Here is a 118,988-nt window from a genome sequence, read left to right on the forward strand (position 1 = left end):
CCAGAACAAAGGCGGCCCAGTAATGGAAGTATATCTATAACTTCAGTTACACCTGTCTGGCTGAGGCTTTGATGGTACCAAGACCTGAAGAGGCGCCTCAGTGCAGGTCCCCATAGTGACAGTAAGATCATTCACTAAGTGTGTCTGCACAATAAAAAGAGCTGTAAAATCACTGTGAACGTATAGTGACACATACAGCATGCACCCAGGTAGAAGCATCCCCACAACCGTGGGAGGGGGGGTGACTCTGAGGCTAAGAACAGGCACCCTTGCAGAGGACCTTGTTCTGTTCCCAGCACCCATACCGAGTGGCTTATGACTGCCTATGACTCCATCCCCAGAACATCTAATGCTCTCTTCCATCCTCTAAAGACACTGGGCTATGTGTGCCAACCCAAACCATACACAGACACATTCACATACACATAATAAACAATACAAATAAAAATATTTTTTAAAAAAAAATCACAACAGTATCTCAATGTAGCCAAACCACCTCACACTGTCCAGGAATGGCCCAAGACCTCTGACCTCTGACCTCTGACCTCTGCCCGGACCCATGCACCCAGCTCAAAGCTGCACTCTGCTCTCTTGTGTTCTCTCTCATTCGGTGAAGCCAAGCCAACAAAGCCAGGGCACCTTCAGGGAGACCCAGCTGTCCAAGGACCCTGAGCTCACTTTAGTGCTGCACTCTTGCCATCTTGAAGTCCTCGATACCTCTTGATCCAGGGTCTCTCTCATCACATCATTGGCCATGGGATAGCCTTATCACTTACTGTACCTGCTGCTGCTAACACACTTCAGGGACTCTGCCACTGCAGCTGCTGTGATTTACAAAACAGACAGAGCTATGTCAAGATGGTTAGAATGGATTGTCAAGCAGGGCCAGCAGGCGCTATCACTCACTGGAGTCATGAGAGGGAGGCTGCCGTCAGCAGCAGGATAGGAAGTGAGCTCTGGAAGACGCTAACAGGCAATCACAGGGGGTCCTACTAGCACAGCAGAACTGGACCAAAGCCAGAAATCTCTGCCTCGGCCTGCTATGTGACAACCTGGAGCAGGGTTCAGACTCGGGGAGCACATATAGAGCCAGGGTTAGACAAAGGATCCATCTCAGCAGGTGAACTCCAGCAAACAAGGAAGGAAAAGTTATAGATCTATGTGTCCCCAGGGCTCCGGGTGGGCTGCTGAGCCAGGGCCCAGCACTCCAGACATAACTATCACAGCCCGTGTGTCAGTGGCAGGGAAAACACGGGTACCTAATGCCTGCACGGATGGCAAAGGGCTTTACTGGAGCTTAGATAGGGTCAGCAGCTCATGGCCCTGGTATCTGACTTTCTTTGCTGCTGTATAGCTTTTGTCAAAATCCCAGAATTTAAAATGTGTCTCATCTTCAGTGTTTGTGCTAAAATCAGAACACACATCCCCAATATACCTCACTCTCCTCCCTCTGCTTCCCTCCTACACTTCCCTCCCCCATCTCTCTTCCTCTCCCCATCCTGCTCCTTGGGAACAGTGTCAGACTAGGACAGAGATGTATGTATGTGCTGTGTGCGTTTATGTTTGTGTACGTGTCTAAACACAAACTCTTCCCGATGCACCTGTGTGCCCCGGCTCCACTGTCAGCGGATTTTCAACTGTGGAGTCTTCCCCTCACCTCTTTGCCTGTTCTCACCCACTCTCTCCCAAGCCTCCCTCAGTCCTGTGAGCACTGTCCTTGGTCACACTGCCTTCTGCCCCAGCTAGCTCCGTCAGCCTGGTCTCTCTGATGCATTGTTTGCATTCGCACCTCTCAGTGGACAGCGTTTCAGGGATTATCAAAGCCCCACAGGAATGAGACCTTCCTCAGTCCACACTCACTACAGTCACAGTTCAAGGCCTTCAGACTCTGTGACAGAGGCACCTTACCCAGCAGCCATCTCACCGTCCACCCACTGGCATGTCATACCAACATCAGGATGCCTCTGCCAAAGCCAGGAGTTTGGCCATCGCTGAGGACCGTGTGTATACAGAACAGGTGTCCTTGATCAGTGCTGCCAATGTTTGCCAAGACCGAATCCCACAGGGCCACACCAGGCTCTCCCAGACCATTACTGCTCCTCCTATTACATGTTAAAATCATTCACAGGGCTAGACAGATGGGCCAGAGGCTAAAAGAATGTGCTGCTCTTATAAAGTACCCAAGTTCACCTCCCAGAATCAGAGCTAAGTAGTTGACAACTGCCTGTAAATCTAGCTCCAGGAAATTCAGTTCCTCTGATCTCCATGGAAACTGCATTGAAGCGCATATAATCAACACAGATATACATATATACATAATTTAAAAATACATTTGCATATACATACATACATACATACATACACACATACATACACACACACATGCATACAATCACTCTCCCCTTTCTGTGATCTTTCTGAACTTGTGAAAGCAGATGCAGGCTCAGCATACAGAATGACACCAGCGAGTTTGTGTCACAAAAATGCTCCAAAAAAGAAAAAAGCTCCATTTCATTCACTGATACCAAAGACCATGCATCCATCCAGATGGACGTAGCCAAAGTGGACAAGGCCACAGACAGGTTTAATGGCCAGCTTGAAACTTAAGCGATCTGCAGGGTCATTAATAATATGGGTGAGTTCTGTTCTCTGACTGACAAAGAGCCAACGGCATCATCTCAAAGAATTTCTGACCAGCAGAAGTTGTGGAATATTTGTCATAAATAAACAAATAAACAAAAACATTCTCAACTCTCAAGTCACCCCCTGTGATCCCCATCCCTTACAATCCTCCTGGAACATCAGTTCCTCGGTTTCTGTAATGGTATCACAACTTACCAGGTATGTGACTCTGGTCCAACTTCTTTACTACATTCATAGAGTTGTAAGTTTCCTCAGCCTGAACAGCATTATTACAGTACTAAACTTTCCCATGTGGTTGTTGAGGAATCTAAGTAAGATTTTGTTATTACGTATGCACAGTAGGGTGAAAGATCTTCAGTCTCTTGGTTTACCTGTGGTTTACCATGTGCTTTTTTTCTCTGACTGTCCTGTCTCCTTGTTTGAACTGTGTCCCCTGGTTTTCCATTTCTGGGGATCAGGAATAGTCATTTGTCTTTGCTCTACAGTGGCAGAGAGCTCTGCTCACCAAGTGGGTATGTAATAAATATTGTCTTAGCTGCATTTCTGTGATACACAGTGATAGGTGTCTCGGGATGAGGACTGGAGAGCCAGCTCTCTCCATACCACCATCTGTTCTAGCTTCTGGATGCCAGGCAGAGCTAACCACTGGGAGCACACAGATGCAGCCACACACCTAACACTCTTTCTATTAAAGGAGCAGGAGGGAAATAGAGTTCTCCACAGGATCAGAATCTATAGAATAAATGTTATTACAAAGGAGATGTATTAGATTGTCTTACACACACAATCTGGGTAGTCCAACAATGGCTGCCTGTGTGCTGGGGAAGCAAAGAATGAGGTAGCTGTTTTGTCCCCATGTCCCCAAGACTGGATGTCTCAGCAGTCCAATCATTATACTTAAAGACTGGTGTGTTCTTTAAGAGCCAATGGTCTTCAGTTTACACTGGAAAGACAAGGAAACTAAGTTCAGAGGGCAGTAAAGGACAGTAGCAAGAGTGGATGTGCTCCCATGTTGAGATGGAAAGTGGGCAAACAGAAGTAGTAGCTTTACCTCAAAGCTCCTTATACCTAGGCTACTGCCTAGAAGGTTTTGCCCAGCACTCTGGGAGAAGATCTTCTTCCCGCCCTTGCCAGGTTAATCCTTTCTGAAAATACTCATCCACAGCTGTGTGCCTCTTAATTGATCTCAGATACAATCAGATTGACAAACAAGTTTGACCATCACAGGTCAAATCTGAGCTCCTGCCCCCGTGGAAAGCAGAACAGAGTCAGGCACTTCCTAGAGGTAGACTATGGTCAGTTTATCCCAGAGGTGCAACTTGACCCAGTCTGCCCTGTTCAGACTTTGTAGTTGCCCAGGAAGGATCTCCATCAAGTACTGTGGGCCACTAGGCGGGTGTCTGGTAGCAACGGAGTTGCCTAAGAGGAAAGTGAGATCCAGGAAGGCAGAGTTACGGAGGCAGATGCAATGGTGGGTGTTTGTGCTGGCCCTTACTGTTTTCTGATTAGTTGACATCTACCAATTTTCCCTGTTTTTTTTTTTTTTTTTTTAGTTTAGATTTTAGTTGTAGTAGCTCAACCTAGCTCAAGCTCATAGCAATCCCCCTCCTCCAGCCTACCAAGCCTATACCACTGGGCATATACACCACTCTAGCTCTTTACTTGACATAGCTAGGTCATATGGTATCTCTACCTTTAGCTTTTTTAGAATCGACCAAAATGATTTCCATATTGACTGTACCAGTATGCAGCACAACCCACCATGAATGGGGGTTTCCGTCTCCCCACGTCCGTGCTGGCATTTGCTTTTTTTTTTTTTTTTTTTTTCTCCTTAACTTAGATATTTAGAATGGGGTAAGATGAAATTTCAAAATACTTTTAATCACCATTTCCCTAGTAGCTAAGGATGCTGAAGACTTCTGGAGGTATTTCTTAGCTGGATTTTGTTTGTTTGTTTGGGTTTTTGTTCATTTGTTTGTTTGTTTGTTGAGACAGGGTTTCTCTGTGTAGCCCTGGCTGTCCTGGATCTCACTCTGTAGACCAGGCTGGCCTCAGACTCAGAAATCTGCCTGCTTCTGCCTCCCAAGTGCTGGGATTAAAGGAGTGTGCCACCACTGCCCGTTTTTCTTAACTGTTTTCATATCTTCTTTTGCGAACTCTGTTTAGAGTTCTTTAGACCATTCTTTAACTTAGGCTTTTGTTTTCTTGGCTTTTGTTTTGTTTTGAATTCGTTGTATATTCTGGCTATTGATCCTCTATCAGATGTATAGATGGCAAAGATTCTGCCACACTCTCTGGGCTTCCTCTTCATTTGTTTCCTTTGTTGCATAATAACATTTAGCTTTAGTTTGTTTTGCTTGTTTGTTTTTGAGATTCTTGTATCAAAGTTAGCTTTAACTCCTCAGTTAATGGAGTCCTACTTCAAAACCTTCTGTCCTGTAGCTAGATTTTGTAGAGTATTGCTGCCTGTGTTTTCTTCTGGCAATTTCAGTGTTTCAAGTTTCGCTTTGTGGTCTTTAGTCCATTTGAAGGTAACTTTTGTGCAGCATAATAGAAAACGTGTCTAATTTCATTCTTCTGCACGTAGATCTTGTCTAATTTCATTCTTCTGCACATAGAATCCCGGCTTTCCCAGCACCACTTGTCAAAGATTCTTTTCTCCAGTGTGTATTTTTTACATCCTCGCCAAATATTGGATGCGCGTAGTTACACACCCTCACATCTGGGTCTTCTATTTTGTTCCATTGGTTTGCATTTCTGTACCAGTACCATGCTGTTTTTATTATGATAGCTTTATAACACAGCTTGAAATCTGGTATGGTAATCCCTCTATTATTGTTTTTTTCCTAAATACTGTGGGGATACAGTCCTGGCTGGCATCTCTTATTCAAACTTCAGCAATAACCCACATCCAGTCTACTCTAGAGAGGAGGAACGTGTTTGCTTCTCCTTAGTGCGCCTCAGTGGACCTAAAAGGACAGTCTGAACACCTGACTTGGTACCCAGGTCTCTTCTTCATTCTTTGAGCATGGTTATTCACTGGGGCCTCTGCCCAGCCAAGTTCTCAGTCATCACTCTCATTAGAGCCAGGGGCACCTGACTGATACAATGTGTGTGTGTGTGTGTATGTGTGTGTCTGTGTGTGGTGTTTTAATGGGGAGATGGGGAGGCAGGGCAGGAGTACTTTTGAGACAGAGCCTCTTGTAACCCAGGCTGACTTTGAAATCCTGACCCTCCTGCTTACCAATTACAAGTGTTAAGATTACATGTCTACACCACTAAGGTGATACTGGGGATAGAACCTGGCATCTTTAATAAGCTAGACAGGCACTGTACTACTGAGACACCTCCCTACCCATTTTCTTTATTAGTGTATATTTGGTATATTTAAAAAAATGGGTTCAATAGTGACATTTGTGTTCAATATCATGTTCATTGATCATACTTATTCCCATTACCTTCTCCTATCCCCCTCCCCTTCCTCTTTATTCCCTTCCTTTTCCTAAATAGTCTACCTTCAACTTCAACTGTGTGTGTCTGTGTGTGTCTGTGTGTGTGCATATATATCATTCAGGATCTACAGGAGAAAAATTATTTGCCTTTCTGAATCTAGCTTATTTGACTTAACATGATCTCCAGTTGTATCCATTTTCCAGCAAATAATATTTTGTTTCCCTTGTTGACTCTACTGTGTGTGTATGTATGTATATATGTACACACACACACACACACACACACACACACACATATATATATATATACACACACTACATTTCTTTGTCTGTTCACTTGCTGATGGGCCCCTAGCTTGGCTGTTGTGAACAGAGCCAAAATAAACATGAATTTGCAAGAATCCCTGTGCTTTGCTGACTTAAGAGTCTTTTGAGTATATTCCCAGGAGCGGTGTAGCTGGATCAAATGGTCATTCTAATTTTAGTTTTCTGAGGAAACTCCATTCTGGTTTTCTTACCAGCTGCAGTCATTTACACCCCCCACTGCAGTGCAGAATGGCTCCTTCTCCCCAGAATCTCTGACACGCTGCTGTCCTCTAGTCTGTATGAGTGTCTGCAAAGCATGTGTGTGTGTGTGTGTGTGTGTGTGTATGTGTGTATGTGTATGTGTATGTGTGTGTGTGTGTGTGTGTGTGTGTGTGTGTGTGTGTGTACTCCAGCAGGCACAAGCACAAGGGCTAACTCAAGGGCTAGCTCAAGTGTGCGCATGCGCATGCATCTCCTTTTAAAGGGAATGCTCTGATTCTTTAAAGGAAGAAGAAAATAGCTTTAGGGGGAAAGATAATGCTGAGTTGTCAGAGTGCTTACCTAGTACACAGGAAGCTCTGGGTTTGATCCCCAACATAAACTGGGTAAGGTGGCACACACCTATAATCTCAGCGCCCAGGAAGTAGGACTAGGATTCCAAGATCATCCTTGGGTACATAGTGACTTCAAGGCCAGCCTAGTCTACATAAAATCCATCATCTGAAAAAAATTGTTTTTAAACACTTTAGGAAAGAGGGATTTTTTTGTTTTGTTTTGTTTTTCCAATTGGGGGTAGGTCTGGGAGATGGAGGGAAGGAAAACAGGAAGGAGGGAGGAGCAATCTGGGACCACTGGCTCCTCTCTCCTTTCAGTCTCTAAACCCACATGCTGGCAGCTTGGCTGACTTTGAAAGTACCTGACAGTTTGCAGCTAGCCCTAGTGAGAAAACCCAGTCTCTGCTCCTCCAGAGAACTCCATTAGCAATATATTTAACTAGTGGCTTCCCCTGAGAGGACAGACAGCAGCCCACAAGAGACCTCCCAACTCCTTAGAGCGCTCTCTGAAGCAGCTGGGTCCTGCTTCTCAGCCTTGACAACGCTTCCTACTCCTTCCGCCTACAGGAGTGTTCTAGAGAAAGACATTAGTGCAGACACTGCCTCCCTCCCAGGCTCCACCCAAGCAACAGAATGCAGCTAGATGCCTTTGTTAACACTCTCTGCAGGTTGAGAATGTCCTGGGAACAGAAGGGGAGCAGAGATCCTGCACTCTGGATAAAATAGCATAGCTCTCCAAAGCTGAGAACACAGATTCCTAAGAACACTGAGAAATTTAGTATGACTGCACTCAGAAATACAAATTTACACAACACAAACATAAATACCAAATAATCACTGGCAAAATTTTAGAGCAGCAGTGTGAGATGATTTTTATCTGTGTAGAAGTATGTTTGAAAGACTCAGAATTCATTTTCCCATGAAACAATGTTATAAATACATATGAAGAAGCTATTGGTGCATTTCTAACATTGAGCCTGGAATCCACCTCAGAGAATGTGTCCCCAGAGATTAGTGCAGTGGGGAGTAAGAAACCAAAGATAGCGAATGGTTTGCTGTCGTTAAATTCAAGAACTAAATACTGACCACACCACAAAGTAAAATATTTCAAAATTATTTGGGAAAAAAAAGTCGTTATGAAGATATCAAAAGTGGTTGTGACTGGAGAGATGGCTCAATGGTTACAAACACTGGCTGCCCTTCCAAAGAATCCTGCTTTAAGACCCAGCACCTTCAAGTCAGTTTGCACCTATCTGCAACTCCAGTTTTAGGAGATATGTTACCTTCTCCCAGCTCCTGAGTGCAGCAGGCACACACATTGTACACATACATGTAGTCAAGAATAAAAATAAATCTAAAGCTGGAGAGATGGCTTAGCTGTTAAAAGCATTTGTTATGAACATAGTGGCGCACGTATCCTTATTAGCTGCTGGGGAATCCTCTGGGTATATGCCCAGGAGTGGTATAGCAGGGTCCTCCAGAAGTGACGTGCCCAGTTTTCTGAGGAACCTCCAGACTGATTTCCAGAGTGGTTGTACCAATTTGCAACCCACCAGCAGTGGAGGAGTGTTCCTCTTTCTCCACATCATCGCCAACACCTGCTGTCTCCTGAGTTTTTAATCTTAGCCATTCTGACTGGTGTAAGGTGAAATCTCAGGGTTGTTTTGATTTGCATTTCCCTAATGACTAATGAAGTTGAGCATTTTTTAAGATGCTTCTCAGCCATCCAAAGTTCTTCAGGTGAAAATTCTTTGTTTAGCTCTGTACCCCATTTTTAATAGGGTTATTTGGCTTTCTGGGGTATAACTTCTTGAGTTCTTTGTATATATTGGATATAAGCCCTCTATCTGATGTAGGGTTGGTGAAGATCTTTTCCCAATTTGTTGGCTGCAGATTTTTCCTTTTGACAATGAATTCATGAAATTCTTAGACAAATGGATGGAGCTGGAGAACATCATACTAAGTGAGGTAATCCAGTCTCAAAAGATTAATCATGGTATGCACTCACTAATAAGTGGATATTAGCTTAGAAAATTGGAATACCCAAAACATAATCCACACATCAAATGAGGTACAAGAAGAACGGAGGTGTGGCCTGGTTCTGGAAAGACTCAGTGTAGCAGTATAGGGTAAAACCAGAACAGGGAAGTGGGAAGGGGTGGATGGGAGAACAGGGGGAAGGAAGAGAGCTTATGGGACTTTCGGGAATGGGAAGCCAGAAAAGGGGAAATCATTTGAAATGTAAATAAAAAATATGTTGAATAAAAAATATTAAAAAAAAAAAAAAAGCATTTGTTGCTCTTGCACAGACCCAGGTTCCATTCCCAGCGGTCACTCAATGGTGATTTACAACCATCCAGAACTCTACTTCCAGGTGCCCCAATGCCTTTTCTGACTTCCTAAGGCACCAGCTATACATGTAGTGCACCTAGTACATGTAGGCATAGGTCATAAAACTAGAAAGAAAAGGGGCTGAAGAAGTGAGGTAGAGGTCGTGGAGCACATGTACCATGAAAACAGAGAAGAGGTTAGTGTGCAGACTCAGAGGTACAGAGATGGGGAATTAGATATGGAAGAAAGCAGTGGTAGGAGGCTCAACAAAAGCAAATTATGCCATAATGAAACCTAGAATTCTGTATGCTATTGTTAAAAAATGAATTAAAAATAAAATGAACCATTATCTCAAAAAAATCACAGACAAATGCATAAAGGCATTTTCTCAATTCTCTTTAAATGTATTTTTAAAAATTGTTTGTGTGTGTACTTATAGAAGCCACAGCACATGGTGGAGGTCAGAGGACAACCTGCAGGAGGAAGCAGACAAAGAAGCTAGAGAACATTATACTAAGTGAGGTAACCCAGACTCAAAAGGTGAATCATGGTATGCACTCACTAATAAGTGTATATTAACCTAGAAAACTGAAATACCCAAAACATAATCCACACATCAAATGAGGTACAAGAAGAAAGGAGGAGTGGCCCCTGGTTCTGGAAAGACTCAATGAAGCAGTATTCAGCAAAACCAGAACGGGGAAGTGGGAAGGGGTGGGTGGGAGGACAGGGGAAGAGAAGGGGGCTTACGGGACTTTCGAGGAGTGGGGGGGCTAGAAAAGGGGAAATCATTTGAAATGTAAATAAATTATATCGAATAAAAAAAAAGTTAAGGAAAAAAAAAAAAGAAAAAAGCTAGCCTAGCTTTAGCGGGGCAGCCAGCAGGTGTGCACAGGATTAAAGGTGGATATTCCCACCTCAAAGGTCTGGATTATAGTGCCAGGCAGTAGTGGTGCTCACACTTAATCTCAGCACATGGAAAGCAATACCAGACAAATATCTGAGTTTGCAATCAGCCTGGTCTACAGAGTAAGTTCGAGGATGGGCAGGGCTACACAGAGAAACCCTGGTCAAAAAAATCCAAAAAGAAAAAGAGGGAGAGGGAGAAGGAGAGGGAGAATGTAGATCTGGATTATAATTGGGACTCCCCACTTCAAATGATTAAGCAAAAATCTTTCACAGTTGTGCCCAGCCATTTGGGTTTTAGTTCAGATATAGTCAAGTCGATCACCAAGTACAGCCATCACAACCCTCCTCTTAACAGATCTTTTGCTATAAGGAGTGGCAAAGGGTAAATTACAATTCCCTTTCAAGATCTTAACTGGCCTTATTTTTTCCACCTCTAGAAGTGGACAACACAATGTTCCAAATCATAGTGTAAGGATTGTAAGGAGGCAGACAAAGACTGGAGAAATAAGGACTACAGAACACAGTGTCTCGGTCATTTCAAAGTTGCTACTCTTGTAAATCGGGGACAGAAACAGAACAGTATTGGGATGGTTGCTCTGCTGGTCATTTCTTTTTGGATAAGGATTAGAAAAAATGAGGTTTCATCACCATAACAACTGAAACCAGTCCATGGGTAATTTGACTGCTCTTTCTCATTTCTCCTGACTTCTGGGAAGGTTAGATAAACAGCTTAGTTTGCTGATGTAGAAATTTAGCATGAGTGACACCATTTTTCATTTCTATCTCATCTGTTGAGACACAAACGATGGACTCCTATAATGTTTATTTAATGGAATCAATGGGAACTGTACATCAACCATTCATTCCCATTTCATTTCATCAGTGGAAGCAATATCCATGGCCATTATCCAGAGATGATCACTGGCCTCTGTGCAGGTACATGCATGGGGTGAGCTTCCTGATGAGGAGGATTGTGAGAGTAGTGTGTCTCAAGGCGTCAGCCAAGCTCCATTCTCTGCAAACCCTTCCTCTTTTGTCACTCTCTGCTTTCGTGTCTTCTCACTCCCTTGAACATCGCTCCCTCTCTAGCACTGAAGCAGACACAGGTGTAGGCGTAAGGACACAGACGTACACATGTGTCTCTGCACCATCCACTTGTGGCCTCTGCGGCCTCTGAAGAAAATTCTTCCTCTCATATGAAACAAAAATCTTAGAATTTGGAAAATACTTTGGGATATCACTACTGTTACACACACACACTTACAAACGCATAAACACGAATGCATACACCCCTTACAAGAATGTTCCAGATGTATTCCTAAGTGTCAACACAGACTCCAATGGGCTTTGAGAAAGTCTTATCCCTACTGTCAGTGGACAGAAAGGAGGGTGACTAGGTGAAGCTCTCTCTCTCTTGCAATAGTTCCTATGAGCTACAACTCAAATCTTCTAATCTACATTTCCTATTCCTCCCTTCTGCTTCATTCTGCTGACTCCATGTTAGTTCTAGAAAGGAACAGGGGCAAACTGCAAAGTCTCCTCCTCCTGTTAAAATAAACCTCAGACTTAGCAATGAAGATTGTTATGGTTTGCACATGAGCCTGTCCTAGTTTTTATTGTCAACTTGACACAACCTAGAGTCACCTGGGAAGAGGGAACATCAACTGAAAATTTTCCTAGATCAGACTTTCCAGTAGTATGTCTATGGGGGCATTACCTTGGTTGCTAAGGTTTTTTGAGACAGGGTTTCTCTGTGTAGCCCTGGCTGTCCTGGAGCTCACTCTGTAGAGCAGGCTGACCTCAAGTCACAGAGCGCCACCTGCCTCTGCCTCCCAAGTGCTGGGATTAAACATGTGTGCCACCATCACCCAGCTTGATTGCTAACTGGTGTAGAAGCTGTGGTCAGCACTGTTCACTTGGCAGGAGTCATAAGACAGCTAGCTTGGCCTGAGCCTAAGAGCAAACCAGAGTGTGAACCAGCACACAGTATTATTTCAAGGTTCCTACCCTGACTTCCCTCCATAATGAATTGTGACCTGGAAGTGTAAGCCAAATAAATCCTTTCATCACCAAGATGCTTTAAGTCATAATATTTCATCCCAGCAACAGAAAATCAAAGTAGAACAGAGTGTCTCCCCACAAGGCTAAGATGAATGGCTAGTCCCCTGTCGGGAGCACCGTTTGAGAGAGGCTTGGATCGTGAGGATGCTAGTTTTATTGATAAGTTTAGAACTAATGAGCTATTAGGAGGTAGGGACTAGTTGGAGAAACTGGGCCACTGGAGATAGATCCATAAAAGTTTGTATCTTAACCCTAATCATCTATACCCCATCCCCATTAGACACACACACACACATACAAACACATCTCTGCTCATCATGAGGTTGTTTTCCACTCATATTTTTGCCTTGTCAGAGGCCTGAGAAAGCAGTAGAGTGAGGTAAATAGAAACTGAGACATCTGAAAACATGATCCAAATCAACCTTTCTTCCATTAAGTTATTTTCCTCAAGTATTTTTTCACAGTGATAAACTAGAAAAAAAATATTCTGCTATACTCATAGATCTGTGCCTCGTCCAGTAGTGATCAAAGAGGCTTCTTCCAGCAGCACATGAGACTGGGTGCAGAAACCCAGTCAGACATTCTGCAGAGAGAGAATCTAAACTGGAGGTCTCCATCTGGTCCCTCCCCTCAGAGCTTGGGGAACCCTGCAGAAGAGGAGGAAAGATGGCAGGAATCAAGGGGGGATGGAGGACACTAGGAGAACATGGCCCACTGAGTCAACTGAGTGGGCTCATGTGGGCTCTGAGTGGAGAGCAAGCACAGAGTCTGCAGGGGTCTGGCCCAAGTCCTCTGTGTGTGTTGTGGCTGTTAGCCTGGTGATTCTGTGGGACTCCTGACAAAGCCAGCCTGGGTCTCTCTGACACTGTTGCCTGCTCCTGGGACTCACTTCTCCTGTTGGGTGCCTTGTCCAGCTTCGATGTCGGGGTTTCTGCCTTGTCTTATTGCACTTTGTTTTGCCATATTAGGTTGTCATCTCTTGGAGGTCTGCTCTTTTCTGAGGGGAGACAGGGGAGCCTTTATTCAGTCAGTTTCTTTATAAGTGAAACCCTGGGAATTCAAAGTCAGCATCTTTCCTGTGAGCTTCGTTCACACAGCAGAAAATGCTTCGACCCTATGCTCCACAATGTTCTGCTGTGCTTTGTCTAAGTGAGCCTCTACGAGCCAGCCACCAGCCAGTTTCACAGACCCTCTCACCCACAATTTCACTTGTAAAGACCAAGTCCTCGAGGGTGGCTTCCTGCTCTGCTGTCAGTGTGCAGCGTCTTGGCACTTTGACTTGTTTTTCTTACAGTTTTTCCAAGTTGGCTTGGACAGAATCCTCCTCTGCACACTGAAGACGACATGCTTCTCACCAAACTTTTTCTCCAATTCACAAACTTTCTGGAAAGATTTCAGCTGAGGAACTGGTACAAAAATTATGATAGCTTTTTGACCACCAACTTCAATTTCTTTGGCCACAGTGATGCTGAGTTCCCACAGCTGTGCCTTGAGATTTGAGTTCATCTCCAGCTCCAGCGGCAAGCAGTGCCTGACTGATGCCAGCTTCGAACTTGTCCATCAGAAGATGGACATCATTGGGCTTCACAGTCTTGGTGCGTGAGCTGAATATGGGCTTGTCCTTACAGAATGCCAGTTTAGAAAGAAGGGAATCTATTCAAAAAAAAGAAAGAAAACTGCTTTGATGTTGAAAAATTCACACTGATCAACAGTAAAGCAGCTAGACAGTTTCATTACAACATCACACCTTCTGGGCACTTTGTGCACTAATCGCCGTGGAACCAGCAGCTCTAGTCTCGTCTCAGTAACTCAAGTAAAGTATACAGTACTCAGCCAAATTACATCCTCTAGCCCGTGGAGAGGTCTTCTTGTCCATTGTTTGCCTGAATCTATTTCTTCACAATTTCTCTGACTAGAACGATAGATTTCCAGGTATCGGACTAAAGCTATAAGTTTGTTCCATGATTTTTGACTCTGTGGCTCTGTCTCTCTTCACAGTGAAGAGCAGAGTCCCGAGTAACGAAGCTGGAAATTGATTTATGTGCTTGAGCACACAAGAGAGCAATGCTCTCATTGCTTCTTTTGGTGATACTGCATCCTCAGATGATCTAGACAGTCACCTCTGTTACTGTGAAAGATGGATTAAAGGAGAACACACTCCCTCTGCAGAACCTCGGAGCTCATATATCCACTCAATGAAAGGATGCTAGCCAAGCAATTCAGATGCATCCAGAGACAGGTAACTCAAGACTGTTAAGTATTATTTTCTGTGTCTCTGCTGAGTCTTTGTCAAATGGAGTTACTCACATAATTCTTTTCCTTTGGAGCTCCTGGTGAGATCTCACAACCTGAGGGGCAACCAGAAGGATGCCTACCCATAAGTCTGCTCTCCTCCAGTAGTGGATATTTCTCAAAAAAGCTAGGTCATGAGCAATTGAGAGAGAGCCACCTTTGTTTCACTACTGTTTGAATGTCAGTGTTTTGTACTGGTCTTATGCTCAGGATGCACATTAAATTAAGATCTATTTTTTTTGTTCGCAGCAGCCTACACTTTTACTTATTAGAAGGTAATGGCTCTGAGTTAGCTAAAATAGTAGGTTATATACAGTTATCACTAATTATAACTAATAATTATATAATAAATAAGACCTTGTTTACAAAAAGTTACAGGCTAGTAAGGTGAGGGAACTAAGTAACTAATTTTGACCGGATGCTACAAGGGCCATAATAAAGCTCAGCTCATTTCTTTGACTTTCTTAGGGCAATGTGCCAAGGACATCTCTCAAAGGTATTGAAGCCTTAGACATCAAGTGGGGCGGGGGCGGTGAGAAGGACGCCACCAAGACGAGCTTCTGTTTGAGGTTAGCCCAGTCATTAGCCAGATGATGACTCCAGGGTCCTTAACCAACACCAATCATCATTCTTCTGCCACTGAGGTGGCACAGCTAACGAGAGGTCTGCTGGACTGGCTTAATTAGTCTAATTAGCACATTTATCAGTTTAATATGAATCAATACTTCTAAAGCCTCTAAAAAGACTTTAATCCCAAAGATAAATTAAGGCCTTTCCACACTTCCTTCATACTGTTAGCTACTCTTACTCCTTGGTTTAAGTAACTAATACTACCCTCAAAATATTTCCAATCACAGTGACTCTCAAATTCACCAGAATAAATGTAATTATGCTTCATTGTTAGTTGCTTTCTGAAAACCTCAAGGAAAGATTAGGAGCCTTTTCCCAGCCAGGATGAGGTTCTGGAGACGGTGACAGGAAGGAGCTGCATTTTCAGAAAAACCCACAGTGGTGCTTTCCAGCCACATCCTGCCTGGTGCAAGAGAAAAGGGCAGGGGCAAGCCCCCCCCACACACCCCCACACCCTCATCCCACCCCCGCCCTCACCTGTTGCCTGTGTGCCTCCGTCTATCAGGGCGAACACAGAATCAATACCTTGTTGCCGAGCAGGGTGTTTGAGGTTATCACTCCAGATCCTTCATTTGATGGATGCATATTGATCAAATTGACTGAGAGTTGAAAAGGTGCTTTCTGTCACAGTCTGATGAGTTACCATTTTCCATCAGATAAAGAAGTTTCCACAAAGCAAGAAAAATTACTTTTCTGGGGTCTGCCTGTACTCTATAGAAACAGACCCATAGCTGAGAGGCTTAAAGTGTAAACAGCAAGACAATGCAGACTTTACAGAGAATTCTTCCATTCTATGAGTGTTTTCAAAACCCCAATTTCTTTTTGTAGGAAAGAATATTTAAAAGCATTCTTTGGAAACTTCAAAGCAAAGTAAAATCTATTAAATACCTATGATGTGGTCTTTTAATAGCATTAAATGAGAAATAACAGTTTTCAAAAGATACAGCTACCAAAATTCCGATCTATTTCATGATCAATGTCCATTTATCCAAAATGGTCCTGAATTCTGGGAGTTTTCTTAAAATTTAGATTACAGCAGGGATACCAAAAGATACAGGCTCCAGCTATACTCTCTACATTTTCATATTTATAACTACATTCTCCAATAACAAGAAGCATATATAATAAATTGCTAGCCCCAACTACTGTAATCATAAGTTTACTAACTAGGTTTCAATATCGGTCAAGGCTACAATTCCCCCTTACATACGACACAATGCAGAGATCTAACATGTACTGTCCACTGAGGTCTGATGAATACACCTCTCATAGAATCATCACCTCAGGCCAAATTTATAGAGGACTTCTCCAGTCTCAGAAATTACCTTCCTACTGCCCCCCTCCCCCTGACTCACTGTCCTGGATGGCTGTTTGTCAGGTTGATACTAGCTAGAGCTATCTGGAAAGAGGAAATATCTTCACTGGGTTGCCTGTAGACAAGTCTGTAGTGCATTTTCTTCATTATCAACTGATGTGGGAGGTGTCACACCTGGTAAGGTGGTCCTAGGTGTTTAATAAATCAGGGTGAGAAAGCCAGGAGTAGTAAGCAGGGTTCTTCATGGTCTCTGTTTCATTTCCTGCATCGAATTCCTGCCCTGACTTTCCTGTATGATAGACTAAATCCCCCCCCACACACACACACACACACCGGTTGTTTTTGTTCATGGTGTTAGAAACCTAACAACTACAACAGTCACTGCTCTGAGTGCCATGGAATAAATACTTCAGCCTATATTTGAACGTAATATGAATGAAATCGCAACACTACACATCTGTCTGGGTTATCTGGCTCAACAGATGTGGCATTTGTGTGGCCGTGTCTACAAGTTATTCATTCTTATTACTGAATAATATCCCATGGTATGAATATTCCACAATTTGCTTACCCATGTTCTTGTTGATATACACTGATTTTATTTTGTTTTGTGTGTGTGTGTGTGTGTGTGTTTTCAATGGTCTAAGACCATTTAATGTGAGATCTACTATTACTACAAAATTTAAATAAGTGTGTGTGTTTGAACTGTCACCTTTTGTGCGTGTTATGAGTACACATGCATGTGAAGGTGCATGTACACTTACGGACACATTCACGTGGAAGCCAGGGTTAATATCGAGTGTCTTCAGTTGCTTCCACATTACTTTAGTTGTTATGGTTTCTTTTTACTTGAGACAGGGTCTCACTGTGTAGTCCAGGCTAGTTCAGAACTTTCCATATAGTTCAGACTGGCCTGGACTTAGAGGTCTTCCTGCCTCTGCTTCCTCTGTACTGGGATTAAAGGTGTGCACTACCACAGCCAGCTCAGTATGCCTATGGGCTCTGGTGTGAGACTTGTGGTTTTGTGGGGCATTATTGCTAAACAAAACAAAACAGGTAGGAAGAACCATGTGTACATTTGGGCCTTTTAGCTGTGGGGACCCCTCAGTGTTGATGGTTAATGTTTAGCAGTGAGGAGGTTGCTGAAAGTTGGGACTGTGACGATTTAAAATAAGACAACAATAAATCAACAATGAAGTTTTCTGCATTGCTTGCTCGCCCTTTAATGACAGATTTCTCCATACCATGTGACATAGTTTGACAGCATTTTACCGTCAGGAGAACCTGTCAAAATAAAGGGTCATCAGGTGGAGGGAAACATGTGCACAGTCCCACACTCAGAAGGCTGAAGCAGAAAGGTCATCTGAGCCAGAGTTTGGAGCTATGCTGTGCTACACATGTTGTTCATTCTAAGTATCTTCAGTGCGACAATAACTGTGAACCTCACTTCAGCCTGAGCAACATGGTTAGGAGACAGTCTGTCGAAATACAAGTCAGAATGCTGAGCCTGCTTCATCAACTAAGTATGTGCAATGTTACAAATCCTGTCTCTGTGTGTCTCTGCCTCTCTCTCTCTCTCTCTCTCTCTCTCTCTCTCTCTCTCTCTCTCTCTCTCTCTCTCTCTCCCCAGCGTTCAGGGTTCTTTACCACTAGGTTTCACCCCAGGAAATCACTCTTTGTGTCCTTCACTTTTAAGAGGCAGTTCTTCACCCATTAGGGTTTCATCAGAAACCACATCTCCAGGCTCACTTCTGAGCAGTTCTCAAGCTGCTTCCCCACCCCCACCCCACTCCCACCCCCCATCCCCCCCACCCCCCCCAACCCCCACCCCATCCCCCTTATCCCCCACTCCTCCCCCATCCCCCCCACCCCCACCCCCCCAATTACTTCCTCCACTGGAGACATGTGCCCTCAAAGTGCCCCATCATTTCTTCCAAGCTCCCGTGAACACTGTTGTTTGATCTCTTCCTATGACTCGTGTTTTAATGGCTCTAGGATGTCAAATGTCTTCCAGGTTTTCAGTTTATTAATTCACATGCTTGAGAGAAATCACTCTGTGGCAACATCAGAATTACAAAATTAATTTATTAAATATCAAAGCTTTAAGGTTTGGTTAAATTATTCCTTAGTCTATGATCTACACAATGGATATTGTATTGTTGATACAATGCAGCTAATCACATACCTGTCTCCTAGGAAGACAATACAAATCTGATGCAGGACTCTCCCTGAACCCAGGACACACAATCCTTAGATGAAGCTGTTATTAAATAAGCATCACAAAAATGTCAGGAACCCATTCCTGAGATAACTAGGCAGACCCCTTGATCACAGCATTAATCCATTTGTGAGTGCAGGGTTACATAGCCAATCACTCTCCCTTTGAATCAGTGCCTTACTCTGATGCCCAGGCTAACCTCAAACTCAGGACATTTTTCTAGCTCAGTCTCCCAAGAACCGGGATTTCAATTTTCCATGGCTATCTCTACCCCTTAATACTACTGTTACAATGACAACTAAATGTCAACATAGAATTTAAGAGAAACACTCAAATTGCAACAGATAGATAGGAAGGGGTACTAGTGATATTCTTTCTATAGGTTACTCAAAAATAACACATGAAAAGTAATTTTAAAGTAAGTTGAGAGGTTTTAAAGTTTTTCAAGATTTTATTTTACTTATATGTATAGTGTGCATACCACATGTGTGCAAGTACCTGCAAAGTCCCCTGGAGCTGGACTTACGTGTAATGGCAAGCTGCTTGACATGTCTGCTTGGAACCAACCTCCAGTCCTGGAGATTGGGGGAAAAAACTTATGTTGATGTGAAATTATTGACATCATAGAACTTACTAAAGCTCAAAAAGTATGCTGTTGGAAGTAAGGATGAAGGAAGACACAGATGGAGGAAGGGCTGTTGTATCTGGAGATCTCTAGACAGCAGTGTGTAGTTAAATTTCATTCTCTTCAGAAGGTGCTGTTCATCCAGAAATACTCCTCAGAAACACAGGTTGGTAATCTACAGGGGAGGAGACACCTGAGCACTTCTGTTTTCAAGGGTCATGGTGGGGAGGTGGCAGGGAGGCCTGCCAGCTACTCCTGCATCGGCACTCATGAAGCAGTTCTGCACTGTATTTCTGCCCCTGGCTGACTGTAGGCCTTTCTTGCTGAGACATGAAGCAGTCTATGTGTGTTAGTCTCCTCAAATATTGGCATTTTGTGACACTCATGTGTGTGTTAGTCTCCTCAAATATTGGCATTTTGTGACACTCATGAATGTGTGTGCATGAGTAACATGCACATTTTTAATCTGATTTTGGGATAACAATTCAAATTCGAGCTGGTAGATTTCTATTCTGCTCGAGTTATGTTATCAGGTCATTTTACTGTATTTTTTTTACAGGAGTGCACTGCATTCTGGCCTCAAGCCAGGTTAAATACCAAGACAGGAAAGCTAACTAACTAGGTTGATGTTTAAATCCTTAGTACAGACTTTTGGAGAATAGTGCCTTTCAGGAGACCTGGAAATTTTAATCTGGTGAGCCCTCTGTGTCAGCTTTAATATAGGAATGTGGACCAATAAATATTTGATGAATAAACATAAAAAGGAATGAATATGAGATTGGCATTTCTCATTACAGAGGACATTTCCCCTTTTCAGGATCTCAGCCAGAGCAATTGTCGAAGGAATGTGCCTCACCAGCATGTCCTGTGCCTGATGACACCATTGCTATGTGAGTCTTCTGGAAGGGAAGATGGAAGGGGCAATAGAAATGAGTCTGTGAGATCAGAACAGTATGTAACAGCACAAGCAAATGAAATGGGCATCCTCATCCTACTCCATGCAGAAGCAATGCTTGATCCCTCTAATGCTGCCTCAGAAACACGTATGTAAGTTCCTTCCCCTCTCCCTAATTTTAGGGCTGTCTTGTCTCCACTTCTTTGCCCTGCTCTTCCCTAACAGGTTCATACATGTTTGCTGGTCAAATTACTAAATACTTGATACAATTTATTCTTGTTCCCACCAAAATCTCATGCCTTCAATCATAGATCCTTAGTAAAAAATGAGGGTGACATTCAAAACCTTGTTCTCACATGATAAAACCCAGTAATTATTCTTCCTCGAGTCAGATAGTCCTGCTAATCCGACATGAACCATGCAAAATTAGCCCTTTCCTTCCCCCTCAATTCAGATGGAGTTGAATGACTCAGCCCTACCCTGCACCGGCCCACTGTCACAACTCCCTCCCTCATCTTGTAACCACTCCACTCCAGCAACTTTCCATCTGCCCTGACAAACCGTCTTCTATGCTTTGGTGCCCTCCTCGCCAGCTTAAACCAGCTTAGTGTTCACTCTTTTACTGCATGATGACGGCAGCAGAAGATACTCAACTATGGCACATAATGGGAAAGAATTGTACTTAATCTGTATTTCAGTTAAAGAGAGACAGATCATATTTATCATACTTGGGTGGCTAGCCTTCCCCTACAATAATTCATATGGTAAAATGTATGTGACACCACAGTTATACAGAATTTTGATAAATTTTTCATGACTCAAAAGATACTACAAGAATAATGCAGCACTCATAAGTCATCCCTATTCCTAGTTTCGGATAAATTGTGGTTTTTGAATAAACTCCTTGAATGGCAGAACAGATTTGCCTGTGTGCACTGGATAACACAGCAAGTCTTGCAAATGACTGCATAGAGAACACTATGTGGTTTCCTGGTACAGTCCTGTACAATCTTTTTTCTTTTCTTTTGTTTTGGTTTGTTTGTTTATTTGTTTGTTTTGGATTTTTTTTTTTTTTTTTTTTTTTTTTTTGAGACAGGGTTTCTCTGTGTAGTCCTGGCTGTCCTGGAACTCACTCTGTAGACCAGGCTGGCATCGAACTCGGAAATCCACCTGCCTCTACCTCCCAGAGTGCTAGGATTACAGGCGTGCGCCACCACCACCCGGCTTATCCTGTACAATCTTACTCATCAGATACTTACCAGGCACACACAGGCATGTTCCTACTGCGTGCCTGGCAAGATTGCTAAGTCTCTGGTTCTGACACTAGCTATTGCATACCACACTCCGTGCCTCTCTGTCTAATGTTTAAGTACAGGCTTGCTCTGATTCTCCCAGTGTTACTTTTAATTAAATGAAGAAGTTTCACAGGGTCTTTCTCTTGGGCTCATCTGACCTGTTAGGAATAATACAGTATTAAATGTGATTTGGCTTTCAACTCATTTGCAGCTTTTAATTTTCTAATTACAACAGAATTTAATCCAGACTTCTATGCAAAACTGAAATGAACTAAGTAATAGAAGTATATCTTCCTTCCTTCCTTCCTTCCTTCCCTCTACTGTGTATTTGCCAACTTGGGGAAAGGACAGTGAATTCATTGATTCATGATTGATTCCAACCGTTACTTGTGATTTTTTTGTTGTTGTTTTTTAGTAAGTGCATGTTTTGTCTGTGTACACCTGTCTGTATGCACATGAATGCTTAGTGCCCAGTGGCCAGAATGGCGAATTGGATCATCTGGAATTGGAGTTACAGATGGTTGTGAGCTGCCATGTGGGTGCTGGGAACTGAACCCAGGTCCTCTGGAAAAGCAGCCAGTACTCTTAACCACCAAGATTTTTTGCAGCCCTTTAATTGGAACTTTAATTCATTCACTGTGTAGTGGAGAGAAATGACTCAGCAGGAGACGCTGGGCCTGCCTCTGCCATTGTGGACCGCAGGCGAGAGGCTGGGCCTGCCTCTGCCATTGTGGACCGCAGGCGAGAGGCTGGGCCTGACTCTGCCATTGTGGACTGCTGCACGTGCTTCAGCTTTCTCCGTGGTTTTAAACGGATGCTAGTGCTCACCCGGAAACATGGGAGAAGTCTGGGGAGGACTAGAAAAAGGCTTCAGACAGACTACTGCCTAAAGAGAAATGCCTCCCGGACCCCCACCAAGACACAGCTTCCTGTGTAGCCGTGGTTGTCCTGGAACTCTCAATGTAGACTAGGCTGACCTCGAACTTAGAGATCAGCCAGCGTCTGCCTCCTGAGTGCTGGGTCTAAATGTGAGCACCACCATACTCATCTTAAAGAGTAGTTTTTACCATAAGAGGTTAGACAATGTTTTGTTACTGCTGGAGATTTAACCAGGACCTTGCATGTATTAGACATACATTTTTAACTAACATATTTATCTACCAAGACAGCCATATTTCACTTTCCCTTTAAATATGGACACAGTAAATAAAACAGCATCGTATATTAAGACTAGTGGGCACTGAGGTCACACCTTATAAAATAAAACCTCACTTCCCTGAGTTGCTCCGTAGGTGAAGGTACGGAGTAGTCCAAGTAAGTTCAAAATAAACTTTCTCAGTCACATCAAGCTTAGTAGGCTGCTGTGTGGATCTCCATTATGAGTCCACTCATTTGTTTTATAGAATATGTGCACTCAAGGCTAAGATCCATTATTAGCAAAATATAGTTCGCCTGTTTTATGAGTCTCCACACTGCATGGTAGTCCTCTTCCTCTTATCCAAGATTTCACTTTCCCACAAGAAACTACCGTTCAAATATATTAAGTCAAAATTTCCAGAAATAAACAAATCCTAAGTTTTAAACTAGATACCACTCCGAGTAACAGGATGAACTCTCATGTTGTTCAACCTCGTCCTGGTGGGGACATGACAGACCCTTGTCCAGGGTATCTGCATTTTACATGGTGCTACACAACCTTAGTCATTCGGTAGCTGTCTGGGCTACCAATCAATTCCTGTGACATTGCACAAAAAAAGTAAGAGTAGCCGCACGAGCAATTCAGGTGTGTCAAATAAAAGCTGCACAGATTGTTTTCAAGTAAAAGAGAAAAATCAAAATCACCAACGTAAGAAAAAAAATTATATGCTGAGGTCTAAGATAAGAACAAAGCTGTCTCTAAAGCTGTCAAGAAAGCAATAGATATTTATACTAGTTTTGCTGTTGTGCTTCAAACAGCAGAAGTGAGAATCACAATAAATAATTAAGATGGAAAAACATTAAAAGTGGGAATGTGTAGTAAAGAACACATGCACACAAAACAGTGCGTGTGTCCATGGGTCACAGAACACATCCTCCCAGGACAAAGGGTGACTACCACTGTCACACTTAAAAGCAAGGGCTGAACGAAGAGCTGTCTTTGAAAATTACATTTGAGGACTTCAAAGTACAACTGGAATCAGAGGATCTGCAGGCCTTTACTGAGCACCAAGCACTATATCAGACAATCTACACACAATAGGTGGATCAGGTTCCAAAGCTGCACTTCAGCCTGGTCACATCCCATCTTTCCAAACTCACCTCTCCTTCCCCTGTCTCTTAGTGTATGGCACCACCCCCTCCTCCACCAACAGTCAAGCTCTGAAAGATGATAGGTGCGCAAATGCATCCCTCCTGCCCCGCTGCCCTCATCCCTGCTCTTCTGACTAGAATATTCTTCCTTTCTTCCAAAAGTGTGTTTGATAGATACATCATTGCATATGAAGTCATCATACCAGATTTGAGGATACCATTTCACTTTATCTTTATTGGTTAAAATATATTAAATATACATTAAATATAGCATATTTAAAATGTACAAAATGCTGTATGTAGTAAACAGCCATAGCCCTCCCACCCAGAAACTAAAGCAGCTACTCACAATTTACTTCTGTGCTCTTCTCTGGCCCCTTGTAATCCCCACCCCACAAGGGTGGCTATCTATCTATCTATCTATCTATCTATCACTAAACTTAATTTTGGGATTTCTGTGACCTTTTGGCCTTTTAAGTTTTTATCACACATATAACTACCATATACATTCTTTGATCTCATTCACTCTGAGTTCAATAAAACAGTATCAAGTAGACTCAAGAGACTTGCTTTGCCCTCTATTTTCTGTGATTCACCTTTATCGCCAAGTGTGGCTGTAGTCCACTCAAGTTTACTGCATCATGGTATCTTATAAAACCATTGTCCCATGAACAGAACTTCAGTTATTCCTGTCACTAGCCTGATTAGACTGTCATGGCTGAACATGCTTCGAGTTCCGGCCTTGTTCACATCTGTGAAGTATAACTGTCCTATCAGCACATGATATGTAACATGCATGTCACTACCTACAGATCTGGAACTGTGGGCCTCACCTTGCAAATGTTAGAGATGTGAACCCAGATCTCACACTTCTCATCACCACAGAACATGTTTACCAGCCTAAGAAAGCCTTTCTTTTTTCTATACTTTTCAAAATAGAAAATTTGTATACATTCTAGTCACTAATGCCTTATTAGTTACTTAAAGTTTTCTAGCCTAAATCATCCATTTGTTTGGCAAAAGTCTTTAGTTTTGGGTAGCGCTGATTAAAGCCATTTCTGTACTACACCTGACACTACTTGTGCAGGAAAGCTTGGTGCACTAAATCTCTCTCCATCTTTGGAAGCATCTGGCCACTTTTGATCCTTTGCTGCTCCAGTGAATTATCTACTTATCTTCATCATGATGTCAGTTGGTATTGTTGCTGGAAATCTTGACTTTACAGCTCAGTTTGGAAAGATCTAGCATCTTTATAACCTTTAATGTTTCTATTTACTGTTCATCGTCTGTTCCTTTCCTGCTGCGCCATCTCTGTTCTTCAGGTCCTAAACCAGAGTCAACCAGGACCTTCCCTGAATACTTCCACCACCAGCTAAACAAATTCTTGCGCTAACTATTCCAAAGAAGGACAGTATGGGGTGGGCCTGCAACCTGCTGATTTGGTGGCACCAATTAGTCTTTCTACTAGAGAGCAGAGGAGACACACAGAAGCAAGGTTTGGGTTCTTCACTGTGAAATGCCTTGTGTACCCCTTCAGGAGCTGGGGTGGCAACCTTAGGAAGGAGCAAGGATTAAGGATGGAGGATCCTGGAGTACTACAGATGAGGTCAACCTCTGAAACAACAGGCTGGGAAAGCAACTAATGGAAGAACTGAAGCAGGTAAAAGAAAAAAACAAGAAAAACATGGGTGAGAGATGACCATAGGGGCTAACAAACAATTACCACAAGGGAGGGAATACGGGTAAAACACTGTCCACAGCAAAGAGAAAATAACCCCGAGGAAGGTCTCTAGTTCTAAGAATTAAGAAGTCACCAGTGATAAGAGATGAGAAACATACCTCCCAACTTTACTCAATTAACTGAGAGTCAAGAAAAATAACCGGTACATGACAGAAGCATAGTGTGTGTGAGGAGAGTATTCATCAGAGAATCAACTCTGATTATCAACAGAAAGTTATTCCCATGCGTTCTCACTACAAATGGAGGAGACCTGCTGGTGAAGTAGCCCACAGGAGAGGGGCTACCGATACTACTATCCCCAGCTCCTAGTGCAGCCAGTGGTAGCACAGCAAGCAGAGAAATGGAGACGCTCCTCTGGTATTGGTTCTCGTCTCCCATGTGGGTCTCAGAGGGAGAAGCAGGCCAGGTTTGGCAGCCCGTGCATTACTCACAAGCCAGCCTGCTGGTCCTGATGTTGTTTTTGAGGAGGCTATGAAACTCAGGATGGCCTATTACTCATGCAAATCTTCCTGCCTCGACTTCCCCAATCCTGTGATTACAGACATAGGGTAGCACTTCTGGCTACATACAATTCTAAACTGTGAGGGGGGACTATGCAGCCCTAATGAATATGCAAGCCCCAAGTGTGAATGAATTCATGTCAGAATCTCAGACACCAACAGCGAGGGAACGTGCTAGGTGCATTCGATCGCATACACCAGAGCTCCCCACCCCCAACCCCAGTTAGAATGTTAGTCTTTGAGCCCAGATTCTCTGAAATACCTAAAATAAATGAAGAAGGATGCTTTCAGGTTTTCTTCTTTATTTCTTAGCGAGTATCCTATATACCTAAACACGCAAGAAGAAGGAAGATTCAAGAAGAGAGGAGAAGGAGGAGGAGGACTAGGAGGAAGAAGATGAAAAAGATGTCATGGGATTAGGTCAATGACGTATTTGGGGAGTCAGCTGGAAGAATGGCAAGGGAATAAGAAGACTTAGGAACTCCCCAAATGGAATGCCGTAAACTATGTGATGGTTAGTCTTTCTCACAGATCAATGTCCCAATGCCTAAAGAACATACCTGCCAGGGAAATATGACCTGAAACTAAAAGACCCCAGCTAGTGAGTCCCATTTATAACCTAGGTCAAGATGCCTTAAAGAAAAGTAGATAATTCTTTTCACTCTAAGGGCCAATGATACAAAAAGTGTGTGCTTCTATGAAAATAAACTTGGAAAGATTACACACATGCAGGATTCTCATTACCCAACTATCATTTTCTTCTTTTTGCCTCCAAATATACCGGGAAGTGTGCTTGTTGTAAGTAGCTTGGTACAACATATAAGGCAAGGACGGAGTCTGCCTCACATGAGCTGAGTCCTGATGGTGTATGACACAGAAGAGGAGGTGGCTTCTCTTCCTCTGTCGGTGTAAACTCTAAGTTGGAGTTCTAATCCCAGGAGGTCAGTCACACTCCATACATACTTCCCTACTCTCCCTGCTCCCTTAACCTACCTCTCAATCTTCCTGTGAGTACCGCAGAGCTAAGACTAAGAGCTCCACAGAACCCCCACTTATTAAATATCTGTGCATATCAGAACCGTCTCCATGCACACATAGTCCTGTTTAAACCTCACCCCAATGAGACAGACTAACACGACTGTTCTCGTTTTTTTTCAGATGAACAGTGTGGGGAAGTCTCAGCTTGGCTTCTGCCATACAGGAGCTACACAGAAAAGTTACAGTTTGAGTCCGGGCCTTCAGAGCCTGTGCTGTGAACAATTTCTCCAGAAATATCAAAGAACAAGGCAATGTAGTATATCTAAAATATAAGTATTTGGAGTCAAGTGTAGACAAAGAGTTGAGTGGCTTCAAGCCATCCATGGGTCCAGCTCTGCCCAGGAGGACATCAGGGCTCAGCTAACAACCTGTTCAATTCTGAGAACAGCTAGATGCTAAATGCCTTTGGTAGTCACTTTCTTTCTTCCATTTCCTGCCTTAGAGCAAGGGACTATGAAACTACAACAGACAAAGAAAGCTTGGAGAACGTGACTGCCTACTGCCACACCAGGGCAAATAGCTGTCTGTCCAGCTCTCACGGTGATACTTTGCTCCAGGGTTACATTTCTCTATTTATTCTCCTATTCAACTTATTTTCAGAATCTTTTAATATATGAGGCAGCCAATAAGAACAAACAAAACAAAACAAAACCAACCAAAAAACAGACAAGACAAACCCAGGAACAAGTGCCTTCCTGGGTCAAAGGCAACAATGGGGGAAAGCTGGGTGTCCTGCTGTGAGATGCAGATGTCTTCTGCTTGTCCCATTCCTGAGGGCCCAGTGACACCATAAGCCTTGGTACCTGGATGCTTCTCATTTACAGTCCCTGAAAAAGTGCTTATTCTCCAGGACCCTAGAAGACCTAGGCTCTACACTACATGCTACCAACAGCCTTCGCACAGCAGGGTGGGGCCTTCTCACAGCAGGGTGGGGCAGGCAGACACAAAGGCTCTTTTGTCGCTATTTCTAAGGCACACTGGATTATACCCCCTTGGGGTCAGCAAACATAAAAGTTTAAAAGAAAAACAGAAAGGAGTAAAGGAGTGTGAGAGAGAAGTCAGTCTGTATCATATCCCAGAATGGGGCCAAGCCATTTCTCCACCTCAGCCACTGGCATGTTCTTCCTCAAAGCATAATCCTCAATCTGCAAAAGATAGAAAGAAGTATCTTGTTAAACCAAAGTGCTAAGATTTTCTGATCTGAGTTTCTATAGTTTTTTTGCCAATAAACACTGAGTACCTGAAATATCTTGTCTTAATAGCAATCTACTGAGCTAAACAGCGATAGATCATTTTCTGTCTGCTTACTTGCCTGTTCTCAAGGCAAAAAAACGTGGTGAATATTTGCAGCTTAGAAGCTGGTTTTGTGGTGTGTACACATGGATTGTGGATAGAGAGGGAAGATTGAATCATGGGAAGAATCAGGGCAATGGGTTGAAATTAAATTAAGACATAGACTGGACTGAGTTTATTCATGAAATCAAATTAAGGCACAAGAGGGGATGAACTTACACACACCACACCCTACCACTTTATTTTCTTTTAAAATGGGTCCTACGGGTCCATCTAAAGACAGTTATGGAGAGAAGCCACATACTTACCTGATCTTTGGAAATTTTCCCCACAGCAAAATATTTGGACTTTACATTGGAGAAGTATAGGCCTGATACTGCTGAAGCAGGGGCCATTGCCAAGGATTCTGTCAACCTGATGCCTGAGGAGAACCATAGGAAACCATCATTGCCTGCACAGGGGACTAACAGACTCTGAATAAGCATCAAGTAAACTTCCTACAAAGACACAATAAGAAGCTCAGATCACAAGGTCGAGCAAAGTCTTGCCAGGTAAAATCCAAATCCAGGGCATGCATATCACACCCAGCGGCAGCAAGCCTGGGGAAGACTTCCGTCCTTTCCCAGCTGTCTGTGATATCAGGGTTAGTGGCCCCGGTTTGTCCCTAAGCCTGAGCCTTCTCAGGCAGGACTGCTAACCCTGGAGTGATAGAATCACCCACAGCTCCCCACTGACTGTGAAGTCTGTGACTGCAGGGATGAGGAATACGCCCACAAGAACACTGAGGGGGAGGTGTCCTCATGGCTGTTAAACTGCACCAGTCACTCTATGGACACAAACACAATCACAAAGGCGGAGTACATTCTAAAGATCTCCAGTTAGCTCGGCGGGAATGCGGCCCACACCCAGACGCTGCAACCCCCAGAGTGGTTCCTGCAGACCCACACCCAGTGCCACTCACACTGCCTTCCTCTGATAGGGATTCGACTTCACCAGCTTGGACAGCTAACTTTGATTAATTCCACTGAGTCCGTGATTCAGCCTGAGTCCTCTCAACTACACTAGCTATGCAGCGAAGGTGGGACAACACACGGCTTCAGAACAGTGACTGACTCTACCCTGAACCACAGACGAAGAGGCTGTTGTCCCAAGAGCACACAGGTCAACTTTAAGTCTCCAACTCTGAGACTCAACCCACGGAGAATGTACAGGGGAATGATGGCTGCAGGAGCATGAATGTTAGTCACAAGTGCAGGACGTTGAGACGGAGTGTGCGAGGCTGGCGGCTTGCTAGTCCAGAGCCCAGAAAGAGCCGTCAGCAAGCAGTGCAGGCCTGGGCAGGCAGAGCACACCGCTGACAGGACCGAGGTTAGCGTATACCAAGAACAGAAAGCTAGACAGGAAAGGCGGGGCAAGAAAGGAGAACACAAAACTCCCCATCTAGCACCAGGCAGGAGTAACTAGATTCAACTGCTAAGTCTGAAATATTTAAGTAAAAGTACGATGTTGCAATTTAGAAGTAAAAGGCCAGAACAGATCCACGTGAGAAAGAATGGATGAGAGATGACTTCATTCCAAGCTCTTCCACTTTATAAAAACTTGAACTGCCTATGTCTTTGGTAAGTGTATGTGCTCAATGAGGAAGGCCAGGAGCTCCCTCACACACCTGTGGCCTGCTCGATGTTGGCCAGTCTCCACATGGTGAGCTTCTCAGTATGGTCAGGCTGGCTGGGGTAACCAGGCGCTGGCCGGATGCCCTCATACCGGAGTCTGCGCAAGTCTGTGACACCCAGCTGCTCGCTCCCACAGTAAGCCCACAGTTCTCGGCGAACTCTCTCATGGAGCTCCTCAGCAAAGGCCTGTGAGCACGGGAGAGAGAGGGGCACAACCGATCAGAACAACCCGTGGCCTCCAGCCCAGCCTCACAGTGGCACAGAACCGCTTTCCACACTGAGCCATGGTTAGGAAGAACTCTGCACTTTCATTAGGAGCTCAGTCTGAGTTCTGAGCTATCGTATTTAGTAATCTGAGAATTCTAGGCTATTTTTCTGAAGTCAATGGGACCACACCTTCACCAGAAGAGTACTAGGACCGCAGAGCTATATTCTCCATGGCCCGCTGAGAAGAAAGGAGACAGGAACTCCCACAGCCTGGGCTCCCCCACTCCACATGCAGCAAGGTAATACTACAAAAGTTGCCAACACTAGAGAGAAGGACTCTGAAGAAGAAATCTGACTTTAATTCTGGGGGTTATCAATAAATGATGCGCTCAATGAGCGAGGACAGCATCACATAATTAAAGGAAGACTAATTCAGAGATAAGGTGAAGACGCTAGGGGCAACAACTAACTGAGGTAGCAATGAAGGTTTCTCTTTGCTCAAAAGATGACACATGAGTGGCATTTGGGAGATATCGGCTTTTAAAATACAATTCACATTAAAGCCAGCAGCATCTAGCTCAAGTAAGAGGCAGAGACTCTAATGGCTGCTAGGTTTTCTGACATTGTTATGGGAGCTCCCACATATATTCTGCCAATGCCTTACCTCTGCCAGCCTGTCCCCCAGTGCCTTCACCATGATGCTGCTGTAGTCATCGCCATCATCCTCATAGGCCTTACTCAGCTCTTCAACCCCAAAGCAGGCAACGGCAAAGAGACCCAAGTAGTCACGGACCCCGGAATGCAGAGGAGCGATGAAGTCTGAGAGGCAGTGGTAGGGGTCTGTGCTGGAAGAGTCCTTCTCAGCCTTAAAATTCAAGCAATAGGCAGAGAAGCCATTAGCATGGCCGTGGTGGCACCAGCTACGGTAAGGAACTATCAATGTAAGTCTCATCACATAGGATGTGTGTGCCCGCTTCATTCAGCTCTGCCCCAGCACTCCTGGCACACAGTGCGTATGGGATAAATACGTGCTCAATAAACAAGACGCTATGGTTTGAGTATATATACAGTAAACCCTGATTATTTAACACAGCCATGCAGGGCACAGAGATCTGCAGTGTATGAGGTGGAGCCTTCGTGATGTGATTAACCTCTCTCTCTAGAACGGGCCGCTCTTGCTAGAGCTCAGCCTTCTTCCCTCTTCTGACTTCTGCTATGCCACACAGCAGCACTGGTTCTCAATAGCTAAGGCTGCCTGTTCTTAGACTTCTTAACTTACAGAACAATGAACCGAAATAAACAGTTTTCTTTATAAAGCTCCCGTCTTAATTCAACTATATTCTACTGTATTCCACTCTACAACAGAAAACAGACTAAGACACAAATGAAATGAGATTTTTAAAAATATCTGACATCATGCAGCGCATGTAGTCAGGAAACTTGCTCATGTGCACATTGACCAAACCCTTCTGAACACCGCAGGCGCTGTTTTCCCTTCAGCGCAGTCTGAAGTGAGCCTGATAGAGGTACAGCCTGCAGTGTGCAGCAACAGCTGAGGTTTACCGATCTGCAGCGGTCAAGAGCCTACAGCTGGGTGCTGTCCTGTCTTCTACTATGTTGTTCTCGGCTGGTAACTGATCCTTCCCTGCTATGAGCTAACAAATAAGGTCTTACACATATTACAGTCAATTAAAAGTTAATAGTTGGTAACTAGTATTTCCTAAATACTTACTAAACATTGTTTTCTTTATAGGGACCTAATTTAGCCCTCAGCAATCCCATGAAACATGATCCACAGGCTCCATTCCACATGCAGAGAATCTGAGACAAAGTCTGACCCCAGAGGCTCAGCCAGTGGCAGGATCCAGGAACTGACACCAGGTTCCCATCAGTTCCTAGAGACAAATGCTCCTAGATATATGCTACTGCTCTAGACTGATCAATTAATCATATAGTCCACCCAGAATCTTCTATGCCATTTGACAGACATGAGATCAAATGCAGCCTGACCCCAGGCAGAGAATAAACAAATGATCAAAACACACAGAAGTGTCCCAGAGCCCAGGGACAGAGGTGAATGGAGAGTCCATTTTCCAGCAGTACTCTATTGTTCTGTGACTTAGAAAATAAAATAAAAAAGCCAGAGAGGGACACAGAGCTACCGTGCAGCACAAGACAGACAGGTCACTGGTCCCACTGTGCCTTAGAAGAGATGGCAATCAGAGCTCTCTGAACAAAAGGCTCCCACCCAGTGGGAGAGCTCAGCTATCATTTTTTAGTGCCTAGCCAAGCAGGTAGTATGTGCCACGGTCCAGTTCCCTCTCTGGGGACTACTAAAAGGGCGGGATGAGACTCCATTGTGCAACGCCCTTAGACAGCACTTCCAGACTTCCCCCAACACAACAGGATTCAGTTCACTCCGAAAGTGAAAACACAGCAGAGAGAAGCCCAGGGCTGGAGGATGAAGGAAGGGCCCAGCGGAGGGTTCTGGCCTCCACGACCAGGAAAGGAAAGCTCCTGATTCCCTGGCCAGGGCCAGAGCTCAGCAGTGGAACTGCCTGCGCTATGCTGTGCTGTCTGCACCCGCGCACAGAGTAAAGCTTTCATTGTTCTCATAGAACTCCTTATGGGATTAAGGCTCAAATTTAAGAATTCCCCTGATGTTACTACTAAAACCCTAAAATGATATTCAGTATCATTATGAACTGCATTATGATAAAAGGCAAAATTACCAATTTTAAATTACTAAAAATGTTAGCAAAACTAAAAAAAGTAACTTACTGTAAATTATTAAATTCCAGCTCCACTGCTTGCCTGAGGCAATCACGTCTACAACAGCTAAAGTCTGTATGTGGCAAGGTAAGGTAAAAACAAAAAAACAAAGCTGTGCACTGCAGAGACAGGTTACAAAGAGAAGCAGAGCCAGGGTGCACTAAGTGTGCTTGCTTCTGCATACAAAGCTCACTGGATGCCAGCTCCCTCTGCCCATGCTCCTTCCTCTGAGAAACAGACACATCCGCTGCCTGACACCAGCACTACCCGCCAGACCCACTATAGCTGTCTCACTCCCTCTTTAGCGGATACCTGAGCCACATATCAGTTTTCAATCGCATACGCAGATGAAAAGCAATTGTTGGTAACGCACCTGGCCCTTAGTTTCAGAGCTAAGGAGACTGAAGGACTGAGAACGCGAGTATATGACAGCTGGGCTAACAGTACTATTCTTTGTCTATCTGCAGACACTACAGTGAACCCTACACCTATGTCCGTGTCTTCTCTCCATCCTCACAAACTATGGACGGCTGTTTGGATGAAATGATACAGATAAATAAAAGGCTCACATTTCTTATTTAATTCCCACTGACAGTTAGTGTAGTTTGCAAATCTGAAAGTCAGAGCAGTGCCCCGGCTGTCCACACACATTGCATACCTGCTGCCCCGGCTGTCCACACACACTGCATACCTGCTGCCCCGGCTGTCCACACACACTGCATACCTGCTGCTCCGGCTGTCCACACACACTGCATACCTGCTGCCCCGGCTGTCCACACACACTGCATACCTGCTGCCCAGGCTGTCCACACACACTGCATACCTGCTGCCCAGGCTGTCCACACACACTGCATACCTGCTGCCCAGGCTGTCCACACACACTGCATACCTGCTGCCCCGGCTGTCCACACACACTGCATACCTGCTGCCCCGGCTGTCCACACACACTGCATACCTGCAGCCCCCGCTGTCCACACACACTGCATACCTGCTGCCCCCGCTGTCCACACACACTGCATACCTGCTGCCCCGGCTGTCCACACACACTGCATACCTGCAGCCCCGGCTGTCCACACACACTGCATACCTGCTGCCCCGGCTGTCCACACACACTGCATACCTGCTGCCCCGGCTGTCCACACACACTGCATACCTGCTGCCCCCGCTGTCCACACACACTGCATACCTGCTGCCCCGGCTGTCCACACACACTGCATACCTGCTGCCCCCGCTGTCCACACACACTGCATACCTGCTGCCCCGGCTGTCCACACACACTGCATACCAGCTGCCCCGGCTGTCCACACACACTGCATACCTGCAGCCCCCGCTGTCCACACACACTGCATACCTGCTGCCCCCGCTGTCCACACACACTGCATACCTGCTGCCCCGGCTGTCCACACACACTGCATACCTGCAGCCCCGGCTGTCCACACACACTGCATACCTGCTGCCCCGGCTGTCCACACACACTGCATACCTGCTGCCCCGGCTGTCCACACACACTGCATACCTGCTGCCCCCGCTGTCCACACACACTGCATACCTGCTGCCCCGGCTGTCCACACACACTGCATACCTGCTGCCCCCGCTGTCCACACACACTGCATACCTGCTGCCCCGGCTGTCCACACACACTGCATACCAGCTGCCCCGGCTGTCCACACACACTGCATACCTGCTGCCCCGGCTGTCCACACACACTGCATACCTGCTGCCCCGGCTGTCCACACACACTGCATACCTGCTGCCCCGGCTGTCCACACACACTGCATACCTGCTGCCCCGGCTGTCCACACACACTGCATACCTGCTTCCCCGGCTGTCCACACACACTGCATACCTGCTGCCCCGGCTGTCCACACACACTGCATACCTGCTGCCCCGGCTGTCCACACACACTGCATACCTGCTGCCCCGGCTGTCCACACACACTGCATACCTGCTTCCCCGGCTGTCCACACACACTGCATACCTGCTGCCCCGGCTGTCCACACACACTGCATACCTGCTGCCCCGGCTGTCCACACACACTGCATACCTGCTTCCCCGGCTGTCCACACACACTGCATACCTGCTGCCCCGGCTGTCCACACACACTGCATACCTGCTGCCCCGGCTGTCCACACACACTGCATACCTGCTGCCGCAGTCCGTAAAAGGTGGCTATGGGCTCAGCGGCCTGGGGCACCGCCCCTTCTGCATACAAGTGGATGTCATCCTGGACACTCTGTGCTGGCCAGAATCCAACCACGCCCCTGGCCCGGAGCTTCTTTTGACTAATTAGTATGTTCAGCATATTCTGAGCATCATCGTATACCTTTCTGGCTTCTTCACCTATTAAAAATATATAATAAGAATTTATTTAAAGATGCCAATAGTAATCTGCAAATAACGATTCTTTTCAAAACACTGCCACTTCTCCTTCCCCACAAAGGCTGTTGGGTTTGCCATGGGCACAGCCTGAAGCATAGAACCGAGTAGATAGTAGGTCCATGAAATGAACCCCCACAGTGCGCCTCGTCTAGCTCAATGTGTTTATATTTTCCCAGTTAGTAGAATCCAGAAGCTAAATCGATGGCGCCTCTTGTCAAAAGGTAGGCAAGAACTGATGCTCCACGTACAACCCATTAACTTCCCAGCGATATTTGGGGACGAGACAGGGTGAACAGTGACGAGTGGCCTAAATCCTCTTACATGACCTGCCATGGTCGGCACCCTCCTACCTGGTGTTCTACCGGCTCTGGGACACCTTCCTTCAGTTCCCATTAGCTCTCAGTGGGCACCACTGTGCTGTCCTACCTGTGTGAAGTACAGTCCTACGGTCCCTTCCCAGCACAAGGACAGCACAATTAAGAAGCCCCTCGCGCAGTCCTCTGACTGCCCATAAGTACTCAGGCCTCAGCACCCTAACACGCCCAGGACCCTCTAGAAGCTGACAAGTGTCTGCTTTCCCGGGCTCTCTCCGTCAAATCTCATGGCCTCTTCACGCTGTGATTCCATGTTTCTAGGTGGGGGTGAGCTACCCAAGACAACTGAGGGGAATAATTTACTGATTTATTCACTTCTTTATCACAACAAGTCTCCTTGTGTCATGGGGACAATCTGCAACGCCTGACATGGGAACTCGTGTCCAAAGCTGCTCACTTTCCTTTTCTGAAATATCCTTTTTTTTTCTTTTATTTATTTTTTTTATTCGATATATTTTTTATTTACATTTCAAATGATTTCCCCTTTTCTAGCCCCCCACTCCCCGAAAGTCCCGCAAGCCCCCTTTTCTCCCCCTGTCCTCCCACCCACCCTTTCCCACTTCCCCGTTCTGGTTTTGCTGAATACTGTTTCACTGAGTCTTTCCAGAACAAGGGGCCACTCCTCCTTTCTTCTTGTACCTCATTTGATGTGTGGATTATGTTTTGGGTATTCCAGTTTTCTAGGTTAGTATCCACTTATTAGTGAGTGCATACCATGATTCACCTTTTGAGTCAGGGTTACCTCACTTAGTATGATGTTCTCTACCTCCATCCATTTGCCTAAGAATTTCATGAATTCATTGTTTCTAATGGCTGAATAGTACTCCATTGTGTATATATACTACATTTTTTGCATCCACTCTTCTGTTGAGGGATACCTGGGTTCTTTCCAGCATCTGGCAATTATAAATAGGGCTGCTATGAACATAGTAGAGCATGTATCCTTATTACATGGTGGGGAATCCTCTGGGTATATGCCCAAGAATGGTATAGCAGGATCTTCTGGAAGTGAGGTGCCCAGTTTTCGGAGAAACCGCCAGACTGATTTCCAGAGTGGTTGTACCAATTTGCAACCCCACCAGCAGTGGAGGAGTGTACCTCTTTCTCCACACCCTCTCCAACACCTGCTGTCTCCTCAATTTTTAATCTTAGCCATTCTGACTGGTGTAAGGTGAAATCTCAGGGTTGTTTTGATTTGCATTTCCCTAATGACTAATGAAGTTGAGCATTTTCTAAGATGCTTCTCCGCCATCCGAAGTTCTTCAGATGAGAATTCTTTGTTTAACTCTGTACCCCATTTTTTAATAGGGTTGTTTGCCAACAAAGAAAGAGAACTTCAGACCAATTTCCCTTATGAACATCGATGCAAAAATACTCAATAAAATTCTTGCCAACCGAATCCAAGAACACATCAAAACGATCATCCACCATGATCAAGTAGGCTTTATCCCGGGAACGCAGGGTTGGTTCAATATACGGAAATCCATCAATGCAATCCACTACATAAACAAACTCAAAGAAAAAAACCACATGGTCATTTCATTGGATGTTGAAAAAGCATTTGACAAAATTCAGCATCCTTTCATGCTTAAAGTCTTGGAAAGAACAGGAATTCAAGGCCCATACCTAAACATAGTAAAAGCAATATACAGCAAACCGGTAGCCAGCATCAAACTAAATGGAGAGAAACTTGAAGCAATCCCACTAAAATCAGGGACTAGACAGGGCTGCCCCCTTTCTCCTTATCTTTTCAATATTGTACTTGAGGTACTAGCTCGGGCAATTAGACAACATAAGGAGGTCAAAGGGATATAAATTGGAAAGGAAGAAGTCAAACTATCATTATTTGCAGATGGCATGATAGTCTACCTAAGTGACCCAAAAAACTCCACTAGAGACCTCCTACAGCTGATAAACAACTTCAGCAAAGTGGCAGGTTATAAAATCAACTCAAGCAAATCAGTGGCCTTCCTATACTCAAAGGATAAGCAGGCTGAGAAAGAAATTAGGGAAATGACCCCCTTCACAATAGCCACAAACAGTATAAAGTATCTTGGGGTGACTCTTACCAAACATGTGAAAGACCTGTATGACAAGAGCTTCAAGACTCTGAAGAAGAAAATGGAAGAAGACCTCAAAAAATGGGAAAACCTCCCATGCTCATGGATCGGTAGAATCAATATAGTTAAAATGGCCATTTTGCCAAAAGGAATATACAGATTCAATGCAATACCCATCAAAATCCCAACTCAATTCTTCACAGAGTTAGAAAGAGCAATTCTCAAATTCATCTGGAATAACAAAAAACCCAGGATAGCTAAAACTATTCTCAGCAACAAAAGAAAGTCTGGGGGAATCAGTATCCCTGACCTCAAGCAATACTACAGAGCAACAGTGTTAAAAACTGCATGGTATTGGTACAGTGACAGGCAGGAGGATCAATGGAACAGGATTGAAGATCCAGAAATGAACCCACACACCTATGGCCATTTGATCCTCGACAAAGAGGCTGAAAACATCCAATGGAAAAAAAGATAGTCTTTTCAACAAATGGTGCTGTTTCAACTGGAGGTCAGCATGCAGAAGAATGAGAATTGATCCATCCTTGTCTCCTTGTACTAAGCTCAAATCCAAATGGATCAAGGACCTCCACATAAAGCCAGACACTCTGAAGCTAATAGAAAAGAAACTGGGGAAGACCCTTGAGGACATCGGTACAGGGAGAAAGTTTCTGAACAGAACACCAATAGCGTATGCTCTAAGATCAAGAATTGACAAATGGGACCTCATAAAATTACAAAGTTTCTGTAAGGCAAAGGACACCATCAAGAGGACAAATTGGCAACCAACAAATTGGGAAAAGATCTTCACTAATCCTACATCAGATAGAGGGCTAATATCCAATATATATAAAGAACTCAAGAAGTTAGACTCCAGAAATATCCTTTTTTCCTGGTTTCTATCCCAAACGCAGGCTCAACAATCCCCATGGAATCTTCAATAACATTTCAAGTACCGGTACCTCCAGGAACCCCACTCTAATCTCCTGTCAGAATTCTAGCCCCTCTTATGTGAGTGAGATCCTGGGCTGAGCCCACAGTGCAGCATCAGCCCAGACAAAGCGAGTATTGTCAGCTCCACTGCCGCGAATCAGGTACCAAGTCACAGGCCTCTGTTTGCCTCTGTGCCCAGCACAGACCAATGTGTAACTGATGTAAGTACGAAATTTTATTTAAAGAATGTTAACACAAGGCCAAATTTCCCTGACATGACAGGGCAAGCAAACCCTGAATGCTCCTGTGAAAGCTGAATGGGGAGTGATATGGAAGCAGCTGCATCCTGTACAAACCAAACACTCAGTGCATCCTCTCAGAGTCCTCTCAGAGCCACCCCACCACGGCCTGAGGACCAGGCAGGCAGGACTTACTAACCTACTGCTTTGTCATTAAATATCTTGGGAAATCCTCGGTTCGGGTACTTGCCCCGGAGCTGCCAGACGTCAAAGAAAGGCTTCCAGTCAATGTAGTCCACCAGCTTCTGGAGGTTGTAGTCTTCAAAGACCTGGGTCCCAATAAACGTGGGCTTCACTAGAGGAAAGAGGCGCAGCTGTCAACATTGGCACAGCAGCTGGGGCGCACTCACACTGACATCACTGACGTGTCCTTCCCTGCTCCTTACTCTCAAGTTCACTGCCACACCGGCTTCCCTCCCGTCAGTCACCCGTAGGAGTTGTCTTACAAGAGCAGAACTTTAAATTATTGTGAAAAAGGAATTTTCCCATGCAGCTGACTGACTACTAGAGACTTCCCTCACCCTTCTAGTCCCACACCCCTGAGTACACAGATGGTCAGAGTACTAAAGACCACCGCAGAAGGGCTTGTGGAGTACACTACTCATATGGGGGTTACAAACATGATCTACAAGCCTTGCCTGCATATCCTCTCTCTCTCAATCTCTGTCTCTCTCAATCTCTGTCTCTCTGTCTCTCTGTCTGTCTGACTGTCTCTCTCTCTCTCTCTCTCTTTCTCACACATACACACACACAGGGAGAGAGACAAAGACAGACAGACAGACAGACACACACACACACACACACACACACACACACACAATGTAGGGACATATTCTGAAATGAGGTCCCAAACTCCAAACTGTGGCTACTCTGCAGGGGAGGGACAAACACAGGACTGCCACTATGAATAAATATCTGATTTTTTTAAAAGGAAGTTATAAGTCATTTCTTAGATTGTATAATGGAAATAGAAGGGTGTTCAGAAATTGTCCTTTACATCCAAGTCTGAAACATAACATACATGATTCTGGGGCCTCTATAGGCAGACTGTGCTCCAGCCATTTCAGGACACCAAGGACAAAATGCCACATGGATACTGGGCCAGAGGCCAAAGTACCAGTGCTACTGCCAACTCTGAGTGCCCATGTCTCCCTGTGAGTAGGGATCTAAGAACTGGCTGTTCCACTGTTAGCAGCTGCTCTGAAGAACACCGGCCTCTCAGGAAGCAAGAGGAGAGCGGAGGAGCTCTTCACTGGAATCTCTGCCTTCCTGCCCGGCAGTGACTCTTCCCCATCTGTTCTGCCATCTTCCCCTCTTTTTAACCACCATCAAATAGCTTTGTTTGTTTACAAAGTATGTGTAGTCCTCTTAGGAGAGAAACTGAAGGAGACCACTGACATCCCAGACTAGAGGCCTCTTGTTAAAGGCACGCAGCGACCTGCAGCTATGGAGCTGCTGAGAGGGCCCAGAATCCTAGGGTTGCTTGTCTACTTCCCAAGCCCTAGAGAGAAAGCTCTCCTTGCTTATGGGTTTCACTTCCTACAGCTCTCTGAGGAAAATTGGGATATCCTCAAAACATGGCAGGGCCATACCTTGCAGCCCTGGATCCTTCAGGCAGTAGGGTAGACAGCGCCTAGTGCTGCATCATCTGGGGGCTAAAAAAGGCAGCCCAAGAAGGACCTCCACCACCACCAGGCACCACAGCCCTTCTCAGAAGCAGTTCTAGCAAAATATATTTTGGATCCGAAACTTGCCCTGATGCCTCTCGACCAACTTTTAGAGCAAAAGGTAAACAGTAAGGAAAGATCCACAGCACGGACCACTCTGCTGTGGTGATCTCTAGTTCTTCAAAGGTTTTCACATTAGTATCTAATTTTACCCTTTGAACATTTCCATAAAGCAATCCCCCTTCACACATCAGAGCCTGTCAAATGTAGACGACAGACACTCAAGGTCACAGCAGTGAATCAGTGCCAGGGGCCAAGGAGGGTACGCACTCGGGCCTCCAGCTCCCAGTCTGGCACTCTTTCCACTAAACCACACGGAACCCAGCAGGAATGAAATTAGAACTGAGCACACCTACGTTTGCAATTTCATCTCAACTCTGCGGAGCATGTGTAGAACACAGATGTCAGGAGCCCTGAAAGCCGATTCCAGACATTACCTTGAAAATAGGGATTCCACTAATAAACCTGTCTTGGTTTTGCATTTGTATCTCATGTCTCTCTGAGCCTGTCAAAACATCTTAAGCACATTATTCCCTAGTGAACACCTATGTGAGGTAAGAAGAGTAGCTAGAAATAAAACAGGAAGAAACCACATAGCAGAAATTAAAGGGAAGCCTGCAGAGATAGAACAAGTAAAGAGGGATCCAGCTTTGCTGCAGTTTTTCAAGACCTGCAGTGCAAAGCTATTTTATATTGCAGACATTCCGAGTCAGTCTTCGGCCTGCATGCAGCTCAGGTCAGTGGAGGAGCCCAGCCAAGCACAGCGCAGGCTACAGAAGATGCACCCGATACAGAGTCCTGACAATCACGCCAGCTACTATCTGAAATCCCACGCAATAGAACCACGCTTGTTACAGAGTCATCCAAAGGGCACGACGGTGACACTCAGTAGGTCGTCCCATCCACTTTCCTTTCCATCAACAGGGTGGCCCATATCACACACAACTGAGAATTGCTCACTGTATGTTCCTTTGTAGACAAGTACTACGACACATCCTAGACACTGTCAGTGACCAGACTTAGTTGTACCCAGCAGCAGCCACAGACCTGGGTGAGGCTCAGACAGCCAGTCAATGTGGAAACCGTGTGTTCTGGCTTGACTTAGAGGTAAGTATTTTCTCTCCTGTGGAAGAAAACAGTTAGTCAGAACCGCTTAGCTTTTCTACCACTACAATAAAAACGTAACTAAGAAAGCCAGTATACAAGTTTTTGCAAACAAGACAAATAACCAAATGAACAACACTGAAGCCTTTTAAAAGAAAATCCCTACCCTTTCCCACCCACTATGGCTTCTCGCTGCCACTAAAACAGGAGACAGTAAAGAGTGGCACGTGTTTTCGAGCTTCACATTGTGACACGTGTTTTCACACTGTGGTTCTACGTCTGACCCTGCAGGCCGGACCAGTTCTTTCAGGACACAAGTGGTCATGGGGTTAGCTGCACACCATAACTACCCTGAGATCAGACCAGGGTAGACCCGAAGAAATGTCAGCTACAGGCAGACGACAGGAGAGCGGGAAGAAGCGCCAGCGGCACAGGCTGCTGTCTGTGCTCTCACTGACATTCCTAGCAACTCCTAAGACCCCACATGGGTGTAGGATAGACCGCCATGACTTCAGGAGTAATCATGGAGCTCCTGAAGCCTGGAGCTTCTGAATGGCAGAAGAGTTCGGACCAGTAAGGAGAGGAGAGGTTTGAGTGCCTGATTAATGCTCTATTTTCTTCCATTTTCCCGTCAAGAACGAGTGAGAATACAACTGTGGAGTGACCTAGCTCACGTTTTGAGGATGTCAGTAAGCTCATGCTTTATTCTCTCTCGCAGGCCTGGTGTCTGGCATAGAGCCTAGCACCTACTCAACACCCAGAACGTTTGGCTTGATACAAAAAAAAAGTCTCAAGTGTTTTGAGACATTGTCTTGGTATGTAGCTCAGGCTGGCTTCAATCTCATGATCCTCCTGCCCCTATCAAAGTTCTGGGATTATAAGTAGGTCCATAACTTCCTTAAAATTCATTACAACAACCAAAAACAAAACAACAATAAAAAAAAAAAACAATCAGGAGCGTAGATACTGAAGAACTCAGATCTGAACTAGGAAATAGACCTCTCTCAAAGGACTTCTCAAAACAGTCAATAAAGCCCATGAGAAACCACGGATCACTGTGATCTGAAATGAGCAAGACCTGCTATTATCACTTACTTTGAGAGACTCATAGTGGTCCTGTCTAATATCTTCATACTCTTCCAGTATTTCTTCAAAGTAGTCATCTTTCAGATTTTCATCTAACAGCTGAGAACACTGAAATGCAAGATAAAGTTCAACAACCCTGAGGCAGCAAAGTGGGTCAGCAGACAAAGATGCTTGCTACCAGGCTTGACAGCCTCACTTTCATTCCTAGGACCCATGGGAGGGGAAGAGAACTAGTTCCTACAAGTTGTCTCTGACCTCCATACACACTGTGACACTGTACTACCATGACCACCCATCCCCCACCCCAGCCCCAGAGAAGCCTCGTGATATAGTCAACTCAGGGTAATAATGATTACTGTATGAACTCCATATAAATACAATATATATTCCATATAATAAATAACAGATCTGAAATTTTTCCTTTCAGAAGACAGCTCAGAACCTGTGGTCACTGTCATCCAGTCTGCATGATGTTCCTTGAGTCTCCCAGATTACCATGTCCTTCAGTAGATTTCTTCTCCTTCAAAACTCTCTGTTCTTGTCAAATCATGCTCTTTCGTTGAAAACTACAACTGTGATTAAGGACAGAGGAGCTGCTGAGATCCTTTCTGTCTTACACTGACTGAGTTTCCAGGTGACTAACTTGGAAACTGAAGGACCATGTGGTCTCTCAGATGTCTCCCAGCTGTTGTAGCTTATTATTCAGCAAACACATGAGAATGACAATCAGAATTTACGAGAGAACATGGGAAAGACACCTAGGCAAGGTTTTTGTAAAGTTAATTAAGAAATTATCTATTACTCTGGATTTTGAATATCTGTTCTGATTTCTGGTTAAGTCAGCTAGCCCTATCAATTTCTTATATCCAAAACAAGGTCATTTTAAAAATCCTACATTCCAGTTAATTCTAGCAATAGTCAAAGAAATCTTCTTATATCTGTAGATTAGATTGAGGGCGCCCGTCACCCTGGTCAGATGTCTAGGAGGAAGGCATCCTGTGCCATCCTTCAGCTGCCGCCCACTTCTGTCAGCATGCCTGAAGCACAGCATGTTCCAGCAGGGCAGACTCTGCAGCGGCCACCAGCAACTTTAGCTTGCTCTTTCATATTCCTTTTGTAAAACTGGCCAAAACAAAATGGATCTTGGGGATACCTTAGCTCTTAATACTTTCCTTGTGTGTTCTCTCTGTACAGCACACTTAAAATAAAGGAAGGCCCCCACACTCACCACCACCACACTCTTAGATGCATCTAGGACGTGGATTACAGGCGCACTGTATCTTGGTGCTATTTTAACTGCTGTGTGGGTTCTGAAAATAAGGGTCAAGAAGAAAAGCATATCCATCAATGCTGACAACTCCTTGCTCAGACAACGCGTGTTCAAACCCATTAGAGATAATATGTTTGTACAGTATTTTCAAGAGAGACTTCAAGGTACTACAAGGGCTGAACTTCAAATTTCCCCTATAAACTAAGAAAGACTTTTCCCATCCCAAGATGGGAAAACAGGGTAAGATGATATGAACTGATAGACCTAGGTTCCATGGGAGTCTGACAAAATAAGGTAGGTTTGTTCACAGGTATCTGCCAGAGCTGCTTGACCAAAAGGAGGAACCAGTCAGTTCCTGGCAGTCCCTCCCTACTGTCATCAAGGTCAAGGTTCTTCCTCCAGATGAGCTGGGAGACCAGCCAGCACCCTGGGGAAGCAGGAACCAGGCCGAAGACACAGGACACAGGTCTGACTGCTGCCTCCTCTTTGAGAGAGACAGCTATACAACTGGCCTCAACTCTACATTCTAATTGTAAAAAGAAACTCCAGACTTGAAATTCAACAAAAAATAAGACAGAAAGAGGCCAGGGAGATAGCTGAGCAGTACAACTCTTGCTACAATGTAGAAATCCCTACGTTCAATCAGTCCCTAGTATCACAAAAGTGAATCAATTAATTAAAGCACAGAAGTAATATAATATTTCATACTAATATTTGCTCAGCCCCAAGTTTCTACTGCCAAATTTTAACATATAGATACTAGGAAGAACAACCTTTAATTTTTAAATATCACATTAAACATATTAAAACATACCATCCTGATTGTGAGGTGCTTAGAGCAACAGTTTAGGCTATGTATGGACAATTTCATTAAAAAATATACAAAACCAAAGTGAGACCTGGGAACACACAGCCTCCCTCCAGGGAAGACAATGAAGACGGTGGCTTACAGAGTCACACCATGTGTTTCCTGGTGGTTCCTTCTCCCAAGTCAGGTATTTTCATATTCGTTCTCTCAGCCAAAGTATATTATAATCTTTTATTTCCTATCATAGCCTAGTCTAGAATTAAAGTATTTTTATGTAAACTATGCACAAGGCCCTAGGTACAGATTCCAGTACCAAAAGAAAACAAACTCAAATCCTCTTTACAGGTGTTCAATCAGATCTTGTAAGAATCATTCTGCCACCGTGATAGTAAGTAAACTCCTAGTGGGGAAGAAGTCCAGGTTTCTAACACCAGCAACGATGGCTGAACTGTCAAGTCACTGCAGTATGAAAAATATCAATGGGTAAAGATGAAAACATTCTGCTACTTGTGGAAATTCTCCATTCACACTACAAACAATAGATGGCTAATTCTGTATATGGGCTGAGGTATGCCACACTATGCAGTTTGGTACTGCATGTAGTCCAAATGTTGCTCTGAAGATATTTTTTAGATGTAATAAACACTTAAATCTGTAGACTCAGTAGATTATCCTCTATAATGTGATTAACCTCAGCAATAGCTAAAAAACTTCAGAAAAATATTAAGCCGTCTGTCTCATTAACTCCTGCTTCTGGTACAAAGAACTTCTATCTTTGTACCAGACTCAGTACAAAGTTCTGTTTTTGTATCAGAAAGACTGTCTTCAGACTCGGGGCAGCAACAGCAGCTTGCCTGAAACCCCAGCCTACAGATTCCAGACCTTCTGGCCCCACAGTCACACAATCCAATTCCTGAAAATAAATCTCTGACTCTCTGAGGAGTCCTAGAGTCTTATGACCAGACTAGAATTTCCTTTTTACACTTAAAAAAAAAACCCAAACAAACAAACTTCACACTGTGGAACCACCTTGCCAACCATCAACTAACTGAGATGTAAAAAAAAAAAAAAAAAATGCTACAAAAGCCTAGCGCCTCTCACCATGACCATGACCCATGACCGGGAGAGCTTCGGTCAAACACCGCCTGTGAGTCAATGTGACCGCTCGAAAGTGTCCCCAAGTCCTCCTCTCAGGAACTCCTCCACCTGACTGCCTCACTTTCATTAGTCTATCTCCAAACCTTACAAGGTTGGAGCACCTTCAAGACTCCTGCTTGGAGGGTTCAGTACATTATAACTCCTAGAAGCCACCTGGGAGATGAGAGGACAGGCAAGGGGAGGGAGTCCCACGGAAGCTCGCAGTCTGCAGAAGGCTCCAGAAGCCTTCGGACACTTTGTGCTACAAGAAGACAGCATGCTAAGGAAAGGGAGAACAAGAACAAATTCTGTCCAAAGTGGACCCAGAGTGAGCACAGAGAGCACAGCCGACTCACCGTGACGTGGTTGCTCCTCCTATCAACAATGGAATCTTTATCGCCAACCTCTCCATTTCCTTGGCAACAAAAATCATTTCATCCAAGGATGGAGTGATAAGTCCCGACAAGCCAATTATATCTATTGTCAAAAGAGACAGAAAACTTGGCCAGTGAGAATGAAAAAAAGAGAAAATGAAACAAAACACTTTTTAAATGTTGTACTGAAGATCAGAAAACCTAACATGTCAATTTCTAATTCTAGGAATCCATTGTTTGCTTGGGGTAGTAAAAGGTGTTAACTTAAATTTGTAGAAACATATTTGTAACACATTTAGGAAGCCACACAATAAAAATCATCTCTAGTTCATAATTATCTCAGGCTTGACCATAAAAACAACTATACAACTGTTTTGTCCCCCCACCCCTCCACCCCTCACTCCCCCAACCCCCACCCCCCACCCCCGCTGGAGCTAGGAGGAGGCCCACAGACGTGCACACCTCCTTCAAGCCCCAACAGCCTGACTGGAGCCTGCTGCTCGATGTCCCTCTCACAGAAGGGCCCAGAAGGCCGGGCTCTCCCATTCCTCCAGACAGACTCTCAGGAGAGTGATGCTGAATGCTACACCCAGAGTACTGTGGCACAGTACCTGCTTTGTGGTCCAGAGCAGCTTGAAGTATCTTATCACAGGGAGTCATGACTCCTAAATCAATAACTCTGAAGCAAGAAACAGGATGTGAGAAAATTAACAAGTGTGCATGAGAGACGAAGCTGGACTCAACATTTTAATTCAGCCACCAAATGCTGCCCTCGTGTAACTGAAATCACACTATCAAAGGTCATCCACAGGAGATTTCCGTTTAAGGGAGAATAATATTCTATTGTATAAATACACTACATGCTACAGTTTAGATCTGAACTGTCCCTCCAAAGGCCAGGGTTCTGCAAGCTTGGTTTCCAGATGGCATTTTTATTTACCGTTATACTTATGTTTTGAAGTAGGACCCCCTCTTTTTCACAGGTATAATGAGGCTTTTACCTGACATTTCTCATCATGATGTGCTGTGCTGCCACAGGACCAAAAACAACGGAGCCAACAAGGGGCTGAAATTTCTAAAACTCTAAGCTGAGACAAGCCTTTCTTACAGTGGGAGAGCTGATGGGTCCACTGCATCCGTGTCCCTGATCACCTATGGGCGGACACCTGCATGGTCTCCACTATGCTGCGATTGCTGAGCACACTCTAAGCCCTCACCGCGATTCTGTGTCATGAATTCTATGCACAAACACTCCTCCAGACCTATTTTAATGAAAACAGGGATCAGACAAGGCAAGGTCCCATCACTCAGTCAATCGGCAACAGAACTGGGAAATGAACCAGAAACTAAGACAAAATCTACTACCTTATCTAGTCAGGTCAAAACGTGTGCTGGTGGGAGCCAGTGGGAGCCAGTGGGAGCCAGTGGGAGCCAGTGGGAGCCAGTGGGAGCTGACCGGGAGAAGCAGGCCCTGCACATGCGAAGCAGCTGCTGGTAGAACATGTACTTACGGCAAAGGAGAGGTTAGCAGTGCTCAGACACAAGGACAGCGCTGGTGGGCATACATTGGGGAGTTGGGGAGCAAGCACTGAGACAAAACAGGAAACGGAGTAGAGAACTGGTTCTACAGCTAAGACGCCCTTGCTATTACTCTCGTAGAGAATCATAGTTCAAATCCCAGCACTGTAATGTGACTCTAAACCCCTATAACTTCAGCTCCAGGGAATGCAATGCCCTATTCTGGTCTCCACGGTCAGACAAACACATACATACAAGTAAAAACTCTAAAAAATCAGAGAAGGAACTAATGCCAAAGAATTTCAGAGCAGTACATATCCTAAAACTCGTAGAAATGAGGAACACTCTGAAGATGGTCTACCTATAACTCTTCTATGCTATGCTGAGAGTGTTTCCTTTACATATTTTAACTTTATCATATCTGTTAAATGATTTAAAAATTGGAGCATGTATTTTTTCATTTATTTGTCAATAATTCTAAAAAACAAAACAACAACAACAACAACAACAACAACAAAAACCCTGACAGGTGTGATGGTTCATCCCAAAACTTAAAAAGTTGAGACCAAAGGACTGCCATGAATGAGAACCCAGACTGGGTCTAGCCAGTTCTGGGACCCTGCTTCAGGACTGCACAGCAGCACCTTGTCTTAAATGAACACCGGTGGGAAGCGGCCTGCCTGCCCGCCATTGTTACTGCATGCTCTCTCATACGAATGGATTTGTATCTTGTTCCCACATTCCTTCTACAAGAAGTTTGTGTTGTTTTTTAATTAACTAACACTATAGAACCCTCAACAAAAAGTGAGACAATTTCAAGCTGCCAAAAAGTACACTGGGCTCTGTCAGTATTAACCATAGCAAACACATGCTGGGGGTGGTGACAGACATTCTCTTCGGTTACTTTTATTTTTAACATACTAAAGAAAATCTAGTAACTAAAGATCTTTTGTTTAAGATGACTAAGTATACACTGCTGAATATAAAACTAGGCAAAAGAGCAAATAGCTTTTAAGTTAAGACAAAAAAAAATATGCACCTCAAAGCTGATCCTTTATACCACTATATTATGTTTTTGACATTTTTGTTGTGAGGCTAACTTTTAATGGCTGAACCATCTCTCCAGCCCTGTATATGCTCTTAAATGTGGTTAAAAGTCATCAGAACAATGACAATTATCTTGCTCTCACTGTTCTCTCCTGCTTTATCTTGTTGCTTTCATGCTGTTAAACACATGGGAAAACTCAAGGTGATTGCTGAGGTTAAACAGAAACAGGAAAAAAGGTTGTGGGAAAAGGAAAGAAACTACACAGCACACACCACAGCAGCAGAGGGGCTTCTCCAAACTCAGGGTCAAGGGCCGCCATCACACAATGGAACCCACGCTTTTCAACTAAGCCCAACTGAAAAGTGGCCTGTATTTCTCAGAGACTGTGATTTCGCTGACAGGAGCAGTGCAGGAGATAGGCTGGTCATACCCTGCAAACACTGTAAGAGGAACAACACCCAGGGGTTTGGAAGGAGTACTGTGAAACAGGTGAGTTAGGGAGATGGTCTTAAGATGATGGAAACTAACTCTATTTTAAAATATTAGTTTGCAATTTCAATATAAATGGAGCCCTTTAAACACTTACATAAGCATTCGTCTGAAGCCTAGGAAGAGGAAGCCACAGGAATTCACTGGGGCCTTACCAATGGTAGATTACAGAGGGTCAAGACACTGCATAGATTATGTGGTCGATGGGCCTAACTACCCACATTCTTGTCCCTGTAGCACTAATGCTACCAGACAACTCCCTAGAAATGCAGGACTTTAGATCAAACCTTCCCTCCTCCAGACATAATGAGATGCCCAAGGGTTCCAAGATGCCCAGTGAGAAGGCACGGGAAGGGCTCTATCTAGAAGCACCATTCTAGATAGAGAAGCCCAAGGGTGGAGCCTGGAGGGATTCCCTGTTTGAGGATGCTTAGGAAAGAAGGAACCAGAAGTGACAAGCAGTGGTCAGTGAGACAGGCTGGGGACAGTGAGTACGGGGACTGGGAAGCAACCTCGACCTGCAACTTCTTATCCTGCTTTCAATACACCTTGCTGGTAAATGACTGAAATATTTATAATTTTCTACACACTGTAAGTTTGGGACATCACAAAGGCAGACACTTCCAGTCTAGAGTACCAATCTAGCACCAAAACTGCCCCACACCATCTTCAGGGCATACAGATGAATTTCATGGCATACTTGAAAAATACAAGCTCCTGCATGACAAGTGTGGTACAGTTGAGGCACTTCCAGTGTGCCACAGAGATCATTAAAACCAAACAACTAGAAACAGCTCAGGGGCACTGGGGCTACATTTTGGAGATAAAAAATTTAGTATTATCTAGGTAGATATAGAGAGGAGAAACAGAGGCAGATCCTAAATCATGATGCTAAAAATCCACAAGTGTCCATCTCCATCCCCACAACCGCTCTCACTTCTCCCTGTCCCCTCCCACTCCCCGAGGCCTGTCTCTACCCCTTCCTTCCTCACGGTAAATAGTGAATGCCCATGTCTCAAGGCCAAGGCCACTCTGGACTACACAGTAAGATCCTATGTGGAAAAAGAAGATGAAGAGTGCTAACCTTCCAAGGTTCTTTCCCAGTGTTTGGAACAGCGCTGACAGCTGGCAAGCTAAGGTGCTCCAGGGGAAAGCCGTTGACATCCACCAAGCCTGACATCCTCCAAGCCTGACACCCACCAAGCCTGACATCCTCCAAGCCTGACACCCACCAAGCCTGATACCCACCAAGCCTGACACCCTCCAAGCCTAACACCCACCAAGTCTGACATCCACCAAGCCTGACACCCTCCAAGCCTGACACCCACCAAGTCTGACATCCTGAAATGAGTCCTGGAACTTCGATGGGCATGGCCAGCTCCTAAGCCAAGTTGTCACCTGACTTCCACAAGCACTCGTGTATGTGTACAAACAGACAAAGTTTTTTAAAAGTTGGGGTTAGGGAGAGAAAGAGAGAGCTTTAGGTTTGCCTTGTACTTGGGATTCAAATTCAGAAAAAAAAGTTACAAAACATGAGTTACTAATGATAACCAGTATTATTTTAAATTTCAACGAATTTAGAAAATAAAGAGACAAAACTTGTTATTTTCCTCTTCAGAAGAAACCACAAAGAAAAGTAAAACTGTATATATACCCAAGATAACTTAAGCCTCCATCAGTGGATAAATAGGTAAAGAAAATGCAATATTCACACAGAATAAAATACTACTCAGCCATAAAAAAGAATGAGATCTATCATTTGTAGGAAAATAAATGGAGCTGGTGGTCATTATATAAGTAAAACAATCCAGACACAGAAATATGATCTCTCTCTCTCTCTCAAGTGAAGAAACTTAGAGAGTTGACCTTGAAGTATGAGAAAGTTGAATAGTAACTAACAGAGGTGAACAGGGTGAGGAGGAGGAGGGGGAGGAGGGGGAGGGGAAGAAAGCGCTGGATGCAGAAGGAACGCGCTCATGCTCCACAGCAGTGCAGGTATCTCTACACAACCTACTGTGTTATGGAGAACTGAGAAGACTGAGTCCTCCACTTCAGTAAGGATACATAAGGCAGCAAGTGCTAGATCAGCATACATTGTATATATTTAATGTCATACTGCACTTTATAAACAAGTAACTCAGGAATATATATTTCTTGTTAACTAAAAATAGGAGAAAGAGGTGGAGGCAGGAAAGGGAAAACAAACGCATTCTCTCCCAGACGGCTGCCCCTGCAATTCCCACATCCTACCACCAGATGGAAGCATCCGACCAGACCAGCACCCAGCTGTGAGGTTTTGTTTGTTCTGGTTTTGTTTTGTTTTTTCTTCTTCTTCTACTTGAAGTTAAGTAGTACTCACAGGGCCTATTACTGCTGCTCCTACTTTTTCTCCCTCCACCCCATCTTAACTCATCTAGGCCATACTTTCTGGTGGCAGCCTACAGGAATGGACATAAAGAAGGAAGCGTTTGTATGACATCATCACTGTGATGGCTAACCTTCGCTGTCACCTTTACTACACTTGGAAGTATCTAAAACCCAAGTGGCTGGGAATAGTTGTGAGAGATTTTTCGTGGCTAGATCATTTGCGGTCAGGAGATTCCTCCGCGATCTGGCCAGCCTTTCTTAGTGCCGGTCCTCCTAGACGGACAGAGAAGAAGGAGGCATTTGCTTTCTGTAAATGTTCCCTCACTCCTTTTTACGATTCCAAAGTGGACTGAGACTAGCTGCTCCTCAGGCTCCATCTCCCAGGAACTCTAGCAGCGGACTGACTTCCTTACACCCTGTCTCACTCGCTGGCCTCTCACAGGAAACCATCACTGTTATACTACTTGAACCACAGCCCGTTAGCCTCTCTAATAAACCCATTACTGATACGTAGACATATGTTAGCTTGTTCTGCCAGTTCTGTCCCTCAGAGAGACACAGAGGGCAAAGACTAGTAAAGACAGCCCTTTCCTGGAGAGTCCTTGTCACAGCTCTCCTGAGAAGCCGGTGTGACCCAGCAGTCGCTGAGTGGAGAAGGACACACGCCAGCCGTGAAAAGCATGGCGGGTCTTAGAGACGACGTCCAGTACAGATTCCCAGGAGGCCCCTGGCTGCCTGACCCCTAGAGATCACTTCCCATTCCCTATGTCCTTTAACAAATACACAAGAGATACATAATTATGAACCTACAAACAAACAAACAAACAAAAAGCTGTGTTCCCTTCACCCAGGGCCATGCTGACCCCAGCCCTTTCACCCAGTACAACGTTTACGTCCCTCTTGTAAACACAAAGGACCTGGAAGAACCGAGAGCTCGACTGACCTGAAATTATTACAGCCCAGCACCACGCCGACGATGTTCTTGCCGATGTCATGCACGTCCCCTTTGACAGTGGCCAGCACGATGGTACCTTGGTATGGGTCCTGCAAAGGGAGGCAGGTGAGCAGGCCTGAGGGTCACCGGGAATCCCTCGGTCACTCCTGTGCGGCTCTCGAGACCCAGGTGCTCTTCCCTGCTGACCCCTTACATAAGCTTTACGGATGAGGTTCCCAACCTCAGAAAAACAAGCTTCCAGCCCAGCTCAGGAAAAGGCTCCAGGCCTGGACTAAATGACTTGCCTCTTCTTCAAGCGAACCATTAAGTACTCTGGCTTCTTCTCTTTCTTTTTCCATGAAAGGGATCAGGTGGCCAACAGCCTTCTTCATGACACGAGCTGACTTTATAACCTGGACAAAAGCAAAGTTGGGCATCATTAGCAAACCATCCCATGGCTGCTGACGTCGGCCATGAGGCGTGTCTGATCTGACCTTCTCAGATGTCTCCACTGAGCAGGAGAAGGAGAAGGGAGAAGGGTGAGGTAGGGGATGACAATAAATGAGAAACCATGAGCTATAATTTCTGTCTCTCAACCTTTGCTTGGCAGACTGCTGTTTTTCTGCCTGGAGTCCTTTCACCGTCTCTGAATTCTATGTGTGCATCTCTTAAGTCTCATGCTTCAACACAGTTCATCCCAGCATTCTGTAAATCCTGAGGATTTTAACTCACTTAAAACTGAGGTTTGCAAAGAGGCCCTTTAAGCTTTTTACATACTTCAGAACACCTAACCTAGATGCTCAGCAAGGATTTGCTAAATGATAGTTTTAAGTACTTGCTAATTAATAAAGAATTCTGCCTTTATTTAAAAAATACTATTTAAAGTCCCACTACTTAAAAGAGTAACATATTTTTAAAATATGCATTCTTAAAGATAACCACTGGCTTGTCAAGTCAAATATTAGTATTAACATTACATTTATCTTAGGTGGGCACTAAGGTAAGAGGTGGTATGGTGACAATGGCTAGCTTTGACATCCAGGGGGTAAACTGAGGCAGGCAGCAGATAGAAGTCAGTGCTGAGAGGAACTGACAGGCAGTCAGATACTGAAGGGGGTTGCTGAGTGGCAGCCAGTGATTAGAGAAATTACTCAGCAGATTTTTCTCTGAGGGAACAAAGCTTAATTTACTGGGGCTGGCACTCCCTGTGGCCACTGAAAAACTCTGAACTCCTTTAATCTGGGGCCAGTGATAAAGAAAAGGAAAGAGAGAAAACTCATACACACATATACACACCGAGTAAATGAAGCAATACATACATAAATGCTACATTTACTCAGTAAGTGATACAAATACATCCATCCATGCATGCATGCATGAATACATACATACATACGTACATGCATACAGACAGACATATACATACTAGCAAATGGATTAAATGGAGCAAAGGCCCCAGCAAGCAGGAACCAAGAACTTCACACATACACACATATGTAACACACACACACACAGTGGTGGATCCAGCATGCACCAACACACACCCGACAAGCTTTGCAAATACGCACACACGCAGATTTGATGAATGGAACAAAGATCCAACATATTCCAACATAAACTTTACACATACACATGTACACATACACACACATAAACTTTACACATACACATATACACATACACACTTGGAGGGTGGAAGGAACAAAGTTCCAACAAGTCTATTCTTTCTCTCATGGCTTATATATCTCAGCAAAACCTCTCAAGCAGTATAAAATCATAATGTGATGACAAATTAGTTTTCTCTAGTAAATGACTGAAAAACCCATGTCTTACCCAATACCTTTACAAGAGTTCACATTACGACTAAAGGAATGAAACAAATGATTCCCAAGAATTCACATACATTTGTAACGAAGTAACTTGCTATAGATTAACCAAGTGTGAACTACCAAGGTGGTTTCCTCAGCCAGTTTCTCTTACTGGCAGGCAGCAATTTGCAGTTACAAAGAAATTATAAATTATTTTATTACCAATCTTTAAAAGTAATCTTGTAAGAATCTTAAAAGAATCACAAATCTGAACTTTTATATAAAAATCAGTCATATCTACTTTAAATCCTTAAAAGGCATATCTACTCGTCAGCAATTATTAAGTCATACCAAGAAGCTGAGGACAAAAATGGGTGTAAGAAGCCAATGGTGATCACCAGTCCAGTCTCAGTGAGCGACACGTCAGCAGGGCTGCCGGCTGTTGTTCTCCTTCCCTGACCATAAAGGTCCCTAGCTTAACCAATGAGAGTGCATTTCTGAACTTTAAATTGCTCCCTAAGATTCTCTCCATCAGAGTCAGTACAAAAAACATTTAAACCTAGCTTCAGTGTTTTTGCACATATTTTCTAAGGCTGGTAGTCACACTCTTTCCTAGGGTGGTGACGGGTCATTAATCTGCTGCAGCAGCAATGCCTGAATGGTATCGAGCACTATTGTTGTGAGTGCCAGAGATTCTACCCAGGAAAGGACTGGAAGCCCCCTTAGAGTTTTCATACAAATCTTAGATTAAGAGGGTGTGAGGGGAGCAAGCAGAACAGAACTCCGTAAGATCATGGAGTCGCCAGGGTCATGCCTCAGCCAAGGTACACCAACCACAGCTGTGCTAGCTGCTGGGCCACAGTCCACGAGTCCTAAGCCATGGTCACGTCCTGCATGGCCCTGGCAGTGTGGAAATACAGAACATACAGGCTGTGGTGCTAAGACTGTCTTCAAGCTTTCTGTAGACGCTGTGAAGACAGACTGACAAGGGATGGTTCCTAGATGTACCCAGAGAAGGGGTGACCAGATAAAGCTTTCAAGCTCGGTCTACACTGCAACCTCAGAAAATACTCAAATGCACTACTTACTGAAAAATAGACAAAGGAAATGTTAAAATTTCTCTCTATTTTGCCAACCTGAGGCAGAAACATTTTTCCAGCTCCAAAAAGGTCACCAACCACTTTCATGCCATTCATTAGAGGCCCTTCAATTATATTCAGAGGCCGAGGATATTTTTCCTGGTTTAACCTGGCTTCTTCAGTATCTTCAACAATGTGCTTTTCAATACCCTTAAAAAAGGAGAGAAAGAGAAAAAGTAGTGAGAAGGGAGCAAACAGAAAATTGTATTAGGGCCAAACACAAAGAATGACTCACAGGGATGCGTAAGGACGCGCGCCCCAGAGTCAGCCAGCCAGCCTGCCTGAGTCCTTGTTCTCAGCACCAGCACGGGCAATTTATTAAGTTTTTGCTTCCTCACTTACAGAATCACAAAAGTACCAACCTCATGTTTTTTGACAACCACTGTGATATTATTTATCTACAGTGCCTAGCTAATAACAGGAAATAAGTACACAGGGAAAAAATGAGGTACTAATGAAGACTAGGAACAGAGCAAGTGACAGAGTGTGTGCTTGACACGTGTGAGGGTCTGGGTTCAAGCCTGAGCCACTGGCTATGTACTAACAGGTACACACGTCTATGAAATCGGTACCTGCTCAGTGAGGTATGGTAGTGCGTGTCTTTAGTTCTAGCATTCAGGAGGTACTGGCAAAGGATCTCAGTAAGTTCAAGGCTGGCCGGGGATACATACTAAGGTCCTGTCTCAAATAAGTAAAAATAATAAATCTGTATCTTCTCTCACCATAACATTACTTGGCTAGAATAGGATTCAACACTATAAAGGTTGTTAAAAGGTGAAGTTAAAGGCTGGAGAGATGGCTCAGAGGTTAAGAGCACTCACTGCTCTACCAGAGGTTCTGAGTTCAATTCCAGCAACCATATGGTAGCTCATGTCCATCTGTATTGGGATCTGATGTCCTCTTCTGGTGGGTCTGAAGACAGCACCAATGTACTCATTATATATATAATGTTTAAAAAAGAAAAGAAAAACCACAACCATCTGTAATGGGATCCAATGCCCTCTTCTGGTGTGTCTGTAGACAGCAACAATACACTCACATAAATACAATAAATAAATCTTTAAATAAAAAAAAGGTGAAGTTAAAAAACAACAAAAAAATGAACAAAAACAAAAAACAAAACAAAACAAAATACCAAGGAACTTTCCTTCCATGACTTGCCTGGCCATGGCTTAGAAGCCTTCCTCCAAAGCCCAGAATCCTTGAGAATTATAGGATACAAACGAATAGTTGACAAACTGAAATAAATGACTCTCAGAAGAATTAAAAGTTGAATTCTAGCGCCAAAAAAACATTGTGAAATATCTCGGACTCACTACAGGGACTAGGGAGGGTTCCTGACCTCAGAACTACCAACTGGGCTGGGCAAGTCCTTGCTGTGTATGTAGGCCTATCCTGTACACTGCGGCCACGGAGTGCCAGAGCATCTGCCACACCCATCTATGAAAACAGAAGACATCTTGAGACACTTCAGATGAGCGGAGGGCACTGGCAACAGACATCTTCAGGTTAAAATCGACAGTCAAAAGTCGAGGGCATCTCAGCTCCAGCTACGTCTGCAGTGGCACCGGGGAGCCGCAGGGGCCGCAGGGGCCGCAGGCGGCTTCCGGTCCGGTCCGGCTCGGGCACTCACTCACCTTCACGAGAGCATACTCCAGACGCTCCTCGATGGAGCCGCTCCTCCACTCATCTGTCTGGATCACTTTCTTCCCTCCTTGGCCATGAGTCTGAAGTAAAATGAAGACCAAGAAGTGGATACAAATGGTACACAGCGAACTCTGCAATGAGTAAAGAATTAGCATCTTATCCTTCAAGTTCCCAGACCCCAGGGCGGCGTTCAGCATGAATCAGGCTGAAGTAATTGGTAAGAGAGGGAAAAAAAAAAAAAACAAAGAAATATTTTAAAATGTGAACTTTCAGTAGAAAACATTCAGAATGAAGCAGTCATTTCCTAAGTAAGAGGGAGCACACCTAGACCACCTTACTTCTAATCAGTTATTTAAAAGGATGTTCATAATGCAAAGACAAAACACAGGGACTGGGGATATAGCTCAGTGGTAGGGCCCTTATCTGGCTGGCATATTCAAATGCTGGGGGTTTACTCCCTAAACACACACACACACACACACACAAAAGATGATGATAACAACACAGTGAACATTTTTATGGTGCCTGATTAGAGTCTTCACCTCTACTAGTGTTCATAATCCTGGAAGATACTCTGCATACTATTAAAAAAGAGCAGTAATCAGCAAACCAGCTACAAGTCCCATGATCTATGTGGGTGGCACCCTTGTACAGCAGTGACACAGACCTGAGGATGGGATCAACGTGAGGCCCACAGACCTGAGGATGGGATCAACATGAGGCCCACAGACCTGAGGATGGGATCAACATGAGGCCTACAGACCTGAGGATGGGATCAACGTGAGGCCCACAGACCTGAGGATGGGATCAACGTGAGGCCCACAGACCTGAGGATGGGATCAACGTGAGGCCCACAGACCTGAGGATGGGATCAACGTGAGGCCCACAGACCTGAGGATGGGATCAACGTGAGGCCCACAGACCTGAGGATGGGATCAACGTGAGGCCCACAGACCTGAGGATGGGATCAACGTGAGGCCCACAGACCTGAGGATGGGATCAACGTGAGGCCCACAGACCTGAGGATGGGGTCAACATGAGGCCTACAGACCTGAGGATGGGATCAACGTGAGGCCCACAGACCTGAGGATGGGATCAACGTGAGGCCCACAGACCTGAGGATGGGATCAACGTGAGGCCCACAGACCTGAGGATGGGATCAACATGAGGCCCACAGACCTGAGGATGGGATCAACGTGAGGCCCACAGACCTGAGGAAGGGATCAACGTGAGGCCCACAGACCTGAGGATGGGATCAACGTGAGGCCCACAGACCTGAGGATGGGATCAACGTGAGGCCTACAGACCTGAGGATGGGATCAACGTGAGGCCCACAGACCTGAGGATGGGATCAACGTGAGGCCCACAGACCTGAGGATGGGATCAACGTGAGGCCCACAGACCTGAGGATGGGATCAACGTGAGGCCCACAGACCTGAGGATGGGATCAACGTGAGGCCCACAGACCTGAGGATGGGATCAACGTGAGGCCTACAGACCTGAGGATGGGATCAACGTGAGGCCCACAGACCTGAGGATGGGATCAACGTGAGGCCCACAGACCTGAGGATGGGATCAACATGAGGCCCACAGACCTGAGGAAAGGATCAACGTGAGGCCCACAGACCTGAGGATGGGATCAACGAGAGGCCCACAGACCTGAGGATGGGATCAACGTGAGGCCCACTCATTTAGATAGAACCCAGGCCTCAGGCAGACCAGGTGGCCAAGAGCCTGAGGCTGGGATGATAGGCAACAAACCTGGAGAAAACCAAGGACTGTTTTTCTGTTTTACAGATCAGTGTCTCACTCAGCCATCATCAGAGAGGCTTTCTCTTATAATTGATGGGAACTAACACAGAGACCCACAACTGAAAAATATACAGAGAGTTAGAAACTTTGGAATACTCGGTCCCTAAACAGCCTGTCTTCATTAAACCCCTCCCCACAGGGCTTAGGGAGCTATTGGGATGAGTGTTAGAGAGAGAGGGGATGGATGACACCAAGAATCAGGGTCCTCCAGACACAACAGGACTGACACGGACTCAGGCAGCATGCAGAGGGTCAAGCCAGATGGGGTGCCAGCACTTAGCGGGCAACTGGACACAGCTCCCATCCCTAACCAAGAGGTTATCTCCAACTAGCAATTGTTTGCGAGAGAAAAGTTGGTTTTCTCCAATGGAGTCTCACAGGGTAAATAAACCACATTTAAGGGCAAGCCCCACGCCCAGCAATAGATGGCCAACACAACCCAATTCAGTGCTCATTTGGGAAAAAGGTTTTGTCTTTGCATTTTTAGAAAAGGTGATTAGTGTCTATACACCTTCCAGAGCTATATGGATCAGATGTGACGAGGGGAGACCCCCAGAGGACTAGTTTCCAGAGAATCAAACAAAAAAGTCTTCCTGATGATACTAAGATTTTGTTTTGAGATTGGTATATTACAGAATATCCAGCCTTGGTGAGTCTCAACGGCAGACATGCTGAACTGACCTGCTTGAACTCCTGATCTCTCGGACTTTCAGCTGGATCCAGGCAGGACACAGACATCAGAGACTAAAACAATCGTCGGTGTGGCCTTCTTAAGGCCAACCAATCCCCCATTTTCCCTACCAATACCCTACTTCAAGATATCGCAATGCCCATATTCAGCTTGAAGAAGTTATGAAGAGTCACCGTCCCAGTTCCCTGGGCTTTAAGGCTGGAGGTGGTTAAGGTTGTCTTTCTGGGGAATTTAGAAATGATCAGAACTTGACAGAGAGGATATAGCTAGATAGAACTGATCGTGTAGCCATAAACTCACTTGGTAGAAATCTTTTAAGTTGAAGTTATAATTTCTTCATGGGTACAGAATTTGTTTTGATATAGAATCAAGGCAGGACTTAGACCCAGTCCTTCTATAACTATTATTATAAACTGATCTGAGATTATTAAGCCTGTGAGTTAAGAGCCACATAACAAATTCATGGCTCTGAGTCTATTGCTAGGGTGTTTTCAAAATATTTAATTAGAAATAGCTGAGAATAGTTAACAGACAACAGTCTAAATTACTTTACAAAGATATTGGTTTTCAAAAACATCAGAAATCCACAGAATGTGACATTTAATGTTATTTATTCTTTCATTGTTGAGTCATATCTGCTCCTAACAGCTCCCCATTTGTGGACTCAAAGAAGCAGTTGAGCATCTCCCCTCCAGGTGAGGCTGTGCACTGTGGCCAGGTCACCACTGGGCAGAAAGTGCCTGTCTCTCCTGCAGACCTGTACCGTCCTTGAGAGGACACGGTTACAGGTTAGGACAGCTTAGTTCTGCAGAGACAGAATAGCCTAGTCCTTAGTATTCCTGTATTTCTAAGGTCTGTCAGATGATCCTGGGCCAGAAGGCTGAAGACATGTTCTATCTTCCTGACTTACTGGGGCTGTATAGGTAGACAGATGTTTGTACCATTTGTCTCAGTTCTGGAAGCTGTGTTAGGCTTCCTATATATTTTCAGATGTTGGTCATTTTTGGATTTCTGATGGGGTTAAAAGGTCATAGCCAACCCAGGCTATTTAAGATTGAGAAAACATATTGAGAAGATAATTTTCAGATAGTATACAAGCTAAACTAGGACATAACATATGATTTATAAGTCTTTTATGTTAGGATAGATAACAGTATTCTATCTAGTCGTCAAAGATGATGGACTGGATGTTAGGTGTATCTTATACTTTATAATTTACAAAATGGAATAGTTGTGCTCAATTTATATTTGAGAGAAAGTTTTATTTAGACAGAAAGGGTGAAATGTAGCATAATTTTCCCCCAATTAATTTAAATATTAATACAACAAGAAGCCTGTGATTAGGCAGTGGAAAAGAAGATGGGCAGAGAATTTTAGAGATAGGAGAGGGGACAGAGAGAAGGAAGATGAAGGAAGAGAAAGACAATTCAGATTCTGCATGGCTTTAGAAAGCCACAGGCCGCTAAGAATATGATAGAAGGGATGGATAATTACAGGACAATTTGTCCAATCCAGGTGGGCAATTTATATCAGTATCAATATCAATTGGCTCTGAGTTCATTGTGTGGGTGTTTTGTGGGGTGAGAATTTACTGATACAAATCTGACTTCTAAATTCCAAGCCTCTGGAGTTTTGGTTTTACCTGGTTATGGGAAATTGGACCGCTGGGGGAGAAGGGGGGAAGAAGAAGGGGGGTCAGATGGCTGGAATGTGAGCAGAATCTACAGCAAAAGAATCCGATCGATCGGTCGGTCGGTCAGCGCATGGGGCTAGCATGGAGGCGGCAGGGTCACCGGGCAAGAGAGTAGCTGGGTATAGCGCGGGATGGTGCCATTTCTTAAATATTTCCCACAACATATTTTTATTTGTATATTATAATTTCCAGTTTTGTGTATCTATGGGTTTTGTGTATGTGAGTGTGTATTTCTTGTTCTTTTTCTTTATTCTTTATTATTAGTAGTAGTAGCAGTAGTAGTATGTTTTCTGAAGAAAGGGAAAAAGAAGGTATAGAATTGTATAGAAGAGAAAATAGAGAAGATCTAAGAGGAGTTAGGGGAAACTGATCAGAATAATATATTGTAGGGAAAATCATTTTTAAAAAAATATGTGCACATATAAGTGTACATATTTTAAAATGACTAGAAATGGTAATAAAACCTCATCCTACAATGGTTAACTTTAGGGGTAAGATTGTGAGTGATTTTGATTTTCTTTTGACTGCTATATGCTATGACTTTTCTAGAACTTAATGTGAGATATTTCAAATTTAAAAATCAACTTAGAGAAATCTAGGTTGAGAATACTAAAGAAGCCTAGATAAGGCCTATCTCTCCCTCCTTGTCCTACTGCCCCAGCTTCCCTAGAGCTGTGAAAACCACGGTGATGATGATTAATGATCCAGAGATTCAATTCCACATTTGCTCATATTCTATAGCAAAGGCCCAGGACCTGCCAGTGAGTGGGAATTCTAAGGCAGCACAGACACCCATGGACACTGTTTCCTTTACCTGGGCATATCGTAAGAGTTTCTCGGTAGCCTCCAAGTCTTTGTTCCAGATGAGATCTTCACAGAGCTGAAGAAGGTCCTTATGGATATCATCATACACAGGGAGGTTGCCAGCATTGACTATCCCCATGTCCATACCAAACTAAAGGCAATAAAAAGGAAAATGAGGATCCACCAATACCCTAAGTCAGGGATCAGAGAACAACTTTATAACATAGTTAGTCACTATTCAACTCTGCTGCAGTCTAAAAGCAGCCCTAGACCAGGACCTAACTAAAGGGGTGAGAGCACTCTGTTCCACTTCAACTTCATGTAAAGAAGACAGAAGCAGGTCAGTTGTCCTGCTGGACTCACTTTGTAAGCCCTACTCTAAGTCAAAGTTAGAGTGCCATCATTTGTGTTTCAATTATTTGAAAAATCTTGTGTGAGCACTTATGATGCATACACACACCATGGCACATGTATGAAAGTCTGAGGACAACTCTGGTGTTGGGTCTTTCCTGTCTTTCACATTGCTTCAGGCAGGATCTCTCTCTTGTTTGCCACTGGGCATGCCAAGCTAGCTGGTGCTACAACCTTCAAGGATTCTGTCTCCATTTCTCATTCTATAGTGAGAGCTACTACTACAGTTAAGTTTCACACAAGCTCTGAAATTTCAACACAAGTCCTCAGGCTTGTGCAGTGAACACTTTGCCCACAGAGACATCTTCCCAGCACCTAAGTCAAAATTGGTTTCACCATACCTTGATCGCATGATAAAGGAAAACACCATGCATTGCTTCTCGAATGGCTTCCATGCCTCGGAAGGAGAAGGATAAGTTGGAAAGACCTCCACTTACTCTGACTCCTGGTAATGTTTCCTGGCAAGAACGTAAAAGTACGAAAAAAGTCTCCTAGTTTACAAAAGTCACCATCAGCCATACCTTGTAAACTTTGTACAAAGAAAAAGTAAAAAGCAAGAAAGTCAAAAGTAACTCTGAGCTTACTGGGCAAAGCCCGGTCTGCCACATTACTGTGCCACCTGCTCTGGCTCCTCTTTTATCATACAAACCCTCCACCTTTACAATGTCACAAATAGCAGCACAAATAGCTTTTCCTGATAGACTATAAACACTGCAGGAAAAATACAAAATCCTATTTTACCTCTGACTACTTCTATAATGACCATGGTAATGCATAGTAGTGAAAGTTACACAAAATACTTGCTGCATAAATAACAGGGGGGAAACGAGACAGAAAGGTGCATACATCTGTAAATGTGCATGCGATCCTTTCAAAGCTGCAATATTCAATAACTTAAATGAACAAGCTCTCTATCTCATCACAAACTTGACAAAATAGAGAACAAGGGCAACTGAGGTGCCTGTGACAATACCAAGCATTAGCCATAACAAGAGCAGTAACTCCCACTCCAGGTGCAGGTCTCAGTGTCCATTCTACTCCGAGTCACACACTACAGAGTAACTCGGGCATGTGTGCCTAACTTAGGCATATGTGATAACCTTGTTAGATTGATGCAAAGGTAATAATAAGTTCACAATGTCTACATTTGTTCCTTAATGTTGAAATGCATTCTTGATGAATTTAATGTGCAGTCCTGCTTCATGGGTTTCTGCTAATGATTTACTCAAACATATTGCCATTTTTTAAGAATCTTGATAGCATTTTGCAGGGAAAAAAATATCCACAATCATCAGCACAGAGAAAATTCTTTCCAAGAGTTACTGAATTCTAAAGCATTGACTATAAAAACATGTTTATTACATTTATTCATTTGGAGGAATACATAGCCAAGCCGGAATGTGTCAAGAGGTCAAAACACAACTTGTGGAGTCAGTTCTCACCCCCCTATTGTTGATCATCATGCTTAACTGACACCAAGCACATTTACCTGCTGAACCATCTGGCCAGTCTGCAAAACACTTATTTCTTTATGCTAAAAATAAAAAATTATTTCTCATTGGCAAAACCAAATTGATTATAATGGCTCCTATTCTGTTTAATGAAGATATGTCTGAGCCTAGTTATAATTTAAAATTCACTATATGGGATTTGAGTATGGTGGCACACTTCTGAGTTCAAGGCCAGCCTGGTCTACAAAGCAAGTTCAGGACAGAAAGAACTCTGTTAAACAAAGAAACCCTGTCTCAAAAAACAAACAAAAAATTTCACTATCAGTAACTGCAATTAATTTTGCACCAACCTAATACAAAATGTTCAACACACCAGTTATTTGTCAATAGTAGAATGGTTAGCTGTGATTCAGGAACCAGTCGCATATTATACATTAATAAAAACAAACAAATGTAGCTATAGCAACAACACAGAGGAAACTTAAAATGAGACTGATGTGGGCCTGGTAGCACTGGAGAGGGGATTGGGCAAGAGGTTTAAACTATCTTAGGTTACACAGTAAGACCCTCTGTCAAAAAGAAAGAAAAAAGAGGTCAAATAGCATTTTATGATTTGAATAAGCTCACAGAGGCCGAATCATGCTACGTGGACATAGGGCATTCTTGAGATTCCTTGGTAGACTAGACCAGAGCCCTGAAGGCCTGCTCCTGACATAGCAGCTGGCTGCTCTGGTCATACGTTCATCGCCTCATCAACATACAGCCTTGTTTTGCGTGTCTGTTAAAGGCATCCTATGGGGGATGGTAGGGTGGTTAGGGTGCACAGTGCTCCTGTAAAGGGACAGTGTCTGTTAAAGGCATCCTATGGGGGATGGTAGGGTGGTTAGGGTGCACAGTGCTCCTGTAAAGGGACAGTGTCTGTTAAAGGCGTCCTATGGGGGATGGTAGGGTGGTTAGGGTGCACAGTGCTCCTGTAAAAGGACAGTGTCTGTTAAAGGCGTCCTATGGGGGATGGTAGGGTGGTTAGGGTGCACAGTGCTCCTGTAAAGGGACAGTGTCTGTTAAAGGCGTCCTATGGGGGATGGTAGGGTGGTTAGGGTGCACAGTGCTCCTGTAAAGGGACAGTGTCTGTTAAAGGCGTCCTATGGGGGATGGTAGGGTGGTTATGGTGCACAGTGCTCCTGTAAAGGGACAGTGTCTGTTAAAGGCGTCCTATGGGGGATGGTAGAGTGGTTAGGGTGCACAGTGCTCCTGTAAAGGGACAAGAGTGTGCACATCAAGTAGCTCACTAGCCTCTAACTCTACTTCCAGGGAATCCAACACTCTTTGGCTTCCTTTGACACTTTAACACACATGTAATACACATAAACTCAACCAGGCACACATACATAGACATAAATACAAACAAATACATCCTTAAAGACTCCTTATTTGATGTGTACATCTTAAATATTAACACTGAATTCATGGCCAGCAGCCCTGACTTATGTCGGAATAGGCTTATCCAACTAAGCACACCACAGTTGTCCTGCACTTGTGAACATACAAAGCACTACCATCAGGACTGAAGGGTATTTTCAAAAAGGGAAATCACAAGCAAAAAGCACATGCCACTTCAGAAAAGTGAAGCTACTCTACACTTTATAATTATTTATCTCTTATATAGACTATATGCCTTATTCTCGTGCGTGTCATACAACACAATTAAAATAGCATTATATAAAAGATACAGTTCCTACATTTTAGAAAACAATTTGCTAAGGATAGGAATGTTACTATTCTCAGCAAATCAGTATGTGTTAGTTGAAACCATGCACTAAACCAAGCTGATAAGTTTGAGCTGTGTCTTTGGTAAAGACAGCAAATATCCAGACTTACCTTAATGACTCTTGTTGCATGAATAAAATTGATAGCATACAAGTTATGTTCTTCCATTCCAGTACCAATGGTAAGGATATTGGGGTCAAAGATGATATCATTTGGATTGAAGCCTACTTTTTCCACAAGTAGATGGTAGGCTCTGGTGCACACACTGACTTTAACATCTGTTTCTGTTGCCTGAGAAATAAGCAGGAATATAATTTACAAAAGCAAAGTATTATCTATAAAAATGGGATATGTCAGTCATCAAAACCACTCAAATCTCAATGACTGAATTTATTCAAATTCAGCAAATATCAAACCTCTTAAGTGTTCATCAATTTATTAAAGAACAGAATCAGTTAAAGACTTTATATTTGCAATATAATAATTTTACTACTTATGTAAAATTTTCATTCCTACATAATATATTAACAAAGTAGCTTTCTAAAGATAGATGTGATTTAAAAATCAAACTCTGCTAAAGACAGATTAAGAAATAAGCAGCTGAATATCAGACATGCAATTTATCACGTTAGCTAGGGAGGCAGAATTAAGGCAGCAAGAGGCACCCTGAGTTACGCCATGCCGCTGTGGGCTACGCCGGGAAAGGGTCCTCTAAGTGCCCACCTCTCCCGACCTGCCTGCCTGCCACTCACACAAACACTGCTGTTGCTTTCCAGGGTCTTCCTGCACGGCAGGACGTGTACTTATTCCCCACACCCACATGCTTGTTACCATGTGTCTCAAGTTGCAACAACAAATTAGTTTTGGACTCTGCACTGTGGAAAGCAGAGACAAGTGAGTTCCTTGAGTTCAAGGTCAGCCAGGACTACATAATGAGACTCTGTCTCAAAACAAAAACAAAGATAGAAAAATGGCTTAACAGTCAAGAATACCTACTGCTCTTCCAAGGCCCAAGTTTGGTTCCCATCACCCACTTAAATTCCAGAAGACTAGACTCTTCCTTCTGGTCTTTGGACACTGCTTGCCAATCATGTACATTCATACATGTAAAATAAATAAAATCTTAAAAACAAACAAAACCCTACAAATGATCATCATCCTCCCTCGAAGAACTCTAAAAAAAGCAAACCTCACATTCCGGCAAGACTCATCCTCCCTGCTCCTCAGCCAGGGCCTCTACCTCACCACCGCTCCACCCTTTCCCCTCACTCCCCTGTGATGTTCCTAAAATCTGCCATGCTGTTGCGACCTCAGAGCCTTTCCATCTTCTGTCACACTTCCCAGAACATACAAGGCCTAACTGTATTTCACAGCTAACAAGTATGGAGTCAGCTGTCCCTTCAGAATCTGCCTTAATCACCTTCTCAAAGTCAGCACACCTCTACCCTTCCCGCCTTCTCCTTTCCTCGGGCATCTCTTTCCAGATACATTAGTTTGGCAACTTACTATTCTTGGTTATTTTATCATCTATTATTATCTCCACTAGCTAGAATATCAGTCTTAGTGTAGCCCCAGAGCCCAGAGCAGGGCCTGTCAGATTGTGTGTTCAATAAAGGGGTGAGTGAGCGAGTGAGTGAGTGAGTGGGTGAGTGAGTGAGTGAGTGGGTGAGTGGGTAGGTGAGTGGGTGATTGAGTGGGTGAGTGAGTGGGTGGGTGAATGAGTGAGTGAGTGGGTGGGTGAGTGAGTGGGTGGGTGGGTGAGTGAGTGGGTGAGTGGGTGAGTGGGTGAGTGAGTGAGTGAGTGGGTGAGTGAGTGGGTGAGTGAGTGAGTGGGTGGGTGAGTGGGTGAGTGTGTGGGTGGGTGAGTGAGTGGGTGAGTGGGTGAGTGAGTGAGTGGGTGACTGGGTGAGTGAGTGGGTGAGTGAGTAGGTGAGTGAGTGGGTGGGTGGGTGAGTGGGTGGGTGAGTGAGTGGGTGAGTGGGTGAGTGAGTGAGTGGGTGAGTGGGTGGGTGAGTGAGTGGGTGAGTGAGTGGGTGAGTGGGTGAGTGAGTGAGTGGGTTAGTGGGTGAGTGAGTGAGTGGGTTAGTGGGTGAGTGAGTGAGTGGGTGAGTGGGTGATTGAGTGGGTGAGTGGGTGAGTGGGTAGGTGAGTGGGTGATTGAGTGGGTGAGTGAGTGGGTGGGTGAATGAGTGAGTGAGTGGGTGGGTGAGTGAGTGGGTGGGTGGGTGAGTGAGTGGGTGAGTGGGTGAGTGAGTGAGTGAGTGGGTGAGTGGGTGAGTGAGTGGGTGAGTGGGTGAGTGAGTGAGTGGGTGGGTGAGTGGGTGAGTGTGTGGGTGGGTGAGTGAGTGGGTGAGTGGGTGAGTGGGTGAGTGAGTGAGTGGGTGAATGAGTGGGTGAGTGAGTGGGTGAGTGGGTGAGTGGGTGAGTGAGTGAGTGAGTGGGTGAGTGGGTGAGTGAGTGGATGAGTGAGTAGGTGAGTGAGTGGGTGGGTGAGTGGGTGGGTGGGTGAGTGGGTGGGTGAGTGGGTGGGTGAGTGAGTGGGTGAGTGGGTGAGTGAGTGAGTGGGTGAGTGGGTGGGTGAGTGAGTGGGTGAGTGGGTGAGTGGGTGAGTGGATTAGTGGGTGAGTGGGTGAGTGAGTGGGTGGGTGAGTGGGTGAGTGGATTAGTGGGTGAGTGGGTGAGTGAGTGGGTGGGTGAGTGGGTGAGCGAGTGGGTTAGTGGGTGAGTGGGTGAGTGAGTGAGTGGGTGAGTGGGTGAGTGAGTGAGTGAGTGAGTGGGTGAGTGGGTGAGTGAGTGGGTGAGTGGGTGGGTGAGTGAGTGAGTGGGTGAGTGGGTGAGTGGGTGAGTGAGTGAGTGGGTGAGTGGGTGAGTGGGTGAGTGGGTGAGTGAGTGGGTGAGTGGGTGAGTGGGTGGGTGAGTGGGTGGGTGGGTGAGTGGGTGGGTGTGTGAGTGAGTGGGTGAGTGGGTGAGTGGGTGAGTGAGTGGGTGAGTGGGTGAGTGAGTGGGTGAGTGAGTGAGTGGGTAGGTGAATGAGTGAGTGAGTGGGTGAGTGAGTGAGTGGGTGAGTGGGTGAGTGAGTGGGTAAGTGGGTGAGTGAGTGGGTAGGTGAATGAGTGGGTGAGAGGGTGAGTGAGTGGGTGAGTGGGTGAGTGAGTGAGTGAGTGGGTGAGTGAGTGAGTGGGTGAGTGGGTGAGTGAGTGGATGAGTGGGTGAGTAAGTGAGTGGGTGAGTGGGTGGGTGGGTGAGTGGGTGGGTGGGTGGGTGAGTGGGTGGGTGGGTGAGTGGGTGAGTGAGTGGGTGGGAAGGTGAGAGGGTGGGAGGATGGGTGGATGGGTGAGTGAGTGGGTGAATGAGTAGGTGACTGACAGACTGACCAACTGAGTGCTACTTTTACTCAGTGTTTCTCAATGTTGTCAAAGAAGCTGTCCTCAGATCAAACCTCCAAACAGCATACCCATCAATTTGCATTCTGAATTTTTGAGTATTGTTAACCCAGTGTGCTCTGGGGGTGGGCAGAAGAAAAAACAGTAGTCCTCTCTTACCCACATTTTTATATTCCATGGTACTAGTTAACCACTGTCACCTGCAGTCCAAAAGTAGTAAATGGAAGACCCTGAAAGCAATAGTTGTTAAGTTTTCGTCTGATGCCACTCAGAATTGTGACCATCCTGCTCCATCCCACCTGGAATAGGAGTCATTTTTATGTAACATTCACAAATACATGTTCACATGATCATTTTTTCATTTATTTAGAGACAAGGGCTCATTCTGAACTTCTGGATGACCTGAAACTTGCCGGGCTACCCTAGAACTCTCAGAGACCCACCTGCCCATGCCCCTAAACTGCTGGACAAAAGGAACCACCACACCCAGCACATGACCACACCCAATGCATGGCCACACCTAGGGCATGGTCACACCTGGCACATGGTCACACCTGGCGCATGGCCACACCTGGTGCATGGTCACACACCTGGCGCATGGCCCTTACTTGACTCAGTGGCTCCTGAGCACAGAATGGGTGATGCTGACAAGGACACACCAGCAAAAGCTATAAAGCACCCTCTGCAAGGAAAACGTCAGAAGTACAGTATGGAATTCTGAGAAAAACTGACATTACAGAACAGTGTGAATTTCCTATTCCTATGTTACAAGCTCTGTGTGCATGTGTAGAGGAAAGGGCAGTATGGACAGGACAGGACAGGTGAGGGCAATCACTGTGCTAACTATCCCTCCGTAAGGATGCATAGTCATTATGAGGGTATATTCTTAATGTGGAAAAAGATGTTCTCGAAAAATGATAAATCCCACTCAAATATGTACGTCGGTCTTCAGTCTTTAGGCGCCTGCACGGTGGGAGGATCCCACTCTTAGGAAGAGAACACAAAGTCCACTGAAAAACTGTTTTTAACAGATACTTCTACTTTAGGGAGCTAGATAACTTCAGTATCCTCATTTGATTGGCAAATAAAGAAGGCACAATTTGATAATTTTTATCAGAGTCAATTAGCACAGCGTGCATAATGTATAGAGTGGGGTATTGTTCCACCAAAAACATCCTGGACATGCTCCTAGGATAGGAATTTACTTCAGGGCTAGAACAGCTATACTATGAGTCCTCAACTACCTAGGTAGACCCTTGTCATATTGTTCTCATGGTATCTTCTACCCCAAGAACAGGATCTAGGTTCTGGCCACCAAGTAAAGTAATGGACCTCAGAGTGAGGCCTAGTAGAGGCCACTGTAGAGAGCAGGAACTATTCTGCATCATTTTTGGCACTGTGAAACACACATGCTGGTAAGCCTGTTACTCTTAGGGATTTCACAGGCCCATATGAAGCTCAGAAGAATGAGATGACGGAGCCTCAGTTAGGCAGGGTTCTTAGCTCTGAGGGACTTTTGCTTCTTTGTTTCATAGTAATGGTACTTGAGACCAGCTGAATCACATCTTGAGACTGGCTCCAGCAATTCGGTAATGTTCGACGCCCTCAGTAATGTTCGACGCCCTCAGTAATGTTAATATTCAGCCAACACTGAGAAGAATGCTTTGGGAACGATGAAGAGGTGTGGCCTTGTTGAAGGAGCTGTGTCAGCGGGTGAGGGCTTGCTTTCCCAGGCTGTGTGCCCTCTCACTCGGCCCTGCCCTCCCTTGTAGTTGTGATCAGAAGTAAGCTCTCAGCTACTGTTCCAGAACCATGCCTGCCTGCCTGCCTGCCTGGTGCCATACTCTAGGCACAGTCGGGACTCTTTTTTGGTTTTTCTTCCAAATGTATAACCAGCTGTCTGTCTCAGTAATTTACTGAATAATTCAACCATTCCCTATTGAAAACAAAAAGATGTAAAGAATCAAATTTTCAGAAATATATTAAGTATGTGTGTGTCAATTTATACACAAAGATAAGCATATGCACATGTGTGTGCGTATACTCACATAGCTATTTCAACCTGTTTCTTCTCTCACTTTCCCACCTGGGTAACACAACTGGGTCAGCCCAACAGAAACCACTTACCTGTCCTTCCTCATCAAAAGCCATCACCACCACAGCAGCTCCAAACTTCTTGATCTTCCTGGCCTTCTCCAGGAAGTCCGCCTCCCCCTCCTTCAGACTGATGCTGTTAACGATGCACTTCCCCTGACAGCACTTCAAGCCAGCTTCAATCACAGCGAAATTGGAAGAGTCAATGCACAGGGGCACCTGAGGCAGGACAGGGAGATGGCGGGTCACAGGTCACCACAAGTCCCCTTGCAGGGGCTCCAAAAACATTCTATTTCTTCTTTAAGGAACAATAAACAAATTTAAGGTGTGAGGAGTAGGATTTTAATATACTTACTTAAGCTTAAAGTTCAAATATCTAGAGTAAGATGAGCTCACAGGAGACTAAGAGCATGGACAGGCAAGGAATCCAAGAGGCACTGCCGTTTACACTTCCAAATACTTCACCCTAAGGCAAACACCTCCTCTAGCATTCTACCCTGACGCATATTAACGTGGAATCTCTTGCCCTTTGGGCATGACCCTCTGGCCAAAGTACTCAAATGAAAACTTTTCTTTATAAAAACAAATTCCTGAGCATGCACACACCACACACACACACACAAGTATTAGAAAGGAAAACCATATCTAATCCTCTTCCCTCCAAAACAGTAAACTAAACACCTAAGATGAACATGAGAGCCCATGGTCCATTCCAGCCTCTGCTCCAAGTCGTGAAAGAACCGACTCACTGCTCCACAGAAAGGAGCCTGGCCGGATGGCTGACTCAGGACTGTTCTGTAGGGCAGTCAGTCATTACCGACTGCCTCCCTCTAAGGCACACAGGTCCTCAGCTTCACCAGGCTCACCAAGATAACGATTAAACAAGTAACAAAAAGGCTAGAACACAGCACAGCAGAAAGAACAAGGAGGCAAGGGGTAGGTCTGTCTCAGCAACGGAGTGCCCGACACCTGCGAGGCCCTGGTAGTGTTTCCCAATACCATAAACACACACACGATTATTAAACTGTTTTAAAACGTAGTAGAGTGTGGTTAGGGAAATAGCATGATTAGTAGAGTTCTTGAAGAGGTTCTCAGTTCACACACTAGTGGCACAAACCTATAATCGTAGCAATAGAAGATAGAGGTGGGAGAATAAGAGGTTCAAGGCTATCCTTAAGTACATACTGATTTCCAGGCCAGTGTAGAATATAAGACACCATTTCAAAACAAAAACAAAAAAGCCAGGCAGTGGTGATCCCAGCGCTTGGGAGGCAGAGGCAGGTGGATTTCCGAGTTCAAGGCCAGCCTGGTCTACAGAGTGTGTTCCAGGATAGCCAGGGCTATACAGAGAAACCCTGTCTCGGAGTGGGAGCAGGTGGGGGGGCAACTCTACCAATTTTGCTTTTCCTTAAGAACTAGCAATAAGGAGCTTTACTGGAAAAGGGTCAAATGCAATGGCAGTAATTACCAGGCCAGTGTCTGGAAAAGCTTGCAGATAGTCTAGGGTTTTAACTCTGCTGCTCAAGATGTACTCTTCATACTTTGGGTCTGCAGAGGCAGGCTCCCAGGGTCTCACTACGTAGCCCACACTGGTCTCCAACTATGATTTCCTTAGCCTCCCTGCTTAGCAGCACATTTTTATATTCTATCCTAAAATCTGGCCCCCAGCAAATTTAATAATTGATAAAAAGGAAAGAAAGGTCAGTTGTTGCAGCAATCAGAGCACTAACACACACTAACACAATAACCTCCACAGTGAATGCGACTCACCATCACAACCCATGGACTGAGTGTCACGGGTCCGACTGGGCATCTCACTTTGGAGATGAGGAAGGAAGCCAGCACCAAAAGCCCAGCAATGTGCTTGGCTCTAGGGAGAGGCAGGCTTCTTCCCAACAGCCCCCAGCCCCACCCCACCCCCAAGCTCTGGTTCAGATGGACTCTGATCAGAGCACTGAGCTTTTCTGAACCTGACAGTCTCAAAGGGCTACTCCCAGAAAAGTGGTAGGGCTTTTAGTAAGTTTTAGTACACAAATGAAAGGTAGGTAAATATAATTTAATGCTTACTACAGGCTTCTCTTAAGTTCTTTAAAAAAAAAAAAGATTTATCTTATTTATTTCATGTATATGAGTACACTGTGGCAATACTTCAGACACACCAGAAAAGAGCATCAGATTCCATTACTGATGGTTGTGAGCCACCATGTGGTTGCTGGGAATTGAACTCATGACCTCTGGAAAAGCAATCAGTGCTTTTAACTGCTGAGCCACATCTCCAGCTCCTTTAAAGTTCTTGGTAGGCTTACTTTTTTGTTTTTTGTTTTTTAAATGACACCTCAACCTAAAGATATGTAACTCTGGAAATAATTTCTTTAAAACAAAAATCAAGCAAGCAAACAAATAAAAACCCTTAGAAGTCCATCAGGGTGGATCCAGCAGGAATTCAAGGTTGGCTACATAATGAGTTTGAAGCCAGCCATGGATACTACAGTAGACACCCATCTCAAAACCAAAACCAAAACCAAAACCAACATAGATTCGTGCGTGCATGCACACACACACACACACACACACACACACACACACACACACACACGCGCGCGCGCGCGCACAACAGCATTACAGATCAAGTCTCAAAGACCGGGTTGAGAAGGAGAACACACAGAACTTCATGTAATGACCGAAACATGAGATGAAGTTTAGCTTGAATACTGCAGAATGTTGTAAACAAGATACAAGGGACTCTCATCTTTTTAGCATTTACTTTTTACAGCAATGGCAGGCAGATATTTGTGGACTGAAGGCCAGCCAGGGCTATACAGTTAAGACCCTGTCTCAAAAACAAATAAACAGACTGTGCATACGTGTCGCGTCTGTGTCTGTCTGGGGTCTGTGTGCACGAAGGATGGTGCCTGAGGTAGGCAGGGAAGCTGGATCCCTCTGGAGCTGTGCTAACAGGCAGCTGGGAGTGTGCAGAAGTCAGTACAGGGAACTTAACCCGGGGCCCCACGGGAACAGCACACACGGTCATTCACTGAGCTGTCTCGCCAACCCCTAACTTCCAGCTTTTAGAGAGCAAGTATAAACAAAGACATGATACCTTGATCGACCCGCTATATGTCACTGTCTCAGTCGGATGCGCCCCACAAGGTTTCTTACTGCAGTAGGGAAGCCCTGACTGTGCTCCACCTTCCACGGTGGGAAGAGAATCAGTGTGGCAGTGTGTGCATCCCTCTGAGATATGATAGTCAGCTCTCAGACCGCCCACAAGGGACAAAACTCAGTCTCCTGAAGCCTACTTCTCCCAGGTGCCGGTCAACAGCCAAGTTAAAGCCCTCCCATTCTCCAACCCCTGCTCCAGGTGGACAGCCACAATTACGCTGATACCAAAGCCACACAAAGATCCAACAAAGAAAGAGAACTTCAGACCAATTTCCCTTATGAACATCGATGCAAAAATACTCAATAAAATTCTTGCCAACCGAATCCAAGAACACATCAAAACGATCATCCACCATGATCAAGTAGGCTTTATCCCGGGAATGCAGGGTTGGTTCAATATACAGAAATCCATCAATGCAATCCACTACATAAACAAACTCAAAGAACAAAACCACATGGTCATTTCATTGGATGCTGAAAAAGCATTTGACAAAATTCAGCATCCTTTCATACTTAAAGTCTTGGAGAGAACAGGAATTCAAGGCCCATACCTAAACATAGTAAAAGCAATATACAGCAAACTGGTAGCCAGCATCAAACTAAATGGAGAGAAACTTGAAGCAATCCGACTGAAATCAGGGACCAGACAAGGCTGCCCCCTTTCTCCTTATCTTTTCAATATTGTACTTGAGGTACTAGCTCCGGCAATTCGACAACATAAGGAGGTCAAAGGGATACAAATTGGAAAGGAAGAAGTCAAACTATCATTATTTGCAGATGATATGATAGTCTACCTGAGTGACCCAAAACACTCCACTAGAGAGCTCCTACAGCTGATAAACAACTTCAGCAAAGTGGCAGGATATAAAATCAACTCAAGCAAATCAGTGGCCTTCCTATACTCAAAGGATAAGCAGGCTGAGAAAGAAATTAGGGAAATGACCCCCTTCACAATAGCCACAAACAGTATAAAGTATCTTGGGGTGACTCTTACCAAACATGTGAAAGATCTGTATGACAAGAACTTCAAGACTCTGAAGAAGGAAATGGAAGAAGACCTCAAAAAATGGGAAAACCTCCCATGCTTATGGATCGGTAGAATCAATATAGTTAAAATGGCCATTTTGCCAAAAGCAATATACAGATTCAATGCAATACCCATCAAAATCCCAACTCAATTCTTCACAGAGTTAGAAAGAGCAATTCTCAAATTCATCTGGAACAACAAAAAACCCAGGATAGCTAAAACTATTCTCAGCAACAAAAGAAAATCTGGGGGAATCAGTATCCCTGACCTCAAGCAATACTACAGAGCAATAGTGTTAAAAACTGCATGGTATTGGTACAGTGACAGGCAGGAGGATCAATGGAATAGGATTGAAGATCCAGAAATGAACCCACACACCTATGGCCACTTGATCCTCGACAAAGAGGCTGAAAACATCCAATGGAAAAAAGATAGCCTTTTCAACAAATGGTGCTGTTTCAACTGGAGGTCAGCATGCAGAAGAATGCGAATTGATCCATCCTTGTCTCCTTGTACTAAGCTCAAATCCAAATGGATCAAGGACTTCCACATAAAGCCAGACACTCTGAAGCTAATAGAAAAGAAACTGGGGAAGACCCTTGAGGACATTGGTACAGGGAGAAAGTTTCTGAACAGAACACCAATAGCGTATGCTCTACGAGCAAGAATTGACAAACGGGACCTCATAAAATTACAAAGTTTCTGTAAGGCAAAGGACACCATCAAGAGGACAAATCGGCAACCAACAAATTGGGAAAAGATCTTCACCAATCCTACATCAGATAGAGGGCTAATATCCAATATATATAAAGAACTCAAGAAGTTAGACTCCAGAAAACCGAACAACCCTATTAAAAAATGGGGTACAGAGTTAAACAAAGAATTCTCACCTGAAGAACTTCGGATGGCGGAGAAGCATCTTAAAAAATGCTCAACTTCATTAGTCATTAGGGAAATGCAAATCAAAACAACCCTGAGATTTCATCTTACACCAGTCAGAATGGCTAAGATTAAAAATTCAGGAGACAGCAAGTGTTGGAGAGGGTGTGGAGAAAGAGGAACACTCTTCCACTGCTGGTGGGGTTGCAAATTGGTACAACCACTCTGGAAATCAGTCAGGCGGTTCCTCCAAAAACTGGGTACCTCACTTCCAGAAGATCCTGCTATACCACTCCTGGGCATATACCCAGAGGATTCCCCACCATGTAATAAGGATACATGCTCTACTATGTTCATAGCAGCCCTATTTATAATTGCCAGATGCTGGAAAGAACCCAAGTATCCCTCAACAGAAGAGTGGATGCAAAAAATGTGGTATATCTACACAATGGAGTACTATTCAGCCATTAGAAACAATGAATTCATGAAATTCTTAGGCAAATGGATGGAGCTAGAGAACATCATACTAAGTGAGGTAACCCAGACTCAAAAGGTGAATCATGGTATGCACTCACTAATAAGTGGATATTAACCTAGAAAACTGGAATACCCAAAACATAATCCACACATCAAATGAGGTACAAGAAGAAAGGAGGAGTGGCTCCTGGTTCTGGAAAGACTCAGTGAAGCAGTATTCGGCAAAACCAGAACGGGGAAGTGGGAAGGGGTGGGTGGGAGGACCGGGAAAGAGAAGGGGGCTTGAGGGACTTTCAGGGAGTGGGGAGCTAGAAAAGGGGAAATCATTTGAAATGTAAATAAATTATATCGAATAAAAAAAAATTTAAAAAAATAACAAAAAAAAAAAAAAAAAGAAAGCTCAGGATGAGAAATAACAGCAGGGTATAGAAAAAGAGGCCCAGTTCCTGAGTGGATGGATAGGCAAGGCTAAATAAACAACAGCAAGCCAGGTAAGCACGTAACGATTGTGCAGCCCTTATAGCACCTTGGCAATGTCAGGCTCAGAAGCAATGAAGTTGCAAAATCTGGTCATCGCACTGGGACCATCCAGCATGCCGTCATCCATGTTGATGTCCAGCACCTGAGCTCCCATTTCCACCTGGACTTTGGCAATGCTCAGGGCTTCCTGAAGGAGGAATGGGAGAGGTGTGGTTAGGAGATGTCTAGGCAGAGTAATTCCTCCCATCCCCAGTGGTCTGTTGTTACTGAAACAGACACACAGGCTCTGAGTGGGCCTGTCCCCTTCTGTCCAACACTGAGCACCGACTAGTAACCTTTCCACACGTCATCTCACGGCCTGGAGTCCACCAAGGCAGCTTCCTTCCATGAGGCAACCAAGACCTTCACTAAGAAAGCAACTCCAGGGAATGCCAAGCAACATTTTAACAACTCCAAAACTGAGGCTAATCTTAACACTGGGGAGGCAAAGGCGGGCAGATCACTGTGACTTAAAGGCCAGCCTGGTCTACATAGTGATTTCCACCAAGACAGCCAGAAGTTCGTAAGACAAAGATAGGAGGGAGGGCCAAATCTACAGGCTAGAAAGGGGGTCCAGAGAGTAGGGGCATTTAATGCACAACCATGAGAATCTGAGGCGTATATCAGGACACATGTAGCAAGCCAGGCTTCCCACAGAATGCCTCTGACTCCTGCTCTAAGGAGTTCAGTGCCCTTTTCTGTATGCACATAAACAGGTGTACTTTATACACACACAAAATAAGTATATTTAAAAAAAAAAACAATCAATTCAGATCCTGAAATTTAAAAAACATCATTAAAACTCAAAGGACAGTGGGATGGTCTGGTAAAGATGTTAGTGCCAAGCCTGACAACCTGAGTCTGACGCCAAAGCATAAATGTGGAAAAAGAGAATCAACTCTTGAAAGTTGTCCTTTGACCTCCACGTGCATGCAGTGGCTTGCACATGAATGTTCAAGTACAAATACACACACAGTTGTGGGGCTGTGAAAGCAAGCCTGTTTTCTGGTTGAGCTGGTTTAGACCCTGGTGACCCAGCAGCAGATTATCCAGCAAGGGATGGAAGGCATTTGCCACACTCCTAGACACCAGGCTCCTGACAGGAGGCTCCAGTGTTCCACTCCATAGGTCTACGGCCATCAGTCATGGCCTCAAGACAGATCTCCATTTTAGTGAGTACCTAAAGCCCTGAGGGGCTTTTAAGCTCTCCTTCCCAGACACTGATCCCTGCAAAAGGTATTTAACCTCAGGCCCGCCCTGAGAAAGTGAGGTATGGTTTCACTAATCACGACTCTCCACCATCATAATAAATGCTTTAAAACCATAGACTGCCTCTTCTCATCAGGAAGGCTGTGACGAACAATGGAGCAGGTCTTCCTCTGAAGGTCTCTCTGCGTTTCCAAACACAGTTTCCACCAAGGCGGCCACCATTGGAACAAGCCAGGGACTCCCTCCTCCCACCCCTTCCCTTTGGCCTCCTCCGGCTTCTACTACTCCGTTCTCGGCTCTTCTGCGGCATCCAGCAGCATCTGCGGCGATGTGCAAGAACTAGAGCCCGCCATCCCTGGACCCATGAGCCCGGCTCCAGCAGTTCCCTGGGAACCTCAGACTGCACCTCCCCACTCCCAGGAGCCTGTCCTGCAGCTTCTTACAGCTGGACACCTGCTGGTGGCAGCATGGGGTACACCTGAGTCCACCTCACCCAAGTCCCGCTCCTGACATGGCCCCGCAGACTTCTGGTGGCCCTAGCCCTGTGGTAGGCTGGACTTGGGCCACCACTTTAACCCACACACAGTAAGTTAATTAAAAGAAAAAAATCCTTTGAGATAGGGTCTCACTGTGTAGACCAGGCCCTCCAAATGTTAGGATTAAAGACATGTATCATTATTCCCCAGTTTAAAAAACAAAATTAAGTCACAAACAAAAAACAACCATTTTTTAATTTCATATTTGCATAAAATTAAACTCTATCCAGATGTCTTGGGCACACTGTGTAGATCAAATGTGACTCATCTTCAGTATTACAAAGATTAAAAATTCAGAGTTCTCAAGGCAAGAGTTTGTTCATTTTGTTTTGACTTAATAGGATCAGCAATACCTTCATCAATAAGCACCTTATGTGGTCAGATAAGTAAAAATTCTCTTTGGGAGGATCAGAGATGACTGAGCAGTTAAACATGCTTATTCTTGTAAAGGACCAACATGGCACTTCAAAGCCATGTGTACCTCCATCTCCTGGGGATCCAATGCCCTTGTCTGGTCTCTGTGGGCACCAGGCACATACGTGGTGCACATACATTCACATAAGCAAAATGTTCATATACATGCTATATAATTTTTTTAAAAAAGCCAAGAGGCTTTTACTTTCCACAGAACAGGTTCAGAGAGGCCAACTGGGATGTATTCCCAAATACCCAAACTTAACAATCGAAGACCAGAAGCTGGGTCCCTCTGAGTCGGCTCCCTCCACGCCCAAATGTAGCAATAGCAGCAGCTTCGAGTCTCCAGCAGCCTCCCTCCCGGCACCCCCAGATGCCGTTAGCATCCTCACAGACCTGTAGCAGCCCTGCAGTGGCAGCAGCCAGAACACAACACTTAGCTGACATGCAGTCCACCCAGAGGTATGCCAATGCCCGGGGGTCTCATGAGGATGCTCACTTCATAGTTTCCTGCCATGATGAGTTTGGCAAATTTCCTGGATCCTGCCACATTACAGCGTTCTCCAATGTTAACAAAGTTGGTGTATGGTCCAATCCTGAAGGGCTCTAGACCTTAAAAGGGAAAACATTTTGAAAAATTCTTGAAAATGCACACAAATGGCATGAAACAAAATATTTTCAAAGAAAAAATTTCCACCTGAGCAGATGGGACAGGAGATCTAATATGGAAACAGATCATAATCTTTTCCTTTTCTGAACACCAAAAAGGCTACTTGCTGCAACTGTGCTTACAACCAGTTATCCAGGGAAGAAACACTTCAGAGCTCTGTGCTACAAGTACCCCTAGTGAGCTGAACCATACAGCCTCTGAACATGAAGGAGGGGTGCAAATCCCTGCCGTGAGCTGAGACGCCATTGGCATGCGACAGCTGCTCGGGAAGGGAAACAGGGAAACAGGGGGATGCAGAAAGAGAGGGAAATACAGTGTGTTAGTCACTTTTCTTTTCAAAACTAGTTGCGTGACACCAACTAAACTTGGGAGGGGGAAGAAAACTAAAATTGGGTAGGAAGGGAGAGCAGAGTAGAAAGGGTAGTTATTGGAAGAGTTGCAATATGTGTCAATATGTTCAAATATGTTGTATAAAATTCTCAAATAAAGAATACTGTAAAAACAAAAATAATTGTTGAATCAGACATGGTGGTTTACAACTCTAATTCCAGCACTGTAGCTTGTAGAAATTTGATACCAGCATATATAACTCTGTAAAATTCTACCTCAAAAAAAAAATTGTTTTTCCCATTTTTGCTCCATTGATGTTCTGTTAGAAATCAGCTTACAGATAAATGGATCAAATCTCTTCGCTCCATCAACAGGTAAAAGTTTACTTCATCTCTTTCACTGAGAGAACAAGAAGCTGAAACTAGCACTAACAAACTAGATAAGGGAGGACCCAGATAGAGATCCAGGAGTCACTGTGGCAGTCATTGTGAAGAATCCAAGGCAGCCACTGAGCTTCTGGCATATTATGACCTTATTTGCTAAGGAGTAATAGCATCTCCCCTGGACAGGCTAGTTCAGAGGCAAGTACCAGATAATACATGTAGATGCATTACACTCAGGTAAAAAAGCAACATAAAGACTGTCAAGTGTCACAGAAAAGGTTCTAATACTTTTATAAGAGGCAGTCTCCTCAAATAGCCATGGGCAGGCTCTGGGGACACATGGCCTTATATGTAGGATCACTTATATGATCCTACAAACCTGAGACAAGTGCTCACACAACCTTTCAGCTTACAAATCAGCCAAGCATCTCTGCCTTAATTATCATAAAAATGAAACACAAGGGGCTGGAGAGATAGCTCAGCAGTTAAGAGCACTGACTGCTCTACCGGAGGTCCTGAGTTCAAATCCCAGCAACCACATGGTGGCCCGCAACCACCCATAGTGAGATTTGATGCCTTCTTCTGGTGTGTCTTCTACTGTGTACTTACATATAATAAATAAATAAATCCTTTAAAAAAATGAAACACAAAATTACCATCATCTATCAGAGCTGTCATTAAAAAAAGAAGAAGAAAAGAAAAGAAAATGGTCCTTGAATCCTTTGCCAAAGCATTATATAAAGAAACCAGTGTGAGCAAGAGGAAGATTAGGAATATGGACTGGGTAATTGTACAGATATTCCAGGGCACTTGTTCACAGACTCAGGAAGCCATCACCTTCTACAGCTTCAACTGCTACTTTTCTCAGTGCTAATGAGCCTTGTGCCCCTGACCTCTCACAGAATCTGCAGGTTACCAGGCAAATTGGGATTACCAGCACTAAATCTGAGGGTGCTTGTGTGATCTAAGGGCATTCTACAACGTGATTCTGATCTGGCAGGGATGACACATCAGATAAAGAAGCAGTACTTCTCTCGTTTACCATTGCTACTAAGGTTAGTAAAAGTATCCTGCAGATTGGACATGCTGGCACATACTTATAATCCTAGAACTGAAAATGTGAAGACAGGATGATTGCTAGTTTGAGGTGACCCTTGACTATACAGTGAGATTGTCTTAATAAACCATCATTTCAGGAAAAAGTAAAAGCATCCAGGCATAGTGATACATGCATTTAATCTCAACACTCAGGAGGCAGAGGAAGGTGGATCTCTGGGAGTTTAAAGCCATTTTTACCTGGAAATTAATCTTTCCATCCCATGCCTATTAAAAAAAAAAAGAGTTCTTTGATAAAATTTACCTAAGTGCCAAGAAAAGTAAGCACTCTTTGACTTAATAAGCATCATGGCATAAATATCACCTATAATAAGCACGTTAACTATATCCAAACAACTACATCCTTATGACTTACCAGATAGTAACATATGTCCTTCAAAAACACTAGCAGGGGGAACTCTTGGCTTGCAATTTTTCACAGCTTCTGCAATTTCCCTAAATTAAAAGAGAAAGCACTATATTCATTAATTCAGGGTAGCATAGATTTAATTAAGCTAATTTCCAGCTATGAAATTAGTTGTGCATCACTATAGCCATGCACATAATGATATGCCTACTTAAATGTACAGCAGCAGTTACACCCATCAGCGCACTCAGCAACAGAAAGCTCTCATCGCTGACTGTGCTTTCTACACCACCAGAGGCGTGAGCCTGGAGCTCTGTGGGGTCTGCACAGTGACCCTGGAGCTCTGTGGGGTCTACACAGTGACCCTGGAGCTCTGTGGGGTCTGCACAGTGACCCTGGAGCTCTGTGGGGTCTGCACAGTGACCCTGGAGCTCTGTGGGGTCTGCACAAATGCCAGCTGCGAACCTCTTCTCCCTTCCCCCAGCCCACAGAGTCGTTACAAAGCCACACACACATAACATGTTCTTGCCACCTAATCAACATCCGAAAACTTCAAAAAGAAGTCTGAAGCTCTGAGAAACAATGGAAAGGGGGTGGGGACAGTGAGAATAGGTGCATTTGTTTTAGCTACAGCAGGCACATAGCATGGAAAGTACAGATAAATACAATTCTTCTCTTCAAAATCTGTTTCAGTTACTCACAGTCTCTGTAACATTGTCAACTTTAATGAATCGTGTTTGATAAGCCATAAAAACCTAGTTCCTGTTTATCAAGAACTGTAGGTACTGCTCACTCTACTGCCCCTGAATTAGTATGTGGATGAGTAAGTCAAAGAAGAGCTATACAGACAGGTATAGATGTCAACAAATACACAAGCTAGAACAATGTCTCATTTTAAAGAGGAAGTAATCTAAAAAATGAAGTTAGTCTGTGACTCAAAGATAAGATACTTCAACTCTAACACAAAAGATGTAACCTAGAGACATTGCAGGCCTGGCTGCTTCTCTCCCTTGTCCTCACTCTTCTCCCCCTCCAACTGTGGTAAACAGGAGAGCTGGCCCTTGGGGTCACGAACACAGGAGCGTTGTCCCTGCCCCTCATCTGCTGCACCGCTCAAGAGCATGCCACAGAGCTGGCCCTGGATCTGAGGGCTGCAGGTGTGCCAGCCCTGAGGGACCGAGCACAGGAGAGCCGGCCCTGTCTCTTGTTGAGAAACCCCTCCTCCCCTCTCTCATCCCTTGTCATCTACAGCAGACAGGAGAGCTGGCCCGTCCCTCGCCGGCTCTAACACTCAGAGGGTAGGACTGGCCCAGGTTGCAGGGGATGGAGGGTGGGGCTGCTGGTAAGGGGCCCCCCAAGGGCATGAGACCTGGAGAGCAGGCTGACCAGCTCTGACACCTCTCGGGCCCAGATCCAGGGTTTTGAATTCGCCCACCCAACAGTAACCCCCAATGAACTGCTTGAGTGCATGAAGGGCCGGCCCTACAGATGGAAAACTACAAGACCTCCATGACAGAGGACAATGATAGGATATCTTGTCCTAGTGAGGTTCCAGTACTAATAGTGTAGCCAGAGACCTCATACCAGAGCAACGAGTCATTGCAAGGAACATTTACAGGCAAAGAAGTGCAGACAAAAGGGTGTACACTGGGACATGCTGTGCCACACTACAGCTTCCAATGGAGGCTGCATGGGTGGAAGGCGGGTATGAGGGGAGAGGAAGATGAGTGGGATTGGACACATGATGAGAAATTCACAAAGAACCAATAAAAGGGTTTTTAAAAAAGATGTATAAAAGCCAGGTGGTGGTGGCGCACGCCTGTAATCCCAGCACTCTGGGAGGCAGAGGCAGGTGGATTTCTGAGTTCGAGGCCAGACTGCTCTAGAGAGTGAGTTCCAGGGACAGCCAGGGCTACACAGAGAAACCCTGTCTCTAAAAAACCAAATCCAAAAACCAAAAAAAAAAAAAAAAAAAAAACAAAAAAACAAGATGTATAAAAATGGAGACGTAGGCATGGTGTTAAGAGTAGATGACGAGTATGTTTAAACCCCGGGTTCAATTAATAGCAGCAAAAAGACAAATATATAGTAACTTTATAATTATTAAGAATCTCATAGGAGCTGGTGTGTGGAGGCACTTACCTTTAATGCCTGCACTAAGAAGACAGAGGGCAGAGTCAGGAGGACTCCGGAGGCCAGCCTGGGCTATACACAGTGAGGACCAGGCCAGTCTGAGCTACATAGCAAGACCCTGTCTCAGTGGCACACAAGGAGAGGAGTACAAAGTAGTATCTTCAAAATTGTATATAGGTGAAACTCTCTAAAAATAAGATTATAGCTAAAAATAGTTAATAAATAAACCAAAACAAATTTTAAAGCTTGAAAAAAGAACGAAGAGGTTTCTTTCCCTCACCTGATGTGATCAGGTGTTGAACCACAGCATCCACCAACTATGTTCACCAAGCCGTCCACAGCGAAGTCCTGTTCTTAGGAAAAGCGAGTGCATAAGAATTCTAAACTTACCAGAACAAACTCAACATAAGAGCATGCTTCCTATAGTTACCAAATAAGATTGTACTAAAGAGGGATAAACATATTTACTTTAGATATAAAAAAAGTCATAAGCCCTAGGTAGAAGACACACAAGAATAGTTCAGACACCAGGAAACCTTTTATGCTATCTGAAACACAGCAGAAATCTTATCTTCCTATATAAAGAAATGAAACAGTTTTTTACCCATATGCTGGTGAGAATGAATATGAAATGGACAATGCATCTTCAAATAACATGAGTAACAGTTTTTCAATTTAATATTAAGTTTTTTAAGAGTAAAAATGGCCAGGAGATGGTTGCACACACAATCCCAGCATGCAGGTGGTTTCAAAGTCAGCCTGGTCCGACAGCAAGTTACTGGAAAGTCAGGGCTACACAGAGAAACCATATCTCAAAACCCAAAAACATTAAAAAAAAAGAAAGAAAGAAAGAAAGAAGGGAAAGGGAGGGGGAGGGGAGGGAAGGGAAGGGGAAGAAGAAGGAGAGGGGAGGGAAGGGAAGGGAAGGGGAGGGGAAGGGAAGGGGAGGGGAAGGGGAAGGGAAGGGGAAGGGAGGGGAAGGGAGAGGGAGGGGAGGGGGAAGGGGAGGGGAGGGGAGGGAGAAGGGGAGGGAGAAGGGGAGGGGAGGGAAGGGGGAAGGGGAGGGGAGGGGGAGGAGGGGGAAGGGGAGGGGGAGGGGAGGGGGAGGGAAAGGGGAGGGAAGGGGGAGGGAAAGGGGAGGGGAGGGGGAGGGAAAGGGGAGGGGAGGGAACGGAGAGGAGGAGGGGGAGGGGAAGGGAAAGGGAAAAGGAAAGGGAAGGGAAGGGAGGGGGAGGGGAGGGAGAAGGGGAGGGGAGGGGGAGGAGAGGGGGAGGGGAGGGGGAGAAGAGGGGGAAGGGGAAGGGAGGGGAGGAGGGGGGATGGGGAGGGGAGGGGGGAGGGGAAGGGAAGGGAAGGGGGAGGGGAAAGGGGAGGAGAGGGAAGGGAAAGGAGGAGGGAAAGGGAAAGGGAAAGGGAAAGGGAAAGGGAAAGGGAAAGGGAAAGGGAAAGGGAAAGGGAAAGGGAAGGGAAGGGAAGGGGAGGGGAGGGGAGGGAGAGGAAGAGGGAGAGGGAGAGGGAGAGGGAAAGAGGAAAGGGAAGGGAAGGGAAGGGAAGGGAAGGGAGGGGGAGGGAGGGGGAGGGGAGGGGGAAGGGGAGGGGAGGGAGAAGGGGAGGGGAGGGAAAGGAGGGAGGGGGAAAGGGAGGGGGAGGGGAGGGAAGGGGGAAGGGGAGGGGGAGGGGAAGGGAAAGGGAAAGGGAAAGGGAAAGGGAAAGGGAAAGGGAAAGGGAAAGGGAAGGGAAAGGGGAAGGGGAAGGGGAAGGGAAAAGGAAAGGGAAGGGAAGGGGATCAGGCATGGTGGCACACGCCTGCATAATCCCAACTGCTCAGAAGCATAAGCAGAGCAAATTTAAGAGCAGCTTAGGCAAAATAAGCCAGATGGCAACGTTAATTAGCTTACTAATTAAAATAACATAGTAACTGTCTCTTCAAAGCTGAAATGAAAGCATCCCCAACCTTCAGGTGCGCGGCCATCATGGATGGTGTCTCATCATAGTCGCCAAAAGTATTGGGAAGACCTGAGAAAGAACAGAACCGTGATTCAAAACTCTCATAACAAGTGTTTTAAAAGTTCTAAGACTCTATATGGTAACTGCTTGCAAAAGTAAATAACATAATATTTATATATAAGATATAGTATAGCAAAATAAAATCTGGAGAACGTTTACTTTGCTTTTGCATATTAAACAGAAATTTGGAGCCCCAGTCTCTACTTCCAAGCTAATTCATTCTGTTTATAAAATTGTGTATGTGGAAAACACCCGATACACACTCCCACAACCTTTGACCAAATGAACATTTGACATGCAATGCAATTAAAAACAAGTCTTCTTTTCAAATTAGAGAGTATTTCAACTGTGTTTCAGACATAAAAGGTGTCATAGTATCTGAGCTATCTCCCATCTGTAACTTTTACCTATTGCTTGTGACAGCTTTGTATCTAAAGTAAATGTTCCTTTCTTTAGTATAACCTTATCCATTATCCTCTGACTATGCAGTTTCCTGTTGGAATTACTAAAGAAAAGTAAATATATTATGCATTTTTAAGGTTTATTTATTTATTGTGTATTTTGTACAGATTCATGCCTGTGCACCACCTGTGTGCCTCGTGCCCACAGGGGTCAGAAGAGGGTGATGAACTCCCTAGAACTGGAGTTTAGATGGTTGTGAGCCAACATGTGGGTATTGAACCCAGGTCCTCTGCAAGAACAAGTGCTTTTAACCACCAAACCATCTCTCAGACCCTTATTATGCATTCTAAATGTATTCATTTGAGGCTAGTGAAATGTCTCTGCAAGTAAAAGCATTTGTTGCACAAGCTTGAGGACCTGAGTTCAAGTCTCAAGACCCATGATGAAAGAGGAACCAATTACCACAGTTATACGCTGACCTCCATATGTACTCATGACAAACACACAACTGCATGCATACATACTGATCATATACACAGACACTAATAAAATTGTTTAAATTTTTTAATGTACACACATGGATTAAAAAATACAGAAAATTATTTTTAGCTCTAAGTAGCTGAACAGTGCTCAAAACATTCCCTGATAAATCCAGCAAGCCCAGACCAAATTATCAATATTTATGACCGAATTATCAATATTTATGGGATAGTTTCAAATCTATAAATATCTTTGAAATTTTTATGTGCCATTAACTTAGAAATCTTAGCCTTTAGAACATAACAACACATAATATTACCCATAGCTTTTCTGCTAATGAAATGGGAAAGGGATTCTTGTTATGTTGGCTTCTCTGGCTACAGTCACATGGCAAAACTCTAGTGACATAACTAGACTAATTCCCTGAAGTTACACCCTATTTTGTAACTTCAAGTTGTGCAAAACTGTTCTTTCATGTCTAAGTAGACTGATAAATACCCAAATACTCTTTCTCACCAAAATTCATGTTGAGTCTCAAGCACATATACTTGAACACCCCCTACCTCTTTCCCTCTCCCTCCCTCCCTATACACGTGTACACAGACATATACACATACCCCTAAAACACAAATTCTTCAAATCAAAAGTTGTCACCCCATTTACCATGCCTTGAATATAGAGCTCTCCATGTGCAGCCCCAACCTTAAACACACCTGCATTTGGGTAACAGAGGACATAGGCTGTGGTGCACTTTCCAATTGTTTCAATGAAAGGCCTCATTTCAGCTGCACCCAGAGCACAATTTAATCCAATGCTGGAAAAAAAAAAAGCAGATATTAGTCGTCATCATTTCATACAAAATACTTATGCATAAAAGTTATAATGGCATACGTCACCACATATTTGGAGAGACACATAGAAAGTACAAAAGCAAGCTCTAATATGGATTGGTGTTCAGTTAATAATGTATAATACTGAACTGAACCACACCAAGGCAAGGTATTAGCAGGGAAAAACTGATAAAAGTAGAGTCAAGGAGTAAAGAATATAGAAATATAGAAAACTGTGCTTTACACGGTTTTTTCTTTTAAATAAGCCTGTACCTGGTCTAAAGCAAACACGGATCCTCACATTTCCCTTAAGACGGCTAAGACCAAGCCCAGGCTTGATGGTAAGTGTTTGGAATCTCTGCACTTAGGAGGTAGAAGCAGGAAGCCTGCTTATGCCACAGCAAGTTTGATACCAATCTGAGGATCCATGAGATTCTGACTCAAAAAACAAACAAACAAACAAACAAACAAAAAAAGCAGCTCCAAAGCATGGTCAACCTACACCTGATCAGACCTGATCAGCCCTGATCCGCCCTGAACACACCTAAACACACCTGAATATACCTGAACAGACCTGAGCCCACCTATTTTACTAGTACATCTGTAACTTTCATCTCAGGCTGCTGTGGTGGTGTGAGTGATTGGCCCCCAGAGGCTCACATGTTTCAAGTGGTCTACTGCTTGGGAAGGAATGGGGGTGTGGCTTTGTTGGAGGAGGGGGTGTGTCACTAGGGGACAGGCTTTAATGTTTCCTAAGACTCCCAACCCTGCTTAGTGGTTGTCTCAAAATGTGAACTCTCGGCTACTTTTTCAGGGCCATGCCTGCCTGCTGCCATGTTTCCTACCAGGACAGTCATGGACTCTAATGCTCTGAAACTAAAACCCTAAGTTAAATACTTTCTTTTGTAATATGCTTGGTCATGGTGTTTTAACACAGCATCAGAAAAATAATCAAGACTGCTGTCACCTAGATTCAGAATCATAATTTTTTTAAAAATAACATTGTAAATCATTGTGTTATCACTAGTAAGGATATTTGAATGTTTTCCAAACTTAGTTCCAATGCTACTTTGTCTTCTCCATATTTGACATTACCCAGCCAAGCAGTCTTCAAAACAGCAAGTAATGCTATTTTTAAGGGTTCTAGTAAAGCTCAAATAAAACATCACATATGGGCATTCTTCATCAACTATACGGTTCTCATACCAACCTTAAGTCACTCTGGCACATGCATCTGTCCTGCCTCCCTGCTTAGCAAACTCAGACTTGTGTCTTCCAACATAGTTCAGATGTTACCATGTCTAAAGAGTCTCTGAATCATACAAGGACTCATATGGCCAGATTTCTTTCAGTGTTTTTGTACAGCACCATGCAATTTACCGTTTGTATTTAAAAAGAGGCAATAAGAGAGAGGCTTGCTTATCCGGGAGTCAGAGGATAATGTGCAGACGTGGGTTCTCCCCCTCCACCATGTTGCTCCTTGTGATCAAATCAGGTCACCAAGCCTAGCAGCAAGCGCCTGACCTACTGAGCCGTGGTTTACATTCTCACTTGGTGACGTGTTTCTCCTGAATGTGGACTATTTCACTTACCCAGTATTCAAGGACACAGAGCCAAATGTCAGTAAATGGTAAATTCCTAACAACACAGGATTCTAATGTTCTTTGCTAACAGAGTCTGTGATAACAGTCAATCACTAAATGGCAGTCTCTCATATGTTAGCCCTTATTGTATATGACTATTAACGTCTATATAACCTTCCACTCTTAAAAAATAAAAACCTGGCCTTTAACATTCCTTGTTTTACTCTAGGATGCTTCTGGTTTCCCACAAATAGAGTTTGAATTAATACTTGCAATCATTGTTCTGAAAATAAACTGTTAATAACCTAAAGCACTGTCCAGTCAAGCACAGTCTTAAACTTCAAGCACCTTCAGACTCACAGGCAAACATTTTACTGTCCAAAGGGTATGCAAGCTGCTCTCCTGATGTCAACATGACAGTGTCTTGAAGCCCCTGGAGTCAAGTCTGAAAGACTAGAGGAAATCCAGTCACCACGGAAATGGCACAGTGGGAACACAGAAGCAAGGCCCTCTGGGGCACATTACGTAGCCAATGGTAAAAGTGCCAAAGAAAGAGTCACTTACCACAGTGGGTCTGAATGAGACACGCTGGTGACAAAGGCCTCTCCCGTCTGGCCAGAAAGAGTCCGTCCACTTTTATCAACAATGGTCCCAGAAATCTGAATTAGCAATGGAAACAAAACAACAATATACACTCTAATAAAGACTATGGTCACAAAGACAAAGTGTAACAAACGTACAAATTCATTGTTCTTTCATGAGGAGAAAACTGTGGAATCAAACGCAACAGCAGAGTGTCTGAGTGAGTATCAGAATGGATATATGCCAAGTGCCTGGGGAAGAAGCACAGAAAAGGCAGAGCCAGAGGTAAGAGACCCACAAGCAGCCTCAGGTCACAGGGCCGGTCCCTCCCTCGGGGAGCCCTGACGACATGAGTCCTTAAATGTTAGAGTTGCCGCTCTAACAGCCTGTTCTTCCTCAACCACTTCTAGGCTCATTTTCCTTCTCTCCAAAGGGAAGCTGGCTACTGATAGGAAGGAGGCAAACAGAGGGAGGTTTCTAAAAGATAACATCATTCTACCATTCCAGGGAGTGTGAAAACCTACAATAAAAACTTTAATTGTAAAGAATTTTCTTTTTAAAGGGATCGAGGGATTATCATGCACATATTTAAGAACTTACAAAGATAGGCCGAGGAGGAGCATAATTCTCCTCGAAGAGTTTCTGGAGTGCAAACAAGGCTGCCTGTTAAGAAAAAAAAAAGTATCTTTATTTCTGAGAGAGATCCAAGGTCAATCTAACTGCCTGATCATAATAATCCTTTCCCAATACCACTGTAGGTAGGATACACACAAGGCTGAAGAAAGGAGATTTTCCCTAAATGCATAACCATAATGCCCCTTCTTGGTGCAACACTGCACATGTTAACAAATACTCAGCTGAGGGACGAGATCAGCACTGAAGCCGTTGCCTAACAGGATGGACCAGGGCCTAGGCTCAACCCCCAACACCATTAAAAAAAAGCTGAGTTCACCTAATGAGCTAATTATTTACTTTGAAGAACTAAAGAGTTAACTTTTCTTTCTTTCATCCTTCAATCAAAATAAACATAAGTAAATAAAAATGCTCTGCCTGTTCTGTCAGCCTTTCATATACATCAAAGGTAGGTATATGAACCAAAAATGTGCATCACTAGAAAAATCATCATGAGCTTGGGTTGTAAAACTACTTCACTCTTCAAAGTGCATGCTTTAAGATCCAAGCAATCATCTTCTATTTCTTCTTCCTTTTATCATTAGAGTCACTAATTTGAAGATGAATACCTCTGAAATTGAAACACAGCTTGTCATTAATATGAACTCTCCTGGTGATGGAGGGTTTTTTCTTTGTCATGGAAAGTTCTTAAGTGGACAACATTGAATGCTGGACGTGCTGGTGCACACCTGTAACTCCAGTACATGAGAGACTGAAGTAGAAGAACATCAAGTTTGAGGACAGTCTATGAGTTCAGTTCTAGGTCAGCCTGGGCTACATTGCAAGACTCTGTCACAAAAATAACAAAACTGAAATTCCTATTTTATAATTTAAAAAAGCAATCTTTAAAATCTTTTTTGTTGTTGTTGCTGCTGCTGTTGTTGGTTAACTGGTTGGTTGTTGGTTTTGTTTCTCTTTGATTTTCAAGACAGGGCTTCACTGTGTAGCCCTAGACCAGGATATCCTCAAATTCCGAGATTTGGCTACCTCTGCCTCCCAAGTGAGCTAGCTGGGCCCTCCCATATCAACCACAGTCTTCCTTATAGTCCAATCTGATGGAAGCATTTTCTCAACTGGAACTCAAGTTTTCTATTGCCAAACAATCCTGGCTTGTACCAAGTTGACAAAAACTAACCAGAGCAGGTCCTCTTATACATGTTCACTTCACTGAGAAATAATAAACTATTGAGGGCTGGAGAGATGGCTCAGTGGTTAAGCGCACAGGCTGTTCTTTCAAACGATCCAGGTTCAATTACCAACACCCATATGATACCTCACAACCCTCTGTATCCCAGTTCCAGGTATCCCACACCCTCTCTGGCCTCTGTAGGCATCAGACATGCATGCAAGCAAAAAGACCTAAATACATAAAATGAAAAAGATTATGGAAATTTCTTATATAAAAAGCATGCATGCAAGCAAAAATACCTAAATACATAAAATGAAAAAGATTATGGAAACTTCTTATATAAAAAGCCTCCAGGATGATTCATTGGGTAACGGTGCCTGCTGCCAAGCCTGATAACCTAGGTTTGGTCAAGGGACCACATGGTAGAAACAGAGGCCTGACTCCCCAAGTCGTCCACTGACACTGTCCACTATCCACTGATGCACTGTGGCATTTACATACCCACACACATACACACATGTATACAAAATAAATATTCTAAACATCAAAGATAGTTCAGTTGATGAAACACTTGCCTTATACACATGAGGACCTGAGTTCAATACCTAGAACTCACTTTAAGCTGGGTGTGGTGGTGCACACTTGCAATCCCAGTTCTGGGGAGGCAGAAACAGAAGGATCCTGGGGCTTGCTGGCTCTCCAGTCTAACCAGAGAGATCCAGAACAATGAGAAACCTTAAAGGAAGTGGGTAGCATCCTTTAAAGATCTGAGGATTCCTGAGGATGACCCCAAGCTTATCTTCCATCTTACACATGCCCCTTACACATGCACATATAAATCCATACATACATATATAAACTCACACATGCAACTGTATAAAAAATACATGCCACACATTTAAAAACTTTAAAATTCAGTATTTTTTCACCAAATTAAAAAAAAAAAAACAAAAAAACCTATCCTAGTCTTTATATTCTTGTTTACCCAGCCGTGTTTCCAACAAAAACAACACTGTGAGTCTTTTCAGTTGTGTGTCTGCCAGTTCGGTGGTTAAGAACACAGACTGTTCTTCCAGAGGACCCAAGCTTGATTCCCAGCAACCCTAGCAGGCAGCTCAGAACCACCCACAATTCCAGCTATAGGTGGAATCAGATGCTTCTGGACTCTGGGCACCTGGGTACGGACATATACCCAGACACACACACACATACTCTTAATTTCTAAAAATCCAATAGGAAAAAAAAGAAGAGCAGAGGACATAAATCACAGAAAAGGAAATAAGGTTTCTAGACTCAGGTATGGTGGTGTCAATCAGAGACAGACAAAAATGGAACAAACACAAGAAATGTACTTAACTTCAGTAACAGCTATCATTATCTTCTAACTGTAGAAGAGTCTTCACCCCATCGTCCCTCTCCATTTTTCCCCTTAACTTACTTTGGCATTGGCTGTATCAAAAATAGTTTCAATGAGTAAGATGTCGACCCCGCCATCCAGCAGTCCCTTGGCCTGCTCCTGGTACGCTTCAACAAGCTCATCAAATGCTGCAAAACACAAATACAGCCAGCGCGTCAGATCCCACTCCTTCTGAATGACGCCAGGGTATACCAAGCTCAAGCCTGGCATTTGTGAACTGATGAGGGTTAGACACAGTTGTCTGAGGATAACACTCCGTGAACCACATGTAGTGGAAAGAGATACACGTTAAAGATGCTCCTAAACTGCTGCCCCTTGGCCTGCACGTCTCCCAGATGAGCTGGCAGTGGGGGCACACCGACTTATGGAGCTATGCTCTTTAATTCTCCACATCTTTAGAATAAACACATCGTTCTTCCCATATATCATCTTATCCATTAAGAGATACATCTAAGAAATGGGCTTTAATGGCTGAAGAGATGGCTCAGTCCTTAAGAGTACTTGCTGCTCTTCGAGAAGACCAGAGTTCAGTTCCCAGCACCCACATCAGGCAGCTTACAACTGCCTATAACTCAAGTTCCAGGTGACTCAATGCTGCATCTGAATTTGCAAGCAGGCATACACCAAATAAAAATAAAATACAATAAAGTAAATGACATCTGAATACATCACAGGTAACTCTAACAAAAGTTATGAGCCCATGGATTTCACCCTCCTTCATTTCAGAGAAGAAGCCTCACCAGAAAACAACGTTTGACTCAACCAACAGTGTTCAGTAACAACTAAGTAAACTGTGTTTAAAATGCCCTGTGATGTCTGTTTCTGCTGAGAAATCCTCAGTCTTCTCACTTTATCTCCCAATAAAAAAGAAAAACTGCCCAGCTACATAGCAGGCACCTATATGCCACCTTTATGCTTGCTATGCAGTTACACCTGACTCAGAGTTTGGGAACAGGCTCCCCACTGTCACACACAGTCCAGAGAACACGGACCACACATCAGCCTGGGAAGAGCCACTCGTAGTAAAGAGGCATGGCAGCACAGCATGCACCATTCTGGAAATGAAATCCCAAGAGTCTGCCTGCCGCCATTGGTACCAGGGAGCCAGGCGACTCCACAGCCTTCTGTGCACAGTCCGCCAGGAAAGAGTGATCTCCCAGCAGTGAGCGCGGAGATGAGATCTCCACCTTCTCTCTGGAGGGGAACAGCTAGGAGCACACAGGCATAAGATCAGTGGAGCAGCTGGGACAGGAGTCTTCAGGCTGCCATTTGCACCAGGGAGCAAGGTAGCTCCACAGCCTTCTGTGCACAGAGCCTACCAGAAGAGAGCTGGTCTCCCATGAGTACGGACACAGGCTTACAGGTCCACAGGAGGGACAAACTCCAGCCAGAGAGAGCAAGACCAACTAACACCAGAGATAACCAGATGGCGAAAGGCAAGCACAAGAACCCTGCCATCAGAAACCAAGGCACTTGGAAACATCAGAATCCAGTTCTCCCACCACAGCAAGTCCCAGATATCCCAATACACCGGAAAAGCAAGAACTGGATTTAAAATTGTATTTCATGATGCTAATAGAGGGCTTCAAGAAGGACTTAAATAACTCCCTTAAAGAAATACAAGAGAACATGGGTCAACAGATAGAAGCCTTTAAAGAGGAAACACAAAAATCACTTAAAGAAATACAGGAGACCATGGGTCAACAAGCAGAAAGAAGCCCTTAAAGAAGAAACACAAAAATCCCTTAAAGAATTACAGGAAAATACAAACAATCAAGTGAAGGAACTAAACAAAACCATCCAGAATCTAAAAGTGGAAGTAGAAACAATAAAGAAATCACAATGTGAGACATCTCTGGAGATAGAAAGCCTTGGAAAGAATTCAGGAATCATAGATCAACAAGAGAATACAAGAGATAGAAGAGAGAATCTCAGGTGCTGAAGATACCATAGAAAACACTGACTCAACAGTCAAAGAAAATACAAAATGCATAAAGCTTGTAACCCAAAACATCCAAGAAATTCAGGACACAATGAGAAGACCAAGCCTAAGGATTATAGGTATAGAAGAGAGTGAAGATTTACAGCTTAAAGGCCAGTAAATATCTTCAACAAAATTATGGAAGAAAACTTCCCTAACCTAAAGAAAGAGATGCCCATGAACATACAAGAAGCCTTCAGAACTCCAAACAGACTGGACCAGAACAGAAAGTCCTCCCAGCACATAATAATCAAAACACCAAATGCACTAAACAAAGAAAGAATATTAAAAGTAGTAAAGGAAAAAGGCCAAGTAACTTATAAAGGCAGACCTATCAGAATTACACCAGACTTCTCAACAGAGACGATGAAAGCTAGAAGATCCTGGGTAGATCTCATACAGATCCTAAGAGAACACAAATGCCAGCCCAGGCTACTATACCCAGCAAAACTCTCAATCACCATAGATGGAGAAACCAAGATATTCCATCTGTCCACAAATCCAGCCCTACAAAGGATAACAGATGGAAAATGCCAACACAAGGAGGGCAACTACACCCTAGAAAAAGCAAGAAAGTAATCTTCCCCCAACAAACTCAAAAGAAGATACCCACACAAACATAAAAATAACATCAAAAATAACAGGACAACAATCACTATTCCTTAATATTTCTTAACATCAATGGACTCAATTCCCCAATAAAAAGACATAGACTAACAAATACTTTTCATGTAAATCTTCAATTTTTCAGAAAATGTTTGTAATTCCTCTTTCAATTAATGTAGTAATATTTTACATCCACCACTTTATATGTATTATTTTTCATGATAATCTTCAATTTTAACATATTTTTCTACATATTTCTTCTATTTTATCAGAAATGTTTTCCATATAAATCTCTGATTTTATCACAAAATGTTTTTAATTCCACCTTCAATTAATTTAGAAAGGTCTTTTTATATCTACCATTTTATTCATATAATTTTCCATGAAATAGTCAATTTTAACGTGTTTGTCTATATATTTCTTAAATTTTATCATAAATATTTTCCATGTAAATCTTTAATTTTACCTAAAAATGTTTATAATTCCACTTAGAATTATTTTTATGCCTACCATTTTATCTGTATAATTTCCATGGTAATCTTCAATTTTAACATGTTTTTCTATATATTTCTTCAATTTTATTGGAAATATTTTCCATGTAAATCTTCAACTTTATCAGAAAATGTTTATAATTCCACTTTCAATCAACTTAGGAATACTTTTATGCCTACCATTATTATATCTATATAAAATTTTCCATGATAATCTTCAATTTTAACAAGTTTTTCTATAATTTTATCAGAAATATTTCCCACGTAAATCTTCAATTCTCTTGTAAAATGTTTCCATTTCATTTTTCAATTAATTTATCAATGTTTTTTATGTCTACCACTTTACTCTAATTTTCCATGAAAATTATCAATTTTAATGTGTTTTCCTATATATCTCTTCTATTTTATCAGAAATATTTTCCATATAAATCTTCAATTTTATCATAAAATGTTTTTACTTCCTTTTTCAATCAAAAAAAGAGAGAGAAAAAGTTTTCATATATATATGAAAGAAAGAAAGAAAGAAAGAAAGAAAGAAAGAAAGAAAGAAAGAAAGAAAGAAAGAAAGAAAGAAAGAAAGGAAGAAAGAAAGAAAGAAATCCCAAAAGCTGTACCTGCCTGGATTTGTCACCTACACAAAATTATACCACAAATGGTATAATTATTTCTAGGACTTTAAATCCTTTTTATGCAGTGTCAATGCTCACAGACTGACCTACACTGGTAATTTTTTGGTCAAATCTTAACAAAGCAAGTTTATATATGGTAACCATCCTGATCAGGCTAGTTTATTTAGATAAAGTCAAAGGTGATATGAACTGGGCATGGTGGCTCCCACCGGCAATGCCCTCACTCAGAAGGCTGAGAAGAAAAGACTGCCACAAACCAGAGAGCAGCATGGACGTCAGAGGCCTAGGCCACCTAGCCTGAACTATTGTGTCAGACCCTGTCTCCAAAAAAAAAAGATTTAAAAAACAAATCCAAAAAGTTAAAGGATAGGAAGAGAGAAACTACACAGCAGGTATTTTATAGCAGACCAGGCGCGGATACCCAACCTGCTTCCTTTCAAGTACTATTTCAGTTAGTTTTATAGGAAGCACTGACATATCACCAAGAACTGAAAGCAAGCTCAAGTAAGATCAGCAGCTACTGTGAGTACAGTAGGCACTACTGTAAGCCTGACACGGGTACAGTCGCACATTTCTGGGGTCTCACTTGTACATTACTGACGCACCTTCCCAAAGTCTGTGGTTATATGTGAATACTCACTGATGTTCCTATAATCTGGCCTTTCCACAGATGGGGAGACAGAAAGTGTCTTATTGGTCGGACCCAGAGCTCCAGCCACAAACCTCTTGACTCCTTTGGGAAAAGAGAAAGAAAAAAAAAATGAAGTCACAAGCCTCTGAGCCTTTTGCTATAAATCCACAGACTTTAGGATCAAGTGAAGTAAGACTCGCCTATAATCTCAGCACTCAGAAGCAGGAGGCTGACCTGGACTTCCTGCGACTACGACTTAGGGGTAGGGTGCTTCCCTGACACACACAAGGCACTCATCCTGGCTCAACGCCCCCAGCGGAGGAAAAGAGGGAGGTGAGGGAGACTTTTCCTTGAATACAGGCTATACAAGTCGGAAACCAAAAAAGTCCTAAAAGCCTAACATTTTAGAATTCATTTGAAACAAAACTTGTAATTGTACTTAATTTTACATCACTGAGATAACTGACAAATTAACATATTTGTCATGACTAGGAAAATCACACAATAAAACAGACATATAAATATCAGTGCCATAATGATACAAAAGAACTCTCAAACTTTAAATCCAAGTATTTCCGCATGCAGTCTCTATTAATGCTGTGTGTTGGCATACTTTTGTCCCTACTCTTAAGAAAAATTTAAGAATGTAACAAGGTCTTAAATATAACAAGGCACCTCACATCAGAACATAATGTGAACTGCTTTATAGTATTATACTATAGGCCTTTCACTCAAGTAAATACTAAATCCGAATTAACAATTATAAAGCCTAAGATTCTAGAACGAAGCCGAATGACTATTGTTCTAGTCCAGACTTTAAAAAATCTTGCCTCTAAGCCAGAAGTAAATGGTTTCTATAGCACTCTGGGAAGTTGTGCTCATATGCATGTCAGAACAAAAGCCAGGAGTCCTACAACTCATTGTCTGATGACTTTAGTGACATAGTAGCATAGGCTATGCTTCCCAACTACACAGGAAAAGACTGTCAACGAGCTGATAATCTACTCTGTGGCTGGGCGTGACTGCACGCATTTGTGAGTCTAGCAGGTAAAGGTAGAAGGGTCAATAGTTCAAGGTGGGATCAATCACCCACCTTGGACTCTTCTAAGACAAATTTAAAAAGAAAAGAAAAGAAAAGAAAAGAAATTACTTTTGTAGCCTCTGGAAAGGCTACAGGCCCAAATGTCCTTACTCTTCTCCAGTGCTGAATATAGGCATGGACGGATGTAAGGAAAACGTACCTATCCGTGGTGTTTGGACTGCTTCGAGAGCCTGTGACCACCTCTCTGTTGGGGCACTAGGCTCTGCGAGTCCACGAACTTGAGCACTATCTCTCTGAAACAGAGTTCCTTATAAACTGCTTTGGTCTTCATTAGTATGCTGCCAGTAACTTCCTAACAATTTCTTCACATTTCTGCTACTGACAATACCTTTCTATCTATTTCTTCTACTGATTTCCTATCTCTGAGCCTGCCACCAGCTCAAGTGTTCTGATGGCAGCTAGCCAGGTTAATTATTTCAGGAACCACTTTCCATGTCCCAGCAAGACTGAATTTAATGCTATATCCTCCGCCAGCCAGGAAGGGCAATCAGGTCATTGGTAGACTACACGGGAAAATGCTCAAAGGCAGTTGCTCCTTCAGTAAGCCGAGCATGGGGAAGACGGCAGCTTTAGAGGGATAAGATCAAATACTCTAATAATAACCAAAATCAAATCAGCCAGTTGCTATTTAATGACCCAATGATGTGCCTCCAAGGGGGAAAATTATTCCAGTTTGAAGTACACAGAACATCGTGAGCCTATCTACCAAGTCAGGCTATGAGCAGCAGCAGGGTAAGAGAGTGAAACCTGAGCTGAAGGCCCACGGGCACAGCGTCACACCACAGAGACACCGAATGGTTCACTAGGATACTATAGAGCAGTGCCCTGCAAATAAGTAAATTATCTGCTCCCAGCCAAAGATCATGTCAGGGGAACCTGCACATTAGAGCTGAGAACCTAAAAGGGCTTGTGTGTGTGCAACAAAGAAAGGAGAACGTCCCTTACCTGTCTGCAGAGTTATCTCCTCAGCAGCTTTCCTGGCCACATCTGCAGAGGACTTGTTCATCCGGTAGGCCTGACATATCAACCACTGGTTAGTCTGCCTGCTTCTCCTCCATCCAGTGAGGGATCTGTAACTAGCTAATTCTTATTTGAACTCATCAAGACACTATGGTAAGAACCAAGAAGGTCTGAGTGAGACCAAACTCTGTAAGGATGATATCTGCATATCCAGCTGGTCAAATAAGCTGAGACAGTCAAATATTCTACAGATTAATAAAATACACTAACCCCGGTGTCGTAGCCTATATAGTCCTAGCACTGAGGAAGCCGAGACTGAATTCAAATCCTGCCAAGGCTATATAAGGAGAGACTGTCTTGAAAAAGAGAGAAAGAGAAAGAGGGAGAGAGAAAGTATTCTAATGGGAAAACTACCAACATCTAAGGCAGGAAACCTAAGATCTAGGACCGTCTCAGGCACTGCAGAACCAGCTGGCAGTTCCCAAGGCAACTCTCCTGGCCAAGAAAACTCAATTTTCTTACTGGACAATGGTGGGAAGAAGCAGGTCTGAACATTCTCAAGATTATTAACACTTTGAATGTCTTACTGCGTGGTGGTGTATGCACCAACACTCAAGAGACAGAGGCAGGAGTTTGAGGCGAGCCTGGGCTAGAGGGAGTTTCATAACAGCCAGGGTTACACAGAGAAACCTGGCTTCAGGGAGGAAAAAATGATAAGGGAGCTAGAGAGATGGACCAGTTAAAAGCATTGGATGCGCTTCCAGAGGGCCTGAGTTCAATTCCCAGCACTCACATGGTGGCTTTTAATCACCTGTTATTTGAATACCAGGAGAATCAATACTGTCTTCTGGCTTCCAAGGATACCAAGCATACTCAGGAGTGCACAGACATATATGCAAGCAAAACACCCAAACATATAAAAGTAAATAATTTTTTCATCTGAGTAAGGATCATGGAATTCTCTCTGGGAAAAAGCAAGCAAGTAGATACATGCATGTAAAGCAGTCTACAACAAGTGAAAGGACCCTTCAGAAGCTGCCCACACCCCATGCAAGTGTTCCTAGATTTATGATCTGTATCGACCCCTTCAACTGCCTTGGCTCCTCAAGTTATGCAATTAGCAAAGCAGGGATATCCTAAACAGGGCTTGGTACACGGTGGCTCATGACCCTCTAACTGTGCACTTCTGTACTGGAACAGCCACAGCCATGTACTTACATGTACAGGTCACTCACAGTCAGTAATGTCGCACTTACGAAAAACACTGTTATATGACTCTTACTTTGCAAAATGAATGGACTGCTACCCTCATCAGCACCATGATTCCTGATCACTGGGATCAGACTAACTGCCACTTGGGGGGTTTTGTCACTACCAATCTCCAATGAAGCAAATACTAATACACATATTAGACATCAACGTCTCACCAAGTGTTCAAGGCCATAGTCCGCCTGGGCGATACTAGTGCTGCTGAAAGTGTTTGTTTCAATGATATCTGCTCCAGCCAGCAAGTATTCCTAAAACAGAAGAGAGTAAATCAGCTACTGGGAACTTAAGAGTCCCCGGCCCCCGGTAACAAATATGCCCTTTCATATTTGTTACCAACAACCAACCACATTTTAACCAACATTTAAAACAATACACTCAAGATTAGAGATGCAAGAGGGTACAAGGATTTCACAGAAAGGCATGTGTTTTAATACATAAGCACAGAACATAAATTCAGACACCAGGCTGGCCTTGAACTCAGCGATGCTGCTGAGATTAAAGGCCTGCACCACCATGCCCAGCTTGTTGTTGCCATTCTTAAGGGGAAAAAAATATAGATATTTCAAGGAGCAGTGGGTGAACAGTAATGAGAATCCTGCCTATCAAGTTCCTTAAATTTTCTGAGTACGGGCCTCCTCATCCAAAGTATTAAAAGCATTTTCTGCCTGTAGTAAGTCTATATAATGTCAGCCCGCACTCCAAGTGTCTGGCCCACCTTGGGCTTCCCTAAGCTGATGAATGTTTGCAGAACTAAAAATGAAAACCAACATATGCACATTTATAATAGCAGTCATCAAGGAGCTAACTAACGAAACATTATATGTCATATGACCCGGAAAAGGCCACTGTATGTCTTTATGACACGGAGAGGCCATCCAAAGCACCACTGAACATGAAAACACAATGTGTAAAGCACATTGCTATGGTCTGGATGTAAGCTGTACTTAGATTTTAAAGACTTGGTCCCAACTGGTAGCACTTTCAGGAGGCTGAGGAAGCCTTGGGAAGTGGGCGGAGCTGGAGGGAGGAATCTCCCTCTGCTCACCAATGAGCACAGTGAGACACCATCAACGTCATATAACAAGCAAGCGCTACCGTGCCTTCCTGACACAATGAACTGTACCTTCTCTATGATCCAAACTCGCCTCTGTTTATTTCTGTCAGCTATTTTAGCAGAGATGACAGAAGTGACTTATATATACAGCCATTAAATTTAAAGCATACATGTTCTATTTACTTATATGCAGATATAATGTGCAGTAAAAAAATTTAGGGCCAGGTTGTGGTCCTAATTCCCACACTCGGGAGGCAGAGGCAGGAGGATGTGAGTTTGAGGCAGTGTGGTCTACAAAGCAAGTTCCAGGAGAGCCAGCACAATACAGAGAAACCCTGACTCAGAGAAAAAAAGGGAGATAAGCACAAACCAATGGTAGCTATCTGAGAAAGATAGCAATTTATAGCAAGAGTCTAACAGGAATGGATTCCTATTTTAAAAAGCAACACATGGGGGCTAGAGAGATGGTTCTAAGGTTAAGAGCTGGCTCTTCTTCCAAAGGACCCGCGTTCATTCCCAGCATTCACATGGCAGCTCACAACCATACGTAACCATAGTCTCAGAGGATCAGACACCTTCTTACAGGCTCTACAGGCACTGGGCATCCATACAGTATAGACATATCCGCAACCAAAACACCTACATTAATTTTAAATATATATTTGATAAAACATATAATATATACATATATACATATACACTTATATAATTTATTTTATATACATAATTTATTTGGTATATTAATTTATATACAGAGTGTGTGTGTGTGTGTGTGTGTGTGTGTGTATGGGTGTGTGTATGGGTGTGTGTATGGGTGTGTGTGTGCTAAAAAACCTGAAAACAAACCTAAGGATACCTCCTAAAGTCATATTACAATTTAACTTGAGAATCTTGGCAAAGAGAGACAAACCTCTTAGACCTAGCACACCCCACTAGCAGAAACAGATGCACTTCCCTTTGCCTGTACACTATCACACAGTGGGAAGAAAGGCGCGTGATAAGCAAAAGAGGTCCATCAGCAAACGCCAGATTAATGGCATCTTAATGTTGCACTTTCCCACTGTTATTGAACCATAAGAAATAAATGCTGGGGCCTGAACACAGGGCTCAATAGGTGAAGAGTGTCAGGTACTCACTCCTCCAGGAGACCCAGGCTTGACTCCCAATACCCACATGTCAGTTTACAACCATTTGAAACTCCAGTTCTAGAAGGTCCGATACCTGCGTTTGGCTTCCCTGGGCACCAGGCATACACATAATGCACATACATGCATACAGTCAAAACCCACACATATTAAATATATAACCTGATGCACATGCGTACATACAGTCAAAACACCCACACAGATAGATAGATAAGATAGATAGATAGATAGATAGATAGATAGATAGATAGATAGATAGTAGACAGTTAGACAGACAGACAGAATTGTTTTTTGAGCCACCCAATCTGAGAATGTTTATAAGAACACAAACTAAGATCCATCCAATATTTCCTTACAAGTTATTAATAGGCAAACACAGAACTTCTAATTTGTTCCAACAAATTTATGGTTTTCAACAAAAGTTTAAATGTTAAAAACTAAACAAACAATAAACAAAACACCCTGTCTTTTGCTTATCCCAACTGTCCAACACAGCGTGAAATTTTTACTTGGTTTTTAAATAAATCACCAGTTTTTCAAATATATCATGTCCTTTTTCCATATTTTCTAGAGCAGCGGCCACGACGGTGTGAGACTGAGACATAGAATAACTTGAACAAATGTTTAAGAGCCTGGAAATAACTCACCTTATGAATTTGGTAAATAATATCAGGCTGAGTTATACTTAAGATGTCATTGTTGCCTTTCAGGGGTCTGGTGTGATCTTTAAACTCTTGACCTTGGAAATTTTCTTCACTTAGTTTGTGCCGCTGGATCATGGTCCCCATGCCACCATCTAGCACCATAATCCTTTTCTGAAGGATAGCTTCAATCTCATCCTGCAGGGTTTTCTTCATCTCTCCTTTAAAGAAAGTAAAAACTGACTTCAAAGAACGAAAGATGTGGGAGATTTAGGTAAGGGGTAGACAGGGCATAGTGTCCACAAGAGGAAAAGGACAGATGTAGACCCATAACTCACAACTCAGTAAGTAGAACTTACTTACATGATGACATAATGACTAAATGAGTAACTACAGCATTAGAAAACTGCTATCAAAAAAATACTGACATTGCTTTTTTGTTTTTTTTCTTCAAGACAGGGTTTCTCTGTATAGCCTTGGCTGTCCTGGAACTCACTCTGTAGACCAGGCTGGCCTCAAACTCAGAAATCCACCCGCCTCTGCCTCCCAAGTGCTGGGATCAAAGGCGTGCGCCACCACTGCCCAGCAACACTGACATTTCTTTCTTTCTTTTTCTAATATTTATTTATAATATGTAAGTATACTGTAGCTGTCTTCAGACACTCCAGAAAAGGGTGCTGGATCTTGTTACAGATGGTTGTGAGCCACCATGTGGTTGCTGGGACTTGAACTCGGGACCTTTGGAAGAGCAGTCAGTGCTCTCCACTGCTGAGCCATGAATGCCCAAACAATGGTAGAGTAGGCTTAGCTAGTTCAGAGAAAGTCACCAACTGTTTACGGGGCATAAGCCTAGGCCAGGCTGCAGAAGTCCTCAGGACTTTCATGGTAATTCTATAAAGCCATTACAGTTGAAAACATTGGTAACTCCAACCTACCCTTTAAAGTGGCCTTCAACAGTCAGCCATTCACCTACTGCCAGAATCAGTAACAGCCATGCCATGGGGGTTCCTCACTCACCTGTGCTGTCTACGAGATAATAACCTCCTTACGCCCTCCAGGTCCCCACCTCTCTGTCTGCTAATTCACCCTTTGTTCCACTTTAGCACCAAGTCCTTCCTACCCTTTCCACTCTACAAGTGGTTAGGCTAAGGCAAACGTCCCCTGGTGGAAGCCCCTCAACGTCCTCCTGCAGCTGTGCTATTTCTTAGTCTTGGCACCTGTGATGCTGAATGGAATGTCCCTGAAAGCCTCAGCATCTGACACTTGGTCCCGGGTGGTTGTGTGGTTGGAGTTTAGGAGCTGCTGCCTCACTGAAGCTAGTGAGGGAGGCACTGGGGATGGGCCTTGGGAATACAGTCACACTGCTCTCTCTTCCTGCCTGTGGTCGAAGGTAAATGTGACCGTCCAGCCCCTGCAGCCATGTCCCCTGCCACTTGCTGCCATGCTCCCTTCCCCACCAGGACACACCAGTGTTATCTCTACAACAGTAAGCCCAAGTAAACCCAAACTTCTGTAAGTTACCTTCACCATACAGTATTTTATCACAGCAACAGTAATATGGTACCAGCAGAGTACTTCATCAGCAACGCCCCAATACCTCCCGTGGCCCCAATCTACCCCTTCCCATCTCCAACATGCAGACTCCTCACCTTCCTGATACGGCTTCCCCTTCTGCCACTCTTCAAACATTACTTTCTACAGTCGCCAAAGACTTATTAGTTACTAAAGACACCAATCAATCTTAGGCCCAAGTTTCAAACTATCCATATCTGACATCATCTCCCAGAATACCCAAATACTCAATCGAATCTCCAAAAACAGTCTCACTGTATTATCTCATGTCCCTATTTCTACGACTAACAATGCCCCTCCCAGACATGTAAACTCAAAGTCTCAACATTATCTGAGTCCTCTTCTCCATGAAAATAACCACCTGCCTATTCAGATCACAAACCTTACCAGTGTGGTCTCTAAAATAAGTCCCACTCAACCAGATATAGTGGTACATACCACACAGCACTCAGGAGGCAGAGGCAGGTGGATCTCCGAGTTCGAGACCAGCCTAGTCTACAGAGTGAGTTCCAAGACAGCAGCCAGAGCTCTGTTACACGGGGAAAGCCTGTCTTGAACCCCCTCCCCCAAAAGCCCTAGTCTACTAAGCATACTGCCCCATCTCTCCAGCCCAATATAGCTGGTTCTTAATGGAATAGTAATGAACAGGAAAGGCAGAAACAATTAACTACCACATTTATGTAAATTTCCATCTTTGCAACATTTTACTATGCACCATAAACAACCAAACCCCCACACATACAAATTTGAAATCTACAAGGAAATCTACATAAATATATGGGTATATATGAAAGAGTCTAAGGAGAAGAAAATCATAAGTAGAAAATACAAATAGATAAAAAAAATATACATAATAAATGAGTGGGAGTTGAAAACAAAATTCTGCCATCTTAGGGCCTAAGATGCTAGCTGGGCATGGTGGTACACTCCAGTAATCCCAACACTGTCAGAAGCAGGAGGATCAGGACTTCAAAGCTATTCTTGTCTATACAGTGAGTTCAGAGGCCAGCCTAGGCTACATGAGGCCCTTTCTCAAAACAACAATAAAATACAATTCTTCATAACCCATATGCTTAGTATCCTTAAAGAGTAATGTACAGTTTATCATAAGAGGACACAGATTCTTCTTGTAGGAGGTTATCTTTTACTAGTTCTAATTATCACTAGAGACCAGCATTCCTAATTACCATCAGAACCTTCTCTTAAATGTAAATCTCCTTGGGCCAAAGAGAAGGCTCAGTAGGAAAATGTATTTACTATGTAAACCTGAGAGCCTGAGTCTCCACATCCCCAAGGTGGGAGGAAAGAACAGGTCTCCTGAGACTTTAGTCAACACATGCAAACCAACATACCTGAACCACCCCACAAACAATAAGTAAAATTTAAAAACCAAATCCTCCTAACAATTGTCCTTTCCCTTAGCATAGTGTGGGTATTCACTGAAACTTTATTCTGTAAAGAACCCACCCCTAAAAGTTTCTTTGTTCAATTCACTAGGTCTAGAATATTCCATGTGTTTTACAACTTAATAGAGTGGATTCTATGTCTGATCTAAGCTGAAAAATACAGAAGGGATGACTACTGTGACTGTAAGCAGAGCAGATTCTTGGACACATCTTAAGGGTGAATAAAAGAATACATTGTTTCATAATAACTCCAGGTAGATGGTCAGAAATAGCTTTATACTTAATATCTGTGCACATGTAAATAAGTATTATACAGAAAAGACTTCCCAGAACTGTCCTGGTGAATAAGCCCACGGAGCGAGCTCACAGTGCATTTTCCCCAGTTTGAGTAGTTTGTGGAATTGGGAGTTTCGTTGTTTCGGGTTTTTTTTTTTTTTTTCCTTTTCTTGACTTAGAGCCATTTGTATTCACAGCAAATATTCCAAAGGATAAATAGATGTAAGACTAACTGGTTACAGCACCCATCAAATGCTGAAAGGAACAGAAAGTAAGACAGCACCTGAGGAATATCTAAGACTGGGGATACAGCTCAGGGTAAATCGCTTGCCTAGCATCTACAAAGGCTTACAGCAGATCCCTAAGCGTCCCCAGCACCGCAAACCAATGAAAACCAGGCAACTTAAAGAATAAGAAGTTATAAGACAATTAGTTCCTAACATGTGCCTGTACACAGCTCCTCTGGGGAGAATGGCCTTAACACGGGTCTGCAAAAGGACTTCTCTTTTACAGGACAAAACAGAGTAGAATAAAAAAAAAATACTTTTCTGCACAATAAGCAAACTACCTCAATGCTTTCTCAGCAGTTTCCCACTTCAACTATTTTAATATCTTGCTCCACAAGTTCCTTGCAGGATACTTCTTTCATTTGGGGGCCTCTAATCTCTAGTTTGAAGTGATTTGCAACATTCTATCGGCATCTGTTTACAGATTATCTCATTTTTGAAATATATATATATATATATATATATATATATATATATATATATATTCTCCCACTAATTATTAAAGGCCAGAAGAGATCTGAGCTGACTTTACTGACTCCTTTTATTAATTCTTCTACTAGTCGTTACCTTTACTGACTCCTTTTATTAATTCTTCCACTAACTATTCTTAGCTAAGTTCATAAAAGCATACAAGGAAGAAATCAAGAAATCACTAAAAGCTGCAGTTGAAACTTTCTCACACAAAGGGTCTGCGGTTATACTCTCTCCCTGACCACGGCTGGAAGGTTAGCCCTTGGACCTGACACTTGCTGGGTAAGCATTCCACCACTGACCTGTATCCACAGCTCAGGACACAGCCAGCTGTCAGTTCAACCTTGAAGCTCAATAATCTTAGTTCTTCCTTAAGACTTGACAGCATGACAGGAAGTAACACAGAGAGAAACAAAGGGTTTTTAGAATGTTAAAACAATGTGGTTGTAATGCCACACATAGGTGAGAGAAGCAGAGATGTTTCTAAGCACAGGTAAGGAGGTAAGGAGCCTAGAACTTGATGTTCAACCACGGAGGAAAGCCGACCAGGTGCAAATATTCAACCATTTTCTTCCATTTTCTGCAAAAAGTTCACTCACTATTCAATCTATTCTAACTTTTCGGAGGTTTTCTGCTGACAGCAATAACTACATCCAAAAGAAGAAATTACTCTTTTTCTAAAAAGAAAGGAAGAAGCCTGAAGCCCTAAAAGACTAAATAACTATGCCATACCCCTATGAAAAAGAGCGATCCCGTTTTACAGCACTAGCTATGTGCTGTCGGGCACTGTCCCAATAGTTTCAAGAACAATTATACCAGCCCTATTTGTCAGATATCCATCCTTCTCCTAGGGCTACACAGTATGCCATACCATACTCACTGTTCTGTTTAAAAATAAACAAACAGGAGCTCATGTTACCCAGGCTGGTCTTGAACTCATTATATTACAGAGAACAGCCTTAAGCTTAAAACCCTTCGAGTCTAGTTTTATGCAGAGCTAGGGATTAATTAAACCAGGGCTTCCTGCCTGCTAGGCAAGTACAACCTGATGTCCTTATGACTAATTCTCTCGTCTCTACGTCTTACCTCACACGTCTTAGAGGAATCTCTGTCCAAGTTTTTAAGACACTCAAAACTGAAATTGTACTCCCTTTGTGTCTTTTCTCATTGTGGAAGCCGGTGCCACCAATATCCAAATCATTTGTGATTACTATTCCACCGCCCATCCCCACCCCTGGGTACTGGGAGCCCGGTCAGCCCACCGTCAAGCTAAAGCCGGAGTTTCCAAAAGTAAAGGGTAGAAAAGGAACTAAAAACCCCACGTGATTCAACTGTCTAGGCTGCCTTACTGGCCCCCCCAGCATAAGAACTGGTCTCTGGCAGACAGCGTTCGTAAATATTCACTGAATACAGTTATAGCATGCAGAATTTCTCAGGAGCGCCGCTGGAAGTTGTTGCTAGAAGTTGCAGCGCTAAAGGCAACGCCGGACAGAGCGAGTGCGGATGAGGAGAGAGACCCAGCAAGGACCGCGTCCCCCCGAGCTCCGGGCTGCGTCTCCGAAGGAGCAACACCTGAAGAGCGGAGGCACCCACAAAACCGCTAGACCTGGATGCAGGAGTTACCAGGTTGCACCCGCGCAGGCGGCACGCCGCCAAGCGTCCTCCTCAAGCAGGGAAGGCTTGATCTCCAAAGAATCCCACCGCGGGCCGCTCCAGCCAGCGTTTTCTGGCCGGACGACAAGATCGCTGAAGCTCCACAGCCGACACACCGGGCCGCCGGGAACTGCGCCTCGGGCACGCGCTTCTTACGGAACTCCCAAGCGCAGAGCTCCGGGTTACTGCGCAAGGCCTCAGTGAAAGATTGAAGAAGTAGACGACGTAGAGACCGCCACGGCCACAGCTCCGTTAGCTCAATCTAGCCTCCGGCAGGAGGGCCCGCCCCCTCCCCTGCATGTGATTGGTCCTCAGCAGCTCCTCGCCGCTGTGTATAGGCTGTTGGTCGTAACCAGTCCCCGGAGGCTTTGCTCCGTGGCCCTATGGGAGATGTAGTCCTGGTTACTGGGTCCCAATGGAGACCCGTGCCTCTCTTCCGAGTTCCGGAAATGCCTCGCAAAGGCGGCTCCAAGTTGTTGTCAAGGAATCCATACTATAGTATTGGCTCGTACCAGTGGTGCAGTATCGAGGGCCAGAAATCTGAAGTCAGAAAATAAATTGTAGCTTAGTTTTGCGGACACAAAAAATAGTTCACTAAGGTGGGTTATAGTTAAAGAGATTAAAAGCAAATGTGTCTAGGAAAATAAAAAGGCACACAGAGCCAGGAGTAGTGGTACAGGCCCATAACCCCAGCATTTAAGAAAATGAGGCAGTAGGCTTATGAGGTCCAGTCTAGCCTGGGCTACATAACAAGACTGTGTCCATGGGAGGAAAAAAATGTACAACAGTCCCATGTCACTCTATATAGCTGCACCAGAGTTCTTATTTATTTGATTGGTTTTTCCATTTGTTTCTCAAGAGGAGGTCACACATTGTAATTTAAACTATTGTAAAACTGTTTAGTAGTCCAGGTGTACTGGCTAGTTTTGTGTGTCAACTTGACACAGGCTGGAGTTATCACAGAGAAAGGAGCTTCAGTTGGGGAAGCGCCTCCATGAGATCCAACTATGGGGCATTTTCTCAATTAGTGATCAAGGGGGAGGACCCCTTGTGCCACTTCTGGGCTGGTGTTCTTGGGTTCTATAAGAGAGCAGGCTGAGCAAGCCAGGGGAAGCAAGCCAGTAAGGAACATCCCTCCATGGCCTCTGCATCAGCTCCTGCTTCCTCCTGACCTGCTTGAGTTCCAGTCCTGACTTCCTTTTGTGATGAACAGCAATGTAGAACTGTAAGCTGAATAAACCCTTTCCTCCCCATCTTGCTTCTTGGTCATGACGTTTGTGCAGGAATAGAAACCCTGACTAAGACACCAGGCTAACATCAAACAGGCAATCTTCCTGCTGAGCCTGCTAAGTGTTGGCATTATAGGTATAAGCCACCGACACCTGACTCAGTAAACTTTAAAATTAGAGTATAGGTTGAAGACGTAGCTCATCTGTTAAAAGCACTTCTGCTCTTGCAGAATGACCCAGATACAGTTGCCATTATCCACAAAATGGTTCACAAACCTCTGTAACTCAGGTTCCAGTGGATACACTGCCATCTGCTGGTAGTCTTAGGTACTGCATGTTGTGCATACATGCATTTAGTTACATACTCATACATATAAAATAAAAGCAAATCTTTAAAACCTGTAAGAATATATGTAGCACCCTTGTGTAGGAGATGTAAACAAAATGTATTGTCTTTTCTCTTTTTATTTATTTCACTGGAGTCCAAAGAAGGGAGTTAGGTCTCTTGGAAATGGAGGTGCAGGTGGTCATGAGCGGCCAGAAGTAGGTGGTAGAACCAAACCAACCTGTCAAGTGTTCTTAACCACGGAGCCATCACTCTGACCCCTGTACCATTTTGTCTATCAAAGGGTAAGTAAGACAAACCCCATTTTCATTTGTTTGGTTTTTTGTTGACAGAGTCTCTATATGACCCTGCCTGGCATGGAACTTGCTATGCCGACTGGCATCTAACTCACAGACCCACCCACCTCTGTCCCCTAAGCACTAGAATCAAAAACATGTGCCACCACACCCAGCTGAAAAACTCTATTTCAAAAAATTTCACAGAAGCTATTTGGGGAAAAAAATCAGATTTTTCCAGGGTCTATGTCTTGAAATCAACATGCTCAAAGTTACACTTTGTGCTCAAAATTTCATTCTTCGTATTAGCTGAGTAGCTTTAAATTAACCAGGCTGGTAGGAATAAAAACCAGTGAGACAACCACTCACTGGGTGTGCTTGCTGGCTCAAGCGCAACTACACACACTTCAACACAAATAAAGTTCTGCCTTGCTGGAATACTTTGGATTGTGAGATAATTTTCTTGAGATCCACGCTTGTTTTATGTACCTTACCAAAGACGGGCATATGTGGGAGGGAAGATGTGAAGTAGGTAGGACAGAACAGGAGGGAAAGAGGGCAGGAGGAGCAGAAGCAGGAGCGAGAGCAAGAGAGAACCTGAGATAACAGATTTTGCTAAGGCCATCTTTGCTCCTGTGACTGTGTAGAGGTGCAGACAGGTACACAGGGATCACATGAGTAGAAGAACACTTGGGACACGCCCTGCCAGGGACCCACCTGCACCCAGGAGCCGGGTAACATCTAGTTGGCTAGGGGATATGTACTCTGCATTGAGTCCCGCGATTAGAGGTAAGGCCATCATCTTCTCTCTTGCAACTGAGAAGGCTGTTGCAGCCAGGAACACAGAAAACACCTAAGAGTAAAATCACTTGGGACTCAGTCTGCCAGGGCCTGACCTGCACCCAGGAGCAGGGCAGCGCCACAACACTCAGTGCCAAGGGAAAGCTACTCACCCAGGGATGCCGAGATAGGCCTGCAGGCACACAGGAGGGACAAGCACCAGTGACAGCAGGACCAACTAACACCAGAGATAACCATATGGCAAAAGACAAACATGGGAATGTTTCTAACAGAAATCAATGCAATATGGCACCATCTGAACCCAATTCTCCCACCACAGCAAGTCCTGGATACCCCAACACACCAGATAAGCAAGATTTAGATTTAAAATCACAGGTCATGATGCTGATGGAGGGCTTCATGGAGGGCTTCAAGAAGGACATAACTGACTCCCTTAAAGAAATACAAGAGAACACATGTAAACAGGGAGAAGACCTTGAAGAACTAAGGAAAAGCACAACAAAACAGGTGAAGGAATTAAACAAAGCCATCCAGTATCTAAAGAAGGAGGTAGAAACAATAAAGAAATCACAAAGGGAAACAACTCAGGACATGGAAAACATAGGAAAGAAGTCAGGAATCATGTATCCAAGCATCAATATCAAAATACAAGAGATAGAACAGAGAATCTCAAATGCAGAAGATACCATAGAAAGCACTGAAAAATGCAAAAAGCAACTGACCCAAAACATCCAGGAAATCCAGGACAAAATGAGAAGACCAAACCAAAGGATTATAGGTATAGAAGAGAGTGAAGATTTGCAACTTAAAGGGCCAGTAAATGTCTTCAACAAAATTATAGAAGAAGACTTCCCTAACCTAAACAAAGAGATGCCCATGAACATACAAGAATCCTACAGAACTCTAAATAGGTTTGACCAGAAAAGAAATTCCTCCTGTCACATAATAATGAAAACACCAAATATACTAAACAAATAAAGACTATTAAAATAGTGTGTAATATATAAAATAATACATAAAATAATTATATGTGACCATATAATTAGTCACAAAACAGGCCTCAACAGATATAAGAAAATCAAACTAATCCCATGTATCCTATCACTAAGGGGAAAAGGTCAAGTAACATATAAAGGCAGGCCTATCATAACTACACCTGACTTCTCACCAGAGACTATGAAGGCCAGAAGAGCCTGGGCAGATGTCATACAGACCCTAAGGGACACACAAATGACAACCCAGACTGCTATATCCTGAAAATCTTTCAATTACAATAGATGTAGAAACCAAGGCATTTCATGACAAAAACTAATTTACACAGTATCTTTCCATGAATCCAGCCCTTCAAAGGATAATGAATGGAAAACACCAACCAAAGAAGAGAAACTACACACTAGAAAAAGCAAGAAATTAATCTTCTTTCAACAAAGCCAAAAAAGATAACCACAAAAACATAAAAAATTACATCAAAAATAGCAGGAAGCAACAATCAATATTCCTTAATATCTCTTAACATCATTGGACTCAATTCCCCAATAAAAAGACAGACTGGATACCTAAACAGGACTCAACATTTTGCAGCATACAAGAAAACGCATCTCAGTGTCAAAGACAAACATTACCTTAGAGTAAAAGGCTAAAAAAACTATAAAACAGTTTTCCAAGCAAATGTTCCCAGGAAACAAGCTGGAGTAGCCATTCTAATATCCAATATAATAGACTTTCAACCAAAAGTCATCAAAACAAAGACACAGAAGGACACTTAATACTCATCAAAGGAAAAATCTAACAGGAAGAAATCTCAATTCTGAACATCTATGCTCCAAATACAAGGGCACCCTCATTCATAAAAGAAACTTTACTAAAGTTTAAAGCACATATTGCACCCCACAAAATAATTGTGGGTGACTTCAACACTCCACTTTCCTCAATGGACAGATCAGGGAAACACAAACTAACCAGAGACACAGTGAAACTAACAGAAGTTTTGAACATAATAGATTTAATAGATATCTATAGAACACTTTATCTTAAATCAAAAGAATATACCTTTTTCTCAGCACCTCATGGTACCTTCTCCAAAACTGACCATATAATTGGTCACAAAACAGACCTCAATAGATATAAGATAATCGAACTAATCCCATGTATCCTATCATATCACTATGGAGTAAGGGTGGTCTTCAATAGCAACAAAAACAACAGAAAGCCCACATACACATGGAAGCTGAACAATGCTCTACCCAATGAGACCTTGGTCAAGGAAGAAATAAGGAAAGAAATCAAAGACTTTTTAAGAATTTAATGAAAATGAAGGCACAACATACCCAAATTTATGGGACACAATGAAAGCAGTGCTAAGAGGACAACTCATAGCTCTGAGTGCCTAAAAAAAGAAGCTGGAGAGAGAACACACTAGCAGCTTAACAGCACACCTGAAAGCTTTAGAACAGAAAGAAGCAAATACACCCAAGAGGAGTAGAAGGCAGGAAATCATCAAACTCAGGGCTGAAATCAACCAAGTAGAAACAAAAAGAACCATACAAAGAATCGACAAAACCAGGATCTGGCTCTTTGAGAAAATCAACAAGATAGATAAACCCTTAGCCAGACTAAGCGGAGGGCACAGAGACAGTATCAAAATTAACAAAATCAGAAATGAAAGGGGAGACATAACAGCAGAAACTGAGGAAATTCAAAAAAATCATCAGATCCTATTACAACAGCCTATACTCAACACGACTGGAAAATCTGGATAAAATGGACAATTTCCTAGATGGTTACCAACTACCAAAGTTAAATCAGGATCAGATAGACCATCTAAATGGTTCCATAACCCCTAAAGAAATAGAAGTGGTTATTGACAGTCTCCCAACCAAAAAAAGCACAGGACCAGATGGTTTTACTGCAGAATTCTATCAGACCTTCAAAGAAGACCTAACACCAATACTCTTAAAACTATTCGACAAAATAGAAACAGAAGGAACACTACCCAATTCCTTCTACGAAGCCACAATTACACTGATACCAAAACCACACAAAGATCCAACAAGAAAAGAGAACTTCAGACCAATTTCCCTTATGAATATCAATGCAAAAATACTCAATAAAATTATTGCCAACTGGACTGGAGAGATGGCTCAGCCATTAAGAGCACTGACTGCTCTTCCTGAGGTCCTGAGTTCAAATCCCAGCAACCACATAGTGGCTCACAATCATCTGTAATGGAATCTGACAACCTCTTCTGGTGTGTCTGAAGATAGCTACAGTGTACTCATATAAATAAAATGTGGGAGATCAAACTTGTAGCCGCCCGCGGCCATATGCGAACCGGATACCTGGAAGAGAATTCTGGGGATAAACGGGAAGGGGATGAAAGGGAATTGAGTCGAGACGACAGTTTGCCGATCAAGACTGACTTTACTATTATTTAGCCAATATATATAGTCTTTAAAAAACAACCCTGCCCCCCAAATGGCCGTGAATTCCTTGGTTCTTGTTCTCAGCGGGTTGCCTGCTTCCAGGTGAGACTGCCCTGAGGCAGCCTTGGTAGTTAAGGTGAAAGCAGCTGTATTGTTCCCAACGAACAAGGGCCGGAGATAACACCAGGGGAAGGGTGGAGGCTGCAGGCCAGGAGGGTCACAGCTAAATGCTGTGGGGGGGAAGGGACACAAACTGTGGAAAACCAGACCTTCAACAGCTCTCACCTTGAGAGTCCACTGACCTTGTGGTTTACAGCTGAACCACCTCCTTCTTCACACAAGGCTGATCAACTGGTTCTTGTCCTGACCAAACACCTGGGGTTGTCTAGGCAGAACCAGCATTCCAAAAACGCTGCTGGATGCCACAGCCAGCATCCACCCCTATGACCTTTCCTCTTTCTGAGCCTTTAGCATCCCCCTCAGCCCCTCCCTACTTCCTCCCACGGTGTGTTCAAAACCAGGTGTTTGCCTTTCATTAAAGAGGCTTTGACAAGACACCCTTTTTGCTAGGCCTCGCTCTTCTTTGCTGCCCGTTTCTCTTTCAGGCCGCCTGTCCTCCTCGACTCCCTGAATAACTAGGCCCCACGGGACGGGATAAGTGGCACCCCAATGTGGTGCTCAAGGTATGGACCTTCGCCAGAGGGAAATTACCCCAGGAGAAGAAGGCCGCCACAGCAAAGAAGCCATTTGGAGGAAGCTCTTTCACCGCTCATGAAAGAAAGTTTTCCTCTGTAAGTTTACATTTTCCATCCCATAAGAAATGAGCCATTAATTGTCTGTCTAAAGAAGTGGTCTTCATTAGAGACCTGAAAGCTTCTCTCAGGGAAAGCGGAGTTAGAGTTAAAAAGAAAGATATGGCAAAAAGCAGGTTTCATAAAAGCAGTTTTTCCATGTGTTAGGACGTGGTATCAAAAAAAATGGTTAAAAGCTATTTCAAAACTCTCCTGGGGAGGAGAGGAAAATGGGGAATGTCTGCTTCCTCTCTGATACTTACTGGAGATCTCCTTAGTTCAGGTTAAGATATTTTGATCTCTTTGAGACATCAAGTTCCCTCTCTGTCTGTTGTCTGTCTTTGGTGCACCAAAACCAGTCCATATGTGTGTCAATTTATGTTGTCTATTGTTTTGATTGGCTGAATGATCGTTGTTTTTATGTTTTATGTTGGGAAAAAAAAGGTTAAAAAAAAGTTATCTGCTGGCAGTCCTGCCAGTCTGCAATTTACACAGAGGAAGCTAATTTAAGGTGCCTCACATTCTTAAGTAGGAGTCAAACACAGCTGGAGAAAAGGCCACTTTTAAAAGGCCACCAGCCTCAAGGTTTGGGAAAACTTTGGTTTAACTTATGAAATTCCTGTAATTGCTTTATTCTTGTTTTTAATTGGTCTTAATGGTATAAGGTTTTACATATCTTGACTATAGAGTTATAAATTAATTGGTTATGATTTAAAAGGTACAGTGTCATTAAGAAAAGGTTTGTTTAAAACTGGTGATTCAGTGTCAGAGCCGTCCTAACTAACAACACGTGGCATGATGCAACCCAGGAAATACAGGCCTCTAAGATGCTTCTAAATTGGCATGGTGTTTTGTGTAAATCTTGGCCTGGAGATTGGACTTATAAGAAATACGATTTAAAATAAAGTCTCTTTAATAAGTTACACTATCATACACTTGAACATAAGAACTGACAGACAAACCTTGTGCTGTAAAAATAATGTGTTTGCCATTGATTTTAAAGAAAATAGATTGTTTAAAATTGGGTTTGCTTCCAAAGTTGTAGTTGTGCTCTAATATTGCAAGAAAAAATTGAGTTACAATAAAAATTGCCAGTGTGTTATTGGCTGCAGTTTTCAGTTTGCATTCTAGTTAAAGGCTCATGATTCTTTTTTTTTGTTTTGTTTTGTTTTTTTCCCTGCCAGGACTAGTCACTGAACAATTATCTTTTTTTTATTCAATATATTTTTATTTACATTTCAAATGATTTCCCCTTTTCTAGACCCCCACTTCCCTAAAGTCCCATCAGCCCCCTTCCCTCCCACCCCCCCCCCCCCGGTTTCCCACCCAACCCTTCCCACTTCCCTGTTCTGGTTTTGCCCTATACTGCTTCACTGAGTCTTTCCAGAACAAGGGGCCACTCCTCCGTTCTTCTTGTACCTCATTTGATGTGTGGATTATGTTTTGGGTATTCCAGTTTTCTAGGTTAATATCCACTTATTAGTGAGTGCATACCATGATTCATCTTTTGAGGCTGGGTTACCTCACTTAGTATGATGTTCTCCAGCTCCATCCATTTGCCTAAGAATTTCATGAATTCATTGTTTCTAATGGCTGAATAGTACTCCATTGTGTAGATATACCACATTTTTTGCATCTACTCTTCTGTTGAGGGATACCTGGGTTCTTTCCAGCATCTGGCAATTATAAATAGGGCTGCTATGAACATAGTAGAGCATGTATCCTTATTACATGGTGGGGAATCCTCTGGGTATATGCCCAGGAGTGGTATAGCAGGATCTTCTGTAAGTGAGGTGCCCAGTTTTCGGAGGAACCGTCAGACTGATTTCCAGAGTGGTTGTACCAATTTGCAACCCCACCAGCAGTGGAGGAGTGTTCCACTTTCTCCACATCCTTGCCAACATCTGCTGTCTCCTGAATTTTTAATCTTAGCCATTCTGACTGGTGTAAGGTGAAATCTCAGGGTTGTTTTGATTTGCATTTCCCTAATGACTAATGAAG

General features: G+C 43.8%; 1 protein-coding gene, 1 long non-coding RNA gene and 1 pseudogene across 53 annotated transcripts; all 3 read right to left on the reverse strand.

Annotated features, from left to right (window-relative positions):
• Window positions 1-13,279: 13,279 nt before the first annotated feature.
• Window positions 13,280-24,705, reverse strand: LOC127664619 (40S ribosomal protein S7-like; annotated as a pseudogene).
• A 1,633-nt stretch (window positions 24,706-26,338) lies between these two features.
• On the reverse strand, window positions 26,339-110,186 carry Mtr (5-methyltetrahydrofolate-homocysteine methyltransferase). 50 transcript variants are annotated; one of them, XM_052156192.1, is made up of 33 exons: window positions 110,094-110,186; window positions 104,465-104,679; window positions 101,777-101,866; window positions 100,335-100,404; window positions 98,297-98,389; window positions 93,971-94,077; window positions 91,332-91,394; window positions 90,714-90,808; window positions 88,450-88,550; window positions 86,802-86,863; window positions 85,128-85,195; window positions 82,724-82,803; window positions 80,369-80,481; window positions 77,718-77,858; window positions 71,680-71,865; window positions 66,281-66,460; window positions 63,293-63,409; window positions 62,551-62,691; window positions 57,531-57,620; window positions 55,891-56,043; window positions 53,252-53,359; window positions 52,956-53,056; window positions 47,202-47,269; window positions 46,573-46,693; window positions 44,230-44,311; window positions 43,011-43,109; window positions 41,859-41,934; window positions 39,224-39,379; window positions 35,183-35,379; window positions 30,932-31,132; window positions 30,054-30,246; window positions 28,696-28,808; window positions 26,339-28,239 (listed from the first exon to the last, which is right to left on the reverse strand). In XM_052156192.1, exons 2-33 carry the CDS (start codon window positions 104,672-104,674, stop codon window positions 28,153-28,155), a joined length of 3,762 nt encoding a protein of 1,253 aa, XP_052012152.1. In that variant the 5' UTR covers window positions 104,675-104,679; window positions 110,094-110,186; the 3' UTR covers window positions 26,339-28,152. The 50 variants fall into 50 exon arrangements, with proteins under 50 accessions (XP_052012152.1, XP_052012099.1, XP_052012098.1 ...); XM_052156139.1 differs by lacking the exons at window positions 26,339-28,239; window positions 28,696-28,808; window positions 30,054-30,246; window positions 30,932-31,132 and adding exons at window positions 33,585-33,994; window positions 34,028-34,456; window positions 34,490-34,522 and having other exon boundaries at window positions 34,655-35,379; XM_052156138.1 differs by lacking the exons at window positions 26,339-28,239; window positions 28,696-28,808; window positions 30,054-30,246; window positions 30,932-31,132 and adding exons at window positions 33,585-33,994; window positions 34,028-34,093; window positions 34,127-34,159 and having other exon boundaries at window positions 34,292-35,379.
• On the reverse strand, window positions 58,156-59,120 carry LOC127664341 (uncharacterized). Of its 3 annotated transcripts, XR_007973174.1 has the most exons (6): window positions 59,040-59,120; window positions 58,848-59,007; window positions 58,784-58,815; window positions 58,592-58,687; window positions 58,304-58,559; window positions 58,156-58,239 (listed from the first exon to the last, which is right to left on the reverse strand). It is a non-coding gene; the product is annotated as an uncharacterized LOC127664341 (long non-coding RNA). The 3 variants fall into 3 exon arrangements; XR_007973175.1 differs by lacking the exon at window positions 58,784-58,815 and having other exon boundaries at window positions 58,304-58,527; XR_007973173.1 differs by lacking the exon at window positions 58,784-58,815.
• Window positions 110,187-118,988: the final 8,802 nt, after the last annotated feature.

Source organism: Apodemus sylvaticus, chromosome 14 (assembly GCF_947179515.1).
Source record: "Apodemus sylvaticus chromosome 14, mApoSyl1.1, whole genome shotgun sequence".
NCBI lineage: Eukaryota > Metazoa > Chordata > Mammalia > Rodentia > Muridae > Apodemus > Apodemus sylvaticus.

Coding starts and splice junctions, on each gene's coding strand:
- Mtr (XM_052156139.1), bottom strand. CDS start 104,674: ATGAAGAAAACCCTGCAGGATGAGATTGAAGCTATCCTTCAGAAAAGG. Junction 90,809..91,331: donor CTCCTCCTCGGCCTATCTTT/GTAAGTTCTTAA, acceptor TTGCTAATTCAG/ATTTCTGGGACCATTGTTGA. Junction 35,380..39,223: donor ATTTAATGACAAAGCAGTAG/GTTAGTAAGTCC, acceptor TATTTTTAATAG/GTGAAGAAGCCAGAAAGGTA.